Source organism: Natator depressus, chromosome 1 (genome assembly GCF_965152275.1).
Source record: "Natator depressus isolate rNatDep1 chromosome 1, rNatDep2.hap1, whole genome shotgun sequence".
Taxonomy (NCBI): Eukaryota; Metazoa; Chordata; order Testudines; family Cheloniidae; genus Natator; species Natator depressus.
In genome coordinates this window covers 209,397,602-209,531,759 of record NC_134234.1, presented here as the reverse complement: position 1 = coordinate 209,531,759, position 134,158 = coordinate 209,397,602, and the positions used below count along the sequence as shown (strand labels likewise).

General features: G+C 46.2%; 1 protein-coding gene across 1 annotated transcript; it reads right to left on the bottom strand.

Moving 5' to 3' along the window:
* Positions 1–52,083: 52,083 nt before the first annotated feature.
* Positions 52,084–105,115, bottom strand: LOC141974751 (scavenger receptor cysteine-rich type 1 protein M130-like). The gene is given in 14 exon segments (XM_074934729.1): positions 52,084–52,208; positions 53,701–53,853; positions 59,773–59,862; positions 60,574–60,657; positions 61,342–61,434; positions 62,386–62,523; positions 62,918–62,953; positions 63,753–64,079; positions 65,486–65,614; positions 68,250–68,567; positions 78,098–78,409; positions 78,844–79,158; positions 96,654–96,968; positions 105,067–105,115. Coding segments are annotated over 14 exon segments (2,484 nt in total).
* Positions 105,116–134,158: the final 29,043 nt, after the last annotated feature.

The following is a 134,158-nucleotide window of genomic DNA, read 5'->3' as shown; positions in this document are numbered from 1 at the left end:
CAATGGCTTTTATATTTATATTTTAATATATATATTTATTTATTTATACATAAAATAGAATTAATTTATAAAGAACATTTTGAACAGGAACATTAAGTTGCAATGCAAAAGAAAACAATTATGGCATTTTTTTAACTTATTTTAAAATGTTAAATCTACAACAAAGTACTGACCTTAAAGGTCTGTAACTGCCTTGAAATTAGTTTAGACAGAAAGAAATTCTGGCTGATGTATATCTACCAGTGACTGTTAGGCCATTCCTTTCTGCTATTCAAAAAGGGTGGCTGGCAGGATATGGTCAAATCATACTTCAATACATTTAATACATGCTACATTATTATATTATTATTCTTTATTTTTTATTTTAAATTATACAAAATACAAACAATAAAATCTACTACTACATATCCCCCTTTTGACCCCTCAAGAACAATTCTTGAGTGGGTCATATTTTATTCAATTGTTTTATATATATATATATATATACTGAGAGACAATTTGGCAATTTGGGCTTGTGGTTGTAATTTAATAAACTTTTTTTTTGTTTAAGAGCATATATAACACATTTTTAGCAAGCAAACACAGGACAATATTAATACAACTAGTAATGGGTGAAACATAATAGACAATATGCTTTTAGAGGTTGTGGACCAGCTTGTAAAAACGTAGGGTTTTTTTAGATTTAGCAATTTTAAGCATGTTTGTATTTGCATGTAACATTTGAATGACACGCTTCTTTATATTTTTTTGTGTTTGTTGTAAAAACTGAGTCACCTTTGTTTTTGACAACAAGTGATTAGTTAGATTGTGCCAATTTAGGCCAAGGGTAACAGAGAAATTAACCGGGGTGGTTGTTATAGTGCTTTGTGCTTTTTTATTTTTGGTAAATAGTACATGTGATTGCTAGTATATAATACACGGGCATTATATTTACATTTATTTACTGGGGGTTCGCTAGTATTTGCATTTCTTTTAAATATTGTTTTTTATGATGTAACATACACATTGTTTGTTGTACAAAACACGTGTTACATTTTTTAGTTTGTTTTATACACGTTTTAAATTATGTGTTTTTGCTGCATGGTTTTGTGGTGATAGGTAGGGACAAGCACACTCATTTCTAAGGGCTTCATTTTGTATACCGTTGGGTGTTTAATAATGTATTTATTTTTTAGCTTATTGACCCATAACCCGGGGTAGCTAAAAGGATTTTATGGTCAATTTTGGGAGCGGGCTTATTTTTTATATTTTTGTTTTTATAGATTGTTGGTGAGCAATTTTAATAATAATTTTATTTTATAACAAATTAGGCTTAACTGTGCTGGAAACATATTGCATGTATTTATATTTGTAGGTGTTAAATAAGGATCTCTTCCGTTGTTTTAAAAGATGCGTTAATACCCGAACATTTTTAGATATTATTTAAAACATTTTATGTTTTAGTGATGCTAAATTCCGAGTTTGCATTTTGGTACATTTTATGGCTAAGGCAGTTTTATTTTTTTATTTTATTTGTTGTTTATATAGCAGCTAGGAGGTGGTGTTTAGCCACCGCCACATATTTTATGTTATTTTAGGGTTTTTCGATGTATTTGTACTAAATTGACAGTATTATTTGCTTGCTTGTGAATGAGACTATTTTGCAGTTGTGACAAGAAGCTTAATTTATTTTTAATTACTTTTAGGTTTATAGTATTTATAATTTTTTATTTAAATGTAACTTTTTAAAATATGGTGTTTATTACATTTTGTTTTGTTTGGCTATTGGAGTGTTGATGTGTTTTTATTTAGACTGTTATAATAGGAAGCGAGTAGGGGGAACATTTGGGTTTTAATTTATACACGTTGAACTGAGTTTAATTTACACCAATTTTTATTTTTACTAATAGTAGATTTAACAAGACTTTTACTGGATTACTTTGAGTTACAAACAATTTTGTTTTTTTTTTATTTTAATTGGGGTACTTTTTTGAATGCATAGCTTTTGGTTTAGGTTTTGGTGCATGTGTTTGGGGACCATAGTTTTAATTTATTACGGGGTATTGGACCGTATCCCAAAATAGCCGTTAGTATTGTTTTTGTTTTAACAGACTTATTTTATTGGTATGATAATTGTGGGTAGCTGAAACTTTAGGTGGTATTTTTATAGGGACAATTTATTTTAACCCCTATTTTTCAGTGGTTTGGTATGTTTGTGGTGTTTATAAGGTGAACCTTAAGTTTTACTCTTTTTTTTAGGCATACATTTTGGTATTTTTTAAAGGATTTTAAGAGTTGGCTAGTATTTTTATTATATCATTTTTTGAGGATTACTGGATTACGGGTAGGAATTTATGATTGGTTGGTGGGGAGTGAATTATTTTTTAAATATTGGCTTATAAAGAGGGCTGCATTTTTTATGATTGCTTTAATTAAGTGGGCACTAAAAGTTTTTAGAAGCAGGTAAAGCCACACCTTGCACTGGAGTTTTATTTTTTGTGGATTAAAATTGTGGTGGTTAAGCAGCGCTTTGTGCTTAGGTTTTGGGAATTTTTTTTTCAAAGAATTTAAACATTATTATTTATGTAAACAATTTAATTTGTGAAACATGTACCCATTTCAGTTTTTTATTTTTTTTAATGCGGTATACCAATGGGCTAAGGCAGTTTACTATGGAGTAAGGGCCTATTTATTTTGATTTTAGTGAGTGACCCCTTTTTTTTATTTTAAGGTACATGACCTGCTTTCTTTGTTTTTTATAAGGCTGCCTTTGTGGGCCTTTGCTTTTGAATTTTGTTGTTTATGTGTTTGATGGCTTGATTAACACTATATTGGAGAGTGGTTTTATTTTTTTGTAGCTGTTTGAGCTATTGAAAATAATTATGTTAGGTTATATTACAGCTTTTTTTAAAAAATTTGTACCAGGTAACTCGGATTAATTATTAGGCATAGTGGATGCCCAAACAGAATTTGGAAGGGTTGAATTTTTGTTTTTAGTTTATTACTGCTGCAGATGGCAGCCAAAATGAGAGGCAGTTTATTTGACCAGTCTTTTTGTGTGTGCTTTACTATTTTTTGGAGCGCTTTATTAATAGTGCAGTTCATGTGCTTTACTTGGCCTGAGGACTGAGGCCAGTATGGTATATGGAGCTTTTGTTTAATTCCCAAGGCTTGTATTATTGTTGTAAAGATTTTTTTTTTACAAAGGCTCCCCCATTGTTAGAAGCTATTATTTTGGGGGTGCTATATTTATATGCTACTTTATTAAAAAACTTTTTGGCCATTACCCTGGTGCTATTATTTTTAGTAGGAAATGCTTTTACCCATCCTGAAAAGGAATTAATTATTACCAATAAATACTGGAATTTTTTTTTACTTTTTGGCAATTTATTAATAAAATTAATTTGAACCCTGTGCTATGGCCCAAGCCTTTGATGGTGCATTATGGGTTGCTAGGTGCATTATGGGTTGCTAGCGCTTAGGACGAGCCTTGTCCTAAGCGCACCGCACACAATTTCGCACCGACATTTTAATATTTTTTTATACACTTTCATTTTGCTATTTGCTCAAGCCTTTTAAAAGTTTTTTTTTTTTTTACTTTTTTATGCATAAACTGATGGGCTACATTAAGTAACTTATGTTTTGGGGGGTTTTTTTGGAACTTGGTTAGGGCTGTCTGTAGTGCCATTTGTTGGCTTTGATGTGTTAGCACAGACTTTTTTTGGTTACAGCTGCTATGTTATGCTGTTGGGCTATTGTATATATTCGATTATTCCAGGTGGCTTTTATACCCATTTTTTTACTGTGTGCCTTTACATGTTGCACCGTTAACTCTTTAGGGGGGTTTGTTACCCCCTGGTAAATGTATTTTTTTTTTGTATATGCAGCTTTTTTTATTTGCTGCTTTTTACCTGTTTTTATACCAATCATGTATTTAAAACTGTATTTCCTTCACACAAAAATTACTGTTAGCATAAATATAAACGGGCTGTGGGGAATTTTTATATTGCTTTAAAACCTGATAAATTGCCTGGAGCTTGGCATGCTGAGCCGATTCATGGTCTAAATGTTTTTGAATGACTTTTTTTTTTAAGTTAATGGCAGCGTATTTTACACACTTTTTTTTTACTACCATTGCACTTTTATTAGTAAACCAAATGTGCTTTTTTTGGCCCATAGTATTTCATTCTTTTAGTGGGGGTGCCTTTACTAAGGCAATTTTTTGCTTCAGAGTGACCTCTGGACATTTATGTTGGGGTTTTTTTTTAATTAGGGCATGTGTTAGCATGTCCGGCTTGGACACTGTTTTTGTGGTCACCCCTTTGTTAACCATTGAGCCATTTGGGTGTTTGAGACTTTACCTCCTATTAATTTCCCTGATAAAATGTACTTGAGAGGAGTGTGGGTGCTTTGGATAGTAATAGGGACTGTTCCTGTAAGAGGCTTAAAAGATTGTACTGCCCAGACAGCTGCTAGACACTTATGTTCACAGGGATTAAAATTTATTTTTGCTTTTTGTGATTTTTTGGATTTATATGCTATTGGCCCTAGCTTTTTTTTTCTTATTATTATTTTGCAATAGTGTGGCAGCCAAGGCCATGTTATTAGCCACCAAATGAATAACAAAAGACTGTGATTCATTAGGGAAACACAGGGCTGGAGCTCTGAGAGCCCTTTGTTTTAGCAGGGTTAAAGCGGAGTTTTGCTTTATTTAATTTTTATTTTGTTTTGTTTTTTAGCAGTTTTTATAATGGATGAGTTATTTTAGCATATTTTTAAATGTGTGGTTTAAGAAAATTGAATTCTTTTAGTAGTACTTTTAAAGAGTGGGTGCTGGTAGAGGCCGGAATTTTTACCAGTGCCCTTACCTTCCTTTGATTTTTGAAAATTAGTGCCAAAACTTTTTCCGTTAGTGTTTGAGTTTGTGCTTTAGTTTCCCTAAATATTAAAATGTCATTTACATATGAAAACACAAAAGGCCTTTCTTGTGGACTCAACTGGTCTAGCATATTCACAACATGCCAATGGGCAATAGCCAGGCTGTTGTGATATTCCTGGGATAAGTGACAAAAGGTCCATTGCTGCCTTTTTATTGTAAAGGCAAACCGATCTTGTGAATCCGGATGTAGGGGTATGACAAAGAAACAGTTGGCCAAATTAATAACTGAGAAATATTTAGACGTGGCTTTCACTTTTTGTATTATCTGTGTTATGTTAGCCACAATAGGAGCCATAGGGATGGTGCCCTTATTGATTCTTTTATAATTAATTGTTAAATGCCAGGATTGGCCGTTTGCTTTAGCACTGGCCACACAGGGGAGTTAAAGAGTGAATTCGTTGTTCGAATGACCCCCTGTTGTTTTAATTTTTGGATGGTTTGCACCAATTGGGCCTTTGCCTCTCTCGGGTAGGAGTACTGTTTTTTAGGGAGGCACAATTCCCCAACAATTTTACAGAAGCATTAATTTTACCACACTCTGTTTTTTGGGGTTTTTTTTTTTTTAGTTTATACTGAGTGGAATTTCAAGCACCACTTTTCAGCTTGTTGAGTGAAGTGCAGCTACTGGTCTTTCCCTCCCCTTTTGTTAATATGATATTTTGCCTGATTTTTTTTTAATGGGGAGAGGGAACTTCTAACTTTTAAAGAGTACCTTTAGGCATATCATAGAATCATAGAATCATAGAATATCAGGGTTGGAAGGGACCCCAGAAGGTCATCTAGTCCAACCCCCTGCTCGAAGCAGGACCAATTCCCAGTTAAATCATCCCAGCCAGGGCTTTATTATTGATAATATTAATATTAATTAATATTGATTACCACATTGGTTTTGAACAACCAGTCGGATCCCACAATAATTTCATTAACAATATCGGGAGTTTGGATCAAATCCCCTCATGTCTCAAACCCTTGCACCGAAAAGGAGACTTGGGTCCATTCCCACCCAAGACTAGGTTTTCTTTGAAAGGATTTTAAAGCTACCTGTTTTAAATTTTTTTTTTTTATTTTTATTTTTTTTTTGCTTTTGGGGTTGTTTTGATTAAGGATACAGTGGCTTCTGTATCTATTAAAGCTAGTGTAGGGGTATATTTATGCTGCTGAACATACACACATGGTCGTCCCCTGGGATCCCAGGAGACCTTGTCTATGACCTCCACCTTTGTGCCCCTATTGGTGGTGGGGATTCTCCGTTCAGCGGGCCCCTCTATTCTTGCCCCAAAAAAGGGAATGGGTCTGGGAAGCATTGCATTGAGGAAGAAGAGGGTGGTCCACTAGGAGTTAGGCTAGCCACTTCTTTTGGTGGGGTTTGCAACCTCATGGTTTCCCTGACTAGTTCTAATGCAGGGGCTCCATTCCACTGTTCTTGGTTTGCCCCATGCTCCATCAGTGTTCGCCAGGCTATCTGGCGAACTTTATTTTCCGTGTGCCCACCTCCCTCCTTTGATTGCTGGGAGGAGGTTATCTGATATTGCTGGAGGTCTGGGTATAACCAATCTCCTTGTCACCCCTGGCTTCCCCGTCCACGGGAACGGCCTCTAGTATATCAAGTTGCAATGCAAAAGAAAACAATCATGGTATTCTTTTACTTATTTTAAAATGTTAAACCTACAACAAAGTGGTGACCTCAGAGGTCTGTTACTGCCTTGAAATCAGTCCAGACACAAAGAAATTCTGGCTGATGCATCTCTACCAATGGCTGTTAGGCCATTCCTTTCTGTGATTCAAAAAAAATAGCTAACAAAATATAATCAAATCATACTACAATACATTTAATACATGCTACACTGTTATCTTTTTTATCATATTCTTTATTTTTTATTTTAAATTATACAAAATACAAACAATAAATTCTACTACTACACCTGAACTGGCATCATCCTCCATGAGGCATTGGCACTGCAAGCTCCTGGGGCTGGGACCATCCATTTACTTCTCTAAGACACTGTTCACCAATACTTTGTGCTGTGCTGGTAATTTTGTTGTAGTGAAACTATATTAATTGTTATTAAAATATAGAAAATATATAAAATAATCACAACAAATGTTTATGATATGGACTGAGTTTTACATTTTGTACTTCAAAAAAAATCCAAGAGCTTCCAGGCGCCTGTGACCCTGGCCCTACTTGCTGAAAGCTCGCCCTCCTCCCCCCAAAAAATCTGTGGTACCAATTTTTTCCTAATACTAATGAGGAGTTGTTTCCATCATACCCCCATCATAAGAATCTCTTGTCCATTTGGATCTTAACTTCCACCACATGACATATCTTGGTGTCTCCATGGACACATATAATGGATGTTGAACTTATCATAGAATCATAGAATATCAGGGTTGGAAGGGACCCCAGAAGGTCATCTAGTCCAACCCCCTGCTCGAAGCAGGACCAATTCCCAGTTAAATCATCCCAGCCAGGGCTTTGTCAAGCCTGACCTTAAAAACCTCTAAGGAAGGAGATTCTACCACCTCCCTAGGTAACGCATTCCAGTGTTTCACCACCCTCTTAGTGAAAAAGTTTTTCCTAATATCCAATCTAAACCTCCCCCATTGCAACTTGAGACCATTACTCCTCGTTCTGTCATCTGCTACCATTGAGAACAGTCTAGAGCCATCCTCTTTGGAACCCCCTTTCAGGTAGTTGAAAGCAGCTATCAAATCCCCCCTCATTCTTCTCTTCTGCAGACTAAACAATCCCAGCTCCCTCAGCCTCTCCTCATAAGTCATGTGCTCTAGACCCCTAATCATTTTTGTTGCCCTTCGCTGGACTCTCTCCAATTTATCCACATCCTTCTTGTAGTGTGGGGCCCAAAACTGGACACAGTACTCCAGATGAGGCCTCACCAGTGTCGAATAGAGGGGAACGATCACGTCCCTCGATCTGCTCACTATGCCCCTACTTATACATCCCAAAATGCCATTGGGAGCACAGGGAAAAATTAGTGGGTGCTCCACACCCACTGGCAGCCAAGCTCCCCCCTCCTCGCCTCCTTCTTCCCCCGCCCACCTCGAGCGCACCGCATCCCCGCTCCTTCCCCTCCCCTCCAGTGCTTCCCACCCCCTGCCGCCTAACAACTGTTTGGCGGCGCTTAGGACTTTTGAGTGTGGGAGGAAATGGGGATGTGGCATGCTCAGGGGAGGAGGCAGAGAAGAGGCAGGGCAGTAGGAAGAGGGTGGAATGGGGTGGGAAGGGGGCAGGGCTGGGGTTGGAAAAGGCGGGGTGGGGCGGGGACTTTGGGGAAGGAGTGGAATGGGGATGGGGAGAGGGTGGTGCAGGGGCAGGAAGAGGCGGGGTAGGAGCCGGGGGGGGGAGGTCAAGCACCCACCGGGCAGAGGGGAAGTCGGCGCCTATGGGCGCATTTGTGTCCTCTCCCCCCTTGAATCCCATATTTATTTAAGGCCAGACTGTGCAACACTGGTGAGCCCTTGCTCATAGGAGTCATCCCACTGACTACACAGCCCCACTGGGACTGCTCCAGTCACAATGGGCTCAGTAGTGTCAGGAAGAGACATGAGCAACAATTTTCAAAAAAGAATTTTTTTGTCCTAATGAAAATGGCCATGAAATTATTTTAGGTTTGTTGAAGTTTTTTATTTTCGTAAATTTTCTGAAGGTTTTGTGGATGGAAATTTAGGTCTATTGCTTGAGGTCCAGCAACTAATCACTTTCCATTTTTCTGTTTCCAGTTTTCCTTAGCTGTCCTCAGCTACTATTTATTCAAACTCATACACACGCTCATGGTTTGTTGGATTATGAACTTTTAACTAGATACACATGTGATGACGATATTCCTGTTCCACAGAGACAAATTAAAGCGAAGAAAAGCAGAATTATGACCAGACTCGATTAATGCTCTGACCATGTATTAATACATAGTTCATGAATGGAATCCATGGCCACCTTCTCGTTCTGTAGGGTACGAGTTATGCCCATTGAAGCTACTGGGAGTCATTCCACTCTGCAGGGAGAATAGGGACCCATGGTTTCACATGAAGCATCACCCATAGCATGTCAGTCTGGTTACCCAGGAATCCCAGTGGAATTCTTTGCTGTTTCTCTTTTGTAAAATTTCACTTTTATCATGAGATCAAACTCCAGCTAATTCTGTTTAATTTCTTGGGAAGTTCACATACAAAACCCACATTAGCTGCTCCAGAAAATTCCTTGCTCTAGAATTCCCAGCTCCTACCCTCCCAGGCACAGAGACGTTGCAGAGTTATCTGTGATCTGTACATACCAGGTGTGATACCACGGTTTTCTCTAGCAATGCATCTGAGGTTTCTAAAATCTGATTCTCATCTTCAACTTCACTGGTTTATACTTCAGCTCCAGAATAGCAGTGTATCACACTGCAGGAACTCACAGACATATGCTGCTACTGGACAGTTCAATGGCCCAACACATGGATCATGCAAACCCTACTGAAATTGGCCCAACACATTTAACACACACAGCACAGTAGCACTATTTTAAATTGTATGGACTGTACACATGGAATTATTCACATGTTCCATGCAGAGGCACAGAGCTTGACCAGGGGCATAAGGCTAGAGTTCACAATACAGAGACCCTCCCCCCTCTTTTTTTTTCTTCCTTTGGCTTGTTTGTTTATCAGGAATTTTTAAGCATTGAAGCCATTAGTGTCACTAAAACCAACTTTGGGCTCACAGTGCTACAAGAATGGGATAATTTATAAAGTACTCACAATCAAATAATCTTTGATTATTGCACATGTATAACCTCTCTCTCTAAGAATCATGCACGGGAGATAATTGGAGACACAAATTTACTTTAATTCTTGCCCTTGTTTCATTGACTTCTGGAATAAAACCCTGTTTCTAGTGGAACTGAAACTAACTTCCTAGTTCAGTCTGCCCAACTCAGTAAGTGAAATAGCAGGCACTTACCCATGGTGACCTGAAGAGACAGGAGAAGCACACAAAGCAGCTGAGTGCCGAGATGTCCCTTCATTGCCATCCTCCTGACAGTGCCCTGGCTGCACCTACACACCCTGCCAGGGCTCCTCTGTGTCTGACAAGTAACAACAAAGCAGTTGCAGGGAAATATATAGATTCAGACACTAGCATCAGCTGCCAGAAGGAACCAATAGAAACAACATTCACCTTTTTAGCCATTATCAGAGGGTTTATCTAAAACTTTATGTACCCAAAACATCCAATACAATTCTAAAACTCCAGCTGTGACCATATATGAGTGACGAGTCCGCTTCTGATGTCATGTTCGCTTCAGTCTCGGATCATCATGTAACCACCCTCCTTAGCACAGAGCAGATCAGCGTGAAAAATGATTCTGCCTTATTAGGCAAATAAATGGAGAGACTCAAATGCTGCTCATTGTATAAACCTATTAGAAAATTTGAAAGGAAAAACACCTTTAAAATTCAACCCCACAGAGCTGTGCGGGTCCAACTGCAGCCATGCCACTAGAGCTGGAACGTTACCATTGGGATCAGCAGTATCAGAAACGCAGAGAACAAGCCCTGCTCCTGTTGTGGAACCCAGACTGGTCAGGGCTTCCTGAGTGGAGCAGGACCACAGATACATTGGTAATAGGAGTGTGTCATAGAGCTTCCTTCTTCAGATGTGACCATCAGTGGCTGCAGTCTTGCAGGCTTGTGCTGAGTGCACACTGATTGGGTTAAGAATAAAGCTGGTCTGGGATTTCCCAGTGAAGCAGGGGGCTTTTTGGTCAGAAAATGCTGATTCGTCAGCAACAAAGTGTTTTACGGAAACGTATCAGTTTTGATAAACTTCTGACCAAACACAAGCAGTTTCCAATGGAATACTGTCTGGTTTGCTACCAGCTTGTCAGACAGGCTACTTCCAGAGTCTGTGGCTCCAGGGCAGCCCCACCATGAGGAAGTCAGGAACCAAGCTCAAGGGGACCCTGTTATGCAGACTGCCCTGGGGCCAGAGACCCCAGGCCTTCCAGGTTCCCCTTAGCCCCAGCTAAACTGGGAGTCTGGGAGCTTTGGCTCAAGCCAGGGCTTTCGGGTCTTCCAGACTGCTATGGGGGGTCCAGGCATCTAGAAGGCCTAGAAACCATGGATGAGCCAGAAGCCTCAGACCCTGGGCTCCCAGGCTCAGCTTCCATTAGACATTTCCAAATCAGCTTCTTTTTTCAGATTTTTCCTTTCATGGGAAATTTCAACTTTTTGTTCAGAAACAGAACGATTTTTTTTCAGAATGGAAATTCTGAACTTTGACCATGTTGGTTATTAGTGATCACCCCTGGTGCTGTAGTGTAGTTTGCAACACTCTCCAGGACTCTCAGTGAAGGCCAGTATTTAGGGCTCCCCTGTGTGGTAACTATAGGCAGCACAAGCTGCATTCGTCTGTCTAGCAGCTAAAGACAATGCCAGGGTCCTGTCTGATTGCATCAGTCTTGAATAGAGCTTCTGTTGTGTAGTCAGTGTGCTGAATCCCACCTCTCCTGTACCGTGAAGAGCTCTACACTGGCTATAAGGACACAAGGCCCCCAGGTGGAGACATCAGCAAATTAACCAAGAAAACAACTGCCTCCATCCCATGGAAAAGTGGCTGGGGGAAGGTCCATTCACATGTAAAATTCAACCTGAAGAAGCTGTGCACAGATGTCCACATGTGACTCACTGGCTGGCACACCCCCTTGTGGCTGGGCATGGCATAGCAGGCACTCTACGTCTGGTGCACACCACAGTAGCTGAAGCCCTGCCATGATCTGCTCAGCCCTCGAGCCCCATCAATGAGGAAGCCCTCAGAGCTCCTCTAGTGATGGAGTGCTTGTTCACAAATCCTGGTTTTCCATCTAGATCAGCACTATCTGTGTTGATCCCTCCCACCCGGGGTGCAGCGCAATGGGGGCCTGGCATGATCCCTGTGTGGAGCCCCTAGACCACAGCGAGGACCCTCAGGGTCTGTCACCTCTTCTCCCAGCCCCACCCATCTGGGGAAGCTCCTTCAGTCCCTTTACCCCCACACCAAGGCCTGATGGAAAGGGCTGCTGGGCCCTTTCCCCACTGGGACACATTGGAGGCTCTGTGCTCCTTGTTTTAGGCCTGTCTTGAGCTGAGCTAAAGGGCCCATGGTCCTGCTTGGAGGGAGCAAAGCTGGGAAGGGCAGGCAATGAAAATAGTCTCTAGGGTTGAGCAGAACCAGGGACACTATCCTCCCCGCAGAGGGGTTGGGGCCTCCTGCAGGAAATGCTCTTAGGGATGCAAGGCGCCTTGGAGGAGTCTGTTCCTGGGAATAAGACAAGGGTGGCACAATGAGACAGAGAGTCTTGGTGCCAGGGCTGGGATCCAGAGATGGGGAACACCCAGGCAGTCCATGCACCGGGGCCCAGATTTCCATCCCTAGTGCCCGAGTTGCCCAGGTGGGGATGGCTCTTACCTCCATGTGGGGCAAGTCTCCTGCCTTGGCAGCACTCAGTGTGATGGGAAAAGGTCCTCTGGCCCCACTCCTCCCTGATCCAAGCCTGCAGGCTGCATCTGTGCAGGGGGCTGGGACAGACCCCAGCGGCTGCAACCCAGAGTGAGGGAGGAAAGGACAGAGATTCTTCCCTGCCCAGAGACCCATAGAAGGGCCCAGGGGCAGGAGGGCAGAGGAGAAATGGCTTCAGGGCTGGGCAGCCTTGAGGGGAAAGGGGAGAACTTGAAGGTCAGTGCCCAGCTCTCCTGCAGGACCAGGGTTACCTGGCCAGGCCACTGACTGTCTGCCTCAACTCCCCCTGTGAAATGGGGTGACACATCCCTGCCCCCATGGCTAGGGGAGGTTCATTCTTGTTGTGAGGGGCTCACATACTCTGCGGATGGGTTGGGTATGGGGTAGGGGAGGAGACAAGAGTTTCCCCCTAGAAGTGACCTCTCCACTTCCGCCTGCCCCAAGGATGCGTGACCAATACCCAGGATAGGGACACCCTGGGGCTGTTGTGCTAGACCTGTTGACCGTGGAGTTGAATTAATACCTAGGTTTAAGGGAGTTTCTCAGTTGGGATAAAATCCACACACAGAGGAGGTGGGTGTCTCTCTGTGCCAAGGGGGCTGTATCTCCCCTCTGTACCACTCACGAAATATCGGACAGAACTGCACTTGACGAAGGGAGCATGGGCTCGTGAAGGTGGGAGGGGCCCTTTAAGGGCTGCCCTTATGCACAGTGCCTGGAATGACTCGGGCACCTGTTGGCGGTTTCACAAGGCAGCCAGCTGGCACTGAATCCTGGACATGAGGTCCTGCTCCTCTGAAGACTCTGATGGCTGCATCCCTTCCCAGTGCTGTTCCCCATCTGGGGAGGCAGGTCAGGGACCAAAGATCCCTCTTCTCTTCTCCTGGTTGGACTAGGGAGGGGCTCTAGCTCAGGTCTGGGGATGGTATCTGGAAGTAAGGAGGTGGGTGTGGAGAGGTTGGGGATTTATCTCAGTTTCCCCTGAATGCCCCCCCCACACACACACAGTGACTAATAGGAAAGCAACAAGACAGCAGCACTGGTGAATGGGGCAGCCTGGCAGTCTCTGGTGCCTGAATCCTCTGATCTTCCCCCCAGCAGGTCCAGCCTGTGCAGCAACAGGGCAAGCTAACCCCAGCCCATGTGCCTTATCCCTGCCTAGTCTGTCTCCATGGCACAGTCACTCCTCAGCCTCTCTGAGGCTTCCAGGGATAAGGTCAAACATGGATGGAGGCTCTGATGACAATGTTGCAAGTCCAAGTTTAGCCGGGATGAGAGATCCTATGGGCAGCATAGGACAGCCCTCTGCAGTCACTAGGTAAGTGTCTTGCCCTTAGTCTGAGCTAATGAGAGCTTGTCCTCATGATGCAATATTTTTAATTGAGAAACCCTGCCAGAGAGCAGGGTCTGAATTGGCCACTCACCTGGTCCCCTGATCCTTGAACCCAACCAGACCACTTGCCTCGTCCCGCATCATCTGGCCAGCTGCTCCCACATTGGAGTAACAAAGACTAGTCCAGCCTGGCTGGGGCCTTGCAGGGAGGTATAGATGTCCAGCAGCACCATCTTCAGGAAAGATCTTCTCTGTCCCTTGCAGAAGAACTGGCCAAAAACCTAAGCACAACAGGACAGGAACATATGGCAGATTGCACAGAGACAGGCTCCACAGCCTGGCGCTGGAACACTGTCACCCTCTTGTGGTCTGTGATTCCTTACACAGCTGGGGGTTCGTGCACAACCCCACTCCTGGAGGTGGTGTTATGCACTGGCTGAAAGTCAGCACCTCCCCAGCTCTGGCTGTGTTCATGTAGCTGAGGGCCCAGCTGTCCAGGGGCCAGTCCTGAGAGACAGAAAGGTCTACCAAGTTTATCGTTCTGGTTTTGGTGCATGTTTCCTTCTGTTCCCATTGGTAGCACAGTGAGCAGATCCCATGTTGAATCCATGGCCCAAAGGAAGAGCAGGGCTCTCTCCAGTGGCTGGAGCACCCGGTAGAGGATCCATTCCATCTATCATGGAAATCATGTGACCCTTCTGGGCTCTGGGATTGGCTTCCTGTTAACTAAGGGGACTCATCCTGAGATCCTCCCACTCCCCCTGGGACCTTGCTGTGGTCCTGGGAACCAAACTGGTAACACTCCAGCCTGCAGCCCCTCCCATGTGGACCATGGTACTGCCACGCCCAACACTGTCAGCTCATTGTTTAGAAGTCCCATTGCCCAGCTGGGTCAGTCTCAGGAGAGCAGGTTCATTTCTGAGGGCATCCTATTACCTGGCTGGGTTTCTTATTCCTCTGGTGCAGCAGCAGCTCAAACAGATGGTAGATCCTCTCCCAGGCCTGCTGCCTGGTGTCCTCTGCTGGGCCACTGATGTACGGACCCAGCTGCTCCATGAGGCACCCCACTGTGGGGAACTCAGATAAGTTTTAATGGGAGGAGAGGATAGGAAAATCTGTCAGCATGTTGCTTTTAGCCCCAATATCTCTGGGCAGGGAGTCTCTCTCCTCCGTCCCGGACACACCACATGATCCATTGTCTACAGCCAAGCGCGGAGGTACAACCACATTTGCTCCAACCCCTCAGACAGAGACCAACACCTACAAGATCTTCACCAAGCATTCTCAAAATTATGATACCCACACGAGGAAATAAGGAAACAGATCAACAGAGCCAGACGTGTACCCAGAAGTCTCCTGCTGCAAGACAAGCCCAAGAAAGAAACCAAGAGAACTCCACTGGCCATCACATACAGTTCTCAGCTATACCCTCTCCAACGCATCATCAGTGAGCTACAACCCATCCTGGACAACGATCCCTCACTTTCACAGGCCTTGGGAGGCAGGCCAGTCCTCACCCACAGACAACCTGCCAACCTGAAGCATTTTCTCACCAGCAACTACACACCATACCATAGTAACTCTAACTCAGGAACCAATCCGTGCAACAAACCTCAGTGCCAACTCTACCCACATATCTACACCAGCAGCACTGGTGAATGGGGCAACCTGGCAGTCTCTGGTGCCTGAATCCTCTGATCTTCCCCACCGCAGGTCCAGCCTGTGCAGCAACAGGGCAAGCTACCCCCTCCTTCACCACCACCCCGTGCGCCAGCCCTGAACCCCCTCCCACACCCAAACTCTCTCCCAGAGGCTGCACCCCACACCTCTCCTGCACCGCAACCCCCTGCCCCAGCCCTGAGCCCCCTCCTGCACCCAAACCACTCATGCCTGGCCCCACCCCAGAGCCCACACCCCCAGCCAGAGCCCTCACCCCCTCCTTCACCCCAACCGCCTGCCCCACCCCGGTGAAAGTGAGTGAAGGTGGGGAAGAGTGAGCGAAGGAGGGAGGGGGGATGGACTAATGGGGGGGGCTTGGAGAAGGGGTGGGGCAGGAGGTGGAGCAAGGGAGTCTGGCCCCAGCCCCACCCCTTCCTCCCGAGGCCTCGCCCCTTCTGGTTGAGCCACGCCCCCACCTTGCTCAGGACCCCGGCCGCTCTGCATACCGGTAAGTCTCTTAAGTTACTTTCACCCCTGCTTTTGGAACAATTAGTCTGGTGCCCTTGAACAGATTCCCATCTAGTAAAGAAAGTTCTCCTTCAAATGGATAGTATGGACTGGGTATATGGTGCCCAGGCCACCCTGTGCATATAGTGTGGATGATTCTTTGCAAAGTCTCATCCTCACCTGTGGCTTTGGCAATTTCAATCCACATTCTGTCTGTGACTGGGAATATTTTCTTATGAGGTTCACATGCACATCATGTCCAATTCCTCTTTAAATTCCTGCCTAAGGACTACATTCCTCGGGGCGTGTATAATGGGTTTATTGGGCTCAGTCAACTATATCTTACATTCTGCTGACAACTTTTCAATCCCCTTAAAGACTTCTTAGAACTGGTCCTCAGTGTGTGTGATCCCCTGCCCCTCTAAAGAGTACACTGACTTTATAAGACCCAGGGTCTGACACATTTTCAACACTAGCATTGGCACCCTTTTCCCTTGCACAATTACAAACATTATTCTTTCTACATTGCCTTTTACCTTTACTTCAAGCTCACATACACTGTAGTGGGGAGGCTGCGCTCCATGAGGAAAAGGGCTAGAACAAGCCAAAGAGACTGCGCAGACCAGCAGCCAATCAGCAAAGGCCTGTGGAGAGCCAATCAGGGCAAAGGGAGAGGCAGCCAATCAGGGCCAGGCTGGGTCCTATATAAAGGCTGCCTAGCAGAGGAGATGGGAGTCTCTCCCTGACTAGCAAGGGAGGAGGATGACTGGCTCCTGAGGCAAGGAGGTAGCGCCTTGGACAGAGTAGTGCTGGGCAGGTTTGGGGGAGCAGAGGAGAGGTCCTGCCCAGTTACCTGCCAGGCTAAAGGGTATCTTCCCTAGGCCACTTCCCCTTTGGCCCCCTGCTAAAAAGGGTTGAGAAGGTGCATGGGGCCAAAGGGAAAGTGGCCTAGGGAAGATAGTTGGACAAGAGAGGAGAGAAGAAGGGCAGAGAGATACTGCTGCTAGAGGGTCCCTGGGTCGGGACTGAGAGTAACAAGTGGACCTGGGTCCCCCCCTTGCACTGCACCTGGCCACAGAGGAGTGTGGCCAAGACAGACTGCAACTTACCCCTGCGGTGAGGGGCTAGACTTTGGGGTTGTGGTTGGCCACTGAGGCAGGTGCAAACTGAAGGACTGCTGTTAACTGCCCCCCATGCCCACCCTAAGGCGGTGAGACTGGAGTATTGGGCACTGCTGGAGGGCAGCATCCTGAAGAGGATGCTGCTGAGCGGGGAGCAACATGGGTCCCAAACCAGCAGAGCAGATAGCGGGTGAGACACCATGCCCAGAGGGAGCTCTGCAGCAGACAAGAGCTAATTCCCAGAGCAACCCACAGGAGGTGCCAGCGGTGGTGAGTCATGACCCCGTCACAACACCAACAGGGGGAATCAGCTCCCAACTGTGAGATCTGAGCTTTACCTGTTTTTATTCAATGGGCTATACTTTTTTCTTTAAGTCCTGCTATCCTATGCCCATCAACAAGGTTGCACACTGGCTAGTGAGTCACTTTTCTAAAGTCCCCAAATACTCCTAAATCCCAGGCAGCATCCATAATAAGAACCACCTTTATCCATTCATGTGTATTTAGCTAAATCACTGCAACAATTTGTCTGTGAAATGGACTCATCACAGTTGTCCACGGCTCTATGATGTTCTCATGAGATACCGTCCTGTGCTGTACATGGGCACACTGCAGACCTACATTTATCTTCACTCTCACAAGTGCTGTCTGTCATAAGACTATAGCACTCCAATTCTTTGATGTCTGCATTGGCTTTTATCCATGGCAGGGTGCAATTCAAGGTGTTTCTCCATAAACCCTTCTGTAGTTTGAGTCCTGGATAAATCAAGGACCCACTTCTCTCCCTTTGTGACATCTGAGATCCTCCCACTCACTTTTCCTGGATTTGGATGTCTGAAGGCAAGGTGCCCCCAGGGAACAGACCAAGGCTTCAGTGCTCATTCCTCACACTGGTGGGATAAATGCTGATTTGCTGACCCACAGGACAGAATCAGGCCCCTTGTTTATTCACATGTTTACCTGAGATGCTGCTAGTGGGGCCTGTGAAGGTCTGTCTGCTGCAACAAAAGTCTCAGTGCATTATTATTTGTTAAATAACTTATATTCTCCTAATTCCTGGGTCTACCCCCAAGACCAGTGTTACCAGATGTGGCCGTTACTCTGGGGTATGCTCATTTATTAGCGTTACTTTTCGGGGGGGGGGGGCGGGGTGGTTTTGTAATTCTATTAATGTACTACTTGTGTGTTCATATGGAGCTCTACTCCTTCCTTCTGCAAGTCCCCTCCCAATGGAGCTATCCTGCAGGGCCTAGGTTCCCCAGGGCTGGGTTCCTCCAGCCCCAGGACTAGATGAACACGCGTGTGTACACACACTAACAGAGCAAGTCTGAGTGGACCGGGTCATTCAGCACTCTCAAGCTGATCCCCTTACATGTCCCTATCCCACTTTCACATCACAATTGTACTGGTAGTAACCCGCTTGATGAGCAAACCCCACAGGATTTTTGGGCGCTACAGGGATCTTTATCTTAGGTAAAAGAAGCGCTGCTGCAGAGTAAATGGGGGAAGCTACAAACACAAAAGAGTAAAGTGCAGAGAGAGAGAGAGAAGCAACCAGCTTAACCATAAAAGTTATTTATTGAATAATAGTGATAACTACACAAGGAGAGCCTAAACCAACATAACGTATATTATTAAAGGTTAATACCTGAAGTAGAAAGGAAAACAGAGAGAGAGAAGGGAAAAAAAAGGATCTCACCACTCCAGGAGGCTTGAACTGGTCGGGGTTCCCAGGTGATGGTGGTAGCTCAGGGTCCTGAGTGCAGGAGACAGGCAGAGCCCCCAGCACCATCAGGCAGGAGATGAAGTCCCAGTGCAACCGTCGCATATTTTGGATCTAAGCATCAGGACACTGACTGGAGGGTGAGCAGGGATTTTTGTAGAGAAAATAGAATGGTTCAAGGGAGAACACTAGATTTGTTTATAGGTAAACTGATGACTCAATGGGGTTTTTTTAGGTTAGACAATAGGAGCTGATCACTCTTGGCTATGGGTGGTGTTTTCTTCCAGGGAGCTCACAATGTAACTAGGCTGCTTCAGTATTTTGGATATCAATCAAGGATTTATCACTAGAATTGGTCTGATAATTGCTAAGCTGGGTGTGTGCAGGTGTAGGTTCATTAACATCTGGAGCAGAGATTCCCATGATGCAGTGCTTCCCTGCTTTTCTGGTCCCTAACCCTAACGCTTCCTTCTGCAAGTCCCCTCCCAATGAAGCTATCCTGCAGGACCTAGGTTGGATGAGGCTAGGGATGTTGTGCAAATGAGGCTAGGGGAATTGTCTCTGTTCTTCATTCTGTATGCTAATGGAGATGTCTTAATCTTGTCACCCTTGTCAGGAGGGGTCTAGGTGTGTCTCCCAATGACCTTCACTGCTCTCTGCAAGTTTTTTTTCTCTGATGGGTTTTGGTTTAAGCAGAGACTGGTGTGTGTGGGTGGGGGGGGTGTGTCTTTCATGAGTCAGACAGGCTGGATACTACACCCCGGTTCCCCAAGAACACAGAGCTGACTGGTATCACCAGGCATTTGGTGCATTTTATAAATTTGAAATGAAGTAAATAAATGCAAAGGTTAGTCCTTGCCTATCTGTGAGGATGTTTGTCCAGTGATCTTGAGTCACACACACGGGAAGCTATGAAACAACACAGGTGGAATAAAACACACAGAGCCAGAGATATTGCCTCAGGCATTTAAAAATAAAGTCCCAAATATTCCCCCTCAAGTTGTGATCTAGAAAATACCCTCCTGAACGTGTAGATTTTTAGGTGCAGAAACCACAGTGCATGGCAACTTGCCAACATGAGACATGAACTCCCCCCAGCAGAGCCCAATCCAGGAAGAAAGTGGTTTCTCTTCCTCCGCTCATTTCCCCCATTCAGTGTTACTTCTAGTAAAAAACTGTGTGAGCTACAAATCTTCAATACACTCGTTTAATGAGTTAGTGGACATCCTGGGGGTATGGCCACTCTGACCCGCTATCCCAGCACTTTAGTAGCTAATGAGATCCATAGAAATCTCTCTAATTGTGGGGACTGAGGGCCAGGTGGTTCAGGTGGGTTTAGTCCGTTTAGGAGCAGACAGGGGAGGGAAAGTGGGTTCCCACTGAAGAATAGAGGCCCCTGGGGTTCTGACAGACATGTTGGAGGAGATGTGTCAGTAGGCAGGAGCCCCAAGTTTGAAAGGCAGTTTTATGGCAGCTCAGGTGGGGCTATAGGGGGTGTTCTCCCAGAAGCCAGGTGAACTGTGTCAAACTGACTTAGTTAAATATCAGAGCAACACAGGTAATTAGGAGAATATCCAGAATTTTCCTGAGAGTCCGGGGTGGCTCATTTGGAGGTATCCCTGGGACTGAGCACATCATGAGGGGACAGAAAGTGTGATAGTCTTCCTGGGGTTGTCCCATTCACCTAAAATGCTCATTCAGAAATGGATTTTGTGCCAGGTGTCTCTGGGTCAGCAGCAGAGTTCCCTCTGTGCTGGGCATGGGGGGAATCAACGGCATATCGCAGATCCCGCCCCCTTTCTCAGGGGCACAGATGGAAGCTCACCCATTGTACAGAGGTGTGGAGGGGATTTCCCTTCTTGGGACTATCATCTGCTCGAGTCCCCATCAGCCCTGGCCTCCTCCCTCCACTCCTAGTCCCCACCGCAGGGCCAGGGGTCTCCATGCTGGATCAGTGGCACGTGTCACTCCAGCAGCTCTCCATTGTGAACTCGGCCACCCTCACAGTCGCAGAAACTCAGCAGCCCAGCTTCGTTCAGGAGCTCCGTGGTGGGGTCCAAAGTAGATGATCCCGCACATAATGCCTGCACCATGGAGCTGTCCAGCTAAGGGAGGAACTGGGGCTGCCAGGGTTCTGGAGGGGGTTTCCATGCAGTTCCCTGTGGGATGCTACTCTAGGGGGTTTGAGCCCCGGACAGGGCTAGGAAGACCTGTTCAGCTCTGCCCTGAAACCTGATTGTATTGATGGGCAGCCCCAGGAAGGGGCCCTGAGTCCTATTAGCCTGAAATGGTCATTTTTCCCCCAGGAGCAGGCAGCCTGGACCAGGTCAGTGTATTGTTATTATTACATCCCTGGACCTCTCCCCCGCCCCCACCAGAGGGATCAGGAGAGTAGGTTTATAGCAGCGTCTATGGCAGTGATTCTCAAACTTTTGTATTGGTGATCCCTTTCACACAGCAAACCTATGAGTGCGACCCCCCCTTATAAATTAAAAACACTTTTTTCATATTTAACACTATTCTAAATGCTGGAGGCAAAGCAGGGTTTGGGGGTGGAGGCTGACAGTTCGCAACCCCCCATGTAATATCCTTGCAGCCCCCTGAGGGGTCATGACCCCCAGTTTCAGAACCCCTGGTCTGTGGGAAACAGGAGGCAGGGGTTAGCCCACAAGTCCCACATTACCTGCCTGTGGCCCAAAGAGAGGAAGCTGAATGGAAGATTCATAAGATGGCACCAGCTACATTTGAGCAGTTAATAGAGCAGCCTTGGGGAATCTGCCACCTGCTGACCGTCAAGTGCACTTGGACAACATCCTGGTCTGGGCAGGAACCATAGAGCTAGCTTAGGAAAGGCTGAAGAATGTACGAGAGCAGCTCTGCTGAGCAAACCTACAGACCTTTCCCCCTGCAAAGGGCAAACTGTTCCAAAGGAAACCTGTCCCTGGGGGCAAGTTGTTAGTTGCCATCCCATGGACCCAGGGAACATTGCTGCAGGAGCAGAGTGGCTGTACCCCCATGATGCCCTCCAGCTCATTAAAACAGAGTGATAGTGGTCCAAACCAAGCCTGAGGAGATGGGGTATTTGTCCCCTACTGACATGGCACTGCTCCCCATAGATTCAGCAAACTAGTCTGGAGCCCATCAACCATGTCTCCAAAGTAGCAGATGGTTTCTCATTATGAGAACCCTCCAAGTGTGTTTATGAGGGCAGCGAGCCTGGGTTCACCAGGATTCTTGCCAGCAAGTTAAAGTATGGATTGGATGAATGGACTGTAAATTGGATAGAAAGCTGGCTAGATCGTCGGGCTCAAGTGGTAGTGATCAACAGCTCGATGTCCAGTTGGCAGCCAGTATCAAGCGGAGTATCCCAGGTGTCTGTCCTGGGGCTGGTTTTGTTCAACATCTTCATTAATGATCTGGATGATGGGATGGATTGCCCCCTCAGCAAGTTCGCGGATGACACTAAACTGAGGGTAGGGATAGGGTCCAGAGTGATCTAGACAAATTGGAGGATTGCGCCAAAAGAAATCTGATGCTGTTCAACAAGGACAAGTGCAGTGTCCTGAACTTAGGATGGAAGAATCCCATGTACTGCTACAGGCTGGGGACTAACTGGCTAAGCGGCAGTTCTGCAGAAAAGGACCTGGGGATTACAGTGCACAAGAAGCTGGATATGAGTCAACATTGTGCCCTTGTTGCCAAGAAGGCTAACGGCATATTGGGCTGCATTAGTAGGAGCATTGCCAGCAGATCGGGGGAAGTGATTGTTCCCCTCTATTCAGCATTGGTGAGGCCTCATCTGGAGTACTGTGTCCGCTTTTGGGCCCCACACTACAAGAGGATGTTGAAAAATTGTAGAGAGTCCAGTGGAGGGCAACAAAAATGATTAGGGGGCTGGAGCACATGATTTATGAGGAGAGGCTGAGGGAACTGGGATTATTTAGTCTGCAGAAGAGAAGAATGAGGGGGGATTTGATAGCTGCTTCCAACTACCTGAAACAGGGTTCCAAAGAGGATGGAGCTAGGCTGTTCTCAGTGGTGCCAGATGACAGAACAAGAAGCACTGGTCTCAAGTTGCAGTGGGGGAGGTCTAGGTTGGATATTAGGAAACACTATTTCACTAGGAGGGTGGTGAAGCACTGGAATGAGTTACCTAGGGTGGTGGTGGAATCTCCATCCTTAGAGGTTTTTAAGGCCCGGCTTGATAAAGCCCTGGCTGGGATGATTTAGTTGGGGATTGATCCTGCTTTGAGCAGGGGGTGGGACTAGATGACCTTCTGAGGTCTCTTCCAACCCTAATCTTCTATGATCCATCACCTAGATCAGTTCCTCTGTCAGAGACTTCACAGAAACAATTGTGAAAGGATTTACTCCTTAAATTAAGATTAAATCCTCCTTAATCCCAGCATTGGCACGACAGGGTTTCAAATGCCCTGCATTTCCCTACACCCTAGAAATCTGCACAACTCATAGCTGGGAATGATCAGAGGTTTTGTACTCACTGCCATTGGAAACGCAGATCAGTGCCTAACTTGTACAGCACAGTCTCTGATTAGGCTTGTGAGTGCCACACTTGGCTTTGTTTTGCCAGAGTCAGCTCCAAGTTATCAGACACTCAGTGTTCCATCTCTTTCATCCAAGAGTGAAATCCATCCACCCTTGTAGTAAGCAGTTTAACAAAGATTTTAAAATCTTTTAAGGAATGATCCAGATAGCATTTATATTTTGAAAGGGTTTTTTAATTCTTTGTCACTAGATCCTCTTCCATCCTGCTAAACAGCATGATTTTGCCATCCTGGGGCTCATCTGATACAGAGCAGCCTTCCTAGGACACAGAGTTTAATGTGAGGTTTTGCAACTGGGTTCCACCTAGCAGCAAAAAAAGTGCCAAGAAACATTGCAAAGACTTCTTCAAGTTTACAGTTATGTGGCTGGATTTCATCTGCAAAGCACAGGATAAGAGTAAAAACTGATGAGTAAAGAACTGCCTCGGCTGTTCTACTGGGGCACATGACCTCCACAGCTGCCTTTTTGAAATGCTTCAGCAATGATGTGGTTCTCAATGGGATATGCTGCCTGGTAATAGTACCTGTCCTGTCAGTGTCATCCCCTGCTCCCTCTGCACACCCAACCCTGTCAGAAATGGTCTAGGTTTACTTGATCTTGCCTCCAGCCTGGGGCTGGACTTGATGACTTCTCCATGTCCCTTCCAGACCTACTTTTCTATAATTGTCTGCTGGGCTCCTGCAGACCAAACTCCAGTGTGGGTACAATTAATGTTAGCAGTTATTTCACTGCTCTGTGGGGGAATCATGAGATCTCACAACCACTTCTCCTCACCTCTCCTTGCTCCGTCCACCTATGGAAAGATTAATCATAGAATCATAGAATATCAGGGTTGGAAGGGACCCCAGAAGGTCATCTAGTCCAACCCCCTGCTCGAAGCAGGACCAATTCCCAGTTAAATCATCCCAGCCAGGGCTTTGTCAAGCCTGACCTTAAAAACCTCTAAGGAAGGAGATTCTACCACCTCCCTAGGTAACGCATTCCAGTGTTTCACCACCCTCTTAGTGAAAAAGTTTTTCCTAATATCCAATCTAAACCTCCCCCATTGCAACTTGAGACCATTACTCCTCGTTCTGTCATCTGCTACCATTGAGAACAGTCTAGAGCCATCCTCTTTGGAACCCCCTTTCAGGTAGTTGAAAGCAGCTATCAAATCCCCCCTCATTCTTCTCTTCTGCAGACTAAACAATCCCAGCTCCCTCAGCCTCTCCTCATAAGTCATGTGCTCTAGACCCCTAATCATTTTTGTTGCCCTTCGCTGGACTCTCTCCAATTTATCCACATCCTTCTTGTAGTGTGGGGCCCAAAACTGGACACAGTACTCCAGATGAGGCCTCACCAGTGTCGAATAGAGGGGAACGATCACATCCCTCGATCTGCTGGCTATGCCCCTACTTATACATCCCAAAATGCCATTGGCCTTCTTGGCAACAAGGGCACACTGTTGACTCATATCCAGCTTCTCGTCCACTGTCACCCCTAGGTCCTTTTCCGCAGAACTGCTGCCTAGCCATTCGGTCCCTAGTCTGTAGCGGTGCATTGGATTCTTCCATCCTAAGTGCAGGACCCTGCACTTATCCTTATTGAACCTCATCAGATTTCTTTTGGCCCAATCCTCCAATTTGTCTAGGTCCTTCTGTATCCTATCCCTCCCCTCCAGCGTATCTACCACTCCTCCCAGTTTAGTATCATCTGCAAATTTGCTGAGAGTGCAATCCACACCATCCTCCAGATCATTTATGAAGATATTGAACAAAACCGGCCCCAGGACCGACCCCTGGGGCACTCCACTTGACACCGGCTGCCAACTAGACATGGAGCCATTTATCACTACCCGTTGAGCCCGACAATCTAGCCAGCTTTCTACCCACCTTATAGTGCATTCATCCAGCCCATACTTCTTTAACTTGCTGACAAGAATACTGTGGGAGACCGTGTCAAAAGCTTTGCTAAAGTCAAGAAACAATACATCCACTGCTTTCCCTTCATCCACAGAACCAGTAATCTCATCATAAAAGGCGATTAGATTAGTCAGGCATGACCTTCCCTTGGTGAATTAGGGGGTGTTCGTCCACAACACAACCTTAGCCATGTTTTCTCTTTCTGCCCTCCTGATCAAGACCCCAGGAGCATTCCAAGCCAGGGAATCAGCAAGCCTGGCTGGGGTCAGGAGAGGATCCTGCCACACCTAGGGGTAAAGCAGTTTGCTTAAGCTAGCCAAAGTGCTGCAACACTGCATCTCATCACACTCAATCTGAGCTGTGCCATCTGACTTGGGAAGGTGCCAGGCAGGGAGCTGGGATTTGGAGGGGCTACTGAGAGATAGGAGTTGGGGAACTGGCTTATTTATAAATGTTAGTTAAGTATTAACCTTAATCCCTTCTTTCCCCAGATCCTGTTGTTTTTTGTTCCCAATAAAGTCCCCCTCTGTTATATTGTTGTTTTTATAAAAGGAAAAGGAGTACTAGTGGCACCTTAGAGACTAACCAATTTATTTGAGCATAAGCTTTCGTGAGCATCCGATGAATTGAGCTGTAGCTCACGAAAGCTTATGCTCAGATAAATTGGTTAGTCTCTAAGGTGCCACTAGTACTCCTTTTCTTTTTGCGAATACAGACTAACACGGCTGCTACTCTGAAACCTGTTATTTTTATGTCATTCCTGTGCTTGTTTATCTTATTGTCCCCTGTGTACTGGGCTTTACACAGCTTGCCAGCTAGTAGTAGTATCACTGATTTCTCAGGGGACAGCAGCCCTGTGTATCAGGCACAGTGAGCAGTCACTTTGGGTGGAGGCATCAGGTGCTAAGAAAGAAAACCCAGGACTCAACCCATGTGAGGAGAAGGGAGAAGCAAAGGTGACAGCAAGCACCAGGGATACAAGGGAGGAAGGTTAAGCCACACATCAGGGGAGGGACTACATCTAAAAAGAACAGAAGGAGAGAGAGACCCTCTTGTTTACAATGAGAAAAGTCTAGTACATTGTCCTGATCTGGTTGGTTGGTTTGTTTAGATTTTCACACAAAGAAATGAACCAATAGATCAAAAGTACGGTGCAGTGGCAGCCATCGCACAGTTATGGTTGGGACTGAGATTCTTGTATAGTACTGATTTTGGCCCCCTCCTAACATCTCCTGTTAAAGGAATGTAGGCCTCAGTATTGGCAGTTGAGATCTGTGGTCAAAGTCCATTTTCACTGTCTAATTTAAAGTAAATAAGTTGTGGGGGTGGGTGTCCCAATCTATAATGCCTTAAAGTACAGAGAGGTTCTCCAGAGTTTAAAAATCATTTAATATTTCATAGCTTTGTTTCACCATTTTGGATAAAATAATGACAAGGAGGAGGGTGACAAAACATCATTTCCTGGATTCACTAAGTTATGATGTAGTGCCCAGGGCTGAAGGTTAACTGACTAGTGACTGAGTGCAAATATCACCAGTATTTTAAACAGGAGCTTCAGGATGGGAGATTGGCTCTAATGAGCTAACTTTCACTCACTGCCAGGGCTAGGAAGCAGGAGGAGGCATCCAGTGAGAGGGCTTGTTCCTTCCCCAGGTTTCTTACAGTAGATTCTGGGGTCGGGGAACATCCCCCTGCTCTGCTAGTGTCTTCCATACACCATGCTCTCCCCAACCCATCCCAACACACTCATCTCCTAACATCACAAGATGGCGCCTGCCTGGTGAAGATATTAGGGACCTGAATCACTATTGTTCTGCACTTGTGATTTGTTTGTTTTGGCTCAGCCACTTGGGACAAGGAAGTGGCGCTCAAAACATTTTCCACTAGGGTTGCCAGGTGTCTGGTTTTCAACTGGACCGCCCGGTCAAAAAGGGACCCTGGCAGCTCCGGTCAGCACCGCCAACCAGGCCATTAAAAGTCTGGTCAGCAGTGCTGCGGGGCTAAGGCAGGCTAGTCCCTACCTGTTGGCACTGTGCTGCGTCCCGCAAGCAGCCAGCAGGTCTGGCTCCCAGGTGGCGGGGGGACACAGGGCTCCATGTGCTGCCCCAACCCTGAGCACTGGCTCTGCAGTCCCATTGACCAGGAACCACAGCCAATGGGAACTGGGGGGGCAGTGCCTATGGGCGACAGCAGCGCACAGAGCCCCCCGCTCCCCCACCTAGGAGCTGGACCTGCTGGCAGCTTCTGGGGCGCAGCATGGAGCCAGGACAGGCAGAGAGCATGCCTTAGCCCTGCTGCGCCACTGACTGGGAGCCACCCGAGGTAATCCCAGAGCTCCCTCCTGCACCCCAAATCCCTCATCCCTGGCCCCAAGCCCCAGAACCCCCACACACCGCAACCCCTTGCCTCAACCTGCAGCCCCCTCTCACATCTGAATCCATTTGCCCCACCCCCTCAGCCTGGAGCCCCACTCCAGACCCTGCACCTCCAGCCAGAAACCTCACCCCCTTCCTGCACCCCAACTCCCTGCCCCGAGCCCCCTCCCACACCCTGAACCCCTCATTTCTGGCCCCACCTCAGAGCCCTCACCCCCTCCCACACCTCCATCCCCAGCCCAGTGAATGAGAGTGAGCCACCAAGGGAGGGGGAATTTTGGGGGGGCAGGATCTTGGAGAAGGGACAGGGCTAGGGTGTTCAGTTTTGTGTGGTTAGAAAGTTGGCAACCCTATTTTCCACTCTGTCTGGAAAAATGGCTAAAGCCACTGCTGCATGTGAGCATGGCTGCCCCTCCCACCACAAGCATTAGTAACCTTGTTAGACACATCTTACCTTCTGTGCTTCCCCCACACCAGGCCTATGCCCATTTGTCTGCCCCCTGTGAACAGACTTAAGCTTATTGGGGACTGAGAAACATACATACTCATACTGATGAGAACCCTACTGAAGTGTGTATATTTTATTTTAAAATGCAGAGGAGTTGGAGAACTGCCAAAGAATTTCTAAAGGCTTGTGGGAAGGGGGCCTCCCACCATGTAGCACCTATACATGGATGGGCGAGCCTTAGTAGAGTCCTCATCTACAGACACCCCTCAGTAGACTTCTCAACAAGTTGCAGTTGGGAGCACTTGATATTTCTGAAAATCAGGCCGCAGGGATCTCAAGTTAGGCACCCAGAAATGAGGAACACACCATTAGCAGCCATCTCTGACCATGCTGGGTAAGTGACTTGCCCAGCATGACACCGGATGTTTGTGACAGAGGAAACAATAGAACCCAGGTTCCCAGAGTAAGGCTGAAGCTGCCTTAGCCATGAGACCATCCTTTCACTCCCTGCTGTCCCGGGCCTCATTCACAGCACACTTTGCATCTTCTGCAGGAAATAAGACAGATGTTTACAGGGGAGTGAAGTGGTGTGCCAGTGGCTGAGCACAGGATTCCTGAGCATGACAGAGCTGTGAGGTGAGTCTCTGCTCCACTATGCCAGCTACGGCAGAGAAGCAGAGGGGGAGCATGAGAGCTGTTACCCAAGCTCTTTTTCCAGTGTGCTTTGTCAGGCAGGAAGTGGAGTGGAAGTTTCCCGCACAAGAAATAGCTGAGATCTGGGCCATTGCATCATGGTGGTGTTCCAGGCAAGCAGAGCTACTGTGAAAACAGAATTCCTGTCCTATGGAAAATTCACATATTTCAACAAAGCAGGATAACAAGACAAAATGTTTAGATTTTTGTGGAACAAAACATTTAGAAAAGTTTCATTTTCAAATGTCAAAATGGAAAAAAAATGACAATTTCAAATGAGATTAACTGTATTGATTTGTGAAAATGAACGAAAATAAATATGGTGTGTTTCCTTGCAACTTTTGGAAAGCTAAAAATCTTGGTTTTCCAGTTTGATTTTTGAATGTTCAGGGCTTCCCCTTCACCCCTTTGGTTGTTTGTTTTTACTTTCCCCATTTTCTCCACTGGAAAAAGGAGTGAAAGGTATGAAAAAAAGGTAAAATTGGAAGAACTCACTCTTCACATCGCTTTACTGTTTTCCAACTGACAAAAACTGGAAAACAGTAACAAAGCAGTAGGTTTCCTCCTCCACTTTGTCATACATTGCTGATGTTTTCCAAATTTGGCCAACCGGGAAACAGAAAGTGTGGGAAATATACACACCTTTCACAAGTTTTCACTGTTTAATTTAACATTCTCCCCACACACACACACACTCTGACTGTTTTCCAGCATCTAGTACATCTGCCCTACAAAAGGAGAGGCAAATGCTCCTATTCTTCTTGGTAAATTTTAGTTTCTTCCCTGGTAAAATGGTCTCTGCAGAGCAGGCGAAGTTGCTGAAGTTCCTATTGGGGACCTGTAACAGGGTGCAGCTGGGCACCTCTGGTTTCTGCCCCTTCTGCACCCACAAACCAGCCAGAGACCTCTGCATTGGTGCAATCACCCATGCTCTTTATTTACAGTATGCTTTCCCACCACTTTCTAGCCACAGGCAGGCACTCTTCTCCCCTTTGGCATCTTTCCTGCCAGCCTTTATGTATCCCCTGGCTAACAAGGCTGGCAGCTGTTCCCCATTTGCCAATCAGGCCTATGCTTACTCAGCCAGCTCCAATCTCCCTTTCTTCATTGGAGCTGACATGACAGAAGCCTGGCTCAGAGTTTCTTAGCCAGCAAACCTCCCCGCTTATGAACCGCCAGGTTCATCCTTCCTCATCCTCTATATCCCCTGCCAGCGGGGTTCGTCCGGGGGAGTCTCTCTCCTTCTTTTGGGTGATCCCTGGTGCCATTTCCGGGGGAGTTCCTTCATCCCCCACCTGCAGAACATATACTGTGTAGGGGGTGGATGCCCCCCATAGCTCTGCCGCCACCCACAGGTCCTCACACCAGTCACACCCCTGTGGGCGTCCCTTCTCCTTTATCCCTTTTTCATCCAGTAAGGGGTCAGGGTCAATCCTGACCTTCTGCAGGACATTCTGGGCCTCTGGTTCTCCCAAGCCACCACGCAGGGTCCATATCTCCTCTCCAGCGAGCTGTGTTGTGGGGAGCTTCAGTTGCCCCTTTTCTCCCACTGGCCATCTCACCCGCACATCCTCCGTCTCTTTCTATCCCATCTGGGCTCTGTTGTCTGGGATTTCTGTATTTGCTTCCCCGACGACCCGGCTCTTCTTCCTCCCTGGGGCTTTTCAGTCTAGGTGTCCCCGCCCCCTTCTTTGGGGAACTTTTCCTTTTCCCTCTGGGGAGAGGGCCCCAGTCCATACCCAACACAATGGGTTATGGTAACCCCTCTATGACCACAACTCGCTTCTATTTAAATCTGCCCTGCACTTCTAGGGGCACCTGGGCCACCCACACTGCCAGCAAACGATCGCACCGGCTCTATTAGGAGCTCCTTGGGGTTCCTCCTTCTTCCTTTCTGGGCCTTTCCCAGGGAAGGGTTCCCTCGGCTTCTTCCCCAACTCTAGGTCTTTATAGGGTTGGCCCTTCATTCAGGGGAGGTCTGTCTCCATGTATTCCTCAGTCAGCTTGACTGTTGCATTGACCGTACTTGGCTGATGTCGCCTGACCCTGACTCAGATGTTCTTGGGGAGGCCCTGTAGCAATTATTCTAGGACTAGGGCAACCATCTGCTGTGAGCCAGCAGCCTTATAAAAAAGCAGCCAGTTGCGAACCGAGTGAATGGCAAACAGAGGACAGGCAAGCAGAGGGAGTTTGCCTGGGAGCCGTCCGATAAGAGCTACAGTGAGTGTTGCATTAGGGGGGCTGTGTTGTGAGGTGGTGGGGTGAATATCTGAGTGTCTGTCTGCTGTGACCATTGGTTTGTCTGGAGCTAGTGGCAGGGACTGTTTGACTGTGTGGTTGTTTGTTTGAAAAGTGTGAATTGGGAGTGCTTTGTTCCAGGTGGGCCTTGAGTGGTTGATTGGAGGGAAAGCTTTGAGCCGAGCCAACTGCTTTGAGCCACTAGCCTTACAAAAAAGCAGCCAGTTGTGAACGGAGGACAGGCAAACAGAGGGAGTTCCCACAGAGGGTTTTTTGTGTTCTTGCCTTTCAGGCTTCTGTGAGCAGTAAATAGAACATCTGAACAGGCTCTTAGAAGGAAGACATTATGGATAGTGAGCGATCAGCTGTTGTGACCTACACAGGATGTGCCATGTTTGTCTTTCTCCCAGAGGATAGAAGCGACTTCGTCTGTATGAAGTGCAAGCTGGACTCCATATTGGAAGAGAAAGTTAAAGGACTAGAGACCCAAGTATCAACCCTGCATTGCATCAGATAAAATGAAGACTTTCTGGATAGAAGTCAGAGTTTGGTACTGCAGGCACAGCATGCTAAAGAATCAGAGGGCAGTGCAGAATGGGGAAAAAAATTGGCATCATGTGACATCCAGAAGAAGAAAGAGGAGAACCCATGTATCCCCAATGCAGATAGAGGTAAGAAACTGTTTTCAGGCTCTCTGCACAGGTACTACAGCAGAGATTGATTTGGAAGAGTTATCTGAGGGAAGGGATCAGAAGGAGACCCCATCCACTGGAAGGCATGAGGATCATTGTCCTAAGGATGGGGGTTCCATGACCACCACTCCCAAGAGGAGGAGATGGATGGTGGTGGTCGGGGACTCCCTCCTAAGGGGGATAGAGTCATCCATCCATCCAGAGTCTTGGGAGACTCAAGAACTGTGCTACTTGTCTGGAACTAGAATTCAGGATGTCGCGGAGTGTCTGCCGAGACTGATCAAGCCCTCCGACTGCTGCCCCTTCCTACTTCTCCACGTGGGCACCAATGATACTGCCAAGAATGACCTTGAGTGGGTCACTGCAGACTATGTGGCTCTGGGAAGAAGGATAAAGGAGTTTGAGGCGCAAGTCATGTTCTTGCCCATCCCCCCTGTTGAAGGAAAAGGCCCAGGCAGGGACATTGAATTGTGGAGGTAAATGCGTGGTTATGCTGGTGATGTTCGAGAGAGGGCTTTGGGTTCTTCGATCATGGGATGTTGTTGCAGGAATAAGGATTGTTAGGAAGAGATGGGATCCACCTAATGAAGAGAGGGAAGAGCATCTTGGCAGGCAGACTTGTTAACCTAGCGAGGAGAGCTTTAAACTAGGTTTGCCGGGGGATGGTGACCTAACCCCAGAGGTAAGTGGGGAAGTAGGATACCATGAGGAAACACAAGGAGGAGGGTGCAACAGGGGAAGCCTCCTGATTCATACTGAGAAAGTAGGGCAATTCTCTAGTTATCATGGGTGCCTGTACACGAGCACAAGAAGCCTGAGAAACAAACAGGAAGAATTGGAAGTCCTGGCACAATCAAGGAACTATGATGTGATTTGGAATAACAGAAACTTGATGGGGTAACTCACATGTCTGGAGCACTGTCATGGATGGGTATAAACTGTTCAGGAAGGACAGGCTGGGGGAAAAATCTGGAGGAGTTGCACTGTATGTCAGAGAGCAGTATGATTGCTCAGAGCTCCAGTATGAAACTGGAGAAAAGCCTGTTGAGAGTCTTTGGGTTAAGTTTAGAGGCGAGAGCAACAAGGATGATGTCGTGGTGGGTGTCAGCTATAGACCTCCAGATCAGGAGGAGGAGGTAGACGCGGCTTTCTTCAGACAACTAACAGAAGTTTCCAGATCACAGGCGTGGTTCTCATGGGGGACTTCAATCACCTTGACATCTGCGGGGAGAGCAATACAGCATAGAATCATAGAATCATAGAATATCAGGGTTGGAAGGGACCCCAGAAGGTCATCTAGTCCAACCCCCTGCTCGAAGCAGGACCAATTCCCAGTTAAATCATCCCAGCCAGGGCTTTGTCAAGCCTGACCTTAAAAACCTCTAAGGAAGGAGATTCTACCACCTCCCTAGGTAACGCATTCCAGTGTTTCACCACCCTCTTAGTGAAAAAGTTTTTCCTAATATCCAATCTAAACCTCCCCCATTGCAATTTGAGACCATTACTCCTCGTTCTGTCATCTGCTACCATTGAGAACAGTCTAGAGCCATCCTCTTTGGAACCCCCTTTCAGGTAGTTGAAAGCAGCTATCAAATCCCCCCTCATTCTTCTCTTCTGCAGACTAAACAATCCCAGCTCCCTCAGCCTCTCCTCATAAGTCATGTGCTCTAGACCCCTAATCATTTTTGTTGCCCTTCGCTGGACTCTCTCCAATTTATCCACATCCTTCTTGTAGTGTGGGGCCCAAAACTGGACACAGTACTCCAGATGAGGCCTCACCAGTGTCGAATAGAGGGGAACGATCACGTCCCTCGATCTGCTCGCTATGCCCCTACTTATACATCCCAAAATGCCATTGGCCTTCTTGGCAACAAGGGCACACTGCTGACTCATATCCAGCTTCTCGTCCACTGTCACCCCTAGGTCCTTTTCCGCAGAACTGCTGCCTAGCCATTCGGTCCCTAGTCTGTAGCGGTGCATTGGATTCTTCCATCCTAAGTGTAGGACCCTGCACTTATCCTTATTGAACCTCATCAGATTTCTTTTGGCCCAATCCTCCAATTTGTCTAGGTCCTTCTGTATCCTATCCCTCCCCTCCAGCGTATCTACCACTCCTCCCAGTTTAGTATCATCCGCAAATTTGCTGAGAGTGCAATCCACACCATCCTCCAGATCATTTATGAAGATATTGAACAAAACCGGCCCCAGGACTGACCCCTGGGGCACTCCACTTGACACCGGCTGCCAACTAGACATGGAGCCATTTATCACTACCCGTTGAGCCCGACAATCTAGCCAGCTTTCTACCCACCTTATAGTGCATTCATCCAGCCCATACTTCCTTAACTTGCTGACAAGAATACTGTGGGAGACCGTGTCAAAAGCTTTGCTAAAGTCAAGAAACAATACATCCACTGCTTTCCCTTCATCCACAGAACCAGTAATCTCATCATAAAGGACGATTAGATTAGTCAGGCATGACCTTCCCTTGGTGAATCCATGCTGACTGTTCCTGATCACTTTCCTCTCATGTAAGTGCTTCAGGATTGATTCTTTGAGGACACAGCAGTACACAGACAATTCAGGAAGTTTTTGGAGAATGTTGGGGACAACTTCTGGGTGCAAGTGCAGGAGGAACCAACCAGAGGCCATGATCCTCTTGACCTGCTGCTCATAAACAGGGAAAAATTGATAGGGGAAGTAGAAGTGGGTGGCAACCTGGACAGCAGTGACCATGAGATGGTCAAGGTCAGGATCCTGACAAAAGGAAGAAAGGAGAGCAGCAGAATACGGACCCTGGACTTTGACTCCCTCCGGGAAGTGATGGGCAGGATCCCCTGGGAGGCTAATATGAGGGGGAAAGCAGTCCAGGAGAGCTCACTGAATTTTAAAGAAGCCATATTGAGGGTGCAGGAAAAAATCATCCCAATGTGCAGAAAGAATAGCAATATGGCAGGTGACCAGCTTGGCTTAACAGAGAAATCTTCGGTGAGCTTAAAAACAAAAAGGAAGCTTACAAGAAGTGGAAATTTGGACAGATGACTAGGGAGGGGTAAAAAATATTGCTCAAACATGCAGGGGTGTAATCAGGAAGGCCAAAGCACAATTGCAGTTGCAGCTAGCAAGGGATGTGAAGGGTTTCTACAGGTATTTTAGCAACAAGGTGGTGGTCAGGGAAAGTGTGGGCCCCTTACTGAATGGGGGAGGCAACCTAGTGACAGATGATGTGGAAAAAGCTGAAGTACTAAAAAAAAAAAAACCTTTCTTTTTCTTTTTCTTTTTTTTTTTTTTTTTGCCTCGGTCTTCACACACAAGGTCAGCTCCCAGACTGCTGCACTGGGCAGCACAATATGGGGAGGAGGTGAGCAGCCCTCAGTGGTAAAAGAACGGGTTAAGGACTATTTAGAAAAGCTGGATGTGCACAAGTCCATGGGGCTGGATCTAATGCATCCGAGGGTGCTGAGGTTGTTGGCTGATGTGATTGCAGACCCATTGGCCATTATCTTTGAAAACTCGTGGTGACTAGGGGAGGTCCTGGATGATTGGAAAAAGGCAAATATAGTGCCCATCTTGAAAAAGGGAAGAAGGAGAAGCCAGGGAACTACAGACCAGTCAGCCTCACCTCAGTCCCTGTAAAAATCATGGAGCAGGTCCTCAAGGAATCCATTCTGAAGCAATTGGAGGAGAGGAAGATGATCAGGAACAGTCAACATGGATTCACCAAGGGCAAGTCATTCATGACCAATCTGATTGCCTTCTCTGATAAGATAACTGGCTCTATGGAAATGGGGAAAGCAGTGGACATGATATACCTTGACTTTAGCAAAGCTTTTGCTATAGTCTCCCACAGTATTCTTGCCAGCAAGTTAAGAAAGTATGGATTGGATGAATGGACTATAAGGTGGATAGAAAGCTGGCTGGATCATTGGGCTCAATGGGTAGTGATCAACAGCTTGATGTCTAGCTGGCAGCCGGTATCAAGCTGAGTGCCCGGGGCCGGGGGGAGGCGTCCTGAGTCCGGTTTTGTTCAACATCTTCATTAATGATCTGGATGATGGAATCAATTTAGTGGAGATGACAATAAACTGGGAGGAGTGATAGATACACTTGAGGGTAAGGATAGGATACAGAGGGACCTAGATAAATTAGAGGATTGGGCCAAAAGAAATCTGATGAGGTTCAACAACGACAAGTGCCGTGTCCTGAACTTAGGACGGAAGAATCCCATGTACTGCTACAGGCTGGGGACTAACTGGAGAAAAGGACCTGGGGATTACAGTGCACAAGAAGCTGGATATGAGTCAACAGTGTGCCCTTGTTGCCAAGAAGGCTAACGGCATATTGGGCTGCATTAGTAGGAGCATTGCCAGCAGATCGAGGGAAGTGATTATTCCCCTCTATTCGGCATTGGTGAGGCCTCATCTGGAGTACTGTGTCCACTTTTGGGGCCCCACACTACAAGAGGATGTGGAAAAATTGGCAAGAGTCCAGCGGAGGGAACAAAAATGATTAGGGGACTGGAACACATGACTTATGGGGAGATGGGATTATTTAGTCTGCAGAAGAGAAGAATGAGGTGGGATTTGATAGCTGCTTTCAACTACCTGAAAAGGGTAGTTCCAAAGGGTTCCAACGAGGATGGATCTAGACTGTTCAGTGGTAACTGATGACAGAACAAGGAGTGATGGTCTCAAGTTGCAGTGGGGGAGGTCTAGGTTGGATATTAGGAAACACTATTTCACTAGGAGGGTGGTGAAGCCCTGGAATGGGTTACCTAGGGAGGTGGTGGAATCTCCTTCCTTAGAGGTTTTTAAGGTCAGGCTTGACAAAGCCCTGGCTGGGATGATTTAGTTGGGGATTGGTCCTGCTTTGAGCAGGGGGTTGGACTAGATGACCTCCTGAGATCTCTTCCAACCCTAATCTTCTATGAGCTCTCTGACTCCTCCCTTTCCTTCTCCCCTTTGGCTTTTTTTTCCTGCCAGCCTTTATGTAGCCCTTGCTAATGAGGCCAGCAGCTGTTCCCCATTTGCCAATCAGGCTTGGGCTTACTCAGCCAGCTCCAATCTCCCTTTCTTGACTGGAGCTGGCATGACAGAGGCCTGGCTTAGCTTTCCTTAGCCAGCACCCTGTCACAGAAACACAGAGATTTTTCCAGGTACTAATAATTATCGTATTGTATAATCTTTGAACTAGGATTTAGCTTATGTCTCTGCCCTGAGGCTCCCCTGCTCTGGGGCCAGTGTCACACACTGAGGGGCAGCATTTCTGCTGCACTTACCTGAGCAAATCACACTGGCATCATGGTCATGTGGGCACAGAGAGGCCTCCAGAGTGGTAACAGGGCAATGCCCCAAATGGGGTTGAGTCCCTGTACAGTAAAATGTGTCTGTCCAGACAGCCAGTTCCCTTTCCAAAATACCATCCTCTTGGAGCAGATACAGCGAACCCGCAGTGGAGCTGATGACAGAGAACGTTGGCATCTGATAGATCCCAGTGTGAGTCACAGACAGTTCCCCAGGCACCAAGAACCTGGATCTCCACCCTCCCTGAGCATGCTGTGCTGCCATTCACCAGCCGGAACCCTGAGTGCCCAAGGGAGAAGGGGTTTAGAGAGGGAGCCTTGGAGCAATTTTATACCAAATAGATAAGAACAAGAAGTCAGGGGTGACTGATCCCTTTCTTATTATCTTGGATTGTTTGGGTTTTACCAGAAGCTGATGGCACCCTATCATCCCGGCTCCCTATATAGTGAGATTGTCTTATTGCTGCACCCTAATCTAGAATACACATTCTGACAGATGTGGTGATTTGAAAACATTGAATTATCAGAGACTATTGTATCAACTTTATCTATGTTTTATATGTATCTTTATGGGCTGGCTAGTGATTGTATTTCTGGCTCAATAGTTGAGTTAAAGGACTCTTCTGATAGAAACTAAAATCACTGGGGGCTATTTATGCAAATCTGTAATGCCAGGTATCAGGGAAGTTTCACCCCTGGGCCAATAGCATATGCTGGTCTGACCTGGTTCAAGAGGCCTGGCAAATGAAGAACTGAAAACTGTGTAAAGAAACTGCTGTGATCTGGGGAAAGAGTCTCACACACTCTTTCCAAGAATGGACAGACATGAACCAGTGACCACAGATAGGCCATGCAAAGGAACTGAAGTTGCTTGAAACCTGCCAGCGTCTCCATGGGGAGGATAGGCGACCCCTGGTAAGCCAGGTATGCATGAAGCTGTTTATTGTTTTCTTTAAGATATGTCTTCTCTGTAATGCTTTTGTGCTGAATAAATAATACTTTTGCTTTAGGGAAGCTGGCTTGCTACTGGTTAACCCTGTCATTGCCCCTTAGAGAACAGGAGTGCAGGTGCTGAACTAAAGTTAGATCTGATGAGGTGATCCCAGTGAATTGCAGAAGTCCCTGATCTGAAAGGAGCAGATTGCAGGATCCTGCTATGAGAAAGATGATGGCTAGAGGCCAGAGAGCTAAGTGGGGTTCCTCAAGGAGGCCACAAAGGTGTTGGATGTCCAGTTATCTCTGGAACTGTGCCATACATCACTGGGATGCTGAATTCTTACATGAGCATATGGTGCCAGCATCATTTGCATGTGAGCACATCTGATTCACATGTGATATCCTAGGACTGTACACAAGGTGTAACTCATTCCCCACATACTGGAACTCTTCAGTCCCGATCAGCCCATGTTCTTCTCCAAAGAGCTCTTCCTGGGACAGATAAAGCTGTTCCACACTCTAATTCATTATAGATAACACTGGCAGCTTTGAGATCAAAGTGTGCATCACAGATGGTAGCTCACATTTCCATGTCTTATCTCCACACATGCCTGAGCAGGCACTGTCCCCTCCAACAAGCCGGGGCTTAATGTGTCCTAGAAAGTCAACAAAGGCTGGAGTTTTCAAAGGGGCCTTAGGGAGCAAGTTACATGTCTAAGTCCCATGTAATTTCAATGGAAGTTGTACACACAGCTGCCTCAGGCGCTTTTGACATTCCCAGATCAACCCATCAGTGAGTGTTAGTTACTGTGACATTCCATAAACCCTCTTGCACCTTCATGGGCATGAAATGAAAGTTGCTTTCTTCTTTCTTTTCCCCAATAGCAAAGACATTTTTAAACAGGCAAGACAGAGCCCTTTACCCACTATGGCAATTCTTGTGTTGCAGGGGCAGAAACTGAATAAGAGAGCACCTGGAATGTGGGGAGGGGCAAGTCAGTGACATAATTCTTGGGAGTGAATAGATAGATGCCAGATAGTGTGTGGGGGGGGGCGGTGGTGGTGGGTGAGAGAATCAGGTGGGAATGAGGAGTGCTTACATGGACTTAGCCCATCCTCAGCTGCAATATTGTGAGCATCTGTCCTTTTATAGGAAGGATAATGATAAACCAACAGTTCTCAGAACTGGAGGCTGGGAAAAGTCTCCATCTGTGATACTAGAGAATAAAGGAGAAGGAGAGGGAAGGGACAACAAATGCAAGTATCACACAGGAATAACAAGCCATGGAAGTGCTTATTCATTTTATTTGACAATGCTAGAATAATAACCAAGAATTCAGAAAGGAAAAGCAAAGGATGGAGATGAGGAATAATTCCCCAGCAGTGGAAGGAGGAGGCAATGAGATAGACATAAAGGGAAGTGACTGAGCCACCATGAGTGAAGATAGCCCAGAACAGATTAGATAAGATGCTGATGGGGAATGAAGTAGAGAATGTTCTGCACCACAGCTGCTCAGATTGCTTTGAATGAGTAAGACCCTAGCATGTTGACCTAATCCCAACACAGTGTGGTACATGGAACACAGGTTGCAGTGTGAAGCACTCCTCATTTACTCTCAGTGACCTGTGTTGAGAGGGGAAATATTTATAGACCTTGGGGGAAATCACCCAAGGCACAAATGGCAGTTAGGTGCCAAGCTCATTGAAAGCCAATAGGTCCCTAACTGCCATTTGTGCCTTTTGATTATCTCCCCTGAGTTCCCCGAGGTTTTGGAGTGAGGCTGGAGATCATCAGCATGCGACCTGCCTCATCCCCAATGTCAAACAGGAGGCAGCTAAAATGCTATTCCTCACATGGCTGGATGCCTCACAAAGCTGCTCAAAATGGTGCATCAATTTATTTCACTCTCATTTATTAATAAGGTTAAAGCACCTGGGGAGGGGGATTATAGGAACCATCAGCTCCATCACCCTTCTTCCTTTCCAAACTACAGTATTTACTTCTTTCCGATGCTTCTAGCCCTGTGAAGCAGCTCTCTCTCTTACTGCTCCTCTGGATCCCCCTTTCTCTTGTCTATGGCTTCTTGCTGTCAATCTGAAGAGAGTTTAGTGTTCTGTGCTCTGCCTGTTTTGTTTCTTGTCTCCACTCCTCTGGGCTGGGGCTTTTCCTGACCCCTCAGCCCTTCCCAGAGCTTTTTCTGCTCTCCCCTTTCAGCCCCAGCCTACTCAGCGCTTGGGGTGAGGGACTGAAACTCTCCCTTCCCACAGCTGAAGTGTTTCATTTATTCCTTGCTTTTCTCCCCATCCCTTTGTTTTCTCCTCTCTGTGGAGGGGGGATTGTGTCACTTTTGACACAAGAGTTATGTAATTCTAATGTAACTCCACAGTGACTGACATGCAAAGTTGTCTGTTCTCAGGCAGTAAGGAAAGCCTGGCCTTGGTTACAATGAATGAAGAACTGCCTCCTGTCCTTGGAGGGACTCTTAGACATTAATGATAATAAACAGGTCACCAGTGTGGATTTAAGTTCAGCCCTAGCAGTGACTGCAGGGCTATGTGCACAGATGGCTCATTTCGCCACAGCATTATGTGTAGGCAGCTGACTGGTTGTAAGGAGAGTGTAAAGGAAAGGAAATTCTGAATAAAATTTTTCAGAAAAATCAAAATGTTTCTATTTAATTTATCCAAAATTAAATGTAGCAGTTAGCTTCTCTGACTCCTTGGGACACCTTGCACTTTCCCAGACTGCTCCTAGGGCATCAGTTTCAAACTGATTTGAAGCAAAAATATTTTTCGAGTCAACATTTGAAACAAAATGAAAATTGCCATTTTGTTTTATTTTCTAAAGTCAAAATGATTAAATGAAAGGACATTTTAAGTTGAAATGAAAATTGTCATTTTGATCTTTTCTGTGGGAAAAATGAAGTTTTTCATCAGAATTGACATTTTATGATAAAAAAAATGTTGTTTGATAAAACCATACATTTTGGAGGGAAACCTTTCCCCTCAGACAGTTTCAACCAGCTCCAATTAGGCCCATATGGAGAAAGGGGACATGCCTAGGCATAGTTGCCATTGATGTTCCAGATTTACAGCACCACCATACACATGTTGAAAGGAATCTTCTGTCACTTCGGCATTCTGGAGGAAATAATCACTGACAATGAGCCACCGTTTACCAGCTCTGAATAAAACTGTTTGGGCTACAGTGTGATTTCAATCATATTACTTCCAGTTCCCCACACCAACAAGGGAGTGGATTTTACAGAAAGAGCAATATACATTGCTAAGAGAATTCTGCAATAAAAGACCCCCACACAAGCTTAGCTGGGCTGTAGGGCAGGCCCCAGGTTAACCATTGGAGTAAACTCAGCTCAGATGCTTATGGGTCAACAAAGCAGAATGCTGCCATCTCAAATGTCCTGCTTAAAAGATGTAAGGCTGACAGACAAATCATTTTATCTACCCATTATGTATCCACACAGCTCCAGAGTGCAGCACCATCTGCCACACTGCACTGTCAGCTCATTTCTTAGAGGAAATCACCGGCATCCTACCCTAGATGACTTCTCAGAGCACCAAGAACAACACAGGTTTCAGAGTAGCAGCCGTGTTAGTCTGTATTCATAAAAAGAAAAGCAGTACTTGTGGCACCTTAGAGACCAACCAATTTATTTGAGCATAAGCTTTCGTGAGCTACAGCTCACTGATGAAGTGAGCTGTAGCTCACGAAAGCTTATGCTCAAATAAATTGGTTAGTCTCTAAGGTGCCACAAGTACTGCTTTTCTTTTTAAGAACAACACAGTGGACACAGGTCCATGACACAACACCTTCCCTTTATAATTTCCCCCATTCACAGAATAAGAAATCTAGAAGGATCCCAGAAATGTAAGCCACCCCCTGTGATTTTGATATTTGCATTTTTTGGCTTGTGAAAGCGTCAGAAGCACCTGGGACCCCTACTACAGTAACAGAGATCATCCACGCTTCCTTTGAGGAGGGAAACCACTTCCTGCCTTCCTCCCTGCCGCCAACCCCATGAGTCATTTTCAGCTCATATTTAATAGTGGCTCATACACATGCTCACGGTCTGTTTCCTTATGAATTTTTAACCAGACACAATTGGGATGATGATATTCTGGTTCCACACAGAGTCAAATTAAAGGCAAGAAAAGCAATGTTGTAACCAGCTCCTATTAGTACTCTGACTAGACTGTTCATCAGTATTGTCTGCAGCCACTTTCTGTCTCCACAGAGTTCGAGATCTGTCTTGAAGCTAACAGGAGACATTCCAACCCTGCAGGGAGAATGGAGACCCTAAGGGACTGTGCCATCCCTGTGCACCCCCTTGTGGCCTAGGTTGACATTGCAGGAGAACCATGTTATATTACTGTAGATCTGTGGTCCTCAACCTATTTACCATTGTGGGCACATATGCAGCTCTCTATGGATTATGTGGACCACATCCACACAACATATATACTACCTGTATGGACCTGAGGATGTCACATGGGTGGAAGCTGTGCGCTGATTGGGCCACAAGCGGCCTGCAGGTTAAGAACCACCGATTTAGATGGAATACGTGGACAAAAGGTATTAAAATAACCCTGTTACAATCCAACATTAAACAGTTTTAAACAAGATTCAGGTTGGGTATACAGAGACCTCAGCTTACTTAGCAGAATGGCAAACACACAATTAATATCCTTCTTAACCTTTTATTAAAGATACAGAAAAGAAGGAAAAATAGTTAAAGCATTTAAAATGTAAAGTATTTGTGACGTTGCACTCCATATGTTTTATGGAAATATACTGATGAATATGAATATGATATAACTGGAATATGCTTTAGGCAAAAGGTTTCTTGTAAGGTATCATTACAAAGCATATGCTCTACTGAGTGTGTTCATCCCATTTGTTTGCATGTATTTTTTCTATGTCTGGAGTTAGGAGAATAAGATATAAACTTGTATTACTGATGTAAACATGTTAAGTGGAATCCATTAAGGGTGCTTCAGAATCAATGACCTATAAATGGCTCTGTTTACTTGAAAACCTTCCTGGGTCCATGCAGTCCAGCCCTGGAAGAATGGAGGCTGTGGTCTCACAGGACATGTGAACATGTCACCTGATACTGGAATCCATTTTAAACCTGGTGGTTTTCAATTTAGAAGGAGGGGTGGGGACCCAGAGAGACAAAAGAATCCTGCCTTGTGCCAAAGCTATAAAAGGGTGTGGAACAGAATAAAGCAGGCTGCCAGTCATGAGAAAACCCCTAGTTTCCACCTAAGATGTCTGCAGGAACTAACAAGGACTGTATCGGGGAAAGGATGGGGCCAAAACTAGGAAGGAGGCTAGTCTGTGAAAGAAGCTTATCTTGAGGGTGAGATTTTACCTGTAATCAATTTCTTAATGTATTAGGCTTAGACTTGCGTGTTTTTGCTTTATTTTGCTTGGTGACTTCGTTTGTTCTGTCTGTTATTACTTGAAATCACTTAAATCCTACTTTTTTACTTAATAAAATCACTTTTGTTTATTAGTAAACCCAGAGTAAGTGATTAATACCTGGGGGGGCAAACAGCTGTGCATATATCTCTATCAGTGTTATAGAGGGTGGACAATTTATGAGTTAACCCTGTATAAGCTTTATACAGAGTAAAACAGATTTATTTTGGGTTTGGATCCCATTGGGAACTGGGTGACTGGGTGCTAGAGATAGGTAACCTGCTGAGCAGTTTTTGGTTAAAGTCTGCAGCTTTGGGGGCGTGGACCAGACCTGGTTCTGTGGTGCAGCGGGCTAGCATGTCTGGCTCAACAAGGCAGGGTTCTGGAGTCCCTAGCTGGCAGGGAAAATGGGCTCAGAGGTAATTCCAGCACATCAGGTGACAGTCTCAAGGGGGTCTCTGTGACCAAACCCGTCACAGTATTAAATAAGGGGCTTTTATTTTAACAACATCCCTTGTTCACGCTCCCTTTAGCTGGAGAGAGTTTGTAGAAGGAAAAACGTTTCTTGTCTGAGAGGCTTTTAGATGGTATCAAAGATGACAATAACTGTCTTTTTTGGAGAAAAGAGAAGATGTTAATTAAGGTAGTTTGGAGCTATTGTTGTTGCTGTTGTTGTTAAAGTCTGAACCCATTTCCTAGAAGACAGAACAAGACAAACACACACAAAAGGGAAGAAAAAAGAACAGCAAAGATGGAAGGATAGAACCATGGATTAGTCAGCCTGACTTCAGTGTGAAGCTATCAGAGCAATGTATAAAACATTCCATTTGCAAATACCTGGAGGATGAAGGAGTAATCACTAGCAGCCAGAATGCATTTACCAAGAACAAATCATACCAAACCAGCTTGATTTCCTTCTTTGACAAGGTAACTTGTTTGGTGGATAGGGGGAATGAGGTGAACATAATGTACCTGAATTTTAGCAAGGCTTTTGACACAGTCCCACATGACGGTCTCATAAGCTAACTAGTTTTCTTCCAAATAACATGGAAAAAGCAGCAAGCAACTGTTCTTACTTGTAGCCCCTGACAATGTTAGGTTTATTTGCTTTTCTGTTTGAAGATCCCAGCCACAGAACAAATATTGCTGCTGTGCTAAGTTGATGTTGGTGGGGAGAACTGTAAGGAGTTGAATGAAGAAACCTTTTCCTCCATCCCCCACTTCTTGCCTTTTAATTTTGTTCAGTTCCAAATTCTGTGGAACAGCGAGTGGTTTTGCAACCACATTTGGTTTATTCAATGTGTCCATGTCTACAGAACTAATATTGCTCCTGTCTTTGCTGTGTTTGTTGGGTGTGGGGAAGGGGCAACTTTAGTTGAGAGAAATTGTGTAAGGAAGGGACACTCACACTTTTATTTCCTGTTGAACTTCCCCTCTTTCCCCCCAGACAACACTGGACAACTGGCTTGGCACCACATATGATTTATTTACTGTTATGTGTGTTTCATGTTTGCAGAACAATTCCATGCATAGATTTTCAGAATTTCTCTCACCCCTGGTCTGCTTCTGGTTTCAGTGTAAAAGCCACAGAGTAGGTGGGTGAAGTGTATGTATGGGGCATTTGGGGGGAGTACACTGTGAGGATTTTGGATCACTTGTGCTATTACTATAACCTAGCCCACAAATAGGTAGTAGAAGTGATGACTAATGTTTCCCATGTGTTGTTTTGGACAACAGTTACCTAAATAAAACAAATGTTTGTTGACAATGAGTAATTATGGACCCCAGAATGGTTTCTTTAGAAAGTCTTTAGGAGCATAACAAAGGAGTGATGATCAGGGACACACCCAAACCCCTCAAAGCAGGAGATGGAGGAAGAGATGCTAAGCAAAGCACAGCTGTTCAGATGTTGCTTAGGACATGAACAAGGCTTCACCTTCCCCATCTGTCATGTTGTATGCAGGAATGGCTGCCCTGATTGCTTCTATAATTTAACATTTTTTGGAAGGATGGGTTGCTGGCCTACCACTCCACCCTCAACCTGGGTGACGAGTCTACTGCTTTTCATCTGGTCGCTCCCCTTTGGCCTGTCCAGCTTGGGTGGCCCTATCAGGATTTACAACTCCTGCCAGCATAGCTTTCCAGTCACTGGAACACACAAGCTCCCCTGCCACATCAAGGTGCAGTCCCCAGGAAAAGATCAGAGAAACAGAACTAACTTAATTAACCACAGGAACATGAGGAACAAACAAATATCCAGGAACAAATCCATTCATGCAATCTAGCTGGGTGTGGGGCTCCACATGCAGTTGTGCTGAGTGATAACCGTGCCTGGAGGGGCTTGCTGCTTGTGCCTCGAGGTGCTTGCTGCTTGTCACTAGCAAGGCATTGTGAGAGACAGCCCAGGCTGGAGAGTTTAGGAAGCACTGCAACAGACAATATTGATAACATTTCACTATCCCTGCATTCAGTACTAAAATGATTTGTCACCCAACACCAGCCAGATTTGATCACTTTGAGCAACACTGCTCTATCTACTGGATATCTTGGCAGAGTACGTGTGTTCATGTAAATACAGTTTGTTCCTGAAGTCTCTCCCCATCCCAGCTATCTGTCGGGAGAACTCATTCAGACCCTGCTTTCACAATTATAGCCATGCCACTAAAACCACAGATCTGGGATGGTACCCCTGGGATCAGCTGTATCAGAAACACAGGGAACAACCCCTGCTCCTTCTGTGGAACCCAGACTTCTCAGGGCTTCCTGAATGGAACAGGAATGTCAGTGGTACATTGGCATTAGGAGTGTTTCCTTCTTCAGATGTGACTGTTGGGATATTTCAGGGTTAAGTATAACAATAAGCTACTAATGTGCTGACATGGTATTAGTGGACAAAGGCATATGTAGGCAATATTTTCGTGTCTAATACATAAGTTGCAAATTTTTCAGTATTTGTCTAAAATATAAGTTGCCAGATTCTTCCCTTCTCTGTTGCTCATAAAGATTAATAAAATGCAGCTGTAGAAGCTGCAGGAGAAATGCCCTTGTGTAAAAGAAGGTAAAAGGAATGTTTTACCTCCCTTTCTCAGATACATAAACCAGTCCTGGCTTAGGGCCCCTTCCTTCCCCTTCCCTGAGTACTGTTCACAGCCCCTTCCTGCCTCCCCTGAGAACTGCTGACAAGGAAAATTTATGGCAACAAATTATTGCAAAGAAATGTATCTTCAAGGTAAAAGTATGTGTAATGCTATGAGTAATAGATAGAGGTGGGTTTACTAACAGTAGGTGTTTCTATTACTTAATCAGGGTTTTGGGGGAGTTGTACCGGATGTAGGCATGTACATACTAACCCAAACAAAAAGACTGTCCTGTAACTAATTCAATGCTTACTAAACAATGGGGTCCAAAAAACCAAGTATCGCAATAAAGAAGCCTGTACTCATATCCGCCTCTGGGTCAACCTGCTTTTTCTTCTTCTAAGAGTGACCATCAGTGGCAGCAGAGTCTTGTAGGGCTTCCTGTTCACCCTCTTAGAACTTGTTCTTAACGCTTACTGATTAGATTATGAGTGACCATTGCTCATACAGTAGTGTAGGTAGCGATCCAATCCAGGACTCTTAGTCCAGGCCAGTATCTAGGGCTACCCTGTGTGGTAACTCGAGGCAGAACAGGCAGCTGGAGAGAACCCCAGGGTCCTGTACATTCCCATCAGTTTGAATAGAGGATCTCATGTATAGCCAGTGCTATTGATTCCCGTCTCTCCTGTACCATGAAGGGCATTACATGGCTAATGAGGACATGAGTTAATTTTGATCAAATCTTGGAAAACTGGGGAAATTCCAAATGAATGGAGAACTGCCAATGTAGTTCCAATATTTATAAAAGGTAAAAGGGATGACCCAGGGAACTATAGACCAGTTAGCCTGACAGGAATCCTGGGTAAAATAATGGTACAATTAATTCACAACTCTACTAACAAAGAGTTGGAGACTAAAAATATAATTAATTAAACGGCAAAAAAAATTGTTAATGCAGAGTTAAGGTTGGTCGGTGACTGCTCACACCCTGCCAGAACATCAAGTTCAGCAAAAGTCATACGTGTGAAAACCAGGAAATACAGAGCTACGGTACATGCCCATGCAACCTCGTGTTCCATTCATCTCAGTGAGATGTTTTCAACGGAGTAGGAACTCTCCATAGAAGTAAATACAGCCTAAAACAATAGTACACTGCTGAGACGTGAACTGCTCCATTCATGTCAGGAAGTGTTCCCACACTCCACATCTCCACTGCTACCATGATCAAGCATGCCCTTTCTCAGCGCCTCACTCCAGTATCAGCAGTGTGTTCCTGGTGTACGAGTCTACTATGCTTGTTCTCAGCTTCACACCCAGAGGGGCAGGGCTTCCCCAGATGCTGGCACGGAGAGGAGCTCTGACAAGCTCCCCCGCAGATCCCAGCTCACATGGTGGGTCAGGGAGAGAGGCTCAGATACCCAAAGGGGCAAGGGCCCCCAGATCCTGGTGAGTGGGGTAGGTTGAGAGGCTCAGGCACCTGCAGAAGGAGAACCCCCCCACACACAGAACCTGGGTCACAAGAGAGGCAACACCCTGCTGATCATGGCACACACAGGGGAGGGGAGAATGTGGTGCTGACAGGCCCCCCTACCCCAGTTCTCTCCCAGTCCCCTTGCCACTCACACACATGACCCCTTCCTGGTGTCCCCCCTTCCCTTCTCTCAATATGTAGTCCTTCCCTATCACTTCACCCAAACCCCTTTCCTACCCACCCACTCCCATTTATCCCCTACCCTCATTGCAGTCCAAACACCTCTCTCCCTATTTCCATCTACTCTTCCAACCCTAATCATCCTTCCCACCCAGTGAGTACTTGCATATGTAATTTATTTTCTTTTTTAAAAAATGGTTTCAGTGCCTGCTGAATATTGTGCTGTGCTCAGGTGACATCCCCCCAATATAATAAATAAAAATATTTTGACAGATGCAGATTGTAGTAAGACACCTCCTTTCTTTATTTCAGATGCCTGCCTGTAGCTGAATTTGACTTTACAGCACCTGTGTGCCGTTTAATTTCAATGACTATAACAGGCCCCTTGAGCTATTCAGTACCTGTAAGCATAGCTAGCTTTCAATCCCCTTAGCCTCTGTCTCTGCACATGTACAATGTAATCCATTTTGCACATGAGCCTTAGAAATGCTTGCAGCACACCTAACTGGAGAACCAAAATATTTGGCTAATAAGTTTATATTGGCTAATAACTCAGAGCAGGTGCACATGGGCATTGTCCTGCCAATGTGACTCAGCCTACAGGTGGGGAGTCCAGTTCTCAGATCAGAGTATAAAGCCTTCCCAAATTGCAGTCATTCTACTGAAACAGCCACCAAAAGAGCTAATTATACAGTTTATGTACTCATGCTCCTTATGGGCACCTGAGTTTCATCAATAGCACACTCACAGTTAGGAAACAGGGTGGGCAGTGGAATTTTCCCACAGTGCACCCCATTCACAGGGCTAGAGTGTTGACACCTGTGGGGAGTGGGGAGCTAGGCACTTTGTGATATGTTTACTTTGACTCAGGTCTGTGCAGAGGTTTGAGTATGGGTCAGAAAATCCTTAACCTAGGATTAAAATGCAATGTAGATGCTCAAGCCCAGGGGCCCATGAAATGAGTTAGCTGACTCAAGTCCCACTAACCCTAGGCTTACATTGCTGTGTAGACATACCTTTAGAAGAGTTGAGCTTTAAACAGAAAGCTTGTCTTTGGTGCTCTGCTATAATATCAGTTGGCCTGGTTCCATGGAACATACGTCTTATCAAGCAGACCTGTTGTCTTTTTTTGATAGGATTACAAATCTGGATGATGAAGGTAACTGTGTTGATATACTCAACTTCCATTTCTCCAAGGCATTTGCCTTAGTACCACATATATTTTGATTTTAAAAGTTGCATTATATGGAATGAAGAGGGCATGCATTAGGTAGATTAAAAACTGGCTCATTGACAGATCACAAAGTCTAGTTGTTAATGGGGAGATATAAGTGAGTGAGGCTGTTTTTAGTGGAGGGTCCCCTAGAGATCAATTCTTGATCCAATGCTATTCAATAGTATCATCAATGATCATATGAAATCTTTTGTGGTAAAGTTTGAAGATGACACAGAGATCGGTGGGGTAAAAAACAATGAGGAGGACTGGTCATTGTTACAGAGATCCTCCTGGTAAAATGGTCACAATCCAACAACACACATTTTAATATAGCCAAATTCAAAGTAGTACACCTGGAAACAAAGAATGCAGGTTATACCTACAAGATGGAAGACTCTGTCTTGGAAAGCAATGACTCAGAGAAAGTCATCATAGATATGCACCTCAACATGAGCTCTCAGCGCTGTGGCAGAAAGGGCTAATGTGATTCTTTGATGCATAAAAAAGGGAAATATCAAGTAGAAGTAGGGAGAAGTTTTGCCTGTGTACACAGCACTGGTAACACTGCACTAGAATGCTGTGTCCTGTCCAGTTCTGCTTAGGTTCATTCAACCTAATTCAAAATTTTTTGTTTCAATTTAGGATATTTTCAAAAAAGCAATAGACGAGTAGATTCACAAAAGAGCTACAGGACATAGGCACCAACCCAGTGGTTAAAGCCCTCACCTGGCTTTTGTGAGACTCAGGTTCAAATCTCCAAACTGCCTGATGTGGAGAGGACATTTGAACTTGGGTATCTCACATTGCAGACAAGTGCTCTGGCAACTGGGCTATTCTGATGTGAAACTTTCACATGCCAAAGCTGTTCTATTTATAAATAGCTATTGCAGCAGGGACTTGACGTCGGGTCTCCCACATCTTAAGTGAGTATCCTAGCCACCAAGCTATAGAGTCATCTGCTATTGTCCTTGGCCCAATGACTATCCAGTCTTATTATGAATGACTATGAATTCCACTATGAATGATTTGAGATTAAACAAAATTTTGAAATGTTGGTGTTTCCGGTACGAAGGGAATTCTGTTTTTTGAACAGCTCTAATATCCAGTCATGATCTCAATACTACAAGTGATGGAGAATACACCATTTTCTTAGGTGAGTTGTTCCAATGGTTAATTGGACTCTGCCTGGGCATGTAGTGCCCAGTCCTGAGGAAACAACCACTGCTATAGAAAGCAACAGAGCACCTCCTGGCAACCCAGGTCACCAGGGCACACCAAGCCTGTCCTGGGCTCACTACACTGGCCTCCCACAGAACACTATGTCTAATTTAATGTCTCAGTCATTTAAGGAACTTCATGATTTGGGCCTGGGACACTTAAGAGATTCCCACTCATTCCAGGACTGTGCCCATCAGCTTTATCCCTTAGACCAGTGGTTCCCAAACTTGTTCTGCCGCTTGTGCAGGGAAAGCCCCTGCCGGGCCGGGCCGGTTTGTTTACCTGCCGCATCCACAGGTTCAGCCAATCGCAGCTCCCACTGGCCGCGGTTCGCTGCTCCAGGCCAATGGGGGCTGCTGGAAGCGGCGGCCAGTACGTCCCTCGGCCTGCGCTGCTTCCCACAGCTCCCATTGGCCTGAAGCAGCGAACCGCAGCCACTGGGAGCCGCGATCAGCCAAACCTGCGGATGAGGCAGGTAAACAAACCGGCCCGGCCTGGCAGGGGCTTTCCCTGAACAAGTGGCGGAACAAGTTTGGGAACCCCTGCCTTAGACACAAAGGAGCTGTCTCCTGCAAGGGGAAAGCTCATTTGTACAGGAGCCAGTTTTCTTGGGGGCTGATCAAAGACTCTAGAACAAAATCCCACAAGATCTAAAAAATCACCTGAAACCTCTTTCTGTTCCACTTGTGGGGTTCCTCAGTCTGCTTTTGCTAATATAAGCCCATATCACATCATAAAATAAACTCACCGATAACCACCCATGACCCACCATAAAAAATCCATGTGTTTTTGCTCTGGGGAGGAATAAAAGTACACATGTACACTGAAAGTAAATCATTGGAAGGTGCTCTGATGCCAGAATGATGGGCATGGCACATGAATTTATATAGAAGAGAAGAGGAAAGGATAGGGGCATATTTTCACTGCTATCTGATTGTGTGTGTATGGGCATTAAGATACCTGTAAATAGCATCCTATTTATCCTCCAGAATTTCAAAGGAAAGTCTGGACTGGGGGTTAGGGCCATCTTTGGAGTGAGGAATATTCTGTTGCTAGGTATCTCACCATTACCACACACCTGGCAGAATATTCATTCTCAATGTAACACCCTGTCCAACAGCCTGAGATACCCGAGAGGTGACATTTTACCATTATAATTTTTTGGTGGTTCAGTCTCAATCTTTCCCCCAACGGTCTCCAGGGAGCTGCCCAACACACCTCGTTGGAGAAGCATCAGCCCTGGAACAGTCTTTCAAAAACAGTTTACTAAGAAAGTAAAAGTTCACAAGGAAGAAATAATATTTCATGTTAGAAATAAAACAGCAGGAATAAAAAAGCAGGACAGTTCCAGACAGTCTGATCAATTGGGAATTACAGGGGAAACCACAGACCCTGTCTCAGTCACACATATTTCTTGCAAGCAGACAAAACTGCAATATAAAAGCTGTATGAACTAGTTCCCAGGTAGGGATTGTTTCTGATGGCCCAGAGAGCATTTGAGAGAAGAATAGCCCAATCATACAACATCTATGTCCTCACAGGATATTTGATCTGAACTCAGCATTCTTATAGTGATGTCCCAGAGACCCCATCTTCAATGTCATCATAACCTGGGTCTCCAGGAAGTAGGGACAGGGCGTCTCTCTCAGCCTCAGAGACCTCTTCACTTCTTAGCAAGTGCAGGCTCCAATCTGAAAATGAACAAGGGGGCACATTGCAGTCAATGTAACCATTCTACACCCATGTGTACTCACAGTATAGGCTGTGATTTACCCCTTCTGTTCCTGTGATTGGGGCCCTGACAAGTTTAATCCATTATCTCTCTATAGCCTACAAAGAAAACATCTGGGAGTGCATTCACTCTGTGCTGAGACCTGCCTGTTGCAGGAGTAGTGTGGAGATGTCAGTGAGCTGGTGACGCCTCCCTGATGCTCAAGCAGGGGCTGCTCTAACTCCTGATGGCTGGTATAGTCCCTAAGGGTACATACACCAGCTGAAACCAGGTAGGGTGGAGCAGGCTGGAGCTTCTATCCCACAGGACATTCAAGGACAAGAAGCCAAAAAACAGGGGACATCATAGATCTCAACTGCCCACACAATATGAGTTTGAATGTATCTCTCAACAAGAACAAAGAAATGCACATTTCATCCTAACCCACTTTCCTCTGAGGTGCAAAGTGGGAGCTCAGCCGTCAGCTCCAGACTGTGAGTTGCTCTCATACAAGGCTAATGGAGCTATTTACATATTGAAGAGAGTGATTTCAAACCTGATGCCAGGCCTCTAACTAACCCCACTGCAGGGCCCTTCTCTTCCCATTACCATACTGGGCACTGACACCTTGTTTGGGGGAAGACACACAGGCTGTGATCCTGCAAACGCACCTGTGTAACTTTGTCCTCACAACAAGTACTTTGGCCAGGGTCACTTCCTTGCTGCATAATCCATATTCCCATCCAGACATTGGTCCCATGGATCACTGGGAAACACAGACATTTCCAGCTTTGCCAACCCCAAGCGTTCAAAAATTAGAAGTTGACAGGATGCGGGGCCTGCAGCAGAGCCAATCTCCAGAGAACCTAATAATCTGCCTCATTGGCTGGAAGAGTCCTCAGAGTGGCTCATTAGTCCAGCAGAGCTGCAGTTCAGCAGCTACTTGTAGCATTCACCCATGGCTGCCATAGCTCCTGCCTTGTTCCCACTTCTGTTCCTGCTTTACCTCAGCCTTACCCCTGCCTTGCTTCACTCCAGGTTACCTGGTCCTGACCCTCAGCTCCAATTCCTGACTCCAGTTCTGCCCATTGGCTCCAATTTCTGACTTTAGCTCTGACTCCAGCTCTAACCACTGAGCCTGATTCTGGGTCTAACTATTGGACACGAATACCTATGTCTCAGTCACTGACAGAAGTTAGGCCTCAACATATCATGAGATTGGCTTAAAAATCAGTAGATTAAAAAGACTTTTTTTGGTCTTTTTTTTGTCCTCTGGTTTCTGAGCCTTTAGGTGAAACTCAGTTCATGTTCTGAAGCTTCTTTCTGCAACCATCAGGGCTAGAGAACTTGCTTTTTAAAAAATTAAAGCAGAGACTCTCATGTCTCCTGGAGTTTGAACTTTTAAAAATACTAGATATCATGAGACTAGCAATAAACTGCAAGAATTGGCAAAAGTGCATTTCCCCACTCACCTGTCTGTGAATCCCTGTTCCTGTCACTCTCTCCTGGGGCTCCAGTGTCTTCCCAGGCACACTGCCCGGGGCCGTGGTTATCATTGGGGTCAGAAACGTCTTTGACATCATCATAACCGTTCTCTGTGACATCTCCAGGCAGTGCAGGAGCCTCTGAAAAAGAGGCAAGAATTAATGGTAATGAGGAGAGAACTTCCACTGAATAGAGAAACAAATTATACACCAGGTACAAACAGCCTGAGGTACTGACACCCCAAAGGGGATGAGAAACCAAAAGTCCCTCCCCCACCAACCTTAGTGTCAGAGGAATTTCATTCATGTAACATTTGTCTGACACATTTCAAGGACCTGATATAACTGTAAATTACTCAAAGGAGCCTCAAACAGAAACTGAAATGAAGGTTGTGGGAGATTTGGGAAGAGGTGGCTAGGAGTGGGGTTTATGTCAGAGGAAGATTTGCCCATGGTACTTTGTTGTTATACTAATTACACAGATAAATGATACTTTAATTTGTTCTATCACTTACTTTCTAAACTTTCCATTATTGTGAAAAAGCTCATTTTGTTCCATTTCTCTAAACTAGTCTGGCCCATAACCCACCCCTGATCTGCAGTGTCTGGAAAACACACCACCAAGTCAGGCCAAGCATAGGAAAAACTTTCACTAGGAGGGTGGTGAAGCAATGGAATGAGTTACCGAGGAAGGTGGTGGAATCTCCTTCCTTAGAGGTTTTTAAGGTCAGGCTTGACAAAGCTCTGGCTGAGATGATTTAATTGGGGATCGGTCCTGCTTTGAGCAGGGGGTTGGACTAGATGACCTCCTGAGGTCCCTTCCAACCCTGATATTGTATGATTCTATGGTCTGTGGGTGTGAAATCTGTACATCCCTTTCATGTGTGAAACTCAAGTATAGATCAGTGGACTTAGCACAGGCAGGGATGGCTGAGGGAGACCATTACCACAGAGCAGAGGGCTGTGCTGAGAGAGCTTGTCCCCTAACTTTGTGAGTAATGTTAGTGCACATTAAAGTGAAGGTCAGGGAGCAGTGACTAGAGTCAGGGGCACCATCGGCAGCCACTGAATAAACTTCTTCTAGAGTCACACTGGTTGGCCTGTGTGGTACCACATGCTTTACTATTTCCCCTCCATACAGCTCTGACCTAAAACCAGCACCCACAGCCATGCTCTGTGGGAGAAGAGTTAGAAGATCCTATGACATGCTGAGCACCCTGAGTGTCACAGATTTATAGAGTTCAAGGCCAAAAGGGACCATTAGCTCATCTCGGCTGACGGCCTGTATATATAACAGGCCACTGAATTTTACCTAGTTGACCCTCTATTAAGGAGAATAACCCGTGTTTGGCTAAGGTATGTCTGTCACAGTTCAGGACAACTGCACCTGTATTCCCCCTCTGTGGGCCACCAAGGGCACCCACTCTAGGCTCCCGGCTCCTCAGCTGTCTCCTCTCTTGGGCAGATACCTCCATCCCTTCTGACCGGGATTTTTCCAGCCTTCACAGTTCTCTGCCTACATGGTGATATTCCCAGCAAGTCAGACAGCCTAAGGGCCAGTGTGTATGCTTTGCTTTCTCTCCAGAAGTTATTCCCAGTATATTGCCTGCAGTTGTAAGTTGCCATGCACCTCCTTCCAAGCAAGCACATTTATTCTTAAGGTAAAAGCATTACAAAGAAAACAGAGCAATAAAAGAACCTACACACAAGCTAAAAAGCTTACCAGAGAGCACCCCAACTCAAACCTCAGGCTCTGGCAGGTGCCAGTCCTTCACAACCCACAAATGGGTTTTCTCCAGAGTTACAAGTTCACAACTGTCTCAGATTCAGAACCCGAACCCAGGTTGGGTGGTACAGCTGTTCTTTACACAGCTCTGGCTTTTTAACTCATCTCTGGGAACAGGTAATCCGCACACAATGACCTACTACTTGGGGTGTAGCTTCAAAAGACTGGATTTTTACATAACCGGCAGTGGTGCAATTTGCATTAACCACTCCCTAGGGATTCTCCAGGAAATCCACTTCACACTTATTTTCCCAAAAGTCCATTCTTGTCTGGCACATTTTCAATATAGTCCTTTGAACTCCCAGAACTCATATCACACCTCCCCTCAAATAGCGTACATGTAATCCTGGCCCATGGTAATACATAACCTTTGCATTTAATACAGTGGACCCCAAACATATTTAAACTTAATTCAATAAGGCCGCCCAATGATATGCAGGAAATTGCCATATCTGCCATAGCATTCATTCTTGATTTGAAGACATCAAGAGATGGGGAACTTATCATTTCCCTTGGTAGTTTGTTCCAGTGATTAATCACCCATACTGTTAAAAATTTGCACCTAATTTCTAATTTTAATTTGTTTTGCTTCAGCTTCCAGCCAGTGGTTCTTGCTATGCCTTTTTATACTCAGTTAAAGAGCCCTTTAATATCAGTATTTTCTCCCTGTGAAGATACTTTATTAAGTCACCTCTCAATCTTGTTTTTGTCAAGCTAAACAGATTGAGCACTTTAAGTTTCCCCATGTAAGGCGTTTTCTCCATTGATCAGCTCCCACTGATTGCATCAGTACTGTTAGAAAACAGGCCTGTTTGTTAGCCTGAGATAGAATTTTGAGTTTGATTTTTGATACTCTTATATCCTTACTAATATGTGTGGACAAGAAACAAAGAGACTGTGTGTTGCATTTCCCACAACCAGATGGGGCTTTTAGTACAATGTGAAAAGATAAGAGATAGACCTAAAGTGTTGCTAGGTACGGTGGGAGTGTAATATATGAGCGTACACTTGAAGACTGCCTTGACTCCTATCTCAAGGCAAGGTCAAGCAACCAGTTGGGAGGAGTGAGGTGGATGGTGGGGAAGGTATAAGAAACACTAAAAGCCAAAGAAAATCCTGACGCTGGCTGATACATAATCTCACTCCCTACCCCTCCCATGGGATACAAAAGAAGTGGCACCAAAGCCCCCAGTGTGACACTATGCCCCCATATTCTTCATAGAAATATTATTATGATATGAGTATGGCACAATTATGATGTATTTGATGCAAGATAAGGTATGTGAAATATCACTGATATACTGAATATGATTATCCTACTTGAATGCATGTATCATTTCTGTATCTGAAGTTAGGAATATTGACTATGTATCTGTACTACAAATTGTGTTTACACATGGGGAACGCCCACTAGACAGAATGCAATCAGTCTAGATGGCTAGCTAGGAACAAGTCAATGGACCATTAGAGAGAACAATAGGTCTTTGAAGATGCTAATCTCCCACCTTCCTGGGAAGTCTTCATGGGGATGCTGCAAACAGCCTCTGAGTTATGACTGCAGGGACATGTGATCAAGTCACCTGGTATTGGACACCATGATAATACTAGTATTTTCCTACTGGCCGGGGGTGGAAATCAAACTGGGAGACAAAGGATTCCTGCCATATGCAAAAACTAGTTAAGGCAGGTGTTAGGATGTAGATATTCAGGCCTGTCTGTAAAGGGCTATACTCTAAGAATTTAGGTGTATTCTTATCACTTGGCTAGTTATAGAGGTATAAAAGAAACAATCAAAATCACTGTCTGCCAGTGTAAGAGCCTTCTCCTACTGTGACAGTCTGAGGCCCTGTTCTTAGGCTAAGGCCTTTGGCTAAGCAGCAGAGGCAGCCATAAGCTGGGAAGCGAACGGTTCCTCACATTCCAACCTAGTCACATTGAAATAAGGTGCTATTGGGCTCTTAGGAATACAGTCCTGTCCTGATAATGCCTATCACCTCCAGAGAAAGGGAAGTGCCTAGAAGATGTAAAAGGAAACTTAGTTTGATAGCATCCTGTCTGGCAAGAACTCACTTATCAATAGCTGGGATGTGAAATCCTCACTTCTGTGTTTGTTCTATCACTGTAGTCCCCATTTCCCTATTGTTTGTCTGCATAATCTCTGTCTGGTTCTATGATTGTTTCTGTCTGCTGTATAATTAATTTTGCTGGGTGTAAACTAATTAAGGTGGTGGGATATAATTGGTTACATAATCATGTTACAATGTGTTAGGATTGGTTAGTTAAATTTCAGGAAAATGATTGGTTAAGGTATAGCTAAGCAGAACTCAAGTTTTACTATATAGTCTGCAGTCAATCAGGAAGTAGGTGGGTGTGTGGTTGGGGGAAATGGGAACAGGGAATGGGGGTGGGGAAACTGGAATCATGTTTTGCTAAAGCGGGAAATGGGAACAGCAAATGGGGGTGGGGAAACTGGAATTATGTTTAGCTAAGAGCAGGAATGGGAACAGGGATACAGGTAAGACTCTGTGGTGTCAGAGCTGGGAAGGGGGACACTAAGGAAGGAAACTGGAATCATGCTTGATGGAAGTTCACCCCAATAAACATCGAATTGTTTGCACCTTTGGACTTCGGGTATTGTTGCTCTCTGTTCATGCGAGAAGGAAGTAAGTGGGTGAAGGAATAAGCCCCCTAACAGCAGGGGAGTGATATCATCGTGGTTGGTTCTTCACTGTCTCCTCACCTATGATGACTGCTGTAAACACCTAAGACTGAACCTGGGGAGAGGGATAGCTCAGTGGTTTGAGTATTGGCCTGCTAAACCCAGGGTTGTGAGTTCAATCCTTGAGGGGGCCATTTGGGATCTGGGGCAAAAATTGGGGATGGTCCTGCTTGGAGCAGGGGGTTGGACTAGATGACCTCCTGAGGTCCCTTCCAACCCTGGTATTCTATGATTCTAAGAAAGGACTGAACCCAGGCTAGAGGGAGTTCCAGCCTGTGAAAGAAATACCTGGAGATTTAAGCTGCAAGCAAGTGCAGCTTGCCTTCAGGAACCTCTGCAATCTGCCTAAAACAACATTTAGGGTGAGAATTTGTTACATATATCCAGTTTCTTTAGTATGTTAAGCTTAGCTTGCGTGGTTTTTTTTGTTTTTGTTTTTGTTTGTTTTTGGCTAGGTAATCTGCTTTGATCTGTTTGTTAACCCTTATAATCATGTAAAATCTATCTTTTGTAGTTAATAAACTTGTTTTTGTTTTGTCTAAAACCAGTGTGTGTGGAAACTATAATTGGGGAGCAAAAAGCTGTTACATATCTCTCTCCACATTGAGGGAGGGGGCGAATTTCATGAGCTTATGCTGTACAGTTCTCAGTGAACTGCAAGACAGTATAATTTTGGGTTTACACCCCAGAGGGGGGTGCGCACAATTGCTGGGCAATTGCTTAGCTGAGCCTTCCCATGCAGAGCTGATCTCAACATGTGTGTGTAAAGCTGCAGCTGGGTGTGTCCCTACCTTTATGTGTGCTGGTAAGGTGCAGTCTGAAACCTGGGGATGGGCTTGGCAGGCTTGCCTCAGCGTACACTGAGAAGGGAATCCAGGCTGGTGGGTCAGGTGGGTTCAGTTGTACCCCAGTTCCAAGCGGCACCCCAAATGGAGTGCGGGGAACATGTCACAACAAGACCCTCCAAAATGGAACATGACCATAAACCGTAAGGGGTGGGACCAAGGGCATGCATTACAGGTATAATTATGCCTGCTAAGGAAGGGGAACAGTGACACTGGGAAAAAGGCTCTGCGGCATCAGAGCTATGGATATGCTTGCTTCAATTAACCCCAATAAACATTGCATTGCCTGTACTTCGGAGTTCCAGTCTTCTGCTTTCTGTCTGCATGACAAGAACCAGGGGAGGGGTGAAGGGAAAGCCCCTAACAAGTACTAAAGATGCTCAGCACCTCACAAGATCAAGCCATAAATGACAATTTTTGCCTGGATAGACAGACACTGTGATCTATTGGGCGGAGGTCTAGATAGGGATGCAGAAACCTGGGTTCTTTTCTCAGTTCTGCCACTGCCCTGCTAAATGATCTTGGGCAAATCACTTCACTACTCTGTGCCTCAGTTTTCCCATCTGTAAAATGGAGATAATAGTACCAACCTCCTTTTTAAAGTGCTTTGAGGTCTATGTATGAAAAGCCCTACATAGGAGCTAGGTGTAATTAATTACACGTTCTTCCACAGGGTATCATTTCTTCAAGGCTATAGATTTACTCCTCACCTTGGCTGTCTGAAGTCAGGAGCACATCACTCGACACAGGGTCCTCCACATTATCGAAACCCAACTGAGACCCCCAAGGGGAAGCTCCCTCTGTAACAGCAAACAGCACACTCAGTGTCCCCTGAACACACCCAGTTCCTGAGCAGGTTTCTAGTTCCCCATTAAGTGCCGGTTGCCTTGGAGCATGGGCTGTTTACCATGGAGTTCGTAGGAGAAAGTCACAGGGTGATCCAGGGGAAAAGCATGATTGATATTCTGTGAAATTTTCTCATGCATTTCAGTGGGATCAGGATCTGTGTTGGTGCTGAGCTAACACTGGACACACTGGAAGATGGTAGCTACTGCACCAGAGCTGACCTTTGTGACTCCAACCAAACTCTATAATGATGGTTTATAGTCTCTTAGTTTATATGGACTAGATTGTGACTTGGACTACTTGCTTATGCCAGCTGGTAAGACCACAGGTACAGATCAGGGTTTGTTTACTGGTAGGTTCCAGCTGTGATTTTCAGTACTTCCATGCCAAGCGAATAGTTCTGGACCGCATTCCCTGAAGCTCCTCCCCGAGTGGAGGGCATCACAAACCACATACAGGAAAGGTGATGATTTTATCACACGTTTCCATCACAAAGGTTGACAGAAATCGTTGAAAGTCTGGTTAAATCTAATCCCATCAGAATGTATAAAATCTGTTCTGGACCATGAAATTGATTGAGGGGAAATGACAGCCTTTACAGAAAATGCTGTGGAGATTAAATTCTCCACCCAGATATGGTCTCTGTATCTCTCCTTCCCCATTACCTTGTTCTGATGCAGGATCATTTCCCACATCGCTGTCCCTGGTGTAATACCGAAGTTTCATCAGTGAATCATCTGAATAGGAGATTGTAGGGACAACAAATGAGATGTTATCAAAGTGAGAGCAGCTAAGCTGACAAATGGCTGGTGCATCTGCGGGCTGGGAGAAAGATTTCTGGTCTCCTTCTTTTAGGGAAGATGCTGAATGCACAGTGACACTGAGAAATATCCATTTTATTCTGGTAAACATGGGTTTGGGGAGGATAAAATCAGACTGGGAAGATGCTGGGAACATCCATGCTGAACCTAGGAGGTGCGGGGGGGGGCAGAGTGTGACCTTTAACAAGGAATTTAAAAATCTCCAACTCCATCTGCTAACTCATGTGAAAGCTACAAAAACTGTCTTGTCTACACTGAGGTGTTACCTTGTGTTAGTTATCCCAAGTTAAGAACACACCTTTTCTTCTCAGTGAAGACAAGGCCCAAGGCTGCAGGATGTCTGTTCCAAGAATGGGAACAAGCAGAGAAGAGTGGGGAGGAAGCTCATCTTCATGAGTTCATCACACAACAAACCTGGAGATAGATGCACCTTGTGGTGTCATTTACACCAATGGAGAGTGAGTGCTATGTGGGAGTGCTATCACTAACAAATCTGTATCCACAGTATGCCAGGGATCCCAGGGATGAGGGCTGAGATTTTAGCTCTGGGTAAGGGCCTCGGGATGGAAAGTGCAGTAGATATTTGCTCCATTAGGAATGAGACACACGGACCTGAGCGACCCAACATCTGCTTCTCTCCATTCAGGTTATAATCGATCTCCTCATATATGGCTTCAGTGAAAGGGTCCGAGGATCTTCTGGAGTCTGGAAACAAAGGTCAGGATTTGCCCAGGGTCATAGAAAGTAGAGCTGGGAAAACCTATTAGATCACCCAGCCCCTCCCTCTGGGGCCAGTGCAAGATTGAGCCTTACAGCACATTCCCACTGCTCTGTCCAGGCTATATTTAAGTGAGTGTCCCAGCTGATGGGAGCCACATCCCATTCCACAACGTCCCTTTGGAGACGATTCCATGGGCAGGTTTACTGTCATAATGTCTTTCCTCGTGTTCATCCTAAATGTTCCCTCATGCTCTCATCCCATTGCTCCTGGTTAGTCCTCCTTGTATCACCTTAAATAATTCTTCCATCAACTTGGTGTTTACACCAATTGCAAAGTGGAAATAATAGTACTTACTTATCTACTGGCCAGTGACCCTGTGGGGAGGAATAAACTAATGGTTGTGCAGTGATTTATCAATGGAAAGTGCTCTAAGTGCCATGGATTAATATCAGTGTTTTGATCTTTTAGACATTATCAGCAAGGCTCTTTTCCAGCATTTCTCCTTCTTCATACCGTCTCTCCCACTCAATCTCTCTGTTCAGAAACTTTGCCCCACATGGATTTTCTTGCAGATTTCCAAATGGAATCTCTACATGTTATTTTCTGCCACTATTGCAATCTCTTTAATCCTCTTTGAATTATTTCTCTGCCCTCATCACTGCTCTCAACTCCTCCCAATTCAGTGTCATGTGCAAGTGTCTCTGCTGTGCTGTTCATTTCCAGGGCCAGATCATCAAGGAAAATATTAAATAAAACAAGATTTCACATGGAACCTCATAGTTTTACCAAGGGTCCTCCCTCTCCTCAGCTACATCCTCCCTTCACCCTGCGCTGATCCAGCTCTAGGTCCTCTCACAGCCTTGGCCCTCTCCACACCTGCAGCTCCCCCTGCTATTGCAGAGGCATTTCAGACAGTGACACTAGTCAGCACCCACCTTTGCGCTGTGCCTTGGCACTTCGCACCTGTGCACCCAGAATGATTAAGACCAGGCAGAGCAAGGCCCCCAGGATAATGCAGACGACCACGGGCACTGTGACTCTCCCACTGTCGGTCGGAGGGCGGCGCGGGGGAGCTGGGTGGAAATGAATATGCAACAGGGAGAAATTATCCTGTGAGAGTCCGGGGGGCCCCGGGGAGCCCCGGGGAGCTCCCCAGTCACTCATTGCATGGCCCAGGGCAGCAGGGTAACGGGCTGGGGCACAGTCTGTGCGCTAGGGGGGCAGCTCACAGGCTGCTGTTTAAATCATGGGCCCTGCTCTGGTGGCTAGAACCAATAGACAGGAATCGTGTTGCTCAGCACAGCCTGCAGCTCCCACCCGGGTGTCATTCACACATGTGTCATTCACTCCTTAGATTTCACACTCAGTATAAAGGAACTCATTCGCTCAGGCTGGAGGTTCCAGCTCATCCCTCTGTGACCCTGGCACCAGGTAAATTTAATCCTTGATGGGAGGGGAATATTTTACCTCTTCTAAACAGTGAAGCTGTTGTCTTCATCACACCTGCAAAGGGAAAGGAAAAGAGAGTTAGAGTCTGAAGTAAGGGGCAGGTGATGTGTTTGTTACATGGGAGAACATCCACTCTCAAAGTCTCTGTGTGTGGACATTTGTCAAACAGTGTCTGAGATGGTTTCCCTTTTCTTCTTATGGAAATAAAATTCTGAGAGAACAAATTGAGTAGTGTGCATGACACAGATGATAATAGGGTTTATCTGCATATTAAATCATTAATTTCAGCACTTTATAATGGAAAAATCGAAAAATTGGTGTATTTTATCATTTATGGATTTGCTATTCAGTTTTTACTATGGATGCTGAAATCTTTAGGCATAGCTTCTGCTGCTGTGTTTGTTTTTGTATATCTGAGTCTGTTCAAAGAAAAGGAGTAATTGTGGCACCTTAAAGACTAACAAATTTATTTGAGCATATGCTTTCGTGAGCTACAGCTCACTTCATACAAGGGGTTCAAATGTGCACAGATTAATCAGCTGAAAATCACCCACGTTAGTATAAAAATCCATAGAAGAGAAATATTGTTATTACAGTTGGGCTCAAAATGGAACTGAAACTCACCCACAACATCCCTCTCTCACACACACGTCCTCACATACAGACTTGTGGGGAATTCTGATCCTGACCCGAACTGCACATCCTGGACCCATCTCTGATTGTTCATCCCAAAAGGCTCAATAGCCAAAGAGCTGCACAAATTATGCTTTCTATTGAGAGGCTTTTCTGGGGTCTTACTAGTGGATTGCACCATGTGGTCCCCGCTTCTTTTATACATTTTTTTTATAATTACCATTTGAAGAATCATTGCAAATAATATGGGCCTCTTCTGCTTGGTGATCACAAGACTGCCATTTCCATGGGCCTGAGGGACACTGCCAAAGGGAGCTGTGCTGCTCAGTGCACTTAACATGGTCCAGCCACGTGAGACCAGAACCTTCTCCATGTTGAAATTCTCCTGCAGTTAGCACTCCATCTCCACAGTTCAGCTGTTTGCATACAATTGTCGGGGTGATGCCAGTCATCTGATTTGAGCAAACACTGCCCCATGTCCCATTGTAGAAAACCTCCAGGCGCCCAGCACAGTCACTGCTGCTCACCAGCCTCAGATCTGTGAACTCTAGAAGGAAATGCACAAAAAGGGAATTTAGATTGCTGATCCTGAAAGTTTTTGGTCTACACTACAGCGTAAGGTTGACTGATTATGTCAGTGTACCCACCATAGCCTTGCTCCCACCAATGTAAGTGCCCTGCTATACCAACATAATAACTCCACCTCCACGAGAGGTGTAGGGCTTATGTCCATGGAGTTAGGGCGATGCAGTGTCCATGTGGACACTGAGGGTTACTTACATCAGCTGTTGGCTGTCATTCATGTCAATTTCACAGCTCCATGCTAGAACCATGAAACTGACAAGAAAGTTGTGTGGGGGCTTCAGCTAGAGCCCAGGTACCCCCAGGCTCCCTGCCAGATTGCTGCCCAGACTACCTCCTCCCCGCTCGGAGCTGGTTACCCCCTAGGATCCTGGCTCCCTGCTTCCAGCGGTGTTGCTGCTCGAGCTCCCCGCTCCATGTGGGGAGCCTGGCTGCACCAAGGCGCCTAGCTCCCCTCTGGGAGCCCAGGTGCTTCCCTGAAACTTCCAGTTCCCAGCTCCCTTTTTGGAGCTGGGCTGCATCCACACAGCTCTCTGCTCCCAGCCGGGCTGTTGCCTGGGCTCCCAGCTCCCTGCTCCCAGCCAGGAGCCTGGGTGCTGCCCAGAGGCTCCCAGCTTCCCACTCCCTGCTGCCCCAAGGTTCCCAGCTCCCTGCCAGGAGCACAGCTCCCTCGCGCAGGCTCCCAGCTCCCCACTGGGTAGCTGCTGTGGTCCTAGTGGACCCCGAACCTGGGGGTGGGGGTGCAGCTGTGCTACTGGCAGGGGGCAGGGAGCTGTGCATGGAGCTGAGAGCCCAGGCTCTCAGCCCCCCCTCCTCCACTGCCCCTCTTAAGTCAGTAGAAGTGCTTCTGGTGAGGATTCACACCACCGGCAGAAAGAGGGCAGTGTGGACATGAACCACCTGAGTAATTACTGCAGTGGCTGTAAATCAACCGAACATAGGTCAACTATCTGGCTGTGAAGAATGAAATCCCAGTGATCGCTAATGATCCTGTGCGTTATTCTGCAGGTACAAATGCCAGAGAGAATCACTCCAAGAATGAGAGACTCTTCTGGACACTACAGGCCCATTAGCAATACAGTGAACCCTTCAGGAAAGTCACCATTTCCCAACAGTTACACACACAGATAGCCAAGATACAGCAGTGACTGACCCTCCTATCTCTATGGAAATGCTGTGATATCTCCAATACCCCTGGGTGGGAACTGATAGTAACTGGTGACTTTCAATTGGGTCTGTGGTTTGTAGGGAGGTAGGAGCGAGACAAGAGACAACGACAGCGAGGGAGAGGCTCTATCATTCTCACTCTCCTCAAACATCAGCCCCCGCATTAAATTCCCTGGCAACCATCAAAGCATTCACAGAACAGACCTGAGCAGAGAACTCCTGCATCCTGTTTGTGTCTGCAGTTGTGCTGGCCCCAGCCCCCGGAAGGACACTCCCAGAGATCAGATTCCTTCCCAGAGCAGTTCACATCATCCAGCCAGATCTGCCCGGATCCTTGCCCATAATGAGCAGAGACAGTTGCACTTATGGCATGGCCACATCCCAGTTGTTTGCAAACGACATTGGAGTCCGGTAGGTCCCAGGAATCATCACAGACTGTCCCCCAGGTGCCATTGTAATAGATCTCCACTCTCCCAGCACAGCGACCTGGCCCATTCACCAGCCTGATCCGCCTGCTTCCTGCAGCAATAAATCCTAACTGTTAATGTGCAATAAAATGATAAGTGAACAGCTTCCATGCCAATCAGTGAGGTTGCTACAATGGCTAAGACATAAATGCTTTTAAACATCTGTCTTTAACCAGAAACTTAGAAAAGAAAAAAATCTGTAGAGTAAGGAAATTATGAGAAAGCTATTGTGAAAAAGTATGTAAAGGTAAGGGCCTAATTGTGAATTCTTTCCTCATCTGAGTAATTCATATGGAATTCCCCAAATGAGTAAGAACAACAGTAATTGTGAGAGTAAGGGTTTGCAGGATCAGCCCTTACTGGAAAAACTGATTTTTTTCAAACAGCTCTAAGATTATAAGCATCAAGGGTGTTTGAGGAATTTATGATTAGCTAATACATTTATCAAAAACTCTAATTTTCTTTTAAATTCTCACAGAACTGGAAGGTACTTGGGATTTGAGAAAAGCAAACATGGTACCAATTTATTTTGCAAAAAAAATAAGAAAGGCAATTTGATGCATGTCTCTACAATAAAGTCCCAAATAGGTAGGGCTCAATTCTGCTCCTGGTGAAGTCAACAGCAACACCTCCACTAACAGGTTTCAGAGTAACAGCCGTGTTAGTCTGTATTCGTAAAAAGAAAAAAGAAAAGGAGTACTTGTGGCACCTTAGAGACTAACCAGTTTATTTGAGCATGAGCTTTCGTGAGCTACAGCTCACTTCATCGGATGCATAGCATATCGTGGAAACTGCAGAAGACATTATATACACACAGAGACCATGAAACAAAACTTCCTCCCACCCCACTCTCCTGCTGGTAACAGCTTATCTAAAGTGATCATCAAGGAGGGCCATTTCCAGCACAAATCCAGGTTTTCTCACCCTTCCCCCCCACACACACACACAGACACACATACAAACTCACTCTCCTGCTGGTAATAGCCCATCCCTCTTTGAAACCTCTCTTTATAATGTGCATGATAATCAAGGTGGGTCATTTCCAGCACTAATTTAGTGCTGGAAATGACCCACCTTGATTATCATGCGCATTATAAAGAGAGGTTTCAAAGAGGGATGGGCTATTACCAGCAGGAGAGTGAGTTTGTATGTGTGTCTGTGGGGGGGGGGGAAGGGTGAGAAAACCTGGATTTGTGCTGGAAATGGCCCTCCTTGATGATCACTTTAGATAAGCTGTTACCAGCAGGAGAGTGGGGTGGGAGGAAGTTTTGTTTCATGGTCTCTGTGTGTATATAATGTCTTCTGCAGTTTCCACGGTATGCTATGCATCCGATGAAGTGAGCTGTAGCTCACGAAAGCTCATGCTCAAATAAACTGGTTAGTCTCTAAGGTGCCACAAGTACTCCTTTTCTTTTTTCTTTTTACCTCCACTAACATAATGGGTGGAGGAATGGGCCCTTAATGCACTGTAATTACCCTGCAACCGGAATATGCATGAATAAAAGTTTTGGTGCAGTAACATTACAGTGCACAGTACATACAAACAAATCTGTTGCTTGACAGTTACCAGTGTGAAGGGCCTATGTTTATGTTTACTGTGGACTCTTAAAGTAAGTAAATATATCAGCAAAAAGAACAATAGAATTATCTTTTACAATGGTAATATGCACAATCAACAACAATAACAGTCTTCATTTTTCCCTTTAAATGAAGCAAAATTACACAGTTAGAATCATAGAATATGAGGGTTGGAAGGGACCTCAGGAGGTCATCTAGTCCAACCCCCTGCTCAAAGCAGGACCAATCCCCAATCAAATCATCCCAGCCAGGGCTTTGTCAAGCCTGACCTTAAAAACTTCTAAGTTATAAGATTTGAACATAACTATATCACACTAACACGGCTGCTACTCTGAAACCTACTTAACTTCTGAGTCACAGAGCCACTATTTGTGGCCTTCTTGATCAAATTGGCTTACATATGACTTTCTTTTCCTATTACTCCTTTCTGAGTAGGACAGCACATGATTTAAGATTAAGAAGTCACTAAAAATATTAGAACTGCTCAGAATTTTTATTTTCCTGGAAAAAAGTTAGACAAAAATAAATATTTTTTTTTCAAAAAAATAAAAATGTTTTTCCATAAAAACCTGAACATTGTCAATAAAAACAGCCTTTTGTGAAAATTTATGTTCTGTTGCAAATATTTTTCGGCAGAAAAAAGTTGATAAAAAACGGTTCTTGACCAGCTCTAATAAATACAAGATAAAGAGAGAGAGGTTGCTACAGAGGTTGCTGCAGGTTACCCCTATAATGTGGCTATGTTTTTTCTGTTTATAAAACAATATGTTTACTATAAAAGTGTCAACGTTTGAACCTCAGATCCATATTTTTTTGAGCTCTGATGAGATCACAGCACAAGATGAGCTGGAGGCAGGCCCTGGGGAGGGTTATGTTCCTATTGAACAAGGAGAGGATATTTTTAAGATTTCACGGTAAGTCACCTGAGCAAACAACACCGACATCCTCAGCAATTCGTGCCTGAGCGGTCTCAGATGTGGAGACATTGCAGAGAGTCAGACGAGTCTCATTTCCTGCACACTGGACACTTCTCAGCCCCACAGGGCCCATTCCTCGCTCAGACTTAGGGAGGTTAAAAGCTTTCTCAGAAACTCCACACTGGAGCTGCCTGCACACCACGCTGGCATCGTTCATGTCCCACTGGTCATCCAGCACTCTGCCCCACGCACCACGGAGGGAAATCTCAACTCTCCCATCGCACCGGCTCTCTCCATTCAACAGTCGGAGTGATGCTGAATGACCTGGGCTCAGGAGAGATGGGAAATACACTGAATATCACTCCCCGCTGGTACTGCATTAGAAATAATGCACAGGTGTAAAGGGAAACAAATTTCTGTGCTAAGTGGCTAAGTGGAAGATAACCCTCATCATTGTTCTGCGATACTGGGAGCAGCCTCTACAAGGGCTTCATTTGTCTCTGTACTCAGAAATGCAGGGGGTGATGGTGGGAAAGGCTTCCCCAGCTCTGAGGCCAGATCCTGTGAGGAGCTGGGCACCTCCTATTCAGTGTGAAGTGTTCTCACCTCCCTCTGAAGTCAATGTGAGCAGGGGGTGCTCAGGAGCACTGGGCAGATCAGGCCCTTGGTTACGAAAGTGCCCAGTGCAAAAGAGCTCAGCGCTCACCCAACATACTGATAGTGGCAGTGCTGTAAGATAGCTGTGATTAACAGGCGTCTGAGTGTCGGACTGCAACGAGTGCACCAAGCTCCTCACTTCCCTGCTACAATTCCCAAAGCCAGCACTACCAGGACACGTGGTTCCTTTAAACAGCCCCCCTGTCCTCTTTGTCCCTGTTCAATGCACATTAGTGACCCACGATCACCGAGTCAGCTCCAAACTCATAAGAAGCCAACAAAATAATATTTTTTTCAGGGTTTTTCCAGGCCAGGTCAGCAACTCTGGATGCCTGAATTACCTTTCTCATGAACTCTACCTATTGTCCTGGTTGGAGAGGATGCATGGAAGGATGAATGACCTCCCAGGAAATGGGGAAGACCATCCTAATTTTTAAAAGCTTTTATTTTTATTTTAAAATTGTGACCACTGAGCATATAAATGTGTTGAAGTTCTTAGTGGGAGAAGTCCATATTCTTTCAGGTAATTACTGTTATTGCAGATTTATAAAGTGCAAAAAGTACCTTGCATTCCAAAGAATCCATGTCATTTAAAAATATTATGATTTATAAACCTGTTAAAATTTCCTAAATAAATAGCTGTAAGAAAAAAACTATATATGTATGTCACAGAGGACAGCAATGACTAGAGCTGGTTGGAAATTTTACAATGAAATTAAAAATGCCGGTTCACCAAACCCAAAATTTCTCACAAAAGCCAGTTGTGTTTAATTAACTTTCACTGAATCAAAGGCAGTACTCCCATGAAACCTTTCTGCCAGGTAGGTTTACTTGCCTGGAGGGCTTCTGGGGAGCCTTGCCATGCAGGCTGCCCCAGGACTGGATACCACAGGCTTCTAGTGTTCTTGGCTCTGGCCCTGGGGCAGCCCCATTGTGCTTACTGCCCCAGGCCTGGAGACCCCAGACTTCTAGCCTTGGAAGCTCTGGGGCAGCCCCACCATGCTGACTGCCCTGGGACTGGGGACCCACATTTCTATGGCCCATGGCTCTGGGGCAGCTCTGCCTTGCCAGACAGAGTACCCACCGTGGAACTGGGAGCCTGACAGCCCTGGGAGACTCAGTTTAAGCCAGGAATCTCAGGAATTCTGGGCTTGCAGCTCTGCAGCAGAAAGCCTGGAAGCCTTAATTCTAACTAGAGCTTGGCTCTGGGCTCTACGGCAGAGAACCTGGAAGCCCTGAGAAGCCCAATTTGAGCTGGGGCTTTCAGGGATTCCTGGCTCACTCCCATGGAGCTGGTAGCCTGCAGGTCCTGGGACAGACTGCCAGGTTCTGCGGCTCGGTGAAAGCCTGACCATGCAAACTGCTCCAGGCTGGAGTCACCACTTGCCCCACCTACCTCCACTCTGTGCTTCACACTACATGTGAGAAGCTTGTGCTCTAGGCCTAGTGACACACTCCACTCCCTAACCTACCCAGTCCAAACACAGGGACCCACCTATCCAACTGCAGCTTTGCTCTGACCTCATCTGCTGCCACCCACATCACTGCTGTTTGGCTCCAGTGCTCAGGGATGAAAGATTTATTGGCAAAGATGGACAGAAGAATCATTTGCTAGGGAGTGATGAAGCAGGAGATTAGACATGGCTCTTCCATCTCATGTGCAAGGAGTGGAAGGTGTACAGTTTAATGGACATAGGCAAGACTTTGCTGTGTGGACATGGTAAGAGGGCTGGCATGGGGCACGGTGGCCAACAGGAGCCCAATCTCCTCCATAAACAAAGCAAACATTCCCCCTCCCTGAATTATAGAGTATGAATGGTCCCAGTTCCCTATGTGCGGAATTACAGTGCCCCTGCTCCTAGCCCAGGAGTGCATTGCGGGCTGCCTTCTTCTGTTTCAGAGTCTCCGCTTTTCCTGAAAAAGGACAATGAGGTGTCTCCTTTGGCAGCTGTGAAGGGGACTAGCTGATTATGGATTTTTACATTTTATCCTTAAAATAATCCAACAGTTTCCAGAGACCAACATACAGAACCTGGCTTAGAGAGGGACTGAAAGCAGCTATAAAAATTCAATATATAACAAAAAGAAGAATGGGGAAGTAGAAAATTGATAAGGAAAGCAAAGGGACTCAAAGAGAAATCTATGGCCAGCAGAGTTAAGGACAATAAGGTATATTAGGAATAAAAGGAATCTTAACAATAGTATTGGTCCATTACTGGATGGAAATGGTAAAATTGTCAATAACAATGTAGGAAAGACAGAAGTGTTCAATAAATATTTTTATTCTGTATTTGGAAAAAAGACAGATGATGTAATCATAACATGATTGTGTTGCACATTTCAATAGTAACTCGGAGGATAAACAGCAGCTACTAAGTTAAGTTGCATCTAAGAGTTTAAAGAGATTGAGGAGCTCAGTGTACCATTAATGTTGATTTTCAATAAGTCTTAAAATACTGAGGAAGTTCCAGAAGGCAGGAAGAAAGTTAATGTTGTACCAATATTTAAAAAGGGTAAACAGGATGACCTGAGTAATTATAAGCCTGTCAATCTGAGATCAAGCCTGTGCAGAATAACAGAGTGGTAGCATGGTAGCATGGGCAACAGTGAGCAGATACAGGCTATCTGCCCTGAGCACAAAGCTGCCTGGACCTCCTGGGTACATATTTGGGGCAGCTAAGCCATGTTGCCACTCACTGCTGCCCGTGCTACATGGCTTTGCTACTATTTTTAGTATGGTAGCTCAATGAAAGCTAGCGTAAGTATGTCTTCGTGAGGTGGGAATCACACCCTAACTCCAAAGTTACACATAGCCTTAGACTTATGTAAAAAAATTGACTTGGTATAGCACCATATTTTGATTAAGAAACTAGAACAATACATAATGAAGATGGCACATATTACATGCATTAAAAACTGGCTAACTGATAGGTCTCACAGTATAACTGTAAATCCAAAATCCTCATGGAGTGGGTGTGCTTCTAGTGGGGTCCCAGATGGATTGGTTCTAGGCCCTACACTATTTAACATTTTTACCAATGACCTGGAAGAGAACATAAAGTCATCACTGATAAAGTATGCAGATGACACAAAAATTATGAAGTGGTAAATAATGAAAAGGGCAAGTCACTAATACAGAGCAATCTGAATCACTTAGCCTTGGTCTACACTAGGAGTTGAGGTCAAATTTAGCAGCGTTAAAATCGATTTAACCCTGCACCCGTCCACACAACGAAGCCTTTTTTTTTTTACTTAAAGGACTCTTAAAATCGATTTCCTTACTCCACCCCCGACAAGGGGATTAGCGCTGAAATTGGACTTGCCCGGTCAAATTTGGGGTACTGTGGACACAATCAGACGGTATTGGCCTCCGGGAGCTATCCCAGAGTGCTCCATTCTGACCGCTCTGGACAGCACTCTCAAGTCAGATGCACTGGCCAGGTAGACAGGAAAAGGCCCGCGAACTTTTGAATTTCAATTTCCTGTTTGGCCAGCGTGGCAAGCTGCAGGTGACCATGCAGAGCTCATCAGCAGACGTGACCATGATGGAGTCCCAGAATCGCAAAAGAGCTCCAGCAAGGACCGAACGGGAGGTACGGGATCTGATCGCTGTATGGGGAGAGGAATCCGTGCTATCAGAACTCTGTTCCAGTTTTCGAAATGCCAAAACATTTGTCAAAATCTCCCAGGGCATGAAGGACAGAGGCCATAACAGGGACCTGAAGCTGTGCCGCATGAAACTTAAGGAGCTGAGGCAAGCCAACCAGAAAACCAGAGAGGCGAATGGCTGCTCCGGGTCAGAGCCCAAAACATGCTGCTTCTATGATGAGCTGCATGCCATTTTAGGGGGTTCAGCCACCACTACCTGAGCCATGTTGTTTGACTCCTTCAATGGAGATGGAGGCAACACGGAAGCAGGTTTTGGGGACGAGGAAAATGATGACGATGAGGTTGTAGATAGCTCACAGCAAGCAAGCGGAGAAACCGGTTTTCCCCGACAGCCAGGAACTGTTTCTCACCCTAGACCTGGAGCCAGTACCCCCCGAACCCACCCAAGGCTGCCTCCTGGACCCGCCAGGCAGAGAAGGGACCTCTGGTGAGTGTACCTTTTAAAATACTATACATGGTTTAAAAGCAAGCATATTTAATGATTAATTTGCCCTAGCATTCGCGGCTCTCCTGGATGTACTCCCAAAGCCTTTGCAAAAGGTTTCTGGGGAAGGCAGCCTTATTCCGTCCACCATGGTAGGACACTTTACCACTCCAGGCCAGTAGCATGTACTCGGGAATCATTGTAGAAAAAAGCATTGCAGTGTATGTTTGCTGGCGTTCAAACAACATCTGTTCTTTATCTCTCTGTTATCCTCCGGAGAGTGATATCATTCATGGTCACCTGGTTGAAATAGGGTGCTTTTCTTAAGGGGACATTCAGAGGTGCCTGTTCCTGCTCGGCTGTTTGCCTGTAGCTGAACAGAAATGTTCCCCGCTGTTAGCCACAGAGAGGGGGGAGGGTGGCGGGGCTAGCCATGTTGTGGGGGGAGGCAAAATGCGACCTTGTAATGAAAGCACATGTGCTATGTAATGTTAACAGCAAGGTTTACTGTGAAAGAGTGTACCCATTGTTCTATAAAATGTGTCTTTTTAAATATCACTGTCTTTTTTTTTCTCCACCAGCTGCATGTGTTTCAAGGATCACAGGATCTTCTCCTTCCCAGAGGCTAGCAAAGATTAGAAGGTGAAAAAAAGGACTCGCGATGAAATGTTCTCTGAGCTCATGCTGTCCTCCCACACTGACAGAGCACAGACGAATGCGTGGAGGCAGACAGTGTAAGTGGCGGGTTGAAGAGAGGGTTGAAGCTGAAAGGTGGCAGCAGCATGATGAGAGGAGGCAGGATTCAATGCTGAGGCTGCTGGAGGATCAAATTAATATGCTCCAGCGTATGGTTGAGCTGCAGGAAAGGCAGCAGTATCACAGACCGCTGCACCGCGCCCTCCTGTGCTCTTCTAACCGCCCTGGTGTCTGGCTGTGCGTACCCAGCAGCCAGGCGATTTGCCTCAACCTCCCCCCCCACCATAAATGTCTCCCCCTTACTCTCACAGATATTGTGGAGAGCACAGCAAGCAGTAATAACAGTGGGAATATTGGTTTCGCTGAGGTCTAACTGAGTCAGTAAACTGCACCAGCGTGCTTTTAAACGTCCAAATGCACATTCTACCCCTATTCTGCACTTGTTCAGCCTGTAGTTGAACAGCTCCTGACTACTGTCCAGGCTGCCTGTGTATGGCTTCATGAGCCATGGCATTAAGGGGTAGGCTGGGTCCCCAAGGATAACTATAGGCATTTCAACATCCCCAACGGTTATTTTCTGGTCTGGGAATAAAGTCCCTTCCTGCAGCTTTTGAAACAGACCAGAGTTCCTGAAGATGCAAGCGTCATGTACCTTTCCCAGCCATCCCACACTGATGTTGGTGAAACGTCCCTTGTGATCCACCAGTGCTTGCAGCACTATTGAAAAGTACCCCTTGCGGTTTATGTACTCGCCGGCTTGGTGCTCCGGTGCCAAGATAGGGATATGGGTTCCGTCTATGGCCCCACCACAGTTAGGGAATCCCATTGCAGCAAAGCCATCCACTATGACCTGCACATTTCCCAGGGTCACTACCCTTGATATCAGCAGATCTTTGATTGTGTTGGCTACTTGCATCACAGCATCCCCCACAGTAGATTTGCCCTCTCCAAATTGATTCCCGACTGACCGGTAGCTGTCTGGCGTTGCAAGCTTCCACAGGGCTAGTGCCACTCGCTTCTTAACTGTGAGGGCTGCTCTCATCTTGGTATTCTTGCACCTCAGGGCAGGGGAAAGCAAGTCACAAAGTTCCATGAAAGTGCCCTTACGCATGCGAAAGTTTCACAGCCGCTGGGAATCGTCCCAGACTTCCAACACTATGCGGTCCCACCAGTCTGTGCTTGTTGCCCGAGCCCAGAATCAGTGTTCCACCGCATGAACCTGCCCCATTAGCACCATGATGCCCACATTGCCAGGGCCCGTGCTTTGAGAGAAGTCTGTGTCCATGTCCTCATCACTCTTGTCACCGCACTGATGTTGCCTACTTGCCCGGTTTTGCTTTGCCAGGTTCTGGTGCTGCATATACTGCTGGATAATGCGTGTGGTGTTTAATGTGCTCCTAATTTCCAAAGTGATCTGAGTGGGCTCCATGCTTGCCGGGGTATGGCATCTTCACAGAAAAAAGGTGCAGAACAATTGTCTGCTGTTGCCCCGATGGAAGGAGGGGCGACTGACAACATGGCTTACAGGGAATTAAAATCAACAAAGGGGGTGGCTTTGCGAGAAACTGAATGGCCCCCTCAAGGATAGAACTCAAAACTGGGTTTAGCAGGCCGTTGATTTCATGGAGGGAGGAAGGAGAAAATGAATACAAAACAAATCTGGTCTATTTCTTGTTTTGAGCCACTTTATCTATCTTTATAGATCTTGCTGGCAACAGACTGTGCAGTATGACTGCTAGCCATTGTCATCTCCTGGGTGCTCGGCAGAAGACGGTGCAGTATGACTGCTGGCCATCATCTTCTGCTGGCTGCTGATTAAAAGACAGTACACTGCCGGTAGGACTGAATCGCCATGAGACGAAACTTAAAAGGGAAATGACCTGGCTGAGTCACTCCCATGTTTGCCCAGGCGCCCCGACCTCATCAAGGTCAGTTAAAAGAGCACCCAGGACTACGTCAACAACAGCTACCAGTCATACTGCACTGTCTGCTGCCAAAAGGCAATAAACTGCTGCTGTGTAGCAATGCAGTACCGCGTCTGCCAGCACCCAGGAGACATATGGTGACGGTGAGCTGAGCGGGCTCCATGCTTGCTGTGGTATGGTGTCTGCACAGGTAACTCAAGAAAAAAGGCGGAAAACGATTGTCTGCCCTTGCTCTCACGGAAGGAGGGAGGAAAGGGGGGCCTGACGATATGTACCCAGAACCACCCGTGACAATGTTTTAGCCCCAACAGGCACTGGGATTTCTACCCAGAATTCAAATGGGTGGCGGAGCCTGCGGGAACTGTGGGATAGCTACCCACAGTGCAAGGCTCCGGAAGTCTACGGTTGCCTCGGTACTGTGGACACACTCCGCCGACTACATGCACTTAGAGCATTTGTGTGGGGACACACACAATTGACTGTATAAAAATGCTTTCTACAAAACCAACTTCTATAAATTCAACCTAATTTCGTAGTGTAGACATACCCTTGGTAAGATAGACAGAAGCAAACAATATATGTTTTAATATGGTTAAATGTATCTAGGAGCAAAGAATGTCGGCCATACTTACATGATGGGGGATTCTATCCTGGGAAGCACTGACTCTGGAAAAGATTTAGGGGTCATGGTGGATAATCTCCTGAACATAAGTTATCAGAGCAACACTGTGGTCAAAAGGGCTGATGTGATCCTTGGATGCATAAACAGGGGAATCTTGAGTAGGAGTAGAGAAATTATTTTACCCCTGTATTTGGCACTGGTGCAACCACTGTTGTAATACGACATCTTGTTCTGGTATCCACAATTCAAGAAGGATGTTATCAATTGGAGAGGGTTCAGAAAAGAACCAGAATAATAATTGATGGATTGGAAGCATGCTTTAGAGTGCTAGACTCAAGGAGCTCGATCTATTTAACTTGACAAAGAGAAGGTTAAGGGGTGGCTTAATCACTCTGTATATCTACATGGGGAACAAATATTTGATAATAGGCTCTTCAGATTAAAAGATGAAGGTATAATAAGACCCAGTGGCTGGAAGTTGAAGCTAGACAGATTCAGAATAGAAAACAGTGAGCGTAATTAACCATTGGAACAATTTACCAAGGGTCATGGTGGATTCTCCATCACTGTCAAATTTTAAATCAAGACTGGGTGTTTTTTTAAAACCATATGGTCTAGTTGAAAAGAAATTATTTTGAGGAAGGTCTATGGCTTCTGTTATACAGGAGATCAGACTAGATCACAATGGTACTTTCTGGCCTTGGAATCTAGAAATCTATGAAACATACTCCGTCAGCTACTTCTGTTCTCTAGTGTGGCATGAAAAAGCCTTTGAAGTTGATTCGGGGAAAGCTTCAGAGAAACCTTGAGGAAAAAAAGACCCCTGCAGTATTTGTGTTGCTTTGTAGAGGAGGATCTTCAGCAAAGCACCAGCTGCTGTCACTAAGCGCTAGTCTACACTAGAAGTGCTAAATCAGCACAACTCTACTAATGCAGCCTGCACAGCTGTAGATCTGGTGAAGACAGTCTATGCTAATGGGAGAGAGTTCTGCCTTCAGCATAATTACTCCACCTCCATGAGAGGTGGAAGCTATGTCAGTGGGAAAATGTCTCCTGCCGACATAACGTCATAAGTGGACAGAAGTTAGGTCGCTATAACTTGTGATGCTCAGGGGGGTAGCTTTTTCACACCCCTGAGCAATGGAAGTTATATCAACATATGTGGTAGTGTAGACATACCCTGAGAGCAAGATCTGAGTCAGGTGCTAAATTTCACACAGACCCTGCTCTTAGGGACATCTAAGCCTGCTCAAGAGCCATCTGAACACTTTTCTGAAAACCAGGATCTTTTGTAAAGAAATTACTATTATATGTAGTGTTTGGGGGTATTAGTTATCTATAAACATATACACACACACTGTGCAAAATCTGCAGATTAGGGCTGCAGACTAAAAGCATGTGACACAGTTTGGATAAGCGGGGGAGGGAGAAGAGGAAGCATTTTGTCCAGAACACTGGGGCAAACACCTACTTTTCCAGAGAGTAAAATTGGATTGTAATGGCACCACAGCTTGGATGACATCTCTGCATATAGCTTACTTCTGAAATGCCAGTCTCAACCTGATGAATGGCTGGATCAGTCCTGCTGAGATCTGAAGGAATCTGTGAACTGCAAAACTCAAGTTTACAGTGCATAGCCATTCTCTCCAGTTCACTCTACTGTAGTACTAGGATCTACCTCACGACCCCACTCACTGCATCCAGAGGGGTCTCTGTTCTGGGGAACATGAAATGAAGAAAGCAAGTTTCTGGTACCCCTATCTACATTGAATAATGTAGTCAATGGGACTACTCGTGAACGTACTAATCTGGGCAGTACATTGCACTGTAACTAACATATACACGTCTATATTAAACTTACCTGAGCAAATAACCCTGGCCGTGTCTCTGGGGGAGCAGGCTGGGTTGCCCAGGGCTGTGTGAGAACAATCCCACAGACAGGATTCAGTCCCTTCACAATGAAAAGCGTCGCTCCATACGGTTCCTCTCCCTTCCCCAAAATAGGCTCCTCCCCAGGTCGACTCGGCGTATCCACAGTTCAGCTGATGGCAGAGGACATTGGCATCTTGCAAATCCCAGTGGGAGTCACAGAGGCTTCCCCATGTGTCTCCATGTCGGATCTCCACTCTCCCGGAGCACTCGGTGCCATTCACTAACCTGCCGCCTGAGCACTCTGAGTACAAGGGAAAGTAAGTGTTGAGATGGCGCAGTGATCAGTGTTAATGGCAACAACAGGGAAGGGAGTGGGGAACAGGAAGGGATTGTTGCTCGTGCTCAGTGCTAGCAGTTACTCTGTGGGGCTGTGTGGCTTTTCTCCATCAGCATATGCACAAACTGATACTTGATCCATCCCACTTAGTGCAAAGGGAGGACAAGAGTCTTTCATATATGCATCTTCATACCACCCTGTGAGACAGGGAAGTACAGTTATCCCCATTTTACAGGAGGGGAATTGAGGCCCAGAGAGACTAAGGAACTTCCCCCGGGTCATATAGGATTTTGTGTTGGAGCAGGAACTGAACACAGCTCTCCCACGGCCCAGGCTAGTGCTCTAACCACTGGACATTCCTTCCTCTGCTTTCAGCTCCTCTTCCCACTGCAGCTCACCTGAACACACCACACTGGCTTTGCTCCCAGGGGGACACTCAGTTGTACCCAGCGCAGTAACAGGACAGTCCCTCAGACGGGATTCGTTCCTCTCGCAGCCAAACGTGCCGTTCCAGACAGGCCCATCTCCTGTCCCAAAGAGCTGCCCTGTTGGCACTGACAGGGCGAATCCACAGTCAAGCTGCTGGCAGAGGGTGTGGGCAGCCTGTAAATCCCACTGGGAATCACAGAGGGTTCCCCAGGCACCTCCATGGTGAAGCTCCACTCTCCCCGAACACCCTGTGCTGCCATTTGCCAGCCTGTACCCGGCATACCCTGAGAACAAGGAAAAGGGAGATCAGAGGGACATTTCTCTTACACAATTGTCTACAGAGATGAGATAAAGGAGCCCCAGTTACCTGGGATCAATAATAATTAATTCACAGCTTACTGGGGACTTTTTTAACTCAGGACACACAGACTTTATAATCAGGCTCTTACACTAAGAGCATAAGAATTGCCATACTGAGTCAGACCAGAAGTCCATCTAGCCCAGTATCCTGTCTTTCAACAGTGCCCAATGCCAGGTGCTTCAGAGGGAATGAACAGAACATGTAACCATCAAGTGATCCATCCCCTGTTCCCCATTCTCAATTTCTGGCAAAACTAAGGCTAGGGACACCATTCCTGCCCATCCTGGCTAATAGCCATTGATGGACCTATTCTCCATGAATGTATCTAGTTTTTTTTGGAACCCTGTTTATAGTTTTGGCATTCACAACATCCTCTGGCAAGGAGTTCCACAGGTTGACTGTGCGTTGTGTGAACAAATACTTCCTTTTGCTTGTTTTAAACCTGCTGCCTAATAATTTCATTTGGTGACCCTTAGTTCTTATGTTATAAGGGTACGACTCAGTCATGGGTATTTTTAGTAAAATTCATGGACAGGTCATGGGCAATAAACAAAAATTCACGGCCCATGACTTATACTATAAATACTCCTGACTAAATCTTGGGGTGGCTGCTGCGGGGGCACACCCCAGGGGGCTGCTGCTGGAGGAGGGGGCTGGGGCCAGCGGCACCTGCAGCCGGGGGTCCACTGGAGCAGCAGCTGCTCCGGCCGCCCTGGGGACAACTGCCAGGAGCCACCAGAACAGCGGCTTCTTCAGCCACCCAGGAACCACTACTGGGAGCCACCAGAGCAGCGGTTGCTCTGACTACCCCGGGAACTGCTGCTCGGGCAGTCCCCAGGGCCAGCTACCTGAGGCTGCCAGAGCAGCAGCTGGTGCGACTAGCCCCGGGCTGCTCCAGCAGTGGCTGGTGCGACTGTCCCTGGGGCACCTGAGCAGCTGGCCCCCAAACTAGCTGCTCAGGTGGTCCCAGGGCCACCCACATTGGCCACTGCAGAAGTCACGGAGGTTGCGGAAAGTCACAGAATCTGTGACTTCTGCGACCTCTGTGACAGACATGGAGCCCGAATTATGAGGAGAAATAACACTTCCTTATTTACTTTCTCCACAGCAGTCATGATTTTATAGACCTCTATCATATCCCCCCTTAGTCATCTCTTTTGAAAGCTGAAAAATCCCAGTCTTTTCAATCTTTCCTCATATGGAAGCTGTTCCATACCCCTATCATTTTTGTTGCTTTTTTCTGAACCTTTTCCAATTCCAAAATATATATATTTTTCTGAGATGGGACGACCAGATCTGCACACAGTATTCAAGATGTGGACATACCATGGATTTATATAGAGGCAATTCAATATTCTCCGTCTTATTATCTGTCCCTTTCTTGATGATTCCCAACATTTTGTAAGCTTTTTTGACTGCTGCTGCACATTGAGTGGATGTTTTCAAAGAACTATCCACAATCACTCCAAGATCTCTTTCTTGAGTGGTAACAGCTAATTTAGACCCCACCATTTTATATTGTGGCAAGATGGCAGATGTTTATATGGTGGGTCCTGAGCTTTTCTTGGGGAGGGGCTAAGATGCCACCCCTTGCCCCTGCTCTTGGGTGCCGAGGGTCCCGCTACTAGCCCGGGAAGGTGGTAGAGGAGGGAAGCAGGGAAGGGGTCTGGGTTTGCTCCTCACTCTGAGTCCCAGCCCCTCTCAATCCCTGCAGGTTTCTTACTCTCGTCCCCCTTAGGTGGGGTTACCCTCGGTCCTTAGGTGTTGGGGGGAAGGGAATCCCCCTGTCCCGCTGGGGCAGGGTCTCCCTTACTTCAATTCTCAGGTCTTCCAAATCTCTCAACAAACCTCCAAGCTCCAGTCCTCTCTCCTTCCTCCTCCTCCTCCAACTGCCTGAAGCAGGGGGTTTTATTAGGTTCCTGACAGGGTTTAATTGACCACAGGTGCTCCAATTAATCTGTAGCAACCCTCTCTAGTCTACAGGGAACCACGCCTTAATTAGCCTAGGGTTTATATATTCCTCCTTGACCACTCTACCGCTGCTCCCTGGCTCTTCTGTATCACATACCACCACCACCACTCAATACCATGGGGTTGGGTTACTTGGGACGAGTGACAGTGTTGTCGTGACAGGCTATCCGCTTTGCCGTGTTGGCTTCCAGCTCTGTGCTGTATCCAGAAGTGGAAAGGTTGTAGGGATAGAAGCCATCTAGTCACTCGTGCATTCCTCTCCTTGTTTGTGTGCATCCATTGGAGCGGGGCATGGTCTATCACAAGAGTGAACCGCCGCCCAAGCAGGTAATACTGTAGAATTTCCATGGCCCATTTAACCGCTAGGTATTCTTTTTCTACTACGGCATATCGTTGCTCCCTGGGCAGGAGCTTTTGGCTAAGGTAAAGGATTGGGTGCTCCTCATCCCCCACCATCTGTGAAAGGACAACCCCAAGTCCTACCTCCGAGGCATCTGAAAGATGAATTAGTTTTTAAAATCTGGGGCTATGAGCACTGGATGACTGCAAAGGGCCATCCTTAGGTCTCTGAAAGCTTCTTCTGCCGCTTCGGTCCACTTAACTATCTCCGGGCCCCGAGCTCTTGTGAGGGATGAGCTGGCAATAGTACCCCACTATCCCTAAGAATGCTCTGACTTGCTTCTTCTGGATTGGGCGGGGCCATTCCTGTATTGCCTTCACTTTGTTCCATTGGGGCTTCAACAGGCCCCTTCCAACTACATACCCGAGGTATATGGCCTCGGCTAACCCTATTGCACATTTGGACAGGTTAGCGGTGAGGCCAGCCTGTCTAAGGGTATCTAGTACCACTTCCACTTTCTCCCAGTCAGGGCTATGGATTACCACATCATCTAAATAGGTGGCAGCATACTTGGCATGGGGTCGAAGTAATCTGTCCATCAATCGTTGGAAAGTCGCGGGGGCCCCATGGAGCCCAAAAGGGAGGACGGTATATTGGAAAAGGCCATTGGGCATAGACAAAGCGATATGGCTTTATTGTCACCCTTGCTCCGGGAGAGGTGACAATGTGGTGCTGGATCAGCGTTGTATGGCCTGGTTGTGTAAAGAAGACGTCTTGGTTCCTCTGGATCATTTCGACAACCTCTGTTCTTTGTTCTGGGTCTAATTCGGGGGATATCTTTACCTGCCCTTGTGGGCCATCTGCCTGGGATGGAACTGGCAGGACAGCCGGGCATGTCTCCCGATCATGCCAGGGTTTCAGTAAGTTGATGTGGTCTGCTCTGGCCTTCAGCAGTCTGGCTGCTTCACCTTATAATTCACCTCCCCAATGGCTTCCACGATCTCATAGGGTCCATGCCAACTGGCCAGGAGCTTACTTTCTGTTGTTGGTACCAGCACCAATTACCGTGTTTTTGCCCGATTGTAGTAGGTTCGCTGGGACTCTTGTGCTTTTTCCAAATGTTCTCTTACTATGGGGGTCACTTGGGCTATTCATTCTCTCATCTGGGCTACATGTGTAATGACGTTCTTCCCTGGGTTGGGTTGTTCCTCCTATTCCTCCTTCGCAATGTCTAATATGCCACGTGGGTGACATCCATACAGTAACTCGAAGGGGGAGAATCCAGTAGATGCTTGGGGAACTTCTTGTATTGCAAACATCAGGTATGGGAGGAGGGTATCCCAGTCTTTTCCATCTTGGGCCACCACCTTTTGTATCATACTCTTGAGAGTTTGGTTAAATCACTCAACCAGACCATCTGTTTCGGGATGGTAGACCGAGGTTCGCAAGGCTTGGATGTGAAGCCCGGTACATAAGTTTTTCATTACTCTCAACATGAAGGGAGTCCCTTGGTCTGTCAGGATCTCCTTAGGGATGCCTACCCTAGCAAAAACCTGCACCAGTTCTTTTGCAATCACCTTGGACATGCGGTTTCTTAAAGGAATGGCTTCGGGGTACCGTGTAGCGTAGTCCAGAATGACGAGTATGCTTCGGTGGCCCCGGGCTGTTTTCTAGTGGTCCCACTAGATCCATTGCTATCCTTTCAAAAGGAACTTCAATTATAGGCAAGGGTACCAATGGGGCCCTTAACTGAGGTCGGGGACTATGCAGCTGGCACTCTGGGCAGGAGGTGCAATAGCACCAGTCTTCTGCCCGTAACCCCGGCCAGTAGAACCTCTTTAGGCCTTTATCCAGGGTCTTGTCTACTTCTAAATGTCCCCCAAACAGATGACTGTGAGCTAACTCTAATATGGCCCTTGTGTGCTTCCGTGGCACCAAGAGCTGTTCTACTACTTCCCCCCCCCATATTGGCACTACCTGGTACAACAGATCCTGCTTGATAATAATAGTAGGGCCCTGGGCCTTTGGTTTTCCCTTCTACTTGCACACCATTTACCTCTACTACATCGTCCCTTACATTCACATACAGTGGGTCATCAGCTTGGTCCTGCCTAAAATATTCGCGTGTGGGACCTATCTGGCCTGATTCTATCGGAATGGGCTCCCCTCCTTCTCTTGTGGTGCTTCTGCTTGTGCTGGGGGCCATTTCTGGGTCTCCACGGGACCTCCTCCCAACCAGGGCAGCTCTTTGGTTTGTTGCCAAAATCCTGGTTCCTAGTCTTTTGTCTGCCCTCCTTTCCCATCTGGATTTCCAAGACTTCCCGGGGGGTGAAAATAACTCTGGGGAAAACCCAGCAAAAAATGTGGTAGGGGCATCCATGGACGCCTTGAACTCTGCTTGGGGTTTACTTCCTTCCCCTAACTCGATGCGGGGGGAGTAAGCTCTCAAACCCAGAAAAGTCTCTGCCAATTAAGACTGGGTAGGGGAGCTTGGGGACCACGCCTGCAGTCATCTTGGTAGTGTTTCCCTTGGTAGTGTTTCCCTGGTAGTGGATCTCAATCAGTATTGGAATTGTGGGGTAGAAATGTACTGTGCCGTGGACACATGTCACTCTGGTGCTCTTGGCCCGGCTCAGTTGGTCTTGCCCCACTAACTTTCCTGAGACCAATATGACAGCACTTCCAGAGTCCACCAAAGCTGTGGTCTGGATGCCATTTATCCTTACTGGCCCGGTGTACTCATGTGGGGCCATCACGACCTCCACCAGCCTGATTAGGCCACATTGGTCTCTGGGATCCCCGAAGTTGCATTGCATGGGCTCCTCCCTGTTGGGGCACTGGGCTGCTATATGCCCCAACTCCCCACACTCATAACAGCAATATCTCATCCCAGAGGTCACCCTCTGTCTTGGGCCCACTGACACGCTCCCCCAGCCCTCTCCCCCAAGACCCACAGGTCCCTTTGGGGCCTCAGGCCGCTCCTTGGTGCCTGTTCTTCCCACTATGGCTTTCCTGGAGTTCGATGATCCGGGGCCTGAGGGTCGGGACTAGTTTCCTGGAACGCTGTGTTTCACCTCCCGGGGTTTCGACCAGTTCACGGGTTGCCAGTTGTCTCTTTACAAGGGTGACCAGTTCGTTATAGGTGGAGGGGTCATTCTGGCCTACCCCTGCTCAGAGGCCCAAGGGTAGTCCCCTCGTATAGTGGTCCAGCACGAGAAGCTCCATCATTTTCTCTGAGCTGAGAGCCTCTGGGATTAACCACTTCCGGGCTAGGTGGATTAGATCAAATAGTTGTGATCGTGGTGTCTTGTCCTCACAGTACTGCCATTCATGGAACCTCTGGGCTCGCAAGGCTGTCATTACCCCTGCCCTGGCTAGAATCTCCCCCTTCAGTCAGGTGTAATCTGCTGCCTCCTCTGCAGTCATATCATAGTAGGCCTTCTGTGCCTCCCCACACAAAAATGGGGTGAGTATGCCTGACCACTGGTCTCAGGGCCAGGCCTCCTGCAGGGCTGTCCTCTCAAAGCCCAGGAGGAATGCCTCCACATCATCCTCTCAGGTCATTTTCTGCAGACAGTAGGTGGCCCGTATGGTCCATGTTCCATCATACCCATGGCTCAGCTCCGTAAGGGCCTTCATTTGGTTCACTAGTTCCTGCAGCATGGGCTGACCTTGGGTGGCCTGGGTCATCAGCAGGTGATTGGTCTCTTGCTGCAGCCTCATGGCCTCCTGTTGGGCATCTGCCTGGACCCGGGTAGCCGCCTGCTGGGCAGCAGTGGCTTGCACCAGTGCTTTGACCACGTCCTCCACCTTGGGGTAGGGTGGTCATGACCCACCCCGGATTATGTTCACGGAACAGAAATCCCACCCCTGACACCACATGTGGCAAGATGGCCGATGTTTATATGGTAGGTCCTGTGCTTTTCTTGGGGAGGGGCTAAGATGCCACCCCTTGCCTCTGCTCTTGGGTGCCGAGGGCCCTGCTACTAGCCCGGGAAGGTGGTAGAGGAGGGAAGCAGGGAAGGGGTCTGGGTTTGCTCCTCACTCTGAGTCCCAGCCCCTCTCAACCCCTGCGGGTTTCTTACCCTTGTCCCTTTTAAGTGGGGTTACCCTCGGTCCTTAGGTGCTGAGGGGAAGGGAGGCCCCCTGTCCCGCTGGGGCAGGGTCTCCCTTACTTCAATTCTCAGGTCTTCCAAATCTCTAAACACACCTCCAAGCTCCAGTCCTCTCTCCTTCCTCCTCCTCCTCTGACTGCCTGAAGCAGGAGGTTTTATTAGGTTCCTGACAGGGTTTAATTGACCACAGGTGCTCCAATTAATCTGTAGCAACCCTCTCTAGTCTACAGGGAACCATGCCTTAATTAGCCTAGGGCTTATATTTCCCCTCGATCACTCTACCACTGCTCCCTGGCCCTCCTGTATCACAATATGTATAGTTGGGATTATGTTTTCCAAGGTGCATTACTTTGCCTTTATCAACATAGATTTTCATCTGCCATTTTCATAGATATTTAGGTCAGAAGGGACCGTTATGATCATCTAGTCTGACCTCCTGCACAACGCAGGCCACAGAATTTCACCCACCCACTCCTGCGAAAAACCTCTCACCTATGTCTGAGTTATTGAAGTCCTCAAATCATGGTTTAAAGACTTCAAGGAGCAGAGAATCCTCCAGCAACTGACCCGTGCCCCATGCTACAGAGAAAGGTGAAAAACCTCCAGGGCCTCTTCCAATCTGCCCTGGAGGAAAATTCCTTCTCGACCCCAAATATGGCAATCAGCTAAACCCTGAGCATATGGGCAAGATTCACCAATTCTTTCCTGGGTAACTCAGATCACACCCCATCTAATATCCCATCACAGGCCATTGAGCCTATTTACCATGAATATTTAATTACCAAAACCATGTTATCCCATCATACCATCTCCTCCATAAACTTATCGAGTTTTATCTTAAAGCCAGATAGATCTTTTGCCCCCCACTGCTTCCCTTGGAAGGCTATTCCAGAACTTCACTCCTCTGATGGTTAGAAACCTTCGTCTAATTTCAAGTCTAAACTTCCTGGTAGCCAGTTTATATCCATTTGTTCTTGTGTCCACATTGGTACTGAGCTTAAATAATTCCTCTCCGGTATTTATCCCTCCGATATATTTATAGAGCGCAATCATATCTCCCCTCAGCCTTCTTTTAGTTAGGCTAAACAAGCCAAGCTCCTTGAGCCTCCTTTCATAAGACAAGTTTTCCATTCCTCGGATCATCCTAGTAGCCCTTCTCTGTACCTGTTCCAGTTTGAATTCATCCTTCTTAAACATAGGAGACCAGAACTGCACACAGTATTCCAGGTGAGGTCTCACCAGTGCCTTGTATAACGGTACTAAAACCTCCTTATCCCTACTGAAAATACCTCTCCTGATGCATCCCAAGACCACATTAGCTTTTTTCACAGACATATCACATTGGCGGTTCATAGTCATCCTGTGATCAACCAATACTCCAAGGTCCTTCTCCTCCTCTGTTATTTCTAATTGATGCGTCCCCAGCTTATAACTAAAATTCTTGTTATTAATCCCTAAATGCATGACCTTACACTTCTCACTATTAAATTTCATCCTATTACTATTACTCCAGTTTACAAGGTCATCCAGATCCTCCTGTAGGATATCCCTGTCCTTCTCTAAATTGGCAATACCTCCCAGCTTTGTATCATCCGCAAACTTTATTAGCACACTCCCACTTTTTGTGCCGAGGTCAGTAATAAAAAGATTAAATAAGATTGGTCCCAAAACCGATCCTTGAGGAACTCCACTGGTAACCTCCCTCCAGCCTGACAGTTCACCTTTCAGTAGGACCTGCTGTAGTCTCCCCTTTAACCAATTCCTTATCCAGCTTTCAATTTTCCTATTGATCCCCATCTTACCCAATTTAACTAATAATTCCCCATGTGGCACAGTATCAAACACCTTACTGAAATCTAGGTAAATTAGATCCACTGCGTTTCCTTTGTCTAAAAAAATCTGTTACTTTCTCAAAGAAGGAGAGCAGGTTGGTTTGGCACGATCTACCTTTTGTAAAACCATGTTGTATTTTGTCCCATTTACCATTGACTTCAATGTCCTTAACTACCTTCTCCTTCAAAATTTTTTCCAAGACCTTGCATACTACAGATGTCAAACTAACAGGCCTATAGTTACCTGGATCACTTTTTTTCCCTTTCGTCTTAAAAATAGGAACTATGTTAGCAATTCTCCAATCATATGGTACAACCCCTGACTTTACAGATTCATTAAAACTTCTTGCTAATGGGCTTGCAATTTCATGTGCCAATTCCTTTAATATTCTTGGATGAAGATTATCTGGGCCCCCCCGATTTAGTCCCATTAAGCTGTTTGCGTTTCGCTTCTACCTCAGATATGGTAATATCTACCTCCATATCCTCATTCCCATTTGTCATGCTACCATTATCCCTAAGATCCTCTTTAGTCTTATTAAAGACTGAGGCAAAGTATATGTTTAGATATTGGGCCATGCCTAGATTATCCTTAACCTCCACTCCATCCTCAGTGTTTAGAGGTCCCACTTCTTTCTTTGTTTTCTTCTTATTTATATGGCTATAGAACCTTTAACTATTGGTTTTAATTCCCTTGGCAAGGTCCAACTCTACTTGACTTTTAGTTTGTCTCACTTTATCCCTACATATTCTGACCTCAATAAGGTAGCTTTCCTTGCTGATCCCTCCCATCTTCCACTCCCTGTATGCTTTCTGCTTTTTCTTAATCACCTCTCTGAGATGCAGAAAGAAAAGGAGTACTTGTGGCACCTTAGAGACTAACCAATTTATTTGAGCATAAGCTTTCGTGAGCTACAGCTCACTTCATCGGTGCCACAAGTACTCCTTTTCTTTTTGCAAATACAGACTAACACGGCTGTTACTCTGAAACCTCTCTGAGATGCTTGCTCATCCAACTTGGTCTACAACTCCTGCCTATGAATTTTTTCCCTTTCTTGGGATGCAGGCTTCCGATAGCTTCTGCAGCTTTGATTTAAAATAATCCCAGGCCTCCTCTACCTTTAGATCCATAAATTCTTCAGTCCAATCCACTTCCCTAACTAATTTCCTTAATTTTTGAAAGTCAGCCCTTTTGAAATCAAAAACCCTAGTCTCAGATTTATTTTTGTTAATCCTTCCGTTCAGTTTGAACTGAATTAGCTCATGATCACTTGAACCAAGATTATCCCCTATAACCATTTCTTCTATGAGGTCCTCACTACTCACCAAAACCAAATCTAAAATGGATTCCTAGTCTAGTCGGTTCAGCATCTACTTGATGAAGGAATCCATCAGCTATCGCATTTTGTAGCCCAGTCATCCAGTTTTGTGAGATCCCTTTGTAACTCTTCTCAGTCCGCTTTGGACTTAACTATCTTGAGTGGTTTTGTATCATCAGCAAATTATGCCAGCTCACTATTTACCCTTTTTTCCAGATCATTTATGAATGTGTTGCATAGTACTGATCCCAGTATAGACCTCTGGGGGACACCGCTATTTACCTCTCTCCATTCTGAGAACTGACCATTTATTCCTGACCTCTTTCTTTCCTATCTTTTAACCAGTTACCAATCCATGAGAGGACCTTCCCTCTTATCTCATGACAGCTTATCATAGAATATCAGGATTGGAAGGGACCTCAGGAGGTCATCTAATCCAACCCCCCGCTCAAAGCAGGACCAATCCCCAACTAAATCATCCCAGCCAGGGCTTTGTCAAGCCTGACCTTAAAAATATCTAAGGAAAGAGATTCCACCACCTCCCTAGGTAACGCATTCCAGTGTTTCACTACCCTCCTAGTGAAAAAGTTTTTCCTAATATCCAACCTAAACCTCCCCCACTGCAACTTGAGACCATTACTCCTTGTTCTCAGTGGTAGCAGATGACAGAACAGTCTAGATCCATCCTCTTTGGAACCCCCTTTCAGGTAGTTGAAAGCAGCTATCAAATCCCCCCTCATTCTTCTCTTCCACAGACGAAACAATCCCAGTTCCCTCAGCCTCTCCTCATAAGTCATGTGCTCCAGCCCCTAATCATTTTTGTTGCCCTCCACTGGACGTTTTCCAATTTTTCCACATCCTTCTTGTAGTGTGGAGCCCAAAACTGAACACAGTACTCCAGATGAGGTCTCACCAATGTCAAATAGAAGAGAACAATCACATCCCTTGATCTGCTGGCAATGCCCCTACTTATACAGCCCAAAATGCCACTCACCTTCTTGGCAACAACGGCATACTGTTGATTCATATACAGCTTCTCGTCCACTGTAACCCCTAGGTCCTTTTCTGCAGAACTGCTGCCGAGCCATTCGGTCCCTAGTCTGTGGCAGTGCATGGGATTCTTCCGTCCTAAGTGCAGGATTCTGCCCTTGTCCTTGTTGAGCCTCATTAGATTTCTTTTGGCCCAATCCTCCAATTTGTCTAGGGCCCTCTGTATCCTATCCCTACCCTCCAGCATATATACCTCTCCTCCCAGTTTAGTGTCATCTGCAAACTTGCTGAGGGTGCAATCCACACCATCCTCCAGATCATTTATAAAGATATTGAACAAAACCAGCCCCAGGACCGACCCTTGGGGCACTCCACTTGATACCGGCTGCCGACTAGACATGGAGCCATTGAGCACTACCCTTTGAGCCCAACATTCTAGCCACCTTATAGTCCATTCATCCAGCCCATGCTTCTTTAACTTGCTGGCAAGAATACTGTGGGAGACCGTGTCAAAAGCTTTGCTAAAGTCAAGGAACAACACGTCCACTGCTTTCCCCTAATCCACAGAGCCAGTTATCTCGTCATAGAAGGCAATTAGATTAGTCAGGCATGACTTGCCCTTGGTGAATCCATGCTGACTGCTCCTGATCACTTTCCTTTCCTCTAAGTGCTTCAGAATTGATTCCTTGAGAACCTGCTCCATGACTTTTTCAGGGACTGAGGTGAGGCTGACTGGCCTGTAGTTCCCAGGATCCTCCTTCTTCCCTTTTTTAAAGATGGGCACTACATTAGCCTTTTTCCAGTCGTCCGGGACCTCCCCTGATCACCATGAGTTTTCAAAGATAATGGCCAATGGCTCTGCAATCACATCCGCCAAGTCCTTTAGCACTCTCGGATGCAGCGCATCCGGCCCCATGGACTTGTGCTCATCCAGCTTTTCTAAATAGCCCTTAAGAAATAAAGAATGGAGATATTCTACTCAAACTCTGGCCTCAGTCTCCAGTTCTACCCCAGTCCCAAATCAGCTCTAAAATGAGGGGCAGTGAAATAGTCACTGGTGCTTGCTTAGTCATAAAGTCTCAAATTAAACACTGTTCACTGAGGCAATTCACATCTCTTGGAGCTCTTGTTTCACTGATGTTAATGGAAGCACCAGGCAGCTCTTCACCAAGGAAGATATGACCATTTATTTAGCTGATTAAGTATGGATTTAGGTGCCTAACTTGAGGTACCCAAATATGAAAATGTGTCCTTTTATCTTATTGAGTCTTTGGGGGGTTTTTTTTTTAACAAAAGCTTAAAATTATGGAGCATTTGATGCTGCCCAAGAAAAACATTAGCACATTGTATCCCTGAATCCTCGATCAACCCATCCCCTGCTGATAGCATTAATAAGTGTAACAGCTTTATTGTGCATGTTCACACTGCAGGACACAGCACATCCCCTTTTACCCTGTGGCTCTTTACATTGGATAACACTGATGTCCCAAGGGAGGGTCCCTGGGATGGAATACACCCCAGTATTCACACTGTACATACTACTTAATAAACTTTGTACAAAGTATGCCTCTTAAGGTATCATTTGAAAACTCATAATTTGCTGTTCAGTATTGTCCTGGTAAAATATGTGGGGCAACAGTGTATGTGAAGTTATAAGATTCCCCTGTATGATGTGATTGGAATAACAGAGACTTGGTGGGATAACTCGCATGACTGGAGTACTGTCATGGATGGATATAAACTGTTCAGGAAGGACAGGCAGGGCAGAAAAGGTGGGGGAGTTGCACTGTATGTAAGGGAGCAGTATGACTGCTCAGAGCTCAAGTATGAAACTGCACAAAAACCTGAGTGTCTCTGGATTAAGTTTAGAAGTGTGAGCAACAAGGGTGATGTCGTGGTGGGAGTCTGCTATAGACCACCGGACCAGGGGGATGAAGTGGACGAGGCTTTCTTCCGGCAACTCATGGAAGTTACTAGATCTCAGGCCCTGCTTCTCTTGGGAGACTTCAATCACCCTGATATCTGCTGGGAGAGCAATACAGCGGCGCACAGACAATCCAGGAAGTTTTTGGAAAATGTAGGGGACAATTTCCTGGTGCAAGTGCTGGAGGAACCAACTAGGGGCAGAGCTCTTCTTGACCTGCTGCTCACAAACTGCGAAGAATTAGTCGGGGAAGCAAAAGTGGATGGGAACCTGAGAGGCAGTGACCATGAGATGGTCGAGTTCAGGATCCTGACACAGGGAAGAAAGGAGAGCAGCAGAATATGGACCCTGGACTTCAGAAAAGCAGACTTGACTCCCTCAGGGAACTGATGGGCAGGATCCCCTGGGAGAATAACATGAGGGGGAAAGGAGTCCAGGAGAGCTGGCTGTATTTTAAAGAATCTTTGTTGAGGTTACAGGGACAAGCCATCCTGATGTGTAGAAAGAATAGTAAATATGGCAGGTGACCAGCTTGGCTTAACAGTGAAATCCTTGCTGACCTTGAACACAAAAAAGAAGCTTACAAGAAGTGGAAGATTGGACAAATGACCAGGGAAGAGTATAAAAATATTGCTCGGGGATGCAGGAGTGTAATCAGGAAGGCCAAATCACACCTGGAGTTGCAGCTAGCAACAGATGTGAAGGGTAACAAGAAGGGTTTCTTCAGGTATGTTAGCAACAAGAAGAAAGTCAAGGAAAGCGTGGGCCCCTTACTGAATGAGGGAGGCAACCTAGTGACAGAGGATGTGGAAAAAGCTAATGTACTCAATGCTTTTTTTGCCTCTGTCTTCACGAACAAGGTCAGCTCCCAGACTGCTGCGCTGGGCGTCACAGCATGGGGAGTAGATGGCCAGCCCTCAGTGGAGAAAGAAGTGGTTCGGGACTATTTAGAAAAGCTGGACAAACACAAGTCCATGGGGCTGGATACGCTGCATCTGAAAGTGCTAAAGGAGTTGGCAGATGTGATTACAGAGCCATTGGCCATTATTTTTGAAAACTCATGGCGATCGGGGGAAGTCCCGGACGACTGGAAAAAGGCTAATGTAGTGCCCATCTTTAAAAAAGGGAAGAAGGAGGATCCGGGGAACTACAGGCCAGTCAGTCTCACCTCAGTCCCTGAAAAAATCATGGAGCAGGTCCTCAAGGAATCAATTCTGAAGCACTTAGAGGAAAGGAAAGGGATCAGGAACAGTCAGCATGGATTCACCAAGGGCAAGTCATGCCTGACTAATCCAATTGCCTTCTATGACGAGATAACTGGCTCTGTGGATGAGGGGAAAGCAGTGGACGTGTTGTTCCTTGACTTTAGCAAAGCTTTTGACACGGTCTCCCACAGTATTCTTGCCAGCAAGTTAAAGAAGCATGGGCTGGATGAATGGACCATAAGGTGGATAGAAAGCTAACTAGATCATTGGCTCAACGGGTAGTGCTCAATGGCTCCATGTCTAGTCGGCAGCCGGTATCAAGTGGAGTGCCCCAAGGGTCGGTCCTCGGGCCGGTTTTGTTTAATATCTTCATAAATGATCTGGAGGATGGTGTGGATTGCACCCTCAGCAAGTTTGCAGATGACACTAAACTGGGAGGAGAGGTAGATATGCTGGAGGGTAGGGATAGGATACAGAGGGCCCTAGACAAATTGGAGGATTGGGCCAAAAGAAATCTGATGAGGCTCAACAAGGACAAGTGCAGAGTCCTGCACTTAGGACAGAAGAACCCCATGCACCGCTACAGACTAGGGACCGAATGGCTCGGCAGCAGTTCTGCAGAAAAGGACCTAGGGGTTACAGTGGACTAGAAGCTGGATATGAGTCAGTGTGCCCTTGTTGCCAAGAAGGCCAATGGCATTTTGGGATGTATATGTAGGGGTATTGCCAGCAGATCAAGGGACGTGATCATTCCCCTCTATTCAACATTGGTGAGGCCTCATCTGGAGTACTGTGTCCAGTTTTGGGCCCCACACTACAAGAAGGATGTGGAAAAACTGGAAAACGTCCAGCGGAGGGCAACAAAAATGATTAGGGGACTGGAACACATGACTTATGAGGAGAGGCTGAGGGAACTCTGATTGTTTAGTCTGCAGAAGAGAAGAATGAGGGGGGATTTGATAGCTGCTTTCAACTACCTGAAAGGGGGTTCCAAAAAGAGGATGGATCTAGACTGTTCTCAGTGGTAGCTGATGACAGAACAAGGAGTAGTGGTCTCAAGTTGCAGTGGGGGAGGTTTAGGTTGGATATTAGGAAAAACTTTTTCACTAGGAGGGTGGTGAAACACTGGAATGCTTTGCCTAGGGAGGTGGTGGAATCTCCTTCCTTAGATATTTTTAAGGTCAGGCTTGACAAAGCCCTGGCTGGGATGATTTAGTTGGGGATTGGTCCTGCTTTGAGCAGGGGGGTGGACTAGATGACCTCCTGAGGTCCCTTCCAACCCTGATATTCTATGATGTGACTGACACATGTTCCAAACCCCACATCCCTGCCCTGGCAGAAGTCATGTCTGCCCTAAACAAAGGAAGGATTGTCTGCTTGCCTTAATTTTCAGTTAAGCATTAAACAGAGGCATCAAGCAGGAAGGGAAGACAAAAGAATTTAAACAGGTTTAAAAACCAGCAGGGAATAACTTTCCACAAAGACACTTTTGCTCCTGGGTCTCAGCTGGAAATGTTTTTCAAGAGGGGGACTTTTTAAAAAGGAGGGACAAACACCCCAATGGACTGCTCTCTCTCTCTCCCTGCCCATTGCGTTCTCCGCACCTGAGAAGACAAAAGGAAACTGCCCCTGGAATTTGGAAGAGGGGCCCTGACCTGAAGAGTTTGGTCAGTAACCTGGCTGGAAACATGTGATGAGAATTTTTGCTTGAATCTAGCATAGTTTGTGGAGTTAGGCACTATTAAACATTTTTCTTGTAAACATTTCTGACTTTATGCCTCATTACTTATACACACTTAAAATTGTTTTGTAGTTAATAAATTTGTTTTACTGTTTTATCTAATCCAGGGTGTTTAAATTGAAGTATCTGGGTACTTGATTTAAAGTAATAAACTGGCATATCATTCCCTTAAAGGAATAATGAACTTAATATATTTGTGCTGTCCAGGAGAGGACTGGGCAACACAGGACATACTTTTCTAGGGGAAGATCTGGCAATGGAGGTGTCCTGGGGTCACCCTGCAGTATAACCAAGGCTGGTAAGAACCAAGGTGTGGCTGACTGGCAGCAGCACAAACATAACTGGAAGTGACTTACATGCTGGAGGCTGTTTGTGAGAAGTCCAGGTTGGAGGCTACAGCCTCAAGATATTATAAAGGGCACCCTAGGTTAAAGGGCAGGGGTGACACAGCTATTCGTTAGTCTGGACTGTGCCCTGGTGTGTCACAGTCCCCCAGATACAGAGCTCAATCCCACAAGATATGGAGCAGATCCCTCAACTGCCCCTGCCAAATCAGTCAGGGAGTGAAACACACCAGTGAAGGGAAAATTGGGGAAGGGGCAGGGAGAGGAGAAAGCTTTATTATCTCTAGGAGCTCTCGGAGACATTTGCAATAATGAGCACCAGAGGGCTAGGGTCTCTCTCTCTGCCCCTCTTTATGGAGGAATGAGCTCCCTCTCAGATCTTGGCCTCCTCTCCCCAGGACTTTACCTTTTAGGAAAAAGGACCATTCTGTTTTCCATTTCCCCCACCCATCCCAATACCCAACCTAGCAGCATGACCATGGGCTCTTTATTCACACAGAGACAGGCTAACTGGCTGGCTGCAATGGATGGCTCTTTCAGCCAATGGTGTGTTCCACAGGCAGGCTGGTGGGCAGTACAGATCCTTTCCAGGCTGTGCTACTAGCGGTGATGGGAAAGGCTATGCACTAGATGGTCCAGCCCTTATTTTAACTCACCCATTTAGATTTGTGTCCTGACAAGATCTTGGCCCTAACAAGAAGACAGTGTTTGTTATATCTGAAAACCAGATCCATATTAATGGGGGGCACAAAGCCAACCCCTGTTACAGGGCAACAACACACATAAGTGGTGACAACTGCACAAATTCTGTCAGTAAAGATCTGAAACAACACGTGGCCTGTATGTAGCATGATGTATCCAAGTGCCTGAAAGCACTTTACAAGCATTAATGAATTAAGCTTCATAACTATTCGCTGAGGTAGGTAATTATTATTACAGATGGGGAAACTGAGGCATGGGGATTAATGAACAAAATGGCAAAGCTGGAACCATGTCTCCCAGGTGCTGGTTCTGTTCTCAGGCCGCTAGACCATGTCCTATCGCTTTACAAATGTAGGGAGTGTAGGAAACGGAGTTCTCAGCACTGGAAGCGCATTGGAGAACATGTACCCCTAATGAAGGATAAAGGAGAATCAGAGCATTGCTGGGACTGTGATGTAATAGAGGAAGAAAAGTAAATAGAAGTGTCTCCATTTATTGGATGCAGTCTTTTTGTAGTCTTATTGGTCCCAGCTATTAGAGAGACAAAGTGGTTGAGGTAATATCTTTTATTGGACCAACTGCAGTTGATGTAACTTGAAAGCTTGTCTCTCTCATCAACAAAAGTTGGTCCAATAAAAGATATTACCTCACCCACCTTGTCCCCCCATTTATTGAGGATACGTGAAATAGAGTGAGGAATGTGAGAGAGATAATGTGGTTTCTTGCCATCCCTTCTGGCTCCCATTGAGGGGAGAGAGAGTGAAGCCACCCTTGCTAGCAAACTGGAATCCTCTGAAGCATCATGCAAACATGCAAAGGATTCCGAGATGTGCGTTCACAGGAGAACTAGGTGGATGTGGGAGAAAAGAGACTGAGTATCCCAGCTGCCGGACCCATGTTTATGGTATGTTAAAGTCATCAATCTGAATTCTTACCTGAGCACAATAGGCCAACATCATTAGCGTGGGAGCATGTCTCATTAGAATGGGACATCCTGGGACAGTTTGAAAGGACAGTCTCATTCCCCACACACTGGAATGCTTCCTTCCAGATCAGATCATGTCCTTCTCCAAAGTGAGCTGTTCCCAAGATGGCTACAGCCTGTCCACACCCTAATTCATTACAGATAACTGTAGCGGCTTTGAAATCTAAGTGTGAATCACAGACTGTCTCCCATGTTTCTCCATGTTTTACTTCAACACGTCCTGAGCAGGCAGTGCCCCCTCCAACCAGCCGGAGCTCAATGTGACCTAGAAAGTCAATAAATCCATCAGTAAGCAGGGGTTGCACTGACATCCCATAGCCCTCCACACACTTTCATAGAGACAAAACGAATGGCACCTTCTTCTCCCAGTAACAGATATTTTTAAATAGGCAGGAATCCTTTACCCAATCTGACAATTTCTGTGCTCCAGTGATGAGAGAGTTTGAATCATATGGTTAGAAGGGACCTCAAGGGTCATCTAGTCTAACCCCCTGCCAAGGTGCAGGAATTGTTGTGTCTAAACCATCCAAGACAGATGGTTATCCTTCCTCCTTTTGAAAACGTCCAGTGAAGGAGCTTTCACAACCTCCCTGGACAGTCTGTTCCATTGTCCTACTGTACTTACAGTTAGGAAATTTTTCCTGAGATTTAATCTAAATCTGCTATGCTGTAGTTTGAATCCATTACCTCTTGTCCTGTCCTCTGTAGCAAAAGAACAACTTCTCAATTTTTTTTATGGAAGCGTTTCAAGTATTTGTAGACCACTATCATGTCCCCCCGTATCTCCTCTTTTCCAAGCTAAACATACCCAGTTCCTTCAGCCTTTGCTCATATGCCTTGCATTCCATCCCTTTGATCATCTTTGTTGCTCACCTCTGGATCCTTTCCAGTTTCTCCACATCCTTTCTGTACATTGGTGACCAAAACTGGTCACAGTACTCCAGGTAAGGCCTAACCAGTGCTGAGTAGAGCAGTACTATCACCTCCCATGACTTGCATGCTATGTCTCTGTTAATGGAACCTAAAATTGCATTTTCTTTTTTCCCCAACAGCATTGCACTGCTGACTAATGTTGAGGTTGTGATTCACCACAACTCCCAGATCCTTCTCAGCAGTGCTGCTGCCAAGCCAGTTATCCCCCATTCTGTATTTGCGTATTTGGTTTTTCTTCCTTAAGTGTAACACCTTACATTTGTCTTTGTTGAGTTTCATTTTGTTGTATATAGGCCAGTTCTCCAATTTATCAATATCCCACTGAATTTTAGCTCTGTCCTCCAAAGTGTTGGCAACCCCCAGCCCCAGCTTTGAGTCATCTGTAAACTTGATCAGTGTGCTCTCTATTCCTACGTCCAGGTCATTAATAAAGATCAATAAACATCAGCTGCACACATACAAAATGGGAAATGACTACCTAGGAAGGAGTACTATGGAAAAGGATCTGGGGGTCATAGTGGACCATAAGCTAAATATGAGTCAGTGTAACACCATTGCAAAAAAAAACAAACAACGAACATTATTCTGGGATGTATTAACAGTTGGTGCAGTTGTTTTGATTGCCTCCCCCTTGCCAAGTTCAGGTTCATGGCTCCTCTCCTGCTGCCTCAGTGAACTCTGGGGAAAGCTCCACAGCACTCAACCCCCATTGGCTCTTGTCCCAGATCCAGCAGTCACTGTCACGACCTGCTGCTGAGACCCTAGTGAGATACTGGGCTTCTGTACACAGGCACCTACCAGCACAGACCTTCTAATGGGACCACCTGACCTCCACCTGCCCCATACTGGCATCCTAGAGGATGTTGCAGCCTGCTCATCCCCACTTTGCCCAGAGGAGCTCAGGGAGAGACTGGTCAGCTCCACATGGACCCCAGTGCAGGGCATGGTCCAGTTCTGACTCAACAGGAACATCACACACATGGGTTCAGTCCCTTCTCTTTCATGGTGAGTTTCCTATGGGGGCAGATTTGCCAAGTTCTTACCTGAGCAGATCACTCCAGTATCAGCAGAATGAGAGCAGGTGATTATACCCCATCCTGGATGTTTGCAGTCCCAGAGCGCTGACTCGTCACCATCACAATCAACTACAATCAGCCAAGTTGGTCCAGATCCTTGTCCAAAATGAGCCCAAACATGGGCGCTGACAGCAGATCCACATCCCAGCTGCTTACAAACCACCTCAGCATCTTCCATGTCCCAGCGATCATCACACACCGTCCCCCACTGATTGTTGTGTTTAACCTCCACTCTCCCGGCACAGGGGCTGCCTCCATCCGCCAGCCTCAGTTCATCAGCACCTTCAAAGAGAGACAAAGAGCAGAGTTACAGACAGCACAGAGCCCCCTTGTTGTTGGTAATAATCCCTCTGGCCTGGACAGTATCAAACATGGGGTTTATCCCCTGCTGCCCCAGTCAGACCTCATCCCTCTCTGCCTGCTGTCCCTGAACCCCTCATCCCTGGCCCCACCCTAGAGCCTGCACCCCCAGCCCAGATCCCATACCCCCTCCCACACCCCAACCCCCTGCCACAACCTGCAGCCCCCTCCCATACTTCAAATTCCTTGGCCCCACCCCCCAGCCTGGAGCCCCCTCCTGCACCCCAAATCTCTCATCCCTGGTCTCACCGGAGAGCCTGCACCTCCAGCCCAGTGAAAGTGAGTGAGGGTGGGGGAGAGAGAGCCACTGAGGGAGGGGTAATGTAGTGAGCAGGGGGCAGTTGTGAAGTTCCTCTGGTGTTATCTGGACTGGTGATCTGCTAGGTCACTCCAATCCTTGACTCTGGGAGCCAGCCTTACTCTGCGCCGCTGTGAGAACCCCCACTCCTGGGCTGTTCATGCACAGCCTCTGGCATGTAAGCTGTTCCCAGCTATGTGAGTGAGCACTTTTGGACAGTCATTGTTTGGATTCTGCAACCAAATGACAATAGCCAATATCTCCGGTCCCAGACAACCCTACGAACCTCTGTCTTGCAGTGTCCAGTTATGCCCACTAGACATTGCAAGCTTATATGAGTTTGTCAATTTAACAAAGAAATTGATATGTACCAGGCTTGTTATCCCAAGGGGACCCTCTGACACACTTCAAACCAGACGCACTGCTTCAGGTAGAACAAACAAACAAATTAACTACAAAAGATAGATTTTAAGTGATTATAAGTCAAAGCACAACAAGTCGGATTTGATCAAATGAAATAAAAGCAAAAACACATTCTAAGATGATCTCAACACGTTCAGTGCCCTTACAAATTTAGATGCTTCTCACCACAGGCTGCTGGTTGGCCTTCAGCCAGGCTCTTTGATCAGCGCTTCAGTCAGTTGGTGGTGATGTCTGTAGATGGAGGTGGAAGAGAGAGGAAGAGCATGGCAAATGTCTCTCCCTTTTATCATGTTCTTTCTTCCCTCTTGGCGTTGCCCCCCCCACCTTCAGGTTCAGGTGAGCATTACCTCGTCATAGTCCCAAACTGACCAAGGGAAGGGGGCTGACTCACTCGGGAGTCCAACATATCCCTTCTTGCTGCCTAGGCCAGTGTCCTTTGTTCCTCACTGGGTTTGTCCCATACATGCCCTGATGAGGTGTGAACTGCCCCTCTGTTCCTGGAGAGTTTTGCCTGGGATTGTTTTAAGCTACGAGGACACATTTTCAGCCTCATAACTTTATACATAAAACTACAAGCTATAACATTACTATAACAACAATGCTCAGTGCATCATGAGCCTTCTGAAGACACCTGACATGACAAACTTTGCATTGGATACCACACAATCATACTATAAGGATGAACAAGGGGATGCAGGGTGTTCCCCTGAGATACAGAGGGTCACAGCGGGGCCTTGGGGAAGGACGGGGCTAGGATGTTTGGTTTTGTGTGATTAGAAAGTTGGCAACCCTAGCTGCACTGCAACCTTCCCTCCCCTTCCTTCCCCTCCCCAGACCCCAAGCCACCTGGGAAAATCCTAAAGAACATGACAGCATCTCCCCCCAAAGAAGAACCTGAGGTTTTGATATGCCCTGTCATAAATATAAAGGGAAGGGTAAACCCCTTTAAAATCCCTCCTGGCCAGAGGAAATCTCCTCTCACCTGTAAAGGGTTAAGAAGCTAAAGGTAACCTCGCTGGCACCTGACCAAAATGACCAATGAGGAGACAAGATACTTTCAAAAGCTGGGAGGAGGGAGAGAAACAAAGGGTCTGTGGGTCTGTCTATATTCTGTCTTTGCCGGGGATAGACCAGGAATGGAGTCTTAGAACTTTTAGTAAGTAATCTAGCTAGGTACGTGTTAGATTATGATTTCTTTAAATGGCTGAGAAAAGAATTGTGCTGAATAGAATAACTATTTCTGTCTGTGTATCTTTTTTGTAACTTAAGGTTTTGCCTAGAGGGGTTCTCTATGTTTTGAATCTAATTACCCTGTAAGGTATCTACCATCCTGATTTTACAAGGGGGATTTCTTATTTCTAATTACTTCTATTTTTATTAAAAGTCTTCTTGTAAGAAAACTGAATGCTTTTTCATTGTTCTCAGATCCAAGGGTTTGGGTCTGTGGTAACCTATGCAAATTGGTGAGGCTTTTTATCCAACATTTCCCTGGAAAGGGGGGGTGCAAGTGTTGGGAGGATTGTTCATTGTTCTTAGGATCCAAGGGTCTGGGTCTGTAGTCACCTAGGCAAATTGGTGAGGCTTTTTACCAAACCTTGTCCAGAAAGTGGGGTGCAAGGTTTTGGGAAGTATTTTGGGGGGAAAGACGTGTCCAAACAGCTCTTCCCCAGTAACCAGTATTTGTTTGGTGGTGGTAGCGGCCAATCCAAGGACAAAGGGTGGAATATTTTGTACCTTGGGGAAGTTTTGACCTAAGCTGGTAAAGATAAGCTTAGGAGGTTTTTCATGCAGGTCCCCACATCTGTACCCTAGAGTTCAGAGTGGGGGAGGAACCTTGACATGCCCCATGCAGGTACCAGCACGGCTGAGGAGGCGGTATCTGCTACTCAGCTTCTTGGGTTCATCAGTAATCTCTCTGGAGTCCAGGGAGATTACTGATGTACCCAGGAAGCAGAATAGCACATACCGCCTCCTCAGATGCCCTGGAATCTGCATGGGCCACAACAAACAAAAAACTTCTCCCAAAACCCGCACCCAGGTGTCCAGCACCAGCAGCAAGCCTCCCCTGGCCTATTATATCCACCTCCCATGCAGTCAGCTCAATTTGCATGTCCTCCCCTCTTAACTATATGTGTTAGATCCTATCCTCACTGTGCTTGAGTCCTATAAAAAAATAAGTGCCAGAATGCTAGAATTAGCAGGGGGTTGATGTAGGATTTTTGGAAAAGGTCTCTTAAAAAATTCAAATATTTTTAGCTTTACAGTTATGACAAGTACCGGGACACTGTTCTGGCTCCTAAACCAAATGCCAGAAAGGCATTCTGGAGCATTCCAGCACTACTCAAGAGCTGCACCCTCATGCTGGATGTATCCAGTTTCTGTATTAGCTAAATCAAAGTAGCATGGATTTACCTCCTGTTAAATCCTTCTGATCAATTTTACCTTATCTTAACATGTAAATTACTGACCGACCCCAGGTCCTCAGTCACAGGGGCTCTTCCACCATCTGCATTTCATCTGCTTGTTATAAAGTATAAATGCAGATTCTTCTTCCAGTAGAGGCAGCTGTGCATGCCACTCAGGTGTGTGTGTGTGCGCGCCCAGCACTCCAGAGCAAGAAAAATTTGCTTAGCAATACCTGTCAAGGGGCAGCACTTGCATCTTGTGGCCATTGCCCCTCCCCGACTACATGAGGTGATGATGGACGGATTTCCAGTTAGTCACAGTAGGCACGTGCCTAGGGGGACCGGCATTCTAGGGGCGCTTAAAACTTAAAAGTGGGTTAAAAGTTTAATTTTTTACAGAAAGCCTGGAGGTCAGCTGTAGGTGGTGGAGGGAGGTGCTGAAGATGCTGTGCCTATGGGTACATAAGGTGTAAATCCAGCCCTGGAGGTGACACTGCCGCCTCAACCAACCCTCAGTTCCTCTTTACTGCCGAGGCTGGAGTTGGAGCGGTGTGTGGTCTTAACCTCACAACCTCTCAATCAGTTTAGTTTTCTTTTGTTGCATATAGTTATTAGTATCCTTATTGTTAGATTAGCATTAGTTGTATTGTTTAGTTTTTCTCAGTGATGCCTTCAATGGGGTTTAAACACAGTCCTTCATGTGGGGTAGTGATACCAATAGTAATCCTCACTGTGATGAGGTATACCAGACCCTCTGAGGCCCCCTGCTGGAGGCCTCCTGGCCCTGCCACACCCCACCCAAAAAAAGGAAAGTGAAGAGGGTCCTCCAAGCTGCCTAGAATGGCTGTGTGGGAAGCAGCTAATCAGGGCCAGCAGCCTACTATAAGAAGAGCTGCAGGGCCAGAAGAAGTTCAGTTCCTTGCAGGTGCTGCAGAAATGTGGATGGTGTGTGGCTGGCTGATGAAGCTGGAGAACTCCAGACAGGGCAGGGCTTCCAGAAACTGGGGAGAGCAAGAAGGAGCCCTGAGCTGGTTGATGAGACTCCATTAGGACAAGAACCTGAGGTAAGGGTGAAGACAGCGCACAATTGTGGGGAAGTGGCCCAGAGAATTAGAGAAGCTGTGTGGCAGAGTTAAAGGGACACAGCAGATGGCTGCTATCAGCAGGGTCCCTGGGCTGGGACCCAGAGTAGTGAGTGAGACCAGGTTCTGAACCCATCCTCCATTAGCCACAGGGAGGAAGTGGCCTGGACACTGAGGCACCCCAGAGTGGGAACTGAACTATAGTGGCACAGCTGGAGGGATGTAGCCAGAAAGCCCAAGTGGACAAAGACATTGTCATGAGGGTGGTAGCCTTGGGGCCACTGCTCTATCCTGGAGCAGGGACAAACTCAAAGAGAGAGAGCAGGCACATGCACTCAGCCAAGGGGGCACTCACGAGAGGTGAGTGTGCCCCATTACACTGGTACCAGAAGTGGGGATTCGTGACCAACCCCTGAAACAAGGGGCCAATGGAAAAGTTGGTAAGGCTGCTGGCCCAGCAGCAGCACAGCTCTACTGAAACCAAGAGGGTGCTAGCTGAAACACAACATGAGGTGCAGCGGGCCGCTCAATAAAAGCGGGCTGTACTACTAGAGAGGCTTCAGCTCCAGCAGCACTAGCAGCAGCAGGAGCAGCAATTCCCGGAGGCATTGTTGCAGCGACTAACTAGCTCAGCCTCCTCAAAATCAGTTGAACTCTGGGCTGGGTATACCACTGGCCAAGCTGAGCCCACATGATGATCCGGAGGCCTATTTAGTCACCTTTGAGCGGGTAGCCACAACTACAGCTTGGGATAAAGAGACCTAGGCCACTCACCTGGCTCTGTTCCTGTCTGGGGAAGCTCAGGTGGCTTACCAGGCCCTGGATGATCATAGAATATCAGGGTTGGAAGGGACCTCAGGAGGTCATCTAGTCCAACCCCCTGCTCAAAGCAGGACCAATCCCCAACTAAATCAGCCCAGCCAGGGCTTTGTCAAGCTGGGCCTTAAAAACCTCTAAGGATGGAGATTCCACCACCTCCATAGGTAACCTATTCCAGTGCTTCACCACCCTCATAGTGACATAGTTTTTCCTAATATCCAACCTAGACCTCCCCAACTACAACTTGAGACGATTGCTTCTTGTTCTGCCATTTGCCACCACTGAGAACAGCCTAGCTCCATCCTCTTTGGAACTCCCCTTCAGGTAGTTGAATGCTGCTATCAAATCCCCCCCTCGCTCTTCTCTCCTGTAGACTAAATAAGCCCAGTTCTCTCAGCCTCTCCTCATAAATCATGTGTCCCAGCCCCCTAATCATTTTCATTGCCCTCCGCTGGACTCTCTCCAATTTTTCCACATCCTTTCTGTAGTGGGGGGGGCCCAAAACTGGATGCAATACTCCAGATGTGGCCTTACCAGTGCCTAATAGAGGGGAATAATCACGTCCCTTGATCTCCTGGCAATGCGCCTACTAATGCAGCCCAATATGCTGTTAGCCTTCTTGGCAACAACGGCACACGGCTGACTCATATCCAGCATCTTGTCCACTGTAATCCCCAGGTCCTTTTCTGCAGAACTGCCGCTTTGCCAGTCGGTCCCCAGCCTGTAGCAGTGCATGGGATTCTTCCTTCTTAAGTGCAGGACTCTGCATTTGTCCTCATTGAACCTCAGATTTCTTTTGGCCCAATCCTCCAATTTGTCTAGGTCACTCTGGACTCTATCCTTACCCTCCAGCATATCTACCTCTCTCCCCAGCTTAGTGTCATCCACGAACTTGCCGAAGGTGCAATCCATCCCATCATCCAGATCATTAATGAAGATGTTGAACAAAACCGGCCCCAGGACTGACCCCTGGGGCACTCCTCTTGATACCGGCTGCCAACCAGACATCAAGCCATTGATCAGTACAAGTTGAGCCCGACAATCTAGCCAGCTTTCTATCCACCTTATAGTCCATTCATCCAATCCATACTTCTTTAACTTTCTGGCAAGAATACTGTGGGAGACCATATCAAAAGCTTTGCTAAAGTCAAGGTATATCGTGTCCACTGCTTTCCCCATATCCCCATTCATATGACGAATCAGTGAGAGATTATCGGACAGTGAAGGCTGCCACATTCGTCTGCCTGGGAGTATCCCCAGAAACCTACCAGTGCAGGTTCTGCTCAGAGTTTTTTGCCTCAGGGGCTCACCCGAAGGCTGAAGCCCAATGCCTTAAAGACTGGGCCACCGATGGCTACGCCCTGAGGTCCACACAACTGCGGCCATCATAGACATGAGTCTTAGAGCAGTACCTAGACATATTGCCAATGTCAATTCCAACATGGGCTTGGCAGCATAGCCCCGACTCGCTTGCCACTGTGGTACAGATTACAAAAGGAGTATTTGTTAGCTGCCAGGCCTTTCAAATATACCCCGCTGAGATCTGACAACTGGCAGGCCTGGAATCCAGGGAACTCTGCCCGGTTGCCAAAGGTGGCACCCAAGAGACCTGAACCAACCAGGAGGGAAGTCCCTCTGGATCCAGCCCCAGAGCACCGGTCACAATGGGTGCCTGTCCCACTCCCATCCCAGAGCTGCACCGGGAAACATCAATGATGCCCTCTACAGGAGGGATACTCATTGATTTTATAAAAGGGGAAACATGAGATGGTTCAAAAGACAATGGCAAAAAATGGATGGAATGAGGGTATGAGTATGATAGATAGCGTGTCATAATAGTCTGGTCAGAGAATAAAAATTAAAGAAGAGGACTGTAATAATGTATTGCAAATATAAATGGAAATTACAAAAGTTAGAAATACTCTAAAAGGCTCTTACCATCAGAGCTCAATTAAAAGGCAAATTGCAACTGTAAGATGAGTAAGCTTGAAGCAGAAAACAAAGCTCTAAAAGCAAAACTAAAAGAAAACAACTCTTCTGCGTGGCATATTGTTGCTAGCAAACAAAAAAGGGTAATTTCACCGACTTTGGTTTAGGCAGCAATATTAATAAAAAACAAAATGAAACTAATTGGAAACACCTTAAAAAACAAATTCAAAATTGGAACCTGGCACACACAGGGGAAGATCGAGATAATTGGCCCCCTCTTCCTCCTCCTCCCACCCTTTAACCCAGAATTAAGTGCCAGTGCTCCCTTGGCCCCTGTCCAAGTGACCACTCGGTGGTCAGGGACAGGTGAAAACAGAGTGGCCCATAATACTCACAAGTACACTACTCTCAGCACAAAGGAAATAAGGGGCTTACTGAAAGATCTCCCCGATATAAAGCCCAAAGACCCAAATTTGATATTCTGAAAAAGAATAAGCCAATATTACGTTATATCCCAGGGATCTTTATATCTTAAAGAAAGCTAAATGCCCCAACCTATCATGGGCCAAGATCCCTACAGAAGGGCACCGAAACAGCGTTTGGGCCTCTGTAAAATTTGAATCTGAAAATTATATGACCCGTGCCTCCACTGAGTTCAAGGAAGCAATCCAAGAAGCCTTGGGGAATGGAGCCAGTAACTGGGGATAAGGCAAGGACCAGCCTGCTTCTCAGTATTGAGAGAGAAAATGGGAGATGTATTCCAGCAATGCAGGTATTGCGGACTCAGAGAAAACTGATCAGGCATTTCTAAAAATGTTAAAGGAAGGTTTTAACTCCCACCTGTAAACAGCCCTTAATTTGGGAGTGAACCCAGGCTCTAGTCCATCTATATGTGGGCCTCCAAACGCAAAGCCAAATAAGCTAAAAAAAATAAAGAGCAAGGCTACGCGTGTTTCTGTGGTAACAGCAAACAGTAATGTAGCCTGCTATAATTGTGGGTGTCTCGGGCATACCCAAAAAAACTGCAGGCGCAAGGCCCAAAAGCCTAGTCAGGGACATCATGGCCAGTTGAATCCCCCTGCAGCACCTCACTGCCCTTGCCAATCTGGTCCTGGTCCCATCCCCACCCCCTCACACACCTCAGTGTTTTGTATGTGGGGAAATCATGCCCAAGCTAGATGCCCAAGCCGAGTAGCCCTGGGCAACCGGCCCCAACCGGTATCTCAACCAGCTGCCAACCCTTACTCACACCTAAGCAAAAAGGAAATGGCCAGGCTTTTAAATTCCATGACCCGCTAAAATCCAGCGCACCCCCTGCACCCTTGCTCATCTGTACTACTAATGCAGATATAGATCCCTTGAGGCCAGACTTACAAGCATGAATAAGGGGCTGGCCATGCACAATTCTTGTGGACACAAAAGCATCTGCTTCCATTACTGACCCCGCTCTCCCAACTACTAACAGTATACAGGGCTGGCTCCAGGCACAGCAAAACAAGCAGGTGCTTGGGGCGGCACATTTCTAGGGGTGGCATTCTGGCACCGGCCATACCGCCCCTAGAAATGTGCCCCCGCTGTCCCAGCTCGCCTCCGCCTGCTCCCCTGAGCATGCCGCCTCTGCTCCGCTTCTCCCCCCTCCCTCCCAAGCTTGTCGCGCGCAAAACAGCCTTTGGAACATGTTACACAAGATACCTGTTTCAAAGCTGGCCAGTATGTGCAACTCCCTACAAGAGGCAGAGGCGAATGAGTAAAAACACCAGACACTTAGGTTCTAGGTGGTTTGGTCTGGGGGTAAGCTATCGTAATTGCAGCTCGCCTCCAAAAACATCCAGGCTCCAAGGTCTCAGTCCAACTACCACAGCCCCGGAGCAGTCTTTGGCTCCCTCCCTGCATCTCACCGGATCTGGACTGTAACTGGGTATTTAGCTTCAGGGGATGTGGGCACACACATAAGACCCCCAATTTCGGGATGCAAAAAAATCACAAAATGTTGGGAAAAAGCCAAAAAAAACCGTAGCATGTTAGATGACAGAGGATTTTTTTGGAAGATCCAGTTCCATACTAAATATGCTTAATTTAAATTCTAAAAAGTCACACAATTCTTGGATCAAAGGCCAAACCACCCATGCCCTTAAGCATACTAACACCAGGTTATCTTATGCTCTAACTGCAATTAATGTAGCCTTAAAGGATTTTTACAAAATCATTAAAAAAAAAACGCAGATGCTACAGTCAACCTGACGAAGTCACAAGCTAAAGGTCGTGCTTGTAATATGCTGGCTCATAATCTGTTTAACGTTGCAAAAAAACCCTCATGTTAAATGTATGCCTGGGTTCCCCCCCGCCCCGTCTCATACTCTTTCCTCTCCCACCCTTGCCCACATTGCAGGCATTTCTAAGCAACTAATAGTAGCCTCTTTCCTTCCTCCAGACTCACCCTTCTCCTTTAATTTCCTTCTTGTGTACCCTTCTGTTATCCCTACCCATGTGTTTTCTTCTTCTTCCCTTTTTAAAGTCTATTAAATATATAACAATATGGTGTATGAAGTAAGGCTGTCTGGATACCTGGCACCATTCCCTGGTAGCTACACTAATGACAACCTCAAACTGTTGTACAAAAATGGACTGCTACATCATGTGTTCCTGTTCTACCATTCGTCCTTCAACCTCGTCCTCTTCTGTGGTGGTGGACGTCCTTCCTCTTGCAAACGGTAATGTTGCTGTACAAGTATCCGCTACTCAGTGGTGTTTCATCACCGCTGCATCTTGTTACATGTACGGACCATTACAGTGCCAGGCAAACCGTCCATGTGCCTGCAAATTACTAACTCATTTACTCCAGGTGATGTGCACCTCCCTGGCCATATGTTTACTGAAATATCAATGGCGCCCCAGTAATATAACAACCTATACCTGGACAACACACTAGCCAAAAAGCTACTACTCAAAATAGTCCTGGCTGCTGCTTCTGCATCTACCAACATTCATGACAGCACCACTAAAGGCTGCATCCAAGTTCAACTATCCAATCGAACTATCACCTGACTGAAAAATCCTGTTCATAATGAATCCTACAGCCCCATCTCCTAGTAAACCATTGTCCAAACAGCTGCTACTGCTTCTATATTTATGTTACTAACCTCTCGTTATGTGTGAGTACTTTAAACACATGCTTAAAATTCTTACTATGTTTCCTACCTTTACGCCCTTCCCCCAATTCCCCTCTCCCTCTCCCCTCCCCTGGGCAACCCTAAAACAAATCAAGTATATCAAAGCATTTAAAGTATTGACTTTATCTCACCTAAAAATTCAATATGTCAACAGGAGGGCACTGTCAGGCAAGAGTTAAAATTTAGCCAACAACTAAGACAGAAACCGCAGATCAAGCAAGAATGCTTCAGTAGCACAAAGACACTGACAACTGTAAACAACTGATAAACTTATATGGTCAATTCCCGCCCAGTAACTCAGCTCTTAGAACAGAACAAACCCTCCCTTCACAGCCCACCGGATATCTGTAAGCACTCTTTCCCCCCTCCCCGCCACCTCTTTCTCCCGCAAAGTAGCCACAGATACTTAATGTAATCAAAATGATCTCTATACATACGTACTGTTCCTATTTTATCTTTGTTCAGAGTTTTTTCTTGACTTGCAAATAAATTAATAAAAGAATGTATATAACTGGCCACGGTGGCACCATATTTTTGAAGCTGCTTATCAGTCTTCGCAGTACCGTGAATAAACCCTCTTCAGTATTGTCTGTGCCTGCCTAATTCTTGAGGGGAAAAATTTTTGCCTAACTTTACCAGGCAAAATAAAACAAAGCACACAAGTCTAAGCCTAATACATTAAGAAATTGATTAGAGAAAATCTCACCCTCAGAGATGTTCCAATAAGCTTCTTTCATAGACAGGCCTCCTTCCCAGTCTGGGCCCAATCCTTTCCCCCTGGTACAGTTCTTGTTAGCTCCAGCTCAGGTGGTAACTAGGGGATTTCTCATGACTGGAACCTCCTTTGTTCTGTTCCACCCCCTGTTATAGCTTTGGCACAAGGTGGGAATCTTTTGTCTCTCTGGATCCCCACCCCTCCTTCTAAATGGAAAAGCCCCAGATTTAAGATGGATTCTAGTACCAGGTGACATGGTCACATGTCCTGTGAGACCCCAAGCCTTCCTTCTTCCTGGCCTGACTCACGGGAAGGCTTGCTAGTAAACAGAGCCATTTACAACTAATTGTCTTAGTTGATGGGAGCCATCAAGATTCCAAACCACCATTAATGGCCCATACTTTGCAAAATTACAATAGGACCTCAGAGTTATATATTTTGTATTTCTAGTTTCAGATACAAGAATGATACATTTAAACAAATAGGATGACCACACTCAGTAGACTATAAGCTTTGTAATGATACCTTAAAGAGACCTTTTGCATGAAGCATATTCCAGTTAAATTATATTCACACTCATTAGCATATTTTCATAAAATCATATGGAGTGCAATGTCACAGCGGGCTCCTCTAATACCCCTACCTCTAGTAGGTACGCCCTTTGAGAGGATAGGGATCAATATTGTGGGCTCCCTGAAAAAAAAAAGTGTTCAGGACCACCAACATACTGGTCGTGGTGGACTATGCCACATGATATCCAGAAGTGGTCCCCATGCACTCAATAACAGCATGAACTGTAGCAATAGAGCTAGTTCAACTTTTTTCTGGATGGGCATACCGAAATCCTGACCAACCAAGGGACAAATTTCAGTTCCGGTTGTTCAAGGAGGATAGGACACTTCTCAAGTTTAAGCCTCTCAGGACCTCCGTGTACCATCCCCAAGTGGATGGCCTAGTGGAGAGGTTCAATCAAACCTTGAAAAACATGTTAAATAAATTTGTACACACCGACCCTCACAATTGGGACCAACTCATGCCCTATCTTATGTTTGCAGTATGAGAGGTGCTGCAGGCATCAGTGGGATTTTCCCCATTTGAGCTGCTTTATGGCCAGTGATCCTGGGGGATACTGGACCTTCTTAAGGAAACATGGGAAGCAGGGCCGGCTCCAGCATTTTTGCCACCCCAAGCAGCAAACAAAAAGCCTTGCAGCCGAACACGGAGGCGGAGTGATGGTGCGGCCGCCGAATTGCTGCCGGCAACCGAAGGAGAGTCGCGTCCCCATCGCCAAATTGCTACCAAGAGCGAAACGCACTCTGATGGAGTGGCCACCGAATTCCAGCCGCCTCTGAGAGCGGATTGCCGCCCCAGAGCCAGACGTCCTGCCGCCCCTTTACATTTGCCGCCTCAGGCATCTGCTTGGTTCGCTGGTGCCTGGAGCCAGCCTTGATGGGAAGAGCAACCTACCCAAGCCCAAGTTGTAATTCGGTATGTGTTACAAATGCGTGAATGACTAGATCAGGTGGCCAGGTTTGCTAGAGAGAATCTGGAGTGGGCCTAACAAACCTAGGCTCACCAGCTCATGCTCAAATAAACTGGTTAGTCTCTAAGGTGCCACAAGTACTCCTTTTCTTTTTTCATTATAATAAAGGAGCCCAAGAGAAAGTCTACCAACCCAGTGACTGTGTCTTGCTATTGTTACCAGCTCCGAGAGTAAGCTCTTAGCCAAATGGCAAGGGCCCTATAAGGTCATAAAACAAATAGGGGATGTGGACTATGAAATCTGTTGCCCACATAAGAGGAGGGAAAAACAAATTTTCTATGTAACCTTGTTAAAAGCATGGGAAGCACAGGAAGGCCTATTTATAGACCTCCAGGACCTGCCGGATGATTTGAGACCAGTGGTGCAATCCCCAGCAGGTGCTGCAGATGTACCCATAGCAGAATGCCTCACTCCACGTCTGCAATGGCAGGAAAAGAATCTTCTGGGATAATTTGATGATCTCTTCTCCTCTCAGCCAGGTTGGAATCATCTACTGCCCATCAAATCCATGCAAATCTGACTGCCAAGCCTGAACACAATACCTACCAAGTTCCTGAAAAGCTCTGTGAGGCTCTAGAACAAGAGGTTCAGGCAATGCTGGAGTTGGGGGTCACTGAGGAATCCCAAAGCCCTTGGTGCAGCCCAATGGTCCTGGTGCCCAAACCTGATGGCACCACCCAATTTCAGGGCCCTAAATGCAGCCCTACAGTTCAATGCTTATCCCATGCCCCCAGTTGATCAGCTTGGAAAGGCAAGGTACATAACATTGGAATTAACCAAGGGGTATTGGCAAATACCCCTTACAAAAGATTCCGGGGGCGGGGGAGGAGATCTACACTTGCCATACCCCTAGGGCTGTTCCATTTTATAGCTCTGCCCCTTAGATTACATGGGATGCCAGCCACCTTCCAACACCTGATGGATCAGGTACTGCATCACCATGGGCAATTTGCAGCTTCCTATTTAGATGATGTAGTGATCTTCAGTGAAGATTGGTGGTCATATCTAATGCAAGTAGCATCCATTCTGCAGTCACTGAGAGAGGCTGGGCTCACAGCAAAGCCAAAGAAATGTAACTGTGGTATGCAGGAAACCAAAATAACTTGGGTATCTGGTAGGGAATGGGAAGATACAGCCCCTACAAGATAAAACCAAAGCTCTAGAACAAACTCCAATTCAAAAAAAACAAAAACAAAACAAAACAGGTTTGGGCCTTTTTAGGCCTGGCCAGTTATTACCGTTGGTTTATCCCCCATTTTGCAAGAGTAGCAGAACCACTGACAGACCTGACCAAGATGTTGGCACTATGCATACAGGAATTCCAGGTGGTGTTTCAAAGTATAAAAGACATTTTGGGGCAGCAGCCAGTGGTCTGATGCATCAACTTTTACTTACCATTTATCCTGCACACAGATGCATCCAATGTAGGTTTGGGGGCTGTACTGTCTCAGAACTTCCAAGGGACAGAACATCCAATCCTCTATCTGAGCAAAAAACTTCAGCTGTGGGCGACTAGGTACTCCACCATAGAACAAGAGTGCTTGGCTGTCTGCTGGGCAGTGGTGGCACTGTGCTACTAATTACTGAGAGCCCCGTTCGAATTCCTCACAGACCATGCTGCAGGGCCAGAGGGAATTCAGTTCCTTACAGAAGCTGTAGGAATGTGGATGGTGTGTGGCTGACTGACAGAGCTGCAAAACCTCAGACAGGGCAGCGCTGCCAGAAGCTGGGGAGAGCGAGAAGGAACCCTGAGCTGGTTGATGGGACTCCATTAGGATAAGGGACGGGGGTGTGGGAAATGGACAAGGGAATTAGAGAAGCTAATTAAAGGGACACAGCAGATAGAGTAGTAGCGAGCTCAGGTTCTGCCCCCATGGCCCATTAGCCACAGCGGGGCGGGGGGGGGGGGAGTGGTCTGGACACTGATGCACCCCAGAGCAGGAACTGAACTATAGTGGCCCCGCTGGAGAGCTGCAGCCAGAAAGCCCAAGAGGATGAAGACATTGTCACCAGGGTGGGTGCCCTGGGGCACTGCTCTATCCCAGGTACATGCACTTGGCCAAGGGGGTGCTCATGAGAGGTGAGTGTGCCCCGTTACACTCACACACTGTGCTTGCTCTGTCTCAGTGAGGCCCACATTAAAGAGTGTTGTGTGATCTGCATATTGTTCAAGAAACAGACTCAAGAGGCTTTGCCTGAAACAGCACCTGCTCAAACAGACTATGCGGTTGTTTCAGCACCAAGGCCCTTGTTGGGTCGGAGGTCACCCTCGGGCTCCAAGAGTACTGTTGCTTCACATTCAGAGTAGCACCTCTCTGAAGAAACAGAGGGGCTTCTCACTGTCAACTGTGCCAAGGACAAGGTCACATAAGACTAGTCAAGACAGCTCATGTTCTCAGGGGAACACTTCTGCCTCCCCTAGGAAAAGCATGGACTGGCACGCAGTTGGTGCTAGTGTGCGGGATGACATGGGTACCTCTAGCCCTTCCCCAGTACCAAGTAGGGAGGTTAGAAACCCCATATTGTTGACTCCAGTTCTGGCCCCTGGGCATCCATTGAATCCGTTCCAACAAGGGAGATGCCAGCACTGACTGTTTCCACCTTGGCAGCATACAAGGCAGCTACAGGCCTATTCTACCTTTTGGCCCTGACCTCTCCTTTGGTCCAATACTTTTAGAGCCCCATCAACTGCTTGCCGCTGAACCCCCAGGTCTGGAGGCACTGCACCCCAATGTTCCCCTTCCACATGTTGGGATCGGTACAGGGGACCTCAATACTGGGAATCTCCTCAGCACCGCTGCAGGTGGCACCACAAATGTTACCTTGGCAGCTTTTACCACCCTCGACGTCAGGACCATCAGACACGCTGGTACTGCTGTTGACTTTGGGATTGACACCGCTTCCAGCACCTGCATGCTTGGTACCAATGGTACTGCTTACATGTCCATGCCGTTTCCTGCCTCGTTCTGGGCAACAGATGTCAGAATGGTTACTCACTCCCTCTGGTTTCGCTCCTCCCATATCCTTAGGATCCTGAGGCTCCTTGGTGTCTGGGTCAGGGTCATCATCCTCCTGCTCTGTCAGCTGAGATCATGGAGCTCCCAGTCTTTGTCACACTTGAAGACAAGATTGCTGGTGAGGTCTGCGTTGGTGACTATCAATCTGCTACAGGGCCAGGCACCAGAGGTCCTTCTCCCTGCAGAGCCTCCAGAGCCATTCTGCCCAGGTCTGTCAGCTCTGTAACAGAATCCAGCTTTGACCCAATTAAAGACCTTGTGTTGTTCTCTGGACAATTCTGTGCTGCCTGACTCGTCCTTCCTCTCAGTACCAGAGGATTAAGGCATAACAAGACCTTTTGCAATATGTAACTGCTTCCCTCAGTATCCAAGTGGACTTATTGCAAGAGAACACCCACAAATTAGTGGATATACTGCAGTCATCTGCTCCTGGGAGAATTGCCCTCCCTATCAATGAGGCGGTCCTTGAACTGGCTAGGGCCCTCTGGAGCATTCTGGTTTGGGTACTGCTTGCAGCTAAATGCATGAAAAAGCACATATTCATTCTGGTGTAGGGGTTTGAGGTGTTTCACTCCCATCTGGCCCCAAATTCCCTAGCTGTAACTGCAGTGAATGACAGAGCCCAGCAGGGCAGTTTTAAGTCCACCCCCAAGGAAAGGGACTGTAAACAAATGGCCCTCATGGGCAGGAAGAGTTACACTGCATCTTCCTTACAGATGCGAATTGCTAACCAGAAAGTCTTGCTGTCCAAATACAGTTTTGTTAACTGGGCAGCTATGTCAAAGTTTGCAGACCAGCTGCCCTGAGGCCTCGCAAGAGGAATTTGGGGCATTTGTCACTGAAGGCTGCTTGGTGGCTAAGATGTCCTTGCAGTCCACGCTAGATGTTGCGGATACCTCGGCCATGGTGATGGCCTGAGATCACTATGAGGAGGGCTTCCTAGCTGCAGAATTCAGGCACTGGTCCAGCTGTCCAGCAAACTATTGAGGATTTGCCCTTTGACAGCCAAATGCTGTTCTCCAACAAAACTGATAAGATGCTACACTCCCTCAAGGACTCCAGGGCTACCCTGCAATTCTTGGGGGTGTACATATCAGCAGTGCAGACATACCGCTATGGCATTCGGCAGCAGCAGCAATATCATCCACAGTGCACCTTTGGCCAGCTTTTCCCTCCTCAGATGCAATGGGACTACTCCAGAAAGGGACAGATCCCACAGGAGGAAGCAGTCGGACTCAGGGTTGGCCAGTCCACATGACCGACCCTGGCACCCCCCAAGTGTCCATTTTGACTCCTTGGTCCAGAGCACTGTTCCTGTCATTGCTCCTCCCTCCCCTTTTAGGACAGGCTAGCCCACTTTTACAATGCTTGGGGCTCAATCACTACCGACAGCTGGGTCCTAAGTATCTTCAAATCAGGTTATGCCATCCAATTCCTCTCCACATCTCCTCTTCATATCCCTCTTCAGGGACCTGTCTCGTGAGATACTGCTCCTTGATCAGGACCACCCACTGCTGCTAGTACTTTCTGGTACCCACACATAAAGGAGGTTTAAGACCCATCCTTGACCTTCTTGGCCTCAAATATATCAGGTATATGAGGTTCCGAATGGTCACTTTATCAACTATGCCACTGTAGGAATTCTAATGTAAACTAACCCCTAGAGAGGATCGATGAAGGAATAAAGAGAAAAAAAACACTGTATTCCTCACAGCACAGAAGATACAAGACCAGATCCACACCTGAATGGAGCTTTGTTTAAACTGACTTCTCAGAGGAGGTTTCAGAGTAACAGCCGTGTAGGTCTGTATTCGCAAAAAGAAAAAGGAGTACTTGTGGCACCTTAGAGACTAACCAATTTATTTGAGCATAAGCTTATGCTCAAATAAATTGGTTAGTCTAAGGTGCCACAAGTACTCCTTTTCTTTTCTCAGAGGAGGGTTATTTGTGTTATAAGTTGAAATACACCTGAGAGTCACCCTGTTCCAAAACCACCGACCAAGATTTATTAAGGGTCCATCACTGTGGTGGCATAATTTACTCAGCAGGTGAGAGCTGGGGGCAGGGTGGTGTTACAGCATGATAAAAGGTTATTTAATAGTAGACAAGACACTACAACTGGTTGTCAAAAAAATTACATAACATATTTAACCTGGAACAAATGGAACTGGATTCCACCTAACTACAATAACACTAAATAGATGAATATAGATAATATAAAAACTGTGTGTATGTGTTCAAATCATTCTATCATTTACTACTAAGTGTACTTAACTAAATATAATGCACTTAAATAAAAAAAATCTATCTATATCTCTGTATGCACAAGCTGTTATTTTCTAGGTTATTATTATTTTCTTCAAGGTTCCCCTTTACCCAAATATCTCACTTGGTGCTGGATAACGACCAAGTCAGATTTTGAGCATTAGGTGCCTCTTGTGAGTTCCTGACAGGATGAACTTGACTCATGATATTCACTGGTCATTAGACCTGACTCACTGGAACCGATGCTCAGGAACAAACAGGGACGGATGCTCAGGAACACATCGTCAAACATGAACTGACTTGACCAGCCAGCTTTAAACTGACAGGGACCCTCTCCTGCCTGCCTGCCTGTCCTGCCCAGCCTCTGCCTCTCCACTCACTCTGGGTTGCTCTCAGTCCCAGTTTCCCTCTATCCCTCTGGCTGCCCTGTCCCCTCACCCTGTTTCTCTCCATTTACTCCCAGACTCTGTTTCTCTCTGTCTCTCTCTCAGGCTTCCTCCTCCCCTGTCCCTCAACCGTCCTTCTCCTCCAATTGCCACTCTCCCCGCCAACCCCACAAGGGGAGAGGCCACCTACTCCCACTTTCTCAGAGGGAGGAGCTATTGCCTCTCCATGAAACAAAGACAGCGCATTCACCCTGAACACACCCTAAATGATATATCCCAATACAGGGTCAAGCTGCTTTACCTTGTTTATATTTGCATCATGCAGGTGAGTCAGCCAGGGCATGTTGGACAACAGTATAATTTATAGCAGGCTACGAAATACTCTGAGTTCTACCAGCTGGAATTATTTATGAACTGCTTAAAACAGCCTTGTGTCTGGTTCTCCTTTGGTTTGCACTTTGGGTAGTTATTTCTGCCTGTGCAATCTGCATGTACAGTGGGTTTCAAACACGATGTATTCAGAATGGCAATACTTCATATGCACTTTGCCTGGTAAAAGGTTCAAGAAGTGGACAGCCAGGCCTTTGTGTGATTCTGGAACAAAGCAGAACGTGTTTTTGATCATTTAACAATCTGTTGACCACATCCCCAGTACTAGCATCTTATGACTGTTCCAGCTGTGGTTGCATTTTGAGGTGCTATTCCAGTGATGATTGGCTGTCTGTAGCTTATTGTTATGGGCTGGGTTAAAGCCCATTGAAACTGGTGGATGTAACAGTTGCCCTTCCATTCTGGCTAAATGACCGAGAATTTAAATGCCCCTTTGTTCATCAGTAGCTGAAACAATAGAGGCCGCTGCCCCAAACACAGGCCCATATGGCAAGGCTGAGCAGAAGCTGTATGATATGGCCCAAAAGATTTCCCAGGGGCTGATATAGCAAATGCAGGGTTGGGGTATTGACTGGTGGCACTATGTGTGTTACTGTGTTTTTGAGATAAGCAGAACTGCAGGAGAAGACACCAGAGTGTAGAAGCAGCAGCAAAGCCAAGGACACAGCCATAATAAACACTGGGAACATGGCCCTGAGAAAAGCCTAGAGACAGAGCTTTTGGGCTAAGTGCTGACTGGAAAGAGGGCTTGGAGCTGTGAGCAAAGAAATTGTCTCTTGTTTTATTCCTGCCATGTTCTGGGGGAAAGCACTTTGTACATTCCTTGGAAATAAACAGGAAGCCATCAAAGAAATATCAGATTCTACCAATAATTTCTCCTAACTGGGACAACCTGCAAAACCTCAAAATTCTGCCCCAAGCCTCAAAATTCATGGAGGGTAGGTCAACAGATAGCTATTAGCCAGGATGGGCAGGGAATGAGCAACAGGGAATGGATCACCGTTCTGTTCATTCCCTTTGGGAAATGGATTACCTGTTCTGGCCACTGTCAGAAGACAGGATACTGGGCTAGATAGACCTTTGGTCTGACCCAGTATGGCCGTTCTTATGCTCTTAACTGCTCAGGTCAAAAGAGGTAACAATATTATTCTGTGAGGGTTTCAGATTCCAAGAGCAGTTACACCCAACTAGGGAGAGATAGTCTGGCAAATGTATGGTGTGAACGTGGTACACAAGATAGTTGCAAGGTTTGATAATTTCAAGCTTATGAGAGACCAACAGCCACTAGTGACACAAATAAACAGTAAAGAGCTAGTCCGTTATTACAAGACTGCTCATGCAAGTGGTGAGATTTAAACCATTAGGAGAATATGAACCATGGAAGTCCCTAGTGAGGTTTTTGGGGCGTTTTTTTGTTTTGTTTTTTTACACAGCGTACACCCAGAGAAGTAGAAGAAAATATAAATACTCTTTCTGGAAGGTTGCAATGGAACACGACTTTATTTCTTAGACTCCAGAACCCTAACACACAGGAACCACTCCCCCCCGCCCCCAAAGAAGGATGGTCCCTAAAGCAGAGATGCACAATTCCACCCACCTTGCTCAAGGCTAGCTCTCTGCAGGTTGCCTAAGAGGACACAGATCAGAGGGTTTCTCTCAGAGGTCCCTAGCCTGCAAGCAGGACCAGGAACCCTCTTAAAATTACAAACAACCACCTTAAATTGTAACAGTTCTCTGTACACCACATAAGGAATAACATATTCTAAAGGAGCCTGACTGATCACACAGGTTGTCTAGAGGCTCAGGTTGATATACAAGGACACGTGGGTGCCATTTTGAATGCCCTGCCAGCCTCAGCCCAGAAATAGAACTGATTTGAAAGGCACTACTGCTGATACACAACTAATAAACTTGGATGTAATTTGCAGACTTGCTTGGCTCAACTATATCTTAGAGATCCCCATTCAGTCTGTGATTTTTGTGCAATGACAGGAGCTCTCCAACAGTGAACTCTGGTTACCTATGATATTCCTGTTGTGGTACTGGAAACAGGAGAGACAACCAGGGCCTCACAGAATGCCAGGAATGAGCCTGAATGTTGGTTTGGTAGCACATGGAGAGTCATGAAAGTCTTGCAGAATGACCAGGAAGATACAACTCAAAGATCCTTCCCTACTTATTGTGTCACTTGATAGGCTGTGGAAAGGAACAACTTTAGAACAAAAGCTGGTTGGAAAATCAAAATTTCCCTCAGAAAACCAGTATTTTTTTTACTGAAAAATTTAGCACAAAGATTTTTTGCTCAATTTTTTTTTTTGCCAGAAATATTTTTTGAACAGATTTGAAGAAAAAAAATTTCCAGGCAACATTTTGAAACAAGATGAAAATTTGTCCCTGTGTTTTGATTCTTTAAACTAAAATGCTGAAATAGAACATTACGTCAAGATAAAATGAAATCATTTTAATATTCCTTATGTGAAAATTGAAATTTTTCAACCGAATAGATATTTTCCTGTAAAAAAAAATTTATAACAAAACCATCTTTTTGGAGAAAAAAAAACTTTCCACACAAACAATTCAACCGTCTCTAATTAGATCTGTGTGAGAAAAAGGGACACACCTGGGCCCAACAGCCATGGGTGTTCTTCTAGATTTGCAGCACCATTGTCAACATTAAAAGGCATCTCCTCTCATTTTGGTATTATGGACCAGTTTGCCATCTCTGAATTAGAACCTTTTGGGGGTATAGTATGATTTCAAGTATATTATCTCCACCTCCCCCACCCATGAGGGAATAAAATGCTGGAAATAGCAGCTCACATTGCTAACAAAATTCTGTAGCAAAAAGAACCATATCAGCTCATTTGTAGGGCAGGCCCCATGTCAGTTATCAGAATAACCTTGAGCAGCTGCTCATGGGCCAACAGATCAGAATGTTGCCAGCCTTAGAGATAGAACTTCATCTTAAGTGTTCCCTGCTTAAAGGTTGCAAGACTGAGACACAATAAATAATTTTATCTGCCCACTAAGTGTCTACACAGCTCCAGAACTCAGCACCTTCTGCTGCACTGAACTGTCAGCTCACTTCTTAGAAAAAATCACCTGCATGCCAGAGGGCTTCTCAGGACACTAATAACTACAGATCAGACAAAAGCCAGAGAATGCAACCTTTCTTTAAATTTGACCCATTCACCCAACTGGAAATCTAAGAGGATCCCAGAAACTCCAAGCCATCACATTGCGACTTTGATCCTAGTCTTTCTTGCCCAGTGAAAGCTGAGTGCGCCTCGGACCCCTTCTAATAGAAATCATCCTCACTTCCTTTGAGGTGAGAATCATAGAAAGAAGGGATGGAAGAGACTTTAGTCCATCCCCCTGCATTGAGGCAAGACCAAATAAATGTAGAATATTCCTGACAGGCGTTTGACTAACCTTCTCTTAAAAACCTCCAATTTTATCTGTAAAAAGAAAAGGAGTACTTGTGGCACTTTAGAGACTAACAAATTTATTAGAGCATAAGCTTTCGTGACCTACAGCTCACTTCATCGGATGCTGGACCACATTTTCCTAGTCTGCTTATGAGAATGTCACATGGGACTATATCAAAAACATTACTAAAGTCAAAATATAGCATGTCTATTGCTTCCCTCATCCATTAGCCAATAACCCTGTCAACTAAGGTATTAGGTTGCTTTTGCGTAATTTATTCTTAACAAATCCATGTTGGCTATTCCTTATAGACCTATTACCCTATAGCTGCTTACAAACTGATTGTCCACTACTGCCCCCTCACCATTATCCCCCAACAAGCGCTGGCTTCCTCCGGGCCCTGGGGGTGCTCAACCCCCTACTCCATCCCATGCCCCACCTCCAACCACCCCCTTTCCCCAAGCCCCCACACCATCTCTTCCCACTCCTGCTCCACCCCAGACCCCGCCTCCACCTGCCCCCTTCCTCCAAGCCCCAACCCCTGCCCTGCCCCTTCCCACCCAGATCTGCCCCCTCCTCTGAGTATGCCTTGTCCCTGCTCCTCCAACGCCTCCTGCATGCTGCAAAACAGCTGATTGTGGCGGGTGGGAGGTGCCGGGGGGAGGGGGGAGCTTGGTTGCTGGTGGGTGCTCAGCACCCACTAAATTTTCCGTGGGTGGTCCAGCCCTGGAGCACCCATGGAGTCAGTGCTGAAACATCCCCCTAAATTTAACATAATCCAGCCATTACTTAATAAACCATTGCTTGATTCAGCCAATCTCTGCAGCTACTAACTGGTATCTAATCTCCCATTCCTATGCAGGCTAATGGTGAGGTTCACCAAGGGTACACTGTGTTTTACAACCCACTGCTATAAGTCTGAGAGCACAGGTCTACAGACACAGGCTCACTCCCCTGCACTAAAAACAGCTGTGCAGAAGCTGCCACTCGCACAGCTGTTTGCTTCTGAAACCTAATCCCTTCCATGGGTTTCATAGGTTAAGCATCTACACAGTGCTGTAACATGAGCCCCACAAACCCAAGTCTGTAGACCTGGACTCCGAGACTGGTTGCTGCAGGTTTTAAAACACAGTGTAGATGTATCCAAAGGTCCCTCCAACTCTACCTGTAGGGCCAACAGTCTGGTCCTCTCCCTATCAGGCTTCACATGAGGACATGCAGCAGAGATGGCACTAGTGGCCGTGATGGATGATTTACTCCTGGCCATACATGGGCAAGGGCCATATATCCATGACACTACTGCTGGACCTCCACATAGCATTTGCTGGTATCTGACTCAAAGCCACTGGAAATCAACAGTGGATTATTCAAGTGAATGCTCCTCCAATAACTTCTTAGAGTAAGGGAATTAAAGTGCTCTTCCAGTTACGAATTTTAGCAAAAAAAGTCAGTAATGTATACAGTACTACTGCTTTAACAACAAAATCCCCTTTAGCCCATTGTAAATTATTATCCCAAGGCAAAAACCAAAAGCCCTTGTTAAATTGGAATACAGATTGGAAAAGTATGGGTAATTTAAAGCACACAAATCGTTGAGAATATTTTAGATTTTGGAAAAAAAAAAAAACAAATCCACAAATATAAGAAAAACATGGAACCTCTAAATTAAGGTTTAAAATTTACAGTTAAGTTAACCAAACAATATTTACTCTCCTTCTCTTGACCATTTTGGGGATTAAAGGAAACTGTCTTACAGCTGAATGATTTCAGCTCTTCCATGCTTGAATTTTAAGTCCTTTAGCACATGTTCTTTTCAGCATACTAAATTTCATGGGATTCTTTAATCAGAGCCTTTGTTGGGGATACTCCATACACTAAGGGGGAACATTCCCCATAACATTAATCTATATTTCCTCTAGTATATCCTATGAGGGATTGTGTTTAGAGAGATATAGCCAGATTCTGACACTCTTCCTCATGCCGAGCACCACCTAACTCTACAAGTGGTCCCACTGGACTCAGCAGGACTATTCATGCAGCAAGGGCCTACACAGCACGAGAAGTTTCTCAAGAGTGAGAATCTGGCCCATATATAAATGGGCATTTGTAGATTTGAAAAGCACCCCATTACTGAGGGAGGGTGGCAGAGAACTCCCGTGCCATTTTAAACTGTTATTTAATTCAAGCTCATACAACATGCTCATGGTCTGTTGGATTATGAACTTTTAACTAGACACAAGTGTGATGATGATATTCCTGTTCCACAGAGCCACATTAAAGGCAAGAAAAGCAATACTGTAACCAGCTCCTATTAATACTCTCACCAGACTGTTCATAAATGGAATCCGCAGCCACCCTCTCTCTCTGAAAGGTACAAGTTACGCCCATGGTAGCTAATGGAAATCGTTCTGACCGTGTGGAGAGAATAGGGCCCCATATTTTCACATTAAGCCTGTCAGTGTGGTTACCCAGGAATCCCAGTGGAATTCTCTGCTGCTTCTCTCTGGTGAAGTTCAGTTTTATTGTGAGATCAAACTCCAGCTAATTCTGTTTGAATTTCTTGGGAAGTTCAGGTACAAACTCCAGACAGAGAGGACGATAGTGGACAACTGCCCAGGGCGTTGTGGTCAGGGGGGCACCATGGCCAAGAGGCAAGGAGCAGAGCAAGCCTAGGGTGTGAGGTCGTGGAAGGGAGCTTGGGGCAATGAGCAGGGGAGGCAGTGGGCCCCCAGGGTGATAGGGGGAGCCCAGGGAGGCAATGGGGGCCGGAGGAGAGTCCCGATAGGGAGTGGGGGTCAGGAGCGATGGGGGGGGAGCCCAGGGAGGCAGCAGGGCCCATGGGGGGTGAGGGGGAGTTCAGGGAGGCATCAGGGCCCGGGGCAATGGGGGTGTGTGGGTGGGAAGCCCGGGGAGGCAGTGGGAGGCAAGGAGGCCAAAATACAAGTTCGCCCAGGGCACCAATTTCCCTAACCACAGCCCTGACCTCACATTAACTGCTCCTGAAAATGTCTTGCTCTGCAATCCCCAGCTTCTACCCTCCCAGACACAGATATTGCAGAGCTATCTGTGATCTGCACATACCAGGTGTGATACCACGGTTTGTCTCTAGCAAAATATTTGAGGTTTTAAAATCTGATTCCCATCTTCAACTTCACCGATTTATACTTCAGTGTCTCACACTGCACCAACTCAAAGAAACAGGCTGCTACTGGACAGTTCAATGTCCTGACACGTGGATCGCTCAAACCCTGCTGAAGTTGGCCCAGAACATTTGACACACACAGCATAGCAGTGTTATTTAAATTGTATGGACTGTATGTCTGGAATTATTTACAGGTCCCATACTCAGGCACAGAGCTGGACAGGGGGATGAGACTGGATTTCACAATATAGAAGCCTGCTTTGCTTGTCTTGTAGCAAGTTTCTTTATCAGGAATTTCTAAGCACTGAAGTCAGTCTTTCCTTGAAACCAAATCTGGGCTCACAGTGCTACAAGAGTGGGACAATTCATAAATACGCACAGTCGGTGACTGGGTAAAATCTATGATTACTGTAAATACATAAACTTCCTCTCTCAAAATCACCTTCGGGAGCTAATTCAAGACACAAATTTACTTTAACTCAATTGCCTGCTTGCCCTTTGTCCACTGACTTCTGGAATAAAACACATTTCTAGTGGATTCAAAATTATATTCCCAGTTCCAGTCTGCCCAGCTCAGTAAGAGAAATAAAGCAGGCACTTACCCATGGCGACCTGAAGAGAGAGGAGAAACAGCCAAAGCAGCTGAGCAGAGATATGTCCGTTCATTGCCATCCTGACCCCTGTGCCCTCCTGACACTGCACTGGCTTCTCTGTGTCTGACAAGTGACAACAAAGCAGTTGCAGGGAAATATATAGATTCAGACACTAGCATCAGCTACCAGAAGGAACCAATAGAAACAACATTCACCTTTTTAGACATTATCAGAGAGTTTATCTAAAACTTTATGCAGCCAAAACATCCAATACAATTCTAAAACTCCAGCTGTGACCATATATGAGTGACGAGTCCGCTTCTGATGTCATGTTCGCTTCAGTCTCGGATCATCATGTAACCACCCTCCTTGGCATAGGGCAGACCAGCATGAAAAATGATTCTGCCTTATTAGGCAAATAAATGTGGAGCCTTGAATGCTGATCATTGTATAATTTGAGAAAAATAAACCTCTAAAATCCAACCCCTCAGAGATGTTGGGGTCCAGTTTTAGCCACACCACTAAAACCACAGAGCTGGGACAATACCCCTGGGATCAGCTGCATCAGAAACACAGGGAACCACCCCGCTCCTCCTGTGGAACCTAGACTGCTCAAGGCCTCCTGAATGGAGCATGAATAGCAGTAGTAAATTGGAGGGAGGAGTGTGTTATAGAGCTTCCTTCTTAACATGTGACTATCACTGGCAACAGAGGCTTGTAGGGCTTTCTGTTCAGGCTGTTAGACCTTGTTCTTAATGCTTACTGATTTGATTACAAGTAGAGCCCATTGGGAATTTTCCCATGGACATCCAGACTCTGTGGCTCCAGACCAGGCCCTGTACACAGACTGCCTCAGAGTCGGGGACGTCAGGGCTTCCAGGGTCCCCTGAACCTTAGCTGAACTGGGACCTTTGGAGCTTGGATTCTCAGGCTCAGATTTTACTTCCGCTTGAGCCAGGGCTCTCAGGACTTCCTGGCAGCCAGTGGAGAGTCAGGAGTTTAGAAATCCTAGGAGCTACCTCTGAGCTCTCAGGCTTAATTTCCATTAGACATTTTCAAATGAATTTCTTTTTTCAGATTTTTGCTTTCATGAGAAATTTCAACTTTTTGTTCAGAAATAGAACGATTTTTTTCCAGGAATGGAAATTCTGACTTTTGACCAGGTCTGGTTATCAGTGACTATCCCTGGTGCTGTAGTGTAGTTAGCAACCCTTTCCAGGACTCTCAGTGCAGGCCAGTATTTAGGGCTGCCCTGTGTGGTAACTCTAGGATACACAATCTGCATTAGTCCGCCTGACAGCTAGAGAGAACCCCAGGGTCCTGCTTGATTGCATCAATCTGGATAGAGCTTCTGTTGTGTAGTCAGTGCAGCTGAATCCCACCTCTCCTGTACCAAGGAGAGCACTACATTGGCCATAAGGACATGAGGCCCCCAAGTGGAGACGTCAGCAAGGAAAAACAATGGAGCACATTATGTAACACATTCAGGCAGTGGTTTTCAAACCGGGGCATGCCCTCCTAGGGGGAAGAGAGGAACGTTCACGGTGGTTGAGTGGCGATGCTCAGGCTTCAGCTCAGCATGGCGGGGCTAGGGGAGGGAGTTCCACCAGCACCCCCAACTGACCTCTTTTTGTCTAGGTTGGGGAGGCGCAACCAAAACTTTTAACTCAAAGTGGGGCCTCAGCGCAAAAAGTTTGAAAACCACTGCATTAAGGGGCTGGTGGGTCCTTAATTTTGCATGGCAGATTGTAACACTGATACACACAAAGTGTAACAAGGGGGTAGGTGGGTCTTGAATATCACCAAAAAATGGGATGAGTAATTAATGGACAGCCCCCATCACCTCCACCCAGTGGAAAGGTGGCCAGGGGAGGGGCAATCAAAGATTAAATTCAGCCTGAAGAAGCCACGTGTCAGTGTTGAAGAATGGCTCACTGGCTGGCCTGCCCTCAGTGGCTGGGCATGGCATAGCAGGTTCCACCTGACAACAGTCACTCCAGCCCAGCCGTGGCCTGCTTCTTCTCAGGACTTGGCCGTCTGGCTAGCTCACTTATTAATCCTTCCTTTCCAGGATAGCAGAGAGCACCACAGATAAAAGTCCAGCAGCCTCACATTGAGTTTTTGATCCAAGTCCAGACTCACTAATCCTTCCACCCCTGGTCTCCGGGGACCTTGCACCACCCTTCTCAGTGGGCTATCAGGGTTCCCAGACCCTCCCTCTCCTCTGGATTGCAGCCCAAGGACCCTGTAGTGAGCAGGCAAAATCTGTCTGTTCAGATCCCACACACACACACTGCCGCCCTGGGCTTCTTCCTACCTCAGTCTGTCAGCAGACCTTTTCCACAGCCTCCTCCTAGGCCCAGTATGAAACTATTTTTCTCAGCCTCCATGACCTCTCTATGTTCCCAGGCACCACGGCTTCTCCAGGTTCACGCTTCTTTCTGGGCCAGAGCTCACAGGGCTCCCGCATGGAGTTCCCCAAGCCCTTTTGAGCTTGAACATTCCTCCATCTTAAGTTCCCCCTGTGCTCCATTCCTCACCTGAGCACCTGCCAGTGCTTTCTCCTTGGAAATCCAGATCCTCTCTTTTATCAAGGCTCACTGCCAGAGCTTGCTGCACACTTGTGTTTTCTCCCTTTCGCCTCCTGCACTTTTGCCAGAGTATTCAGGAGAGGATCTCAAGACCAACTCTTCCCCTGAGCTTCCCTCTCTCCTTCTGCCATTCCTTTTTGTTAGTCACCCATCTCCTCCTCAGCTGGGTCTCATCCTTCACTGGGCCAGCCATGCCCAGTCGTTTCCACCAAGTGCCTTAATTGAGCTCTCCAGTTCCCTCTAACTCTGTCAGTGCCAGATTGGATATACACCCCACCACAGTAGGTATGTGTTAGAACAGGCCTACCTGAGGAGAGTTTAGCATGAAATTTTAAATCTGCCCCTCACAGCAAGTGTGGTGCAAAGCAGAAGGCATGGATGATTGGCACCTCCCCATACTGAAGGGGGCACAATCTAAAGGAGAGGATATGTGATTGCCCCACATGTCCTCTGCCTAGTGACTCCCCTGCCTTGCACCCCAGGGGACTGCTGCACTCTCCCCACCCCACATTCCCTGCCTGGGGGGAGGCCTCTGTCCTTCTCTTCCTGTGCCTCCCTCCCTGGGGCCAAGCATGGAGGGAGGGGCTCTGGCTCACTCGGCCCCTATCCCAGGCAGCAGAGCTTTGGATTTTAGAGGACATAGTCTCTCCTTGTCCCTTTGGATTCCCCAGATGTCCCTCTGGGGCCAGAATTGCAGGATGGTGAGGAAGGGAGCCCATGCCAGCAAACAGAAGCAGGGTCCACTAAGCAGCTTTCACAGCTACGTTCAGGGCGGGCCAAGATGGAGCAGGCAGTCCTAGGCAGGTTGTGTGCTGAATAAGAGCAGGCGGGGACAGATGGAGGCTCCACTGTGAGAAGTGAGCAATGAAATTGCAGGATCTCCCACCAACTGAGGGGTCAGGGAAGACCTGGGACAGCAATGCAGGGAGGGAGAGCTCAGTGGTTTGAGGATTGACCTGCTAAACCCAGGGTTGTGAGTTCAATCCTTGAGAGGGCCATTTAGGGATCTGGGACAAAAATTGGGGATTGGTCCTGCTTTGAGCAGGGGGTTGAACTAGATGACCTCCTGAGGTCCCTTCCAACCCTGATATTCTATGATTCTATGAATGCACCCTGCTTCAGCACCAAATGAGATGATGGGCATGGCAGAGGCCCCTGGTGAGTCAGAAAGCCCCCATGTCTGATGGCCAGGAAGCTGGAAGCTGCACCCAACACCATTAGTAATGACAAATGAGCCTAACTGCTGATCTCAGAAAGAGAAGGGGGCATATTTGGCCACCAGCCTGACTGGGGTAGCCCTACCAGTTCTGGCCTCTGTTAGCATGGAGGAGCTTGGCAATTACCAAGGCCTGTGCCCAGATGGGAAGCAGGCAAAGGGGCCACATCTAATTCCAGGCACACCGGACACAAATGGCTGAGATGCTCCTAAGTCTCCTTAGGGATCTGCAGCGGCTGGTGCAGGTGGCTTCTCTAATGGCTCCTGTGGCAACACTGGTGGACTAATGCAGATTGTGTATCCTAGAGTTACCACACAGGGCAGCCCTAAATACTGGCCTGCACTGAGAGTCCTGGAAAGGGTTGCTTACTACACTACAGCACCAGGGATGGTCACTGATATGGGGGTGCCAGCGTGCTACTCTAAAGTACAGAGTGTCACAGTAGGCCTTTTTGTTTAGACTAATTCAGTCTGTCTGTTTCTTTTTTTGCACCTTTTACCAAAAAAACCATGTTCACAGAATCATAGAAATGTAGGGCTGTAAGGGACCTTGAGAAATCATCAAGTCCAGCCTGCTGTGCTGAGGCAGGACCAAGTAAATCTAGACCATCACTGGCAGGTGTTTAGCCAACCTGTTCTTAAAAACCTCCAGTGCTGAGGATCCACAACATCCCTTGGAAACCTGTTCCAGAGCTTAGTTACCCTCATAGTTAAAAAGTTTTGCCTAATATCTAACCTAAATCTCCCTTGCTGTAGATTAAGTCCATTACTTCTTGTCCTAGCTTCAGTGGACCTGGAGAACAATTTATCACCTTCCTCTTTATAACAACCCTTAACATATTTAAAGACTGTTATCAGGTCTTCTCTCAGGCTGTGTTTTTCAACCTTTCCTCATAGGTCAGTTTTCTAAACATTTTATCACTTTTGTTGCTCTTCTCTGAACTCTCTCCAGTTTGTCTACATCTTTTCTAAAGTGTGGCATCCAGAACTGCATGCAGTATTCCAGCTGAGGCCTCACCAGTGCCAAGTAGAGGGACAATTATTTCCTGTGTCTTGCATATGACACTCCTGTTAATACACCAGAGAATTATATTATCCCTTTTTGCAACTGCATCACATTGTTGGCTCATCTTCAATTTGTGATCCACTATAACCCCCATATCCTGTTCAGGAGTACTATCACCTAACCAATTATTCCCCATTTTGTAGTTGTGCATTTGATTTTTCCTTCTTAAGTGAAGTACTTTGCATTTCTCTTTATTGAATTTCATCTTGTTGATTTCAGACCAATACTCTAATTTGTCAAGATCATTTTAAATTCTAATCCTGTCCTCTAAGTGCTTGCAACCCCCTCAGCTTGCTGTCATCTACTTTTTTATAAACATACTGTTTACTCCATTATCCAGGTCATTAAAGAAAATACTGAATAGTGCCAGTCCCAGGACAGATCCTCTGGGACCACACCAGATACGCCCTCCCAGTTTGAAAACAAACCATTGAGTATTCTTTGAGTATGGTCTTGCAACCAGTTTATAGTAATTTCATCTTTTACTTTATAGTAATTTCATCTCAATCACATTTCCCTAGTTTGCTTATGAGAACGTAATGTGGGACAATTATCAAAAAGCTTTACTAAAATTGAAATACATCATGTCTACTGCTTCCCCCTTATCCATTAGGCCAGCAACACTGTCAAAGAAGGGACTTAGGTTGGTTTGGCATGATTTGTTTTTGACAAAATCTATGCTGGCTATTCCTTATAACCCTATTATCCTCTAGGGGTTTACAAATTGATTGTTTAATAATTGGTTCCAGTATCTTTCCAGGTATCAAAGTTAGGCTGACTGGGCTATAATTCCCCAGTTCCTCTTTGCTCCCTTTTTAAAATATAGGTACTATATTTGCCCTCTTCCAGTCCTCTGGGACTTCACCAATTCGCCAAGAGTTTTCAAAGATAATTGCTAACAGTTCCGAGCTTGCTTCACCTAGTGCATTAAGTGGCCTGGATGAATTTTATCAGGCCCTACAGACTTGAATACATCCAATTTATCTATATATTATTTCATACAATCATAGAATCATAGGACTGGAAAGAACCTCAAGAGGTCATCTAGTCCAGTCCCCTGCACTCCTGGCAGGACTAAGTATTATCTAGACCATCCCTGACGTATTTGTCTAACCTGCTCTTAAAAATCTCCAGTGATGGAGATTCCACAACCTCCCTAAGCAATTTATTCCAGAGCTTAACCACCCTGACAGTTAGGAAGTTTTTCTTAATGTTCAACCTAAACCTCCCTTGCTGCAATTTAAGCCCATTGCTTCTTGTCCTATCCTCAGAGGTTAAGAAGAAAAAATTTTCTCCCTCCTCCTTGTAACAACCTTTTATGTACTTGAAAACTATTATCATGTCCCCTCTCAGTCGTCTCTTTTCCAGACTAAAAAAATCCAATTTTTTCAGTCTTCCCGGTCATGTTTTCTAGATCTTTAATCATTTTTGTTGCTCTTCTCTGGACTTTCTCCAGTTTGTCCATATCTTTCCTGAAATGTGGCACCCAGAACTGGACACAATACTCCACTTGAGGCCTAATCAGCGCGGAGTAAAGGGAAAGAATTACTTCTCATCTCTTGCTTACAACACTCCTGCTAATACATCCCAGAATGATGTTCACTGTTGTTACACTGTTGACTCATATTTAGTTTGTGGTCCACTATGGCCATTCCTCAGTACTCCTTCCTAGGCAGTTATTTCCCATTTTGTATGTGTGCAGCTGATTGTTCCTTCTGAAGTGGAGTACTTTGCATTTGTCCTTATCATCCTATTTACTTCAGACCATTTCCCCAGTTTGTCCAGATCATTTTGAATTATAATCCTATCCTCCAAAGCACTTGCAACCCCTCCCATCTTGGTATCATCTGCAAACTTTATAAGTGTACTCTCTATGCCATTATCTAAATCATTGAGGATATTGAACAGAACTGGACCCAGAACTGATACCTGCGGGACCCCACTCATCATGTCCTTCCACCATGACTGTGAACCACTGATAACTACTCTCTGGGAATGGTTTCCAACCAGTTATGTACCCTCCTTATAGTAGCTTCATCTAGGTTGCATTTCCCTAGTTTGTTTATGAGCAGGTCATGCGAGACAGTATCAAAAGCTTTACTAAAGTCAAGATATACCACATCTACCACTTCCCCGCTATCCGCAAGGCTTGTTACTCTGTCAAAGAAAGCTATCCGGTTGGTTTGACATGATTTGTTCTTGACAAATCCGTGCTGACTGTTACTTATCACCTTATTATCTTCTAGATGTTTGCAAACTGATTGCTTTATTATTTGTTCCATTATCTTTCCAGGTACAGAAGTTAAGCTGACTGTTCTGTAATTCCCCAGGTTGTCCTTATTTACCTTTTTATAGATTGGCACTATATTTGCCCTTTTCCAGTCTTTTGGAATCTCTCCCATCTTCCATGACTTTTCAAAGATAAGTGCTAATGGCTCAGATATCTCCTCAGTCAGCTCCTTGAGTATTCTAGGATGCATTTCATCAAGCCCTGGTGACTTGAAGACATCTAATTTGTCTAAGTAACCTGTTCTTTCCCTATTTTGATTTGCATTCCTTATCCCTTGATAATATTAATTGTGTTGAGTGTCTGATCACCATTCACCTTTTTAGTGAAGTTATTAGCTCTCCTTCCCAAATAAGTAGAAGACCTATACTTTCCTTTGTCTTTCTCTTACTCCTAATGTATTTAAAGGATCTCTTTATATTGATCTTTATGATTCTTTATGGGTGTGACTGATTTTGTGCTTTGTATTATAGGTTGTATGGCATATTACAAACTTTTATTCATTTTCTCACAGTTAGGCTTACAGTTACAGTAAGCCTAGTAGGCCCCAATTATCACTACAGGTCCCCTGGAGAAGACAACATGGAGGCAGAGGGGACTGATGCCAGCCTGAGCCATCAGGTCTCTGAGAAGTCCATTATCATTCCTGATGTCAGGCTGCCAGTTCCCTCAGCTGCTGGACACCCAGTGAGCAGTTCCTAGCCCTCAGGACAACTCAGAGGATTCACAAGCCACCCAAGATTGGCTGGGCCCTGTCACAGGTCAGAGCAACTGCACCTGTATTTCCCCCTAGTGGTCGAGCAATGGCACGCACTCTTAGGCTTCTGGGTCTTCAGCCATTACCTCTCTTGGGGCTGATACATGTCTCTTTCTTTCTCTCCTGACCTGGGCATTTCCAGGCTACACGGTTCCTTGCCTACACTGTGAATTCCCCAGCAAGGCAGACTGCCTCAGCGGCCTTGCTTTGCCCTCTCCTCACAGGCTATAAACAGAGTAATTGCTCACCATTAACTTACTGCACAGCTTTTTCTAAGCAAGCATGTTTATTCTTAAAGTGAAATCATTATGGAGAAAACATATCATCTATCTATCTACATATATAAAAGAACCTTCACATGTGCTAATACATGTGTGATTTGTGTGTGTGTGTGGTTACAAGTTCATAAGAGCCTTGTCTCAGAACAAGCACACTGATGAATAATTTAGCCTCATCCTTTATATAGCCTGGGTCTTTGATCTGGGAACAGGTAATTTGTAAGCAATAGATCTCTCTTCAGGGCATAGCTTCAAAAGGTTGGGTCCAGAGATGTAAATTATCCCAGATATGTCCTAAGAAACACACTCAACTTTAAAAGTTTGCATTGTTTCAAATAGTCCTTTGAAACTCATAATATTTCAGAGGGTTTAGTCAGGCCTTCTATCTAGGGGAGTTACATACAATCTGACAATATGACACACACGTTTTCATTTTTAATACAATGAACTACTAAGATACTTAAACTTAATTCAATAAGGTTTGTCCTAGAAATTGTCTGCCACAGGCCTTTTCTGTCCTGGGAAGGATGAGGGGAAATAAGGCATGAGGATATGTAAGGCTCACCATAGTCCCAAATGGACTCTGCTTTCTAGAAAGTTCTGAAGTCACCCACATAGGGCTTTGGCCCCAACAGTGGGATCCACCTGGACAAGACATCTCAAAACACCACAGTTACTATAAGGTAAGTGATTGTTCTTTCTTGTGGAAGAAGGTGCCACCCATTCCCAGTTTTAGGGGAGGTGGCACTGCTGTATGAAGGATCTGTCTGCATTTGCGTGTGGACTTTTAGACAATGTGGTTGGTCTCTCCTCATTCATTCAGACACCCATGATGTCACAGTATTTACTATTATAACTTTGGCTAATTCTTGTTGTTCACGTTCACATCTGTTCTTTGTGGAATCCTCCAGATCCTTCACATAAAAGAGACACCAAGACTAGGAGCTGGAGTACAGGGGCTGGTGATGCCCTGCCCAAGTGTAGCTAGGAAGGGCTAAAGGTAGAAGGTGGAGGATCCCTGCTGTGAGGCTGAAGAAAGGAGTACATATTTGTGGTGTTCCAGTACACAGCCCCAGGGAAGGGGAACTGCCATATGGGGTATGGGCACTTTTTAGGACTGCCACAGGGGAAATGGAGGCTAGGGTGGCTGCATTGCTACACCATGGGGACCTATGCTGGACTGCATCCTGTGACATTGCTGATCTGGGGTCAAAAGTATGGGGAGAAGATGTGGAATGTTCTAATTCACACTGCCAGAAAGCATAAAATATCCATAGAGTCCTGC